This window comes from Xiphophorus couchianus, chromosome 18, assembly GCF_001444195.1.
Source record: "Xiphophorus couchianus chromosome 18, X_couchianus-1.0, whole genome shotgun sequence".
Lineage (NCBI taxonomy): Eukaryota > Metazoa > Chordata > Actinopteri > Cyprinodontiformes > Poeciliidae > Xiphophorus > Xiphophorus couchianus.
The window spans coordinates 10,795,001-10,897,614 of NC_040245.1; the positions used below are offsets into that span (position 1 = coordinate 10,795,001).

Genomic DNA, 102,614 nt, shown 5'->3' on the forward strand with positions numbered 1-102,614 from the left:
AACGTCTCCGAGATACATTAGGTCAGGGGTGTCCAAACGTTTGGCCATGTAGGCCAAAACTGTAGACTCAAATGTAGTCGCAGGCCAACAACAACAACCTAAAATCAAGCAAATAAAGACACCTGATATTTATTGTAGATCCAAAATCTGGAAGGGATTTTTACAACCGTGTATTAGGGCCATTTTAGATAGAAAAAGGAGTATATTTCTGCCAAAAACTCAGAAATTTTGGATCCCGGGCCTCACTTTTTTACTGCCTTAGGTCAACTCAACTTCGGGTTGCATGAGGTCAGGTGGGCACCACACAGTAGAGCAGTTTTAGCACTGAGTTTGATGCTTTTCTGTGTGGAGTTCTCCCTGTGGATGTGTGAGTTCCCTCTAGGTACTCCACCTTGCTCCACCACCCAAAAACATGCATAGAAGGTTAATTGACCACTTTAAATCATTCTTGGGTGTTAATATGTGTAAGTGCATGTTGTGTGTCACTGGGTTGTCTTGTGGGTCTAGAATATGGCTCAAGTCAGGTTTTCAAACTGTGACGGGAAACCGAAATACTGTAAATGCCACAGAAAATACTGTAAATGTAAACAAAATTAAACCAAAGAAAAACACAGGAAATCTATTTCTATAAAAACAAATCCTCATAGCTGATCCTCAGTCTCATCTGCCTTGGATCCATGTTGGTAAAGAACAACACAGATATGACAACATTACAACCTGCAGATGGATTTTTGAGGAGTAAAGTAAACATGTGCTTCAGTAGAATCATACTGATGTAAGTAGCTTCTAATAGTCAGGAAAAGGTGATTTCTGTTGGAGTTTATGACATCTATGCTGAAAGACACAGATGACATCCAACCTCTGGATGACATCCAGAGTCATCCGTTAATACACCCTGAATTAAAGGGTGTATCATAGATTCTGCTTTATTCTTATCTTGGAAAAAATAATCTGTGTCCAGTTCTCTGCCAAACTCCTCAAAACATCACCGTCATCTGATCAAAAGCTTCTGTGTTTTGAACTTGTGTTACTGAATAATTGATAAGGTTTTGAGAACTTTTACCTGCTGTTTGATGTCCTGGTTTTATATTTGTTCACATTCATGAATTTTTGATTGCATCTGAATGGACGTTAGAAAAACAAACCTTGCGTTTACCTGAAGTTGGGGGTCAACAAAACAAAGTAAGGTGCCATGAAAAGTTCATGTGGTCTGTAAAATGTTGAGAAAAACATCAAAATATCTCTTACATGGTGGTATAATATTAATGATACTGTTGTGCAAAATCAATACACCTATCAGCAATCTCAGTTTCTTTAATGAGGAAAAACTGAAGGATTTGTGAAAATATTCTTTTATCTGTAGGTACCTTCAAGTGTCACTGATAACCAAATATTGTTGAAAAGTCATATGCCATCCATTTTGTCGAAAATCACAGGAAAATCTTTCAATAGGTTTGTTCTCTTTTTGTGTTTTCCTCACTTTTTCTACAGACTATGACTCCAACATGAACTTTCCACACAAACTTCCATTCCTAACATTCAGACGACACCACAAGATGGCGCTCTCCATTACAAGCTGATAGTAAGAGCATTTGGTCAGTGGCTTTTCACTGTGACAACTGTATTTCTGTTAAATGGGACAGAGCAAAAGTGCTTCCACAGTCTTTTTTTGCAGATGAAGTCAGAGGTTTTCCTAATGGCTGCTGCCCTGTGGCTCCTCTCTTTCCTAGAACTGCAGTGAGTGATGGCCCTGAGGGAGAACCATTACCATTAGCTGTATCTTTAGACACTACCGCTTCTGTTTTTACAGAGATGAAACAAAGGTCCACAAACACGCACATGCACACACAGGGACACATGCAAATATGCATATATACATGAGTGTATATATATATATACACATATGATGTGTATATATATATACAGTGCAGACCAAAAGTTTGGACACACTTTCTAATTCAATGGGTTTTCTTTATTTTCATGACTATTTATAAGGCAATAAATCCCACTTATTAACCTGACAGGGCACACCTATGAAGTGAAAACCATTTCAGGTGACTACCTGTTGAAGCTCATCAAGAAAATGCAGAGTGTGTGCAAAGCAGTAATCACAGCAAAAGGTTGCTACTTTGAAGAAACTAGAATATAAGGGGTATTTTCAGTTGTTTTACACTTTTTGTTTAGTGCATATTTCCCCATGTGTTATTCATAGTTTTGATGCCTTCAGTGTGAATCTACAATGTCAATAGTCATGAAAATAAAGCAAACTCATTGAATTAAAAGGTGTGTCCAAACCTTTGGTCTGTACTGTATATGGAAAAAATTAAGAAATCACTGCACTGAACACCATTAAAATTTCATGGTTTTTCCACCAAATGTTGATTTTTGAACTCGCCCTGAGTTAAAACATTAGTATTGTTGTTTCTAAATGAACATAAACTTGTTTTCTTTGCATTATTTGAGGTCTGAAAGCACTGCATATTTTTCGTTATTTTGACCATTTCTCATTTTCTGCAAATAAATACTACACATGTGCATATATATACAGGGCCTCTCATAAATGCTTGAATTTTAAAACAGGCCTTAGATCTAAATTTGTAAATGAAAACAAGACTACCGTTAAACTTAATTTGATTGTCAGCATTGATAAAAAAAAACCGCCTTTAAAATTAAAATTTGTGTTTTGAAGGAATTTGTACATTTTCTTTGTAAAAGTTCAAAGAACTGTTATTGTTTGACTGTTACTAGACTGTTAATGTCTCAAGCTACAAATGAAAATGCCTACTAATTTTTCAGCTTCTCCTGTGTCAAATAAATCTTTCACAAGAGAGAGTGAATTAGAAACATGATTTTAGTGGGTGATCTGCTGAAATTAAGGGCAAATACAATTTGTTGTCCAGTAATGTCATATGTACTGTCTCATCTTATTCAGAAAACTTTACATAATGGTGATATGCATGCCTGCACAAAAGCACATGATCATCATCTTGTTATCTTTCTGTTCCACACATTTGCACCAATTTTCATTGACAGAATTAATTAGCATGGTGATGAAAAGCGGACCCAACCAAACACTTGCCCTACCCAGCACACTTATCTTGTCGGGAGATGGGACTTAGAATAGCACATAGCCAAAAATAGCATAAGCTGAGCAGAGCATGTCATTAGATAAAGGCTTCCCTGACTAGAGGAGGCTGATATGTGTAAAAAATCAGTGCTAGTCACTCAAATCTTTATGAGATGTTGGGCACTGTGTTGTGCAGAAGCAGAATCTATTTCATGCATGTGCAGTCACAGATAAGTGCTTCAGTTTGGAGATCTGTTTGATAGGGGCAGCATGTCTCCACACGAGAACTACCAGCAGGGAGGGAGACGATTAAAAAACTAGCTCAAGGTTAGGTTTGGCTTTTCCTTTCAGAATTTAAACCAGAAACAAGAGCAAGTTATCAAATTATTCTGCATCGCTTTTATAAAACATCTGGTCATTCATCATTATCATCATCATCTTTATAACTTTAGTTAGAGCCTTGGCGACCTGTCCAGGGTTTAGCTGCCCTTCAACTCAAAGGGTATCACTAGAACAGATTGGGCAAAATATTTAAGAATTGAACAAATGTACACAAAATGTCACTATCACAGCAGCCTTAAAAGTAACCTTATATGCAAAGAATAGTTGATTGGGGGTTTAGTTACTCGAAAAACCGATGTAACATTTAATATTCCTGTTAAAGATGAGCATGTTTAAAGCTTAAAAACACTGACTTTAAAGGTATTTTGGGCAATTATAAATTGTTTAAATCACTGCTTTTAATCCATCTCTGTTTGTGACATTATCTCTAAGTTTTCCCACTAATTTTTCTAAAACTTCAACTTATCCCGAAACCTAATATCTTGAGAACTGAATGCATCATCACTACCCCTGTAGGCACCACAGAAGAAGACGTTTAGATGTTAATCAAAACGTTGCTCTGTCACAGAGCAAAGCAAAGCCTGAACACGTTGAATTCCCATTAGGCTGGAGACAGTTTTTCAAAGTGTCAGCTACATAGCAGAAAATAAATAATACAAAGGGAAATAAAGGGGTTTTCTACTTGGCCTCCCCAAGAGCTAATGATAATCACATGTTCTTTGTGAACTGCTGCTAACCTCCAAACTTCTGCTTGACTTACATCGTCTATGAATGATGTCTATCGTCCACAACAATGACATTTTGCATGTTCTGTACCCACTCTGAGTTATTTTTTATGTTTGCTGACAGATTCTCTATGAGTAAGTTTAATTAATGGAAGCAAACAAAAGCTTGTGTTTGAGAAAGAAAGCCCTGGGAGGGATATTTTGATTATTTATAAGCCTTTATATTATGCAAAGCTTTGCATTTGCCATTTTTTAAAAAGCCATGTAGTGCTTTTGGTTTATAAATAGATTAAGGCCAAATTAAGAACCGTAAATTATACATTTCAGTCATTTGATATCATGTCACAATAATAGATTCCAATTTTTCCCCCTCTTACTTTCTTAGTGCTCATCTTTTTTTAACATAATTTGCTCTTCTTGCACTTAGCATAAAAAAAGGTTTCTTCTTCAGGCTGACACCTATACATTTTCATATAGCAACACACACTTGTCAGGATTTTTAATGCAAAATCTAAACCCGCACACTTTTATTTCTGTTCACATTCATCCCCCTCCTCTGTCTTTGTCAGCAGAATATTGAGTTACGCCTAGTTGGGGTTAAGAACACCAATTTTAAAGCTCAAATGCGTGACAAACACAAAAATACGTGAAGAAAAACAGAAGAAAAAGACTGAAAAGAGAGAAAGAGAATTCAGAATATAAGTTGCAAATCATGAATACTAAATATGTTCATTCTGGTTTCAGCCAGTCCCTTCTTGGTGTCATCAATCACAACCTTGCTCCTGTACTCCACAGTGCTTTGAGCTGATAATGGACTCTGGGCTGAAGGCGACGCAGGTCCTCTCTGCCTTTGATCAAACTATGATTAAATAATCTCCTCAAGCAGCTAAGGCTATTTCTAGATCTGAACACCTTAAAATCTATTTCACAAATGTCTTTGCAAACTTGGATTGCTTTTACTAGTACAGCCTTAGTTAGAAGCATTCAAAATCCTGGATAACTTATGATGTAACAGAATAGGTTTTAAAATTGTGCATGCAGATTAAGAAACACTTTGCTTAGAAAGAAACTCAAACCATGAAAACCCCTTGGTGTGGCTCAGCTTGACTTGAGAGACCCATTTTACATCTTTCAAAGACGATGCTGACTGCAAAGTGACACCGCATGAGGTTAGAGGTTCGTTAGCGAACACCAGGAAGACCATGACACACAACAAACACAACAAAGAGGAAGTTGTGGAGAAGAATGAGGGTGAGTTAAGATTTTTTATATGAAAATGTTCGAGAACCATGTATGTAATGTTTCGTCCAATTTAAACTTATGCACTTCCTTATCTTTGTTCATCAGATAAAATCTGAATGAAATTCATTATGTGAAATTCATTAACAAAGGTACTGCACTCTTTTTAATCTTATGCAGTAAGATGGAGATAAAAACCTTTGGAGTCAGGTGAAATACATGCAGTCAGATGCAGAAAAAAAATTGGTTAAAAAAGAACAGACTGAAAAAAGAGAAGAAATCAGTAAAGACGAAGGTGGAAATCCATCAAAGTAGCTGTTTTAATGACCGGCGTAATAACCGCCTTAGCATGCAGCTTTAGAGTCACGCTTTCAAAAAAATCAACTTTCCATAAATAGATCAAATTTTCTTACCGGAGAGCTATTTAGATAAGCTTCCTATCTTCCTGTCTACCACTTATCTAAATCAGGACCCCGTGCACTTTCAGGTGATAAGCTGATTACAGAGATGATAACCTCATACAACCTCTCGGACAGACACACAGCGGGAGATCTGATGAAGCTAAGCCAAATGCATGTTTAAAATATTGATCGATTTGGCTGCAGGGTGTACAGAGGTCGGAGTTTGGCTGAAGATTATCCTGCTTACAGGTTTACCTCCAAAGAAAAGCATTTTTTATGTCTGGATTTTGACGGAAATCATCAGAATATGGCCGTTCTGTTTGCAAAGCACAACAATTTCCACCAAACATCTGTTGCATGTAATAAATTCAGACCTGGTTCACTCTGTTTTATGCCACTATATTTATCATTCTGTTTGCTGAACATTTAAATCGGTTTACATATAGAATAATTTTTTTTTTACCTCTGTGTGACCCAGTCAGGCCTTCATAGATTATGCATTATAACAGCTTAAAATATCTCATCTGTACCTACCATCGCTATCACATCCCTCCCCTTAAAAATTCCCAAAATAGACAGCAAGAGGCAGCACAGTCGTCTGTCACTGACTGGAAATGACATCAATAACACCCCTCTGAGACAAACCTGTGATGCGGGGCTTTATAAATAACAATGACTTGATTTGTTGGTACACTTCTGCACTGCCTGGAGGGAGCAGTGCGTTTTTATATGGCATGCATATCAGACACTCAACTGTGGAGCATCAAGTGCTGATGCGGACTTTTTGTACAGAATTTATTTAAAATATTTCATAAATGTGTCTGGATTGGGTTTGAGACAATAGCCATTTTAACCCATTCACTAAAGCTGTGGTATATGTAACTTTTATAAAAATATGATATTTACATGTTTGAATTTTATTTTGTATTATTATTTGAACATCATTCTGAAGATGCAGCTTGAACAAATACATGCCAGGATTCGAACTCCAGACCTTCTTGCTGTACAGCAGTGGTGCTATATTCTCTCCTAATGATGCTGTATGTGAAGTAAACCAGTCCACCCTGCATGTTGGGATGTTGTTCTCAGACATGCAACCCCCAATGTCTATTATGAAAGATGCTGTTTGAAATAAGACCTGTTTTGTGTTGTGAGTGTTAGAATTCAGAGGAAAGCTGCAGAATATGTGCAGTAATGGAAAACTGAAGAAAAATGAGCCAACAGGAAAGCAATCTGTTGTTTATTTATTTTTTTACTCTTCAGGAAGTGCTGTGTGTCATTCCTGTGATTCACTGATCCTTTATGTGACAGCTGGAAGAACTCCACACAAAGCCTAATGTATCAAAATAATGTTTTTACATTGTTCCTCATACATCATGGCAGAAGAAGCAACTTTGTGCTGCAGCATTACCGATAATACCTTGATACATATCTGTAGCTCTCTCTGCCACAGCCCTGATAGACCGCCTCAACAATAGAGGCACAGAACATGGTCCACTCAGACTCAATGTCCCCCACCTCTCCAGGAACGTGTTCAAAGTTCTGCCGGAAACGGGAGTTAAAGCTCCGTCTCACAGGGGATTCCGCCAGACGTTCCCAGCAGACTTTCACAACACATTTGGGCCTGCCAGATCTGACCGGCATCCTCCCCCACTACCGGAGCCAACTCACCACCAGGTAGTGGTCAGTGGACAGCTCTGCACCTCTCTTCACCCGAGTGTCCAAGACATATGGCCGCAGATTAAATGACGACAAAGTCAATCATCGAACTGCAGCCTAGGGTGTCCTGGTGCCAAGTGTACATATGGACACCCTTATGTCTGAACATGGTGTTGGTTATGGACAATCCGTGATGAGCACAGAAGTCCAACAACAGAACATTCCTAGAGTTCAGATCGGGGGGGCCGTTCCTCCCAACCACGCCCCTCCGGGTCTCACTGTCATTGCCTACGTGAGCGTTGAAGTCCCCCAGCAGAACAAGGGAGTCCCCAGGAGGGGCACTCTCCAGTACGCCTTCTAAGGACTCCGAGAAGGGTGGGTAATCTGAACTGTCGTTCGGCCCATAAGCACAAACAACAGTCAGGACCTGCCCCCCCACCCGTAGGCGGAGGGAGGTTACCCTCTCGTTCACTGGGGTAAACCCCAACGTACAGGCGCCAAGATGGGGAGCAACAAGTATGCTCACTCCTGCCCGACGCCTCTCACCGTCTCTCACCCCCTAGAGATTCCTCGTTGCCCCCCAGTGCTCCCTCCGAGTCTCCGGATCCCAGTGTTCACTATGAGTCTCCGCCTCCTAGTGCTCCCTCTGAGTCTCCTTCGTTGCCCCCTAGTGCCCCCAGTGACTCCGCGTCGCCTCCAGGTGGTCCCAGAGCTCCCTCGTCGCCTCCAGGTGGTCCGGTCCCTGCACCAACGTCGTCCGCCGGACCCGCCTCCAGGAATTTGCCTCCTGAGCCGCCAACGTCGTCCGCTGGCTGGATGGATGGATAGTTTTGGCCCTACTTGGAGAACATTCAAACCCCATGAAGACAGAAGAACCCAGGCAGTGATTCAAACCCAGGCAAACAATTTATGCAAAGAAAATAAATGTTTTAATCACACCTTAGCAGAATTTAGAGACCAATTAACTAAACGGTCTTGATTTCAGACTGTGGCAGAAAGCCGGAGTGAACCGGAGAGAAACCTGCAAACAGAAAACCTGTCAAATCTTTTTACCTTTCAACCCCATAATTTTATTTAACTGAACACATCAGGACATGTGTTCAGTCCCAGTCAGATTTCTCCAGCCTCAAATTGGTCAATAATTATCTCTTCATTATCGTGAGTTTTTTCATTTTCCAAATTCGTTATTTTTAGCTCCTCTCCAAAAGCTCCTTGATCATGTTCAAGAGGAGGGGCTGGAGAAACCGTAACGTCAGGTGTGACTTCATTTCTTTTTTGCAAGTCAGTCACTGCTCTCCCTATGCATTGCTATGGGAAGGCCCCAATGATGATTGTACGATGTGATTGGCCTCACTGCATGCATGTAAACACAGCCCACCTTAACCAACAGCGTTCTCGTTCCTCTTTTGACTCTTCAGTACCATTATTTGTCCGTCTTTGTCCTTCTGAGTTCTTGTTTACACCGTTATCGATTTCCTTCCATGTCAAAATGACTCCTAAATGTTTGATTTCACCCTTCATCTGAACATTCACCCATCCATCCTTAAAACTCCACCGTAAGTCATGTGAATCACCCTCCTTTCTTCATCATCACTCAATCAAGTGATTACATCATTAGAACCAGATTCACTTTCAAATCTGCTGATTTTTAATGACCACAACTCTCCATCACGAAAAATCCGTCCTCTGCTCGCATGTTTAAAGCCACTATCAGAGTACCATTAAGTACAGCGCTCTCGTTCTCATCTTCATCAGTCAGCTTCCTGCTTCATCCATGCATACAGTCAGTGCCTCTTTCATCATGTTGAAGTACAGAGGTTGAAAGCTAATTAATGAGGCTCAAACTTAATAAGGGTTCTGCCATAATTATCATGTCATGCGACCACCAGTCTGTGGTTGCACATTAGAGGAAGCGAATATTACAGCGTGAAGCTTTTCTCATCTCCATCTACTCATCCTCTGTGCCTCATGGTCTTATGTCACCTCCATCTGTCCCTCCTGACTTGTCTTCTCTCATTAGCCCTGTGCATATTTATTCTACTCCATCCATTAGTTAGCATGAAAAAGCTAAATTTGGACCACTCTACAGCAACATATCGGTCTAAGAAGGATCTGAAGATGTTGCCTTAAAAATTAATGGCAGTGCTGGAATGTTTGTTTGGTTGGTTGTTTTTTAATCAGTGTTACGGTGATCAACAGGAAAAGGGAAATGTGCTGCAAACAGGTGTAAAGCACAACAAACGACAAAATGATTCTGAAGCACATGAATGATGCAAACTTCAAAACATAAAAACACAAAACGTAAACACTATTAAGGTCAGTGCTTATGATTTAGAAATAAGAAAGATGGGCAGGGCAAAACAGCCTCCAAGGGACAATTTCTGATTGAAAACCTTGGCTGAACAAAAAAACATAAAGCCTTGTCTTACATTTTCAAAAAAGAAAAAAATACCCCCAAAACTGTAGGGAAAATATTCTATGGACTCCCAGCTGGTGTAACACAAACAAAGCATATCAGGCCATCAGTCAAACCCTGTGTGGTGATAGTGTGATTATCTGGGGCTGCTTCAGGATCTGAACGACTTGCTGTACCAGAGAGTCTTGAAGGAGTCTGTGTCACATTAAGCTAAATTACTCTTGGATTATACAGCAAAATAATTATAAATCATACCAGCAACCTCTGAATATCTCTCAAGCAGCATAATGCAAAAAACTGCACAAACATTGTGGAGTGACCTAGTCAAAGTCTGGAGGAAAATCCAATTGAGATACATGACTGTCGTGTGTGTTTATGCCAAATTTCCTTCCCAGTGATGTTGAACACTGGCAGTTATCACAATTTCTTCAATACAACTTCTGTCGCCAAAAGTGGCACAGAAAGATAAATAATTAAATTTTATATTTTATAGTGTTTATGGTTATATTTGCATTTACCAATATGTAGCACTTTGGATGGAGTAGCTGTCAGCATATAAAGTATATTCTATTCTATTCTATTCTGCCATTAGGTACCTTTTCATCATTTGACAACAAAATTTCGTATCTATTCAAGTTTCATTTGTATTAAAGTTGTAACAAAACAGCTAAATCATGAGAAATATGTAAGAGTTCAGGTCCTTTTTCACAGCAATGTGTTTAACATTAAAGCTGGCCTCCATTAGGTAAAGCAACAGCTGTTGGAAGCTCAATTATTAAGGGGTTGTTAATTTTGTAGCAGTCAGTGGGATGCTGGTGCAACTAACTCAAAACACAGCCAGAAGCTGAATTACTTCTTCCCATCTAAAATAACAGCAAATTTAACACAGAGATGTTTGTGTTTGGTTTAAATCGGAGAACATATACATGATTTATTTGCGTGGTTTGTAATCTTTTTTTTTTTTTGCAACTGTTTCATGCAGATGTTAATTGGTAAAGCAACCTCTTAACAGTTTCCCATTTAGTTATGTTATAAACTGACACATCAAAATGTTTCATTGGGATTTTATGTGATAAACCAATGTAAAGAAAATATAGCATAAGCATGAATTGTTTATGAGGCTTGCTTAAAAAATGGAAAAAGCTGTGTCACAAATAGCAGAATTAATAGTAGCTTCCTTCTGTTAAAGTGCTCTGCATTAACAGAGCGCTTAGCTTTCCGATTATCAGCCAGGTCCATTGCTGGAGAGTTTCTGTTCTGCAACTTTTAGTTGCAATCCTTCTCCAACACAGCTGAGTCAAATTAATGGCTCATTACCTGGCCTGCAGAGCTGAATGATGACAATGAGGGACTACCAGTGATCTACATATGGCAAACCTTGTATTGCTTTATAAATTATGAGTTATGCTGTTTACAGTTCAATGTATCAAGATAAATATAAACTGAGCTGACTAACTGTATCACTTTTTTACTTTTTTGATTGTTGTATATCATCAAACACTGTAATTTAAAAAAAAACATTCATACAAATGCAATTTTTCAAAAACCCTGCAAACCTGGAATATGTGATCAATAACTACTGGAAACATGTACAGCCCCGGACAGCCGGCTGCAGTGTGTTTTGTCCATTTGTTCCCTCATCTTTCCAAATAACTGATCACACAACATGAGGATTGTTTAAGCTGCTAGGATGATCTGATTTATTTATCCTGTGTTCATTCTTCCTAAAGGTTAAACACAAACCAGATATGTCCACAGAGCACCATGAACTACTTCATTTTGTTCATCTGTCCTTTAATTCACCCCACTCTGCACCTCCTCACATTTCTTTCCCACGTTTCTTTTGCAGCTGCCTTCACTGTGAGGCTGCATTGGTCCAGTGTGTACTTTCACTTCCTTTGCATCATCCATTCAACCTTAAAGGAAAGATTTATAATAATAAAAGTGTGGATGTAAAAAGTAATTTGGAGAACACGGACTAGGCTTACAGTAAATTATTCTTGTTGTTTTCCACAGTGGCTATTAGGAAAGTCATTACAGCAAGCAGAAACGACTAATGTGTGACTGGAGAGAGATGGGAAAAATGAAATTAAATCACCATGCTAATTCAAAACTGGGCTTTGAAATTCATTTTGGTTTGAAATAAATTGACATGGTGGATAATATTTTCTCAAAGGCAGCTCATTCTTCTGAGGCTGCACAGCTTTCACCATCTGTGTTGAATAATAGAGTCCTTCTTTAATTAGATTCAGCATTTTTACACATTCGGAATAATGTGAGTTCAGGATTTTTTTTAGCCAATGGACATGTTTGTACTCGTTTAATGTCCTTTCCTTTCCTGGAATCATTTATTCATGACAGTTTAGGTTCAGGGTCTGAAAATAATGGCTGGACATTTTCTATCAGTATTTTCCAGTAGAGGACAAAACTCATGGTTCACTGGTTGCAGCAAAGATTCAGATTTTGGAAACTGAATTTATTATGCTTTTGCTCAGGTTGTATTTGTCTGAAATTATATTTGGAGGGTTTCCAAAAATAAAAAATAAATCTGGTCAATTAAGTTCTCATATCTTTCTATAGGGAAATCATGCATATTGTAAGGAAACAATAACCTACATGTCAATACCTGTGGTGATATTATCATAATGGTATCATTATGATAGGGTGGCTGAGAAAGCAGTAAGAAAACAATCTCTGAGGCGGGTAGAGTATGGAAACATCCCATTTGCTCTTTCAGTGTATTCACTTTTTTTGTGGAATGTTCTTACAAGTTATTTGCAGATATTTTCATAGATCATTCTAAAACATTCCAAAGAAAATGCAGCTTAACTGAAATTCCTAGGCGCAATGCTACTTGACAAGTTTTTGGCTGGCATTACAATTTAGGAGTGACCTGTTTTTTCTTTGCACTGATTGGCTGTACCACAAAGAGTGGAGAAAACTGTATATATTAGTTCTTTTGGTAGTGCCAAGCTGTTTTCCACAGTGCATATTATTCCATATTAATGTATATTTGGTGTTTGAACTATTATAACAAATTGTTGGAAGCATTTTTAGATTGGCTTTCAAGTATTTGCTGATTCCAGATATTCTGAACCTGTTGTCCCTAACTTCTGCAAGTACTGAGAGTCCAATTGCACACTAAAGTGAGGCTTTCAAAACATGCCATATTTTGAAAATATGGCATGTTTTGATTCACAGTAAACCGTATTGGAGGTTTTAGAGACAGTAGGCAGTCTTATTCCAGTGCCTAGCTAAGTTAAATAACTAAAAACAGCAAGGTATTAATATCTTTTAGAAGCATCCATGCACATAAATGAACCATCTATGCAGATTATCACTAGTGGGGTCAGACTGTGGTGCCTCCAGCTGGGGATTTCCTCTCTGAAACAGAGGAGGCTGGAAGGCTTTCATATGTTCAATAAAACCTAGAAAAAGTCATCTGAAAAGGAAAATTTAAAACCCTCATATCTATTTTTGGCCTCCTTGATAACAGTGTTGTTCAATGTTGTGGTCTGTGCTCTGTAAATGAGCCATATTAATTCCCCCCAGAGCACCAGGTCAATAAACATGTAAATCTCCTAAATATGTATTGCAGTTCTTCCTGATGGTTAGTTTTTCACTTTTCTCCAGCTGACTCATCTGTCCGCGTGTCCACAGATCCAACGTCCGTCACCCTGAAGGAGAAGAATTATTGATGGCACTTTGGCTCATGGCTCCATCCAGTCAGATGACTAACTGCTGATGCTGACAGAGTTACTGTGACATAACAGAGAGGAAAAGTGACAGCAAAAACTTACACCACGCTGGAAGTTTCAACAATTTCAGCAAAATCTTTATCCTTACTGACCCAAACATTGTCATTGACAATGACAAAAACTAGTATTTTATGCACCTCGGCTTATAAAATGCCTCATCTTGGAACTTTCATCTTCCAGGAAGATCCCATTCCTTTATCCCATTGAGGTCGGGACGGGCGCTGGTACCTATTTCCAGCTGTCAGAGGGCGAGAGGCAGGATACAGACTGGACAAGCTGCCAGTCCATCGTAGTAGCGGCATCACTCCACACGCGTGTTTTTAAAGGTATGAACAAGTTAGACTGGATCCCAATTCAGCTGAAACTTGGTGGCATGTTACTTGTCAAATCAGAGCTCTGACAGTAAAGAAACTTTTTTTAGAGAAAAAGTCATATAGTTAAAACCTTCTCCTGAAGAACAATGAAACACTGCTTACCAAGTAGTTCTGGTCTGGTTTCTAGTACAAATATCTTAGTACACTTGAATTAGGACAAAACTAACATACAAGTAACTTCAGCAAGTTATAGGAGCTTGTTTTAAGTCAATAATTCCTTAATTATTGACAATGCACATATTCAATCAATCAATCAATCAATCTTTATTTCAGACACAAAAGAGGTCCATAGTAAAACAAAAAGAATAAAAAAACAAAAAGAAACATGACAGTCACTGAGCCACAAATAAATGATGACGCCAATGTTTCCACAATCTTGAGAAAAATCTCGCTGTACTAAAAACAGGGTTTACTAAAATTGCTATTATATTATTGTATGACACGGGTAATCTACACATACATTTATACATGAGATTCCTGAGCGCAGCTGCACATGTGGGAACAGCGTTATGTGCAAACATGTGGCTGGCACTGCTCCATCTAGGCACTTTGAGTAGGAGCCTCAGGCCATCATTGTATGCCACATAAAGTTTGTGCAGGCTACTTTTTTTATATCTTCGCCATAGATGGGCTGTGTAAAATGAAGTACAGAAAACTTTAAAAAGAGCTACCTTCACAGAGGATGAACACATACCAAACTTTCTGATCAAAATATTAGCCTGTGCATACATCATGCAATACTGCCTACAAATGTCACGATCATCAGATAGGTCATCAGTTATGTAATGTCCCAGATATTTAATTTCATTGCATATATTGAGGACAATGCCAGATAAAGAGAAGTCAGGGGTTATCAGATGCTTATCTGCTCTACTTCTAACAATCATGACATTGCTTTTCTTAGCGTTATATTTGACATCAAAATCACATCCATATTGGGAGCAGACCCTTAGTAATTGTTGAAGGCCAGCACTATATGGGCATAAGATTACCAAATCATCCGCATACATTATGTGATTGATTGTGCGGTCACCAACTACACAGCCTGTTTTACAACAATTCAGGCGCTTTGATAGTTCATCCATATAGATGTTAAAAAGGTAAGGGGACAATATACTTCCCTGCCTTACTCCGTTACCAACATTAAACGAGTCAGACAATGAGTTACCCCATTTGGCATACATTAGTTGATGACCATACCAATAGACCATTATTCTAATTAGATATTTGGGTACACCTCTGCTTTCTAACTTGCAGAACAATTTTTGATGATTCACGCGATCAAATGCTTTAGAAGCATCAATAAAACACATAAATACTGTGGTGTTGCGCAAATTATACAAATCTAAAATCTCCTGTAGCACAAAAATACACATGTCTGTACCATGTTTGGGTTTAAAACCGAATTGATTATCAGAGGTCAAAAGAAACTCTTCCAGCCTATTTAGAAGGACTCTTTCAAAAACTTTCGACAAACTACTAGCTAAAGCTATGGGTCGGTAATTCTCCAAGGAGCTAATCTTACCCGCTTTGTCTTTAATAGTGGGTACCAGAATGACAGATAACATTGATTTAGGTAGCAGACCATGTACTAGACAGCCAGTGAAACACATAGAGAGTAATGCACAGAGTTTTTTACTTGCATTTTTCAAATGCTCAGTGGATATGTTATCCATCCCACAGGCCTTATTGTCTTTCAGTGTCATAATTGTATGATATATTTCTTGTGGGGATACAGTCACATTCTCATTACTGTGAATGCTTCCTATGTCAGAAATGTCACTTTTGACACAATTAAACAGCGCACTGTAGTGCTCTTTCCATAACTGAGTGATTTCTTTTACACCAGTAACACCATCAATAGTAGATGGAAGTGACGTTTTACAGTTATTTACTTTCTTTATTTCTTTCCAAAAGTCCTTAACATTATTATTTCCTAACTTTCTAGCAAGAGAGTCAGACCTCATAGTATTTTCACGTCTCCTTATGAATCTTAAAAAATGTTTAAAATTAGCATTTGCTTGTTTTTTGTATTCAAACAAGGGGCCATGTCTCTGTTTACCTGCATCGGCCCATGCTTTAAGAGCCCTTCTGGCCTCTGCATGATATTCTTTTACATAGTCGTTCCAACCCGGCTTGGTGCTATGCAAGATGGTTTTATGCAGTGGCTTGCTTGAGATAAGGAGGGATTTCACAACATTCTCATACAGAGTACATAACTCAATACCATGTTGAGGGTCTTTACATTTCATATCACGGCATGAGATTGCTCCCTTTGGTAAGTATGTATTGCTGAACATGTCATTAGTTTGATAGCAATAATCTGATAGATCTTTTTCAGTCAAGTTATCCCATGCTATTTTTCCTGTACTTATATTATAGTCTACAGGCAAAACAGAAGGTATGCAATTCATGTTTACACATAAGGAGAATGGTATATGGTCAGTGGTGGCAAGGTCATAGTTGACACGAATTCCCAGAATGAAATCATGAGCATCAGCTGTACAGATACAATGATCTAACCAGGAAGTTGTATGCCATGATTCACTAATATAGGTGTAACTGTTGTTAGGCAAAAGTGCCTTACTAGAAAGAATTAAGGCATTACTGTGACAGAATTGCATTAAATGCGTAGCAAATGTAGAATGTTTATCTGTAACATCTGCATTTAAATCCCCCACAATAAAAAAACAAGTAGATAGATTATCTTGCATAAAAGACATAATAAAAGACAGTCTATTAAGAAATTCGTCTTCGTTTTGAGGACATTCATAAGGTGTGTATATGTTTAAAACAATAAAATGTTTGTCTCCACAAGTAAATTTCAGCCCTATGGCCCAATCCACACCCAGTCTAATCACATCAACCAGTTGATCATATTTTTTGTGCCATAATATTGCAACACCACCGGCTATCCTTCCCCGAATTATTCTGGTGCTAAGGTCGGTAGTGGATTCACCAGCGCCGTAAAAGTCTTTGTGTATGCAATTCAGCTTCTCCAGGTCCTGTTTAGCTAAGAATGTCTCCTGCACACACAGTATATCACAAGTCTCCAGTAATTTGTCCACCACAAGGCGACGCGCTCTGTCTGTTTCACTGTGTCCAACACGCAGACCTCGCGCATTATATGACACAATATTAATATCAGTCATTTATTTATCAGGATCTGCGTGGCCGTTGCTCATTTGCGGTGCTACAGATGCAGATACGTTGTCTTGCTGCAGTATACCAGTCTCTGACATATGAGCCAAACGGATGCTGTTATTTTTTGGTCTGCGCGCCTCAAAGTAGCGACGCACATACACACCCGATGGCCAGAGTTTAGGATCGTATACTTCTGCAACTTCCGAGCACTCTGCAGTTATATGAAACGAGCTAAATCGGTTACGCATCGAGTCTATCTTCCTGCATGTCACCGATTGGCCCAGTTTCTCAGTTAGATAGGCACTCAGAGTGTCAGCATCAAGGTCGGGAGAGAATTTCGTAGCAAAGACACTTACCAGCTTGGTTCTAACCACTGGGATGTTAGTCGCTGTGCCAGTGCCAATAATTCCTCCTTTGCGCTGCTCCCGCTTTTGTGTTCCATGTTCCAATGACACTGCTCCCTTCAAGGGTTTCTGGGGCTTCTGCTTCCCTTTCCTCAAAACAGTACTCCAAGCCGGAGACAGGACTTGTTGATTGGAGGCGTCTTCTGGTTGCTGCTGTTTAGCGTCTTTCCCACGTAGCTCTTCCAATTCCGCCTCAGCCTGCGTCGATCCATGCACGGGTTCATTAGCTCGACTGGATTCATGAGGTGGTTCAATATTCGTCAGCCGGCGCTCCAGATCCACCGTCGCTCGTCCAAGATTTTCACTCACAGTAGCCTGAGCTTCCATAGCTCCTCTTAGTACCGAGACTTCCTGGCTCAGACGCTCCATTCTACCAAGCAGGGCCGAGGCATCAATGTTGCCGAAACCAACAGGTGGAAGGTCGTCCAGGTAGTGCGAAACAAAACGGGGAATATTCTCACCACGCTCGTTTAACAACTTCAAACAATCCTTTACATTATTTACGTCTCTCTGCGCGCCCTTATGTTTGATGTTACGCTGCTTTGTTGGGCACAGTTCATACAGGAGTCGTTTGGATTCTTCAATCCAGTCAGATGAAAAATTGTTTGTAGCCAGTAAAACAATGTCATCGTGCGGCAGTGTTTTTATCTTAGCAGAGATAAAATGTAAAAACTCATCTTCCACAATCACTTTACCGCAGGTAGTGTTATAGACATCAGGTTTTGTCCGAGAAAAGGCATTGTCAAAACGATACGCTCCTGCTGTTGCTGCCGCCGCCGCCATTTTAGCTGCCGCCGCCGCCGCCATCCACTTCCTTCTTTCCCAAATAAAAGTCGAGCTCCAGCGTTTAAGTGAAACAATAAACAAAGTTATTGTTTCACTTAGAGCATGTAAAAAATTTCTTGCAAATGATCCACAGAAATTGAGTTGTTTTTTTTTACTCTGATAAATGACTTTAAACCAGGAAACATTACTTTGGATAGACAATTTACAGAAACGATGAAAACATATGTAAAAGTTAAATTGATGAACAGTGTGAGCTGTGCATTATTTTAATAATTACAATAAATCAACCAAATAGAAACCTCTTTGCACATATATTTTTTGTTTTTTTTCTACAGTATGTTTGTACAGCGGGGCTTTGTTTTCACCCTTGTATGGAGGAAATCCTAGGATGTAATAATGGAACCTATCAGAACTGATTCCAGGATAAGGTTCATATTGTGGAAACAAAGTTTTTGATGAAAGAGAGAGTAGTTTGCCACGTCATTGATACTCTTAATGGACCAGAGAAAAGCAGACATGTTTACATAGGGTGTTTAAAACAGTCAAAGAAGTTCAAGTACAAATGCTATTAAAAAAAAAACTTTTAACCACAATCTTGTTTGGATTAACTGGCTATTTTAAAATACTGCAAGTGCACTGAACTTGTATATAGACCAGCCGTAAAAGCTGTATATTCAGCACACACACATTTCTACATCGACCTCAGATGACCTATCATTACACAGACTGGTGGTTTGGCTTGGCAGGTAACAGAAATATCTGACTGATTTATGACAGCAGGCGATGAGAACCATCCAATCTGTCACATCCCTAAAGTCATTCGACAGAAAAACAATCCCTCTGATTGTTCCGGTGTGATGCTGCCTAAATGTTACAGTCACACGTGATAAACCATCAAGCTTTAGTACCTTTGTTCCTGCACTGGATCAACATCCACACAATGGCACCATAATAATAACACAACGACAAGACGTCTCCTGGCATCGGTCACAGCACCAGCTTCCAAGTTTCTTCTTTTCCTGGTGCTGCATCCGTCAGGTTGTCCCAAACAAAGTACCCATGCTTGGAGAGGCAGTTAAAGTGAAGGATTTCTTTCCGAAAGCACCGGTAATGATCTTCAAGGCTGAATATTACAGAGAAGGCGCTTTCCAGACAGATGGATGGTGTTCTCTAGTTTCTGTATACAGGCAGGTACAAACAGATTACGTTCAACAAGAACAAGTACGCATGCATGAAAGTTTAATTTGTACTTGTCTTAACAGTATATCAACGCATTAAAGACTATATAAATATGCATAAAGTAGCAGTCACAAGATTGGAAAAACACCTATTTAGAACTCATCATCCAGTCTACAGTCATTTTAGCTTTTGTCCCTAATTGTGTATTAGACCAAACATAAAATCAAAAGCTATTAAATGGAGAGGAAAACATAGTTTCAATGTTGCCGTATTTTAGTTGCTTCTGCTTCTCCACCACTTTAAAAGGAGCCTGGCAATTACTTTAATGACTTCACCCTTTTTGGACTTAAACGTTGGGGGAAACATCGACACAATCGCTGACTTAATCAGATTTTAAAAGTGTGTAGAAATGATGCCTTTTGATGACATTTAAAAATAGCTTTAAAGGGCAGCCTGGGTAAACAGGGCATGTGCAGTCTGTCCTTCAAATCCTACATAACAGCACCATCCATGACATACATGAACATCAATGATAATTGATCAATTACTACTAATTCAAAGATATGAACGTAAGTCTATGGCAAAAAAATATGGAGGCATGATTCTTTTTGTTCACATCTGGAGGAAGTTTGTTTCCCTGTGAGCAGCTCTGTTCACATTAATGAACTGTTTGCTTAATCCTGGAAGACACCAATTCCTGTGTGTTTTTAAAAAGAAAAAAACAAATATTTATATCCCTCCTTTCCACAGATTGGCTGAGTAGATCTTTCTTTTTGTTATTTTTGCCACAATGACGCATTCTTCTTTGTCAACAATACAAGACAAAAAATAAACTGTATCCAATAGGCCATCCCACTTCTGACACCAAATGTAAAGGACCAAGACATAAATGGACAATTTACAGCTATTAGTATGAAAATGTTCCACTGTAAGATAAAGCTCCTCAGTTCAAGACCTCACTGAGCGTCACTACGTTCTGCTGATTAGACTCTCCTGTTTCTCATGTCATTCAGTCTCCTCCCCTGCAGTGTAAAGGTGGTCAGGGTTAGTACTTCTTTGTCAGATCCTGTCACACCCTTCATGCAGGTTTGCCTGTCCTCCTTCTGGCATTTGTTAGTTCCTGTCAGACGCGCTTCAGTTCCTCTTGTGCCAGTTCCTCACACTCTCTCAAATAAACCTTCATCCCAACATTCAGCATTTGCTTTTGGATTCAGTTCCTCCTCAAGAAATGACAGTACTTTGTGCTTACATGGCAGCAAATGTCAGCACATGCCTGAGCTGGTAAAAGGTTGAGAGCAGTGGGACTACAAATTGGCTCTTGCAACCAGATACTGCTTGTTCAATAATCCCACTATCCCCTCATCCCTTACACACCCAATTCTTCGTACTTCTATTTCACACCCCTATGTTGCTAGTTTCTCCCAACCCACTTCTATTTTGTTTCCATGAACAAATTATTTTATGCCCATCTACGTAGCCATTGCATATCAGTTTATTTTCTTTAATAGTAAGGACTTCATAATGAAATCCATAAACGTCCATAAAGATGTTCATGTCTCAAGAAAATTTTTAAATAATAGTAATTTATTATTTAAATCTTTTTATTAAACCAACCACTCATGGAAACAACACAAACATTTCTGAACAAGACATTGAGCGCAACTCTTCTGTCTTTGGCAAAGCCATTTCTCCCACTAGTGATAGACTCATGCATTTGTTTTGGTTGTATTTATCCAGAGTGCTCTGCACTACAGTCCACTTCCTGCTTTTGGAGAGATCTCAGGTCCGCTTGGGGTTGGCATTTGAACCACGCCAGAGTTCACTTCAACCGAACCGAGACCATGTTTGTAGGCAAACCAGATTTAACTTTTTTGGTCCTTAGCAGAGTTCAATGACCAATCAATTCACACCTCCCCAAACAAACCAGACTTTTTAGGTAAATGAACTAGAATTCAAATAAAGTGGACTAAACAGGGCTGATGTGAATGTATCCTAAATCCTCTTCTCCACAAAATTTTACCTGCTTTTCTAATTTGGTGGCTGGATTGTCAAAAATTGACATGTAAGTTTCAGATGTGTCAGATGACAAGAAACGTGCCTCAGAAAACAGACAAGATCTTGACTCTGTGTTAAATCAGTAATCTTTCTGTCTGACCAATGCATATTTGTGTGTGTGAGTGCATGGCCTCTTCATTTAATGGGCTTGGATTTTCTTCTTCTTCTAGTTCTTAATACATGTCAGTTTAATTGGCAAAGTGGATCCAGGATCCCCTCCAAACCTTTTTAATAAGTGTGTGTTTCTGTGTGTGTGTGTGTTCCCATGCCGGTAGTATCTTTGTGTTCATGCTGACGGTCAAGAAGGGCGCCTGGGAGAACCGGACTGGTGTTTGATTGGCGCATGCCGCTGAGATCTGCTCCTTCCTGTTAGAGTACGCATCACTTCCTCTCACCCTGCCCAAAGCTACTGCCTTGCCATCTCACAATCACTCTGACACCATTCCATCCCTTCTCCTTATTTCTTCTTCTCCCCTCTTTTCTCGTGACTTAGTGTCCCTCTTACCCACAGTCTCAATGTTCAACTTTTCTTCATATTCCTCCTGATTCTGCTCACATTTTACTCTATTTTCTCCTTTTTTTTAGCTCCTTTTTGGTTTTATTTGGTTCATTTTATTGGTTATTTCTGCCCCATCTTTCTCCATTTGTCCATCTCTAAGGTCCGTCCCAGCTCTCCTAAGGCCACTTTTGTTTTAACAACATGACAGCCAGTTCATCATCCGCATTGAAGCATCACTTTGCCTTTTACTCCCCTATTTCTCTCCCCTTATCTACCATCCAATTTCTCCCTCTCCTCTTCTGACCTCTTTCTCTCCCTCCATTTCTACTCTGCATTCAAACTTCCTACTCCTCATCTTCCTCGCCCCTTCCTCTCCCCCTCCTCCTCAGCTGCTCTCCCTGAAGACAGAGCAGAGTCAGCCAGGCAGAACAGCCAGCATGTTCCCCTATTCTCTTACTCCGTCTCTGCTGCAGAGCGCTCTGTTTCTCGCACATACATCCTTTCCTCAGCCTCAGCACACATTATGTTAACATGCACTTTCAATGTCTTTGCTACTTTTTAATTTATCTACTTACTGTCCCTTCATCTTTTGCTGCTTCATCTTTCATATTTTCTCTCCCTCTTTTCTTTTCCCTTTAAGGCATTTCTGTTTTCCCACTTTGCTAAAGGATCCTTCAGGGATTGTTCAGAATTTTAAAGAGCGGTTCTGTTAAAGGTTTTTAAGAAGTAAATATCTTTCTTTGAGCAGTCAACTCTCTCGCCGTTTTCCTCTCGTACAAATTCTCAAGTTCGTCCCAGAGTCTAAAGCTATGGGTTCAACTTCTATCATCTTTAAGGTGGCCAAACTAAGAATGAAAATCAATTAAACTCATGCAACATGTGGTAAACCCTCTATAAAATAAAATGTCAGAATTAATTTTTCTCTAACAAAATTGTTTTGTTTTGATAAAATTAACTAAATACTGGCATGTGGTTCAGAGGTTTCATAGAAGGTGTTATTTTGTAGAGCAAAGTATTTCTGAATATATCAAACTTGACTTAAAAGAAATGTAACTTCATAATCTGATCACTGGTAATTAGCCTTTGTCTCTTTAAGAAGCTCCTGCTTTTTCTGACACTTAGCCTTCAGTATGTCACCACAACAATGCTCCTTCATGTCATTTACAACCGTTCTTAGGAGCATTGGACTGAGAAGTAGTTTGTATGATGAGCTCAGCAAACATGACGTTCCACCAGGTATTTACTAATTGCTGCTGGCTAGTCTGGAGGAACTGGATTGGGAAGGCATGGGGCGGGGGTGCTCTGTGAGGCAAAAACTCCACTTTTGGTGAGAGAATAACATTATAACATAATATATAGAGCTAAAAAATGTTGATTTAATATAATACCTCCTTTCCTGTCATGAGAATGACTGTAACTACTTTACTGGTCACATTAATGAGGAGACACCAGCAGAACAGAGTACTTAGAAAATAAAGTGATCAAATGAAAACCATCAAATTGGAATATGAATAGACTTCATTTCAGTTCTGAAGACATTCATTATCCTTTTCCCCTCTTGCGTCAGTCTCTGTGACCATGTGACTGTCTTTCTTGGCTCATCAGAGTTGTATTCTGGTCCAACATACAATGCTAAACTCTTTACAGCATGAATGCTTCCTCTGTCCTTTGTTAAAAAAATAAGTTTGTTTTACTGGGAAAGTTTGGAGTCCTGCAGGAGAAGTTGCCCATCTGACTAGTCTTAACTAAAGCCATGAAATCAGTCTACTACCAGACCTTATGACCCACTTTAACAAGTGACCCAAATGTTCTATATGCAGAAAATCTAGGTTTTCTTCAGTGTGCTTTTTCAAAGGTTGGATTGGAATTTCATAATTTTGTGTCCTATTGAGATGTCCATTATATGTTTATGCTTGAAATGCACCTCTCCATATTTCCCTTAATGCAACTCCAACCTCAAAAACTTCTGTGCTATTTATGGGAATGCTATTTTAAACCACAGATGTCAAACGCCAACCCTCAAGGGCCACTGTCCTTCAACTTTTTGATGCTTCAGCTTTAACCTACCTGAATCAAATATTAAAATCATCATTTGGATTATGTAGAACACGGTTATATGAGGAGGTAATTCACCTTATACCCCAGTCCACTTCTATAAGTAGTCACAAACCCTTAACCAGTATGAACTGCAAGGCCTAATCCTGGCTGTAGTGGGATATAGATATGATGCATAACTAAGAAACATGCAAACACAAAGTCATTAGTGTGATCTGGGAAAGAAGAAAAATGTGCCTTCAGCCAGCTTTCATCATCAGCTTCTTTTGGATATAACTACAGGCAAAAGCTGGCGTATTAATTCCCATGTATCTAATCCTCTTTCATGAGATGGCAAATACCGCTGTTTTGCAGTAAAGCCATGAAAAAAGTGAATTAAACATGAGTGGTTAAATTAAATATGATAAGAGATATATTTATTCATATCAACCACGCAACATTTTTGCTTGCTGGAACTTTCAAAGTCTTTTTAGGGGGCGACCCTGCTTAGACGTGTAGTTCATTACACGTCTAAGCAGGGAGGCTGCAATCTGATGCTGTGAATATCTTTGGGTTAAATTTGTTATACTGGGTTATAAAGTCAAAATTGATCTCATTATCAAATCTAGAAAATTTCAACTAAAGCCCAGATAAAAAGGAAATCTCTTCTTTTACGAAACTGCAATTTGCCTGTGCAGTGTCTAAAAAGTCAAATTTCAGCCGAGGTCTTCTCTTTACGTTATGGTTGTTGTCTGTACATCAGTGACTTTAATCTCCTATTTTCCATTAGAGATGACACTGTATCTTTCTATTTTGCTGGTAATTAGCTGTGGATCTTTTGTCATTTTGTCTGTTAGCAGCAGATATACATTTCACCTAACAGGTGGCCACAATGTTCTCTTGTAACCCTGAATGGGATGAAGATCAATCAAACGAGATGCACAACAGTGGCATAAAAAATGTTTTAACAGTTCAGTGTTAAAATGTTAGAAATTTTGGTAACACTTTATTTGACGGGTTGTGAATAAGACTGTCATGACATCGTCATAAACATGACATAACACCTGTCATGGACATGAGTAAGTCTTCATGAATATTTATGACTGTTGTCATAAAGTGTCATTTGGTAAATAATGACACTTTTAATAGAAAGTTGACATTATTGAAAATGTCTTTGTTATGACAACTTGACATTAACCAAGAAATCATGATCTGACATAAATGTGTTATAAAAGTATTACTGATTAAACTTTAGCTTTAATAACGCAAAGCTACATATTTTTAGCCAAGATCTCAAACTTCACAAAAAAAAAAACCTTAGGAATGTCCCCTATTCACAATCATTTGACTCTTCTAAACTGCTTACCTTTTGATTGCTTCTCCCATGAATGCTCTTCTTCTTACCCAGTTAGTCAGTTTAGGTCTGTGGCCATGTTTTGTTAGGATTACAGCCGTGCTGTATTCTATCCATTTCCAGATAATGGACTGAACATTGTTGCATTACATGTTCAAAGCTGTTGGGTTAGGGTTTAACCTTCTCAACAACTTTATCTGTAAGCTATCTGATGTGTTGCTTGGTGTTTATGATGCTGTTTGTTCCCTAATGTTCTCTAACAAACCTCTGAGGCCTTCACGGGATTATAGATTAGATGAAATTACACACAAATACTCTGTTTACTTTCTACTTTCCAATTAGGTGACTTTTGAAGGCAATTGGTTACACTGGATTTTATTTAGGGGCAATAGATTAAAGGTGTGTGACTACACAGTTTTCCGATTTTTCTTTGTGAAATATTTTTGAAGATGTTGAAAATCACATACTCATCATCCTCAGCTGACATTTCTAAATGTTTTGTGGCTGCAACGTGACAAAATACAAAAACTTTCAAGAGATATCAATGCTGGAAATGCACTATGCATAAAAAGATAGTTATCTGTAATAATGTAAAAAAGTAAAGACTGTCTCCTCAAATACAAGCTTGCAGCTGGTTAAGCAGGATTCTGCAACTAAAATCTCCGCATCCTGTTCTACTTTTAGAAACTCTTGGAATCACAAGTAAGCCTGCACTCTCAGAGAAAAGCACTCTGTTAGGATTATATGTCAATATAAGGTCTTTAAGATACAATACAGTTTGGTCATTAAGAGCTTTATATCTAGTCCTGGATTTTACAGGGAACTAGGAACATCCTGAATTACAATAAAATAACATCCGCATCAAGTACTTTAGCTGCTATGCTCTCAGTCAGAAAGCCCATTGGTGTTCACTCTATGCTAGTAAGGTTTCCTTATGGTTATAAGAAGGCAAAATGATGCAAATTTATTGTGGCATTATGGTTTTATCAAAAAAGAAAGATTTCAATTTGTCTAAAATCAAAATGAGAAAGCTTTATGCTAATAGTTTTTAAAACTGTACCAAACTACACGCCCTGTGGAAATATGAAGAAAACTCAAACCAAAAGTATTCATTACGTTAAATAGCAGTGAAAGACATTCTCTGACCACTATACACCTGTTTAAGAATGTCTTCTGTATCTTGATCAATTCTTGCATTCAAAATAGGGAGGATGAGAATCATAGAAGCAACAATTTAGAGTACCATAATACAGAGATCTGGCAGGAACCAAAAAAGAGAATATTAATGCTGTTGTCAGGACATGCAGGGGTGCAAAAGTACATTCATGAGCCACAATGGGAAGATGACCCGTCTAGCAGACAACCAGTATCTACTGTAAATGGTTCTAATGTATACACACTAAAATATTTATCTTAACTCTCTGAATTTCCGCACAACTGAACTGCCCTGGTTGACAGAGACACAGAGGTGACTGTGAAATCAGCATAAGAAAATAAATACTGCATGTGTAATGCATAGGTATCTGGAAATATTATGGTACATAAACTGATTAACATTTAAACCTACTGCCAAATTGGAAAAAATGCATGAGAAGTTTCATCACTTCTTTCTATTCCTACAACTTAAGACATGAGATAAAGTCAGATGTTGCAATAATTTTTTAATTGGCACCTGCACAGCAGGTGTGCTGATTTATGAAGATGATGGTGATGGTTTATAACCAGCATCATGAACCCAGGATGTTTGGTGATAGTTTGGTCTACAGTTATTAAGATCCTAGTTTTTCTTTAAGAAGCGTCTGCTCTTTCTGACACTCCACCTTCATTACATCATTACAACAACAGCACTCCTCCATTATGCCATTTTCAACTGTTCTTTGGAGCGTTGGACTGAGAAGCAGTTTCTATGATAAGTTCAGCAGATGTATAGTTCCACCAGGTGGCTGCTGCCGGTAGTCTGAAGGAGCTGAGAGGGGTGGGGTGCTCTATGAGGCAGAAGCTCAGCTGGAGACTGCAGCTCCTAAGAAGAGCGTTGTGGAAATAGGCAGCGCTTTTTTCAGAGCAAGCGTTTAGACTTCCCTGAATGGCTCCCACAGGCAATTATAGGATTTCTTAAACATGGATCCAGGCATGATTTTGATGAGGGAATAATATTACAACACAATATGAAGCTCAAAAAAGTCGATTTTTACATAATACCCCCCTTTTAATCCAAATCCATACCTATTCTTCTGGGTGCTTGACTATTTTTGACAGTGACTCTAAAAAAAAACTCCCAAAGCCTCCCGAGATAACTTTGAAGTGCAAAAATAACCCTATTTTTAGCAGGTACTTGAAAAGCATAACTCTACAGATCTGAGTGCAGCACATGAAATCTTAAAGGTGAGCGTGTTTCTGGATATCATGCTCACCTCTAAATATCTGTAAATTGTCTAGTGAGTAAAACCAGAACTTCTGGTGTGGATGATATGTAAAGCCTCTGACCCATGAAATAATGTTCTCTCTTTTTAATTATCATTATGTCGTAGTCATGAATACTAACCACACTGATTTAACCATGGTGTCATGGATTTGACAATCGGAGGGAAAAGACCAAGGTCGGCCATGGTGGTTGTGATGATAATGAGACCGACTAAAACTTCATGTTTATGAAGGAGGCAGATGATGACGTGTGTGTATGTGTGTGTGTTTCCACAGCAGTGGGGGAAATGTGAAGATAAAGGGGACAATGGTGATGAAGGAGAATATGAATCCCATGTATGTGCCTGTTTCAGGAAGTGACGCCGCGCAGCCAGCCATCTGTCCGCAGATTAATCCTAGCTGTGCTTAGAGATATTACCAGCTGGCTTATCGCCGTGGCAACAAGCCTTCAATCCTAGTCGAGCGGAGCCACCATGTGACCTCGCATGAGAGGGGGTGGATGGGGTTTGGACACTCACAGGTTTCGAAATGGGAAACACCTACATGTCGTGTGTTCTGTGGATGCACTGACATCGTAGCAGCTCTGTGTGAACTGTGTGTTCTTAAAAACAGGAGGTCATAAAAAGCACGCGACTGCACACACAGATATGGTTCCTGTCCTCCCATCAGTGGCACGGTGGAAAGGTTTTAATCCCGCTGAAACGTTTCAGAGTCACCTACTGAGTTCAGAAATGTCATTACGCCAACCAGCTGTGCTGCACACATCTCTCTGCAAGTACTGCTTTCTGTCTGCTATATTTAGACCTGTATCAATACAAGCTGATGTCACCTGACTCCGTTTCCTTTTACACCACTGAATCTTTTTATTGTTTTTTTTTTGTTACTTTTTTCAATCACATCACTCCCACACACTCACGTTCTCTCCATAATTGTTAGCATTGTGCAGGAATTACCACAATCTCAAACATACACTGGTATAAAAATAATACATACAGTACCAGCTTAGCTCACTGAATTCCTTAAATAAATGTAATTTTATTGCAGCTGTATAATCTCACACTGAAAATTAAGAAAAATACAATTTTTAACTTGAGTACAATTCTTCAGTACTGTAACTGTTTTCAACAGAATTACAGATGGAATCAGTGCTTTGCTAGGACAGAACCTAATCTTCTTCTTCAACATTTCACAAGGTGGAAGCACAGCTACCCAGCTGACTTTGTAAGTTCTTCTATTCTATTTAAGACATCCCTTGGAAGAATGTTCATTCCAGAGAACTATTTCTTGGCTCATTTGAGTTTGTGTTTCCTGCCATAAAGATGAAATTATGACATATTTTCACCAAGGGTGTTTTCACACCTCAAAGTCCGGTACTCGGTTCAATTAGGGATTAAAATTGCAACATTTTTGTTACATTTTCAGCTGTTGTGGTTTGCATTCACAGGCACTGAGACAAACGACCCAAGCTAACTGAAAAAGCTGTTCCCCCAGTCGCCTGTGGTGGCGCTGCACCAAGAACTACTGAAGGACAAACCTCTGAAGAAGACCAGAGCAACTTCCTTCTCCACAAAAAAAAACAAAAATGGAGCAGTGTCGGATTTTAGTGGTTGTAAGATTTCTTCATTGATACATTACTAGTTTGGACATCGCCTATTAGCCGCTAATGCTAGTGATGCTCCTGCAGGCGCCATTACTGTGAGCTATTGAGTCATGTCCACAAAACAATACTGTTCCAATGTGGGATGAGTAGGAATCTGTCACAAAAATGATCGTAGTGCCCTTATTTCTTACCCGATTTCTATGAATATAGCTTAAATTACAGCATTGCTAATATATATTATATCAACATAGAGTAATATATTGACCAGAATGCCCATTCAAACTGCATCATTGTTCACTTCAACAGCACCGAGACATAGGTTTTCAGGCGGGTCAGAGTTCACTTTTTCAGTCTGCATTATAATTTAAATTTGCATTTACACTCCCTAAACGAATCGGACTTTCTAGACAAATGAATTAGATTAAAGTAGAATAAACAACCCTGTTGTGAATGCACCCTAAAAGTCCATCTACTTTTCAGTCTACATTTCCACATTTTTCAAAGAATCCCTGATGCCATGCAGGGATTCTCGCATGGCAAGACCATGCAATATTCTTACCACTTAATAAATGATTTTAAATTGTGCTGCTGCAAGAAAACATGCATTTGTTTCAATCCTTTTGGAGCATTTTTACAGGGAGTACAGATAAAACTGGTTGCCACTTAAAGGTCATAAATCAGTAGACACAAGTTCACCTCAGGCTTGAAATAACATTCAAGGTTTTATTCAGGCTTTCCATACAGTACACCAGTCAGAAATATACAGTGGACCTTTAACAAAGGTCCGTTGCTTACATTGTCTAATCTGCAGTCATGAACGTTAAATCTTTTTAATGAAGGTCACGAAGCGTGAGCGTGTTTGAGAGTGCAGTACATCGTTTGTGTGTTCAGTCCAAGTTTTACATCCAAGCAGATGTCGCAGATAAATGTAATTTCCAAGGGTTGAAATCTATCTCTTCTTTCACATATCCTAAATATTCATCTGTCACGATGCCAAATATTGGCCGCATTTCACTTTGCTCCCCAGCTTCCCTCACATGTAACCATTCAGGTCTTCATCCCGCCGATATTCACAGTGTGACACAAAGGTACCGTGCTCTGGGGTTTGTGATGTCATGGTCAAAAAAGGTGATATTTGACCTGAGGAATATTTAAGATCAATGTCTCAAAAACTAACCATTTGATTTTACAGAGGGTAAAAGCTGCATGGTGAGATCTGGGCAGTGATTTAAAGTGCGCTCTCACAGCCTCTGCAGTTAGTGTAAAAAGACAAAGTAATCACAACTGATATCATGGCATATTATCCCAGAGGGTGGATTGCTGAATGCTGAAAGGGTTACAATTGAGCCTGTGAGCATCAGTATGCAGCGCCTTGCAAATATATTCATATCCAGGTAACGTATTTGACCATTTGACATGATGAACATTTGATGTGTGTGTGCTAAAAAGTAGCACATACAAGTTAAGTGGAAGGAAAATGATTGGCGGTTTCTTAAAATGTATTAATCACAACTAAAAATGTAAAAATCGTGGCATGGAGAAGATTTACAAAATCAACAAGTGATTCAACTTAAATATGTTGCATTAATTAGTAACAAGTAGCCAAATTGAATTTATCTAAGTTGATTAAGTTGTCAAGTTAAACTATTGCAATTACAGTAAATTTGACAAACTTCATTCAATTACTTATGTCAAATTATCACATTTTTTTAAGTTGGAGCTCCAGTCTAATTTTTCAGTGCGGATGGAAGTATCCTGTTGATGGATGATTATTGATTTTGCACATTTATCAAGTAGAGAAAAAACACGGTTGAAAGAAAGCTATAAGAAAGCAGCAACCATGGAAGAAGGTTTTCTGATCAGAGGAGAAAAAACAAAGACAATACTCTGAAGACACCATCCCCACACTGAAACATGGTGGTGGCAGCATCATGGTGTGGTTGGTGGGAGGAAACAAGAGGAGTTACTAGACAGCGAAAAACTTGGGACTGGGGTGGAGGTTCACCTTCTAGCAAGAAAAGTGACCTCAACTCTGCATTGGGATGCTTCAGATCACAGCATACTATTCTGCTTAAATTGAAACAGATTTTTCTTGGCAAAAAGCTGTTAAAACCATACACTATTCCTTCCACTTGAGAAATATGCACTACTTTTGTCGGTCCATTACATAAAATTCCAATTAAATGCACTGAAGTTTGTAGTTTAACATGATAAAATGTGGAAAAGTTCAAGAAGTAAAAGTAGTTGTGCAAGGCGCTGCATGATAGGGCTGTAGAGGGGAGGAGGGAGCTTTTTGTTTGACATATGATGAAATATAAAGCTCAATGTTTGTATAAAGAAGCTTTTTAAATGACTTTTTTCCCATTAATCAAAGCACATAATAAAGCTTTTCAAGTTAAACAAGATATCTAATTTCCCGTTTAAATACGAAGAAATTTTCAATGTCCGACCACAAATGATTGTGATTAATCTTGACTCACATTGTGCTCTTTCAAAATAATGTGGCGAGTCAAGTTTGATTTAAATTTTTTTAATATGGCTTTTTAGTTTGGAATGAATAAGAAGCCCTTTGACGTTTAATGACGGGCATTTTTTAAAAACTTGCTGGGCGCCCTTAGGATTGGCTACATAATGTGATTACTAAGTTAATCTAAGGTCCTGCTGGCGGCAGCTTAAAGAGTAACGTAGCGGGAGCAGTACAATCCGTGTTAATGAATGAGACAGCTCATTATGTCGCATTCCTGAGGATTCAAATGGTTTGCTACTGTGCTGCAGCATAAATTAACCGAAGAGATGGATGAAAATTACATTACCTGCTGCAGGCTTTAATGCAATAAGCCCACTGGTTAGTAACAGTCAAAATGAAAAAGCCTGATTGCTTTGTGTGTGTGTGTGTTTTTAAGGAGGCTTCCATTGCTACATGACCTGTATATTTGGGCAGTACTTAGCTGGACTGAAGGAAATGTGTCTCAGTGGGTCCAAGGTCAAAAAAGCACCAGTGAGCAAAAGCTCAGGCTAGAGGACAGTTTACATGTGTGGGCTTAGTGCAAGATATCGTGAGAAGTGGAAACAGCATTTTGACAGATTAATACTGTTTTCTTTCCTGAGTCTGCTGTATGTGCACAGTACTCTAACAATTTGTCCATAGGGTCACTGAGGATTTATTCTTTAACTAAAACTCTACAAACTGTAGGTAAAAATGCAGATTGTGCTCAAAGCGAAACCTTGGAATGTTCTAGTGTCTGACATCTAAAAGTGCCAGTCGTTGACCTTTATACTGACTATATATTGGTATGTACCCTGTGTTTTTACAGTAAATCATTTCAGCGACTGGTTTATGAATATACAACATCTTATACTACTCTTTTAAAGTTTTATATATATATAACTATATATATATATGTGCAAATTCCACAAAGTAGAACATTAACTGTATGAATAAGTTATCTATGTTTTGTGGGAAAGGTAGCTTTAACATCACTGTTTTGGTATAATCTGCCTGACTCTGTGGTCTGAACAATCGGATGTTTAAAGTACAGCTCAGAGTCAGTTCATCCCCTCACCAGTTTGCACCGACATGTTGCCATTTCATACCCACAACAGGTGTTTATATTTCTTTATACTGAAGTAATTAAAGAATTTAGAAACAGTCATAAAATCATAAAATCTCATATATAATTAAACTAATTTGTATATTATTTTCAGAAAACTTTGTATTTGCATTTATTCTGATCACTGGTCACTCCAAATCAAACCAAAATATTTCCTGAGTGACCTCCTGCAGGTAGGTGATAGTGACTGAATTCGTATAATCTCTTACTCATAAGACTATTAGTTTAATCTTAAAAATTAGATAGCAACACTTTGAACCTGGAAAGGTTGGGTACAAAATGAACAAAATAGAGAAGGGATCAAACAACCTGTAGCCTTAAAATATGCACTTGGCATCAAGACATAACAGCTTCGCTCCATAACTTGGACTATAAAAGATTTTTTCCTTAAAGGTTCTGTAGAAGAAAACATAGAAACATGCTTACAATAGCCTTCACACATGCAGTCAAAAAAAGATCTTTGTAAATGAACTAAACTTTGCATATTATTTTGGCAAGGGAGGAAATAAAACATCATTTTCTGCTATTATATTTCAACTCTCTACCCTTGGTTTTACACAATTTAAAAAAAATTGTTCATTTACGTAGATAAAAAATATCTTTTTTATATATATGCCACTGCACAAAAAGAGCAACAGACAACAAAATGAACCCACAAGTCAAAAAAGAGAAGCAAATGAGAATAAAAAGGTTGCATAATTGAATTCACATTGACAAATAGAAAAGCAGAGTGTTGGAGAGTAGTAGACTGTTGACGGGGAACTGCTTTTACAGTGAGAGTGACAAACTCCACGGCTGTGTAACCACAGGAGGCTTGAGTCACTAATGAACGCTGGATAAACGTAAACCGAAGAAAAGCAGGACACATTTATGGCCCTCTGTCTCCTCACTCTAAGGATATGTTTGTGTTTCGGACCTGAATGAAACCAGACATAACCACAGAACCTAAGAGCACAAGTGAACTCTGTCTGCCGGCTCTTACATTCATACATATATCTATATATATATTTTTTTTTTCTCCCAGGAGAAATGCATGCTGAGCATGTGTGCCATTCAGTAAAAAAAGGACTCAGACTAGCTCTGACCTGGAGTCTGTGGAGATTAGATCAGTGTTGTACTATGAAGAGACTCTGCATATAGCACAGGACATTGGCTCGGCTTTTAAGCTCGAGGTCACGACTTAGGCTTTTGTTAGAAGCACTGTAAGTAATAGGTAACCCAACCTCTATTATTAGACATTCCAGCATGTCATGTCAGAGAAATTGTCCTTTCCTATTGCACGCAGAGAGGATTGTACCGATGGCACTGAGCCCCATAAACATCCTTGGAGGAAACTAAATCTGGAGATAATCACCTGTAAGAAGCCGGGAGATTATGACAGTGGTGAGGAATGGAGAATAGAGTCAGTGGGGGATATCTGCAGCTGAATATTAGCAGAAACCAACTGTTGTCTTTTGGATACATGTAGAGCTACTTTGTTAGCAACATAAAGGAGTAGATCCTGACAAGGATCTGTGTGCAGCTGCACAGTTTTTAGCTTGAGCATAAAATATATAGTTCAAATTTCGATTGCTTACTTAAATGCGTGCTTTATATAAATTGTGTTTTGTTGCTTGATCAATGTAAAGTAGTGGTCCCTCCTTGAGTTTTAGCTAAAATCTTCAGAAAACACTGTAATTTAGAAATGCTACAATTCAGGCTTTATGGGTCCTGATGCACAAAACATCTAGATTTTTTTCTTTGTGCATCTAGATGTTTTGTGTTCTAGATGCACAAAACATCTAGAACACCTGTTCTGTGTTCTGTTCTGGGGATTTATGTTTGTACATAAATCCCACAGGCACTGCTCTGCAGCATTTTATGTGCATAACATCAGGTATATTTCTATTTACAACATTAATAATTATCAGATTTATTCTTTCATGTCCATATTAATACATACTTATGGTGTAGCTAACTCTGCAATTTGGACGGAAGGGATAAGGGCACATATCGGCACTCAACAGACTTTAGAACTGAATTAGTTGCTCCTGTTGACTCTGTGGCTTTTTGAGGGAAAAATACTTTAAAAAATGATTTACAAAGCTGTTTATGTCTAAATAATAAATTAATACAAGAGTTTAGTATTTTAGTGCAAAGAAATTAAGGACAGTTGACTTTTTAAAAATCATTTTAGAAACTATTGTGAGCAGTTAGCATCATTAGCCATTAGCTAAATGTCACAGCAGTATTTCTTTAATGTAATCGGGCAAATTTTTACATCTTTTGATATAAATGAAACATATTTTTAACATAAAACTATCATAACATTTAGGAAATTGTTTTACTTAGTAAAGCTTTAATTTTAAAATGTTAAAATTTTAAAATTTGCAAAAACAAAACAAAAAAAACAAAAATGGGGGAAAAATAAGATCATGGAATGGTGGTTTCACGTCGCAATCACTTCCAATCGGTCATGACTACTAATTTTATATTTAAGTGTTCATTTTAGCATTTTGTTTTAAGATTAAGCTGTTTACATCTGATATCACTCACTTTCATTTCAACATAATGACTTCATTATTAATATATATTATATCATAAAAAATTTATGTTATCCTGTCCCTGCTTGTAAAAAGTCTCTAACATGTGTGAAACATATTTAAATTGTGTATTTTAAAACAGGCTGTGATGTATCAAGTAACTAGGGGAAAGCAAAATTAAAATGTGTCAATATAAACCTCAACTACTTTGAAACCCAATATTTTATTTTCATTATACATTTCTAGTATCTTACATTTCTAAAGCGTTTGTTGGACATTAAACGCACCACCGTTTGAAGGATGTAGGTCACATTACATGTTGAAATGTGAGGCTAAAGGGTATCAGCTGTGTAAAAATAGGATGCCAAAGCTCCGAGGGGAGAAGGTGATGACTTGAGCATCTGATTGTCTCAGTCAGCGAAGGCTCGACCCTGAAGAGTGATAGAAGCACACCGTCCTGGCTGAAAACTTCTTTAGAATATAAAACGTAAGGTTCACTGAACTGTCTCTATATCTGGTTTCTTCAGCTCCCGCAGTGTTTGCTCTGCACTCTAAATTATGCATTTGTGCATATCTGTGAGGGCCCAGAAACACAATCATCATCCCAACAGGGGGTTCCCACAGTCTGCCACTCTTCCTCCTGTCTGCATTAAACAAGGTGCACCACTCTCTGTCATCATTTTCCTTGTCTTTCATATTATTCCCTTAATTTTCTTTAACGCTGCATGCATGCTGAAATCCAGTCAGGAAAAAGACTAAAAAAAAAAACTAAATTAAATCCACTGAGACTGAAAAACATCACGGCCCCTTAGAGAGAAGCTACATAACTGTTACACAGCTTGATCATTCAAGAAACACTGCTTCATGTAAACATGCCTTTATCAAATGGCTCACAGGCCTTAAGTGCCCTGAAGGTGGGCAGCTGATTTTAAGGAAGAAAAACAAAAGTCAAGGCTCTGTGTTGGAAAGATACAAGTGCTGTAGGTCTGCACTCACTTCAGATTTAGTCTGAAGATTAGCAACAAAAAAAAAAGTAGAAATCAGCTGCACATCCTCACAGCATTTAATAACAAAAATTACCAACTTGTCCCGTCCCACCCCCCCATACGATTCATGAATCAACCAGAGCAGTGAGAAATGCTTCACATGGAAAGAAAAATGAAAAGAGACAAACAGTTTGTAGGTTTGAAATAAACTTCTCATCCAACCCGTGGCCAAAGATAAATAAATCTATTTGGATATACTATGAATGAATAAATAATATAACCAGGTAGTACTCTATGTAATTGTTAGAGAATATTGAAGTATCTGGATGGCACCATTGTTTTTGAAAGCAAAAAAGTAATCTTAAGTGTTGTGTTGTAAAAAAAAATGTTTGAAGTTATAATAAGGTGATGAATTTCTCCTCCCCAATTAGTTCTCCTTCTGCTCTCCTTTTTCTTCTGCTTTTTTTTTCTCCTAGCGCACCAAAATGCTGGAGGGAGGATTGTATGGTTTGTGCTTTAGGAAAGACTCAAACTAACCATCCGTCTGTCCATTTGTTCACTCTTCAAAGTTTATGCAGCAGGAGAGCAGCAGGGGTTATTTCTGTCACTCGCGTCCCTCCCTGCCCCCTGTCTCCACAGCTGCCAGCTGAGAGGGAGGAAGGGAGGTGGAGGGGAGGTGAAGAAAAGAGTGTTTATGGTAGCTAGTCACTGTGTTTGTGTTGAAATCATCTTTTGCCAAGAGACAAAGCAAAAACATCGTCAGTCTTTCTCTCTCGGTTTGGCCTGTGTCGATGTTCCAGCAGAGGCGAGACATAATGTTCGGAGGCAGCTCCGTTTCTCCTGGCTTCAGTCTGGCTCTGACGGAGAGAGGATCGGAAAGGAAAAATGCTTCCTCTCTTCACTCCTCACTTTTGTATTATATGTTTCTCACACAGCTTGGTGATCCCCCCTCCCCTTGAGCAGCTTTAGGGTTTGTCAAGACCCTGACAGTTCTTCCGTTCCTCTTTTAATGATGTTGTCGTTCCTCCTCCTCATCCCGTCCCCTATCCTGCCCCCCCTTCCCTCAATTCTTTCAAGGGAAGCTGATGAAGTCCAGATGAAAAGCACCATCAGATGCATCACACACCTCAGTCATTTTCCAATTTCCCAAGAGAACATCATCACTATCTTCTTTCGAACCCTTTTTTTTCCCTCATTCTTCTCTCTCCGGCCCCATGTGGGTTGGATTTTTCTCATTACAGAGGATAAAAGGTAATTAGTTATAAAAGACAGACATATAAAATGGTAGGAATATCTTCTCATGAGACCATTGTGTTAATTAAGTCCATTCTGCAGAGAAAAACTTTTTGTCCTGATTTAGACTATTATGTTCTTAGTCCTCTGCCTCCTTCTCTTGATTTTCAAAGTTGCAGAGCCAGACTTTTGGTCATTTTACATTCTGTTTTCTTCCACCATCACAGAAAACTGATTGCCTTGCTTGGCAAAAAATGTGTCATCCATTTTCCCTCTTGAGCAGCCGTCCCAACCCCCTCTCCTTTTATTTTCAATGTTTTTGTCAGACATAGGCGGATTCGCTGGACTGAGTGCGTCCCAGGTTGGGCGGCTGGGACAGATGCGCCATGTCCTTCTTCCGGATCTCGCAGATAGACTTCCTGCGGGCCTGGACTCCCCTGATGGCGGCCTTGATCTTGCGCCAGCCCAGGTGGTTGAGCTCGGCCAGGTTGAGCACCACGCAGATGCCGCTAACAGCAAACATGAAGACCAGGAACACCGTCTTTTCCGTGGGCCGGGACACGTAGCACTCCACCTCCTTGAGGCAGGGGTAGCGGTCGCACTCGAAAATCCCAGGCACGCTGAAGCCATAAAGGAAGTACTGGCCTGCCAGGAAGCCAATTTCCAGTGCATTTCGAAACACGACTTGAATGATGTAAAAACGTGAGATTCCTTCCTGTCGCCGAACTTTGGAGCTCTTGCCATGGGTGAGACCCCGTGGAGCGTTGGGGATCTCTTTCACCTCCAAACAGTCGGGTTCCTCCTTTCCTCCCCCTCCATCTCCACCATGTTGGACTAGAATACCATTGATGTTGCGCAGCTTTCGCGCCCCGTCCCGTCCCCCGTAGTCCTTCTCCATTATGGGATAGAGGAAAGAGTAACGCCGGTCTCTTTGCTTGGCTGACTGGTGGACGGAGTAGGTGATGAAGCACAGGCTGGGAGTGCATACCAGTATGATCTGAAAGACCCAGTAGCGGATGTGGGAGATTGGGAAGGCTTTGTCATAGCAGGCTTGGTTGCAGCCCGGCTGCAGCGTGTTACATATGAACATAGTCTGTTCATCCTCGTACACCGTCTCTCCAACAATGGCCACGATCAGGATACGGAAGATCACCACAACGGTCAGCAAGATCCTACAGAGAAACACACACAGAGGAAGTTGTTACAGTCAGATACGTTTACTTCATTATGAAGGATTTTTTTCAGCAGAGGATCTACACTTGGAGTCTGCAACCTGAAGGTTCGGAGCTGCAAATGGTGCATTGGACCTTTCAGTGACTCTTAAAAACTTTGGCTAAAATCGGCTAATGATTTTAAATGCAGATATAAATATGTAATATATCTATACAAATGTGGGTGGTTTTAGAAGATTTTCAGGGTTTTAACACAACAAATCAACAAATACTTGTCTAATTTATTTTTTGTTTTGAAAATGTTTTGTTTTTCTAACCATAATTTTCCATATATATTATTATCCAATGTTTGTTTTCCCTATTTTTCTACTAAAAAATAAAAATAGAATGGTTTGACACTGTAATGTAATATTTCTTGCTGTCTGTGAAATAAATTGCTTCTGAAATTTAACTCAAATTTCAAATTTCTACTAATAATTATTAGTAGAAATTTCAAATTTCTACTAATAATTATTAGTAGATATAATTATTACTATTCATTCTAATTAATAATGACATAGTTTAATATGTAGTTTTGGTTTCATATATCTTTGTCTTTCTTAGGTTTGTTTACAATAAATTTTGAACCAGGCAAACACAATAACAGGAAAACATGCGACTGTCGTATTATTGATTAATATCGCAACAATATTCATTTAGATTAACCCACATCCTCCTCACTGTCTTTCTTTTTGTATTTTTAGAGATCCCAATGTGTTATGTGTCATCTTAGGAAACTCAGTCACTAAAATTTGTTATCAGGTGAGAGAATGAACAAAACATAAGAAGCTTACAAATGCAACGAATACTTTGTGGTTGCACACATTGATAATGTGATAATGATTATGATTTTATTATGCAATTCCAGTAAACACCAGCTCATTTATTCTCTATCTGCTTCTAGTTTTGACTATTGCACACATTCATTGTAGTATTGTTTCTGTGAACTAATGCAATGTAACAACATTTATTTCCAGTAAAATTTGCATTAATTTCTCTTCAGGGTTTGTGAATGTCAGGTTGTTTTGTGTCAACTAGTCTTTTACTTTATGTAGGCAATTCAATCGAGGCTGCATTCAAATTAAAGACGAAATACATTTTGTTGTCATCAGCATAATAATTAAGTGAAATGCTGTACTTCCTGAAAATCGACCCCAAATGCTGACAATGAAATAGGACTTAAGACCAACTTCTAGGATACACCAGGACAGGTAGGACCTGAAGAAGATGTAGTCTACTTTAGATTTTTAGACTACCGCACAAATTCTTTTCCAGCATACCCCAAAAAGTCTCAGTGGAGTTAAGGTCTAGACTCTTTGGTGGCCAATTCATGTGTGAAAATTGTGTCTTATGCTCCTCGAGGCACGATTGCACAATGTGAGCCAGATGAATTCTGGCATTGTTTTCTTAGAATATGCCTCTTCAGTGAAGAAGAAATTCCTTGACTGAGTAACCTGGTCATTCAGTGTCTTCAGGTGGTCAGCTGACCTCATTCTTTGGTCACACAATGTTGCTTAACCTATCCTGACCAACTGCATCCCCAGATCATAGCACTGCACCCACAGGCTCTATAAGCACAAGGCATGATGGAAGCATCACTTTCTGCGCTCAGGATCAAGACTTGTTGAATGTGTACGTTCTCTAGCCAAGTGAATCCTTTTTTCAGAGAATTGTTTCCTAAGGCGGCACAGCTGTTTAGTCACAGTTCCTTACTGTAACTCTTTTTGTATTTTTTTATTTTATTTTACAATGTGTGATTAATTTCTTTGTCATCCACATTTTTACTGCAAAGATAAAACTTCCTCATTATCCTTCCAGTTTTTATTAATGTCTTGAATCATTCCTTTTATGTTTTCTTTGCTTGATACATGCCCACAAATTGACCCTTCTGAAACAGACTTTCCAATGATCACAGCATGTGTCTTTGACATGGTTGTTTAGAAAATTACAGGCTATTCACTGCAATAGTTATAGTTAAATAACAATAAATAATCACACCTTCAGTCAAGGTCTTTTAAAGTATTTTAACTGCATGCCAGTTTGGTAGCTTATTGTGTGCCGTGGTCAGAACTGTTAAATGTGTTATTCTCCATTTAATTTATATACTTTTTCCCATAATGTCATAGAAACAAACAATAAAATATAGTTTGTTCCATCTCTAATCTAAGAAATTAAGGTAAAAACCACAAAACAGCAAAAACGTCCTAGTTCAAAACCCATAAAATATACAATCATACATGGTGACAAGAAACTTTAAGCAGAGCGTTGTACAATGCAGTCAATAGTTTGTTGATTTGATTAAGTTTTCTTGGATGGAATAATATGGTATTTTTCAAATGGACTTTTAATTAAAACTTGTAAGCAGTAACAGGAGCCAAGACCAAAATGGACTAATCAAATCCAAACTCAAAATGTTATATATGCTAATGATAAATAACATTAGCATAAATAACAACATTAGCATTATTTATTTATGTTATTTATGCTAATGTGTGACCCTTAACTCATTGCATGGGCAGGAGATGATTTTTTACACAAGAAATGTAGGTTGGAAGCTATGCACCACCTATAATCAAGCACTTAGCGTTGCTCTTGGATTCTGTTTCTTATCTCATTATCCTTCATAAACATTAAAGATTTGTTGTTGTTGTATCAACTTTCCCAACCACTTAGATCTTCTGCTTCTGGTCTGCTCTGCATCCACAGGTTCTGGTTCTGTTTGGTTCAGAACCAGAACCAAACATGGAAAAGCAGCAATCAGGTTTTATACTCAACTAATCTGAAACAAACGTACATAAAATTGGAAAACAGTCTAAACATGGAAATCCTTTAAATCAAGGATAAAAACCTATTTTAAAGTTGCCTTTTATTCATAATAACTGGAACATTGATCAATAGATTTGATGTATATTTTATGATTATTTTTTCTTGATTATTTTGAGTTTTTATTTTACGAAATGTATGATTTTATGCTAGTTTCAATGGTTGCATTTTTTATGTTTTTATAGTGTAAAACACTTTGAACAGCCTGTTTACTGAAATGTGTTATACAAATAAACTTGACTTGACTTCATAAAAAAATATTTGCATGGATCTGTTAAGAAATACCAGAATGAAATGCAAAGACATAGTGAGAACACCTATAGCTATCTGTAGGTAGAGGCTTACCTGTAGATTTACTGTAAAATCTCACGTAAAAATGAAAATATTCACAAAGCCAACACAGGAAAACAAGGAGCATGAAGCATACAATCTGTATTTGGAAGAGAAGAAGAAATCCTTGAGGAAGACGAAACAAATAAAACCCAAACTAATTAGATTGAGGGTCTTTGTGCGACTCTGAACCTACTTTTCCTGATAGGAATCAGCAGAGCTTCAAATCTCATTTATCAGTCTGAGAAAATGCTCTAAATGAAGAATAGTTACGAGTATTTCAGCTTGTGTCATCTGTCCTCATAACTCTGCTATCTGACAAAGGAAGAGTGTTTACGGGTAGCAAGGGATGATGGCGAATCTGTTTTTCTAATTTTAGGGTTTTGAGCAGCATTTAGCCCAGTTTTCATAGCAACCAGTTTGGATTCATTAAAGTTGGAGCTTTAATTGGCTCCAAAGACACACTGCATGCATAAATACAACACCACTTGTTGGCTGTTAGTTTTGCTGTGAAGCGACTCTGCCTGCAGTCCCATAGCAACAAGTGAGTCTGAGGCGACTTGTTTGCAGATTAGTTACTATTTCTGTTGGGTTGTGGGAAGACAAAGAGATTATTGATGCCAAAATGGTTCACTTCATTTCAGCCTGTGTGCATGTGTGCATTTTGATCTGAGTCTACCCGAGCATAACCTGACATGTTCTGACTTGATGTATCTGCACATTTATGCTGCAATTCTATAATGTTAGTAGATGGGATACAGTTTTATCTTCCTTCTTTATTCTGTTACCTTTCCGGCAGACAACTTTCTCTTTGTTCTTTCCTTACTTTATTCATTTCTCATTCATTTTTCAAGTCTTATGCTGAGAAAGCACTTCAGATAGCAGGCTTTTAGCAGTCCAATGAGCTTTCTGACTGTCTAACAATGTGACCAAGAATAGTGCAAGACTGCACACTGAACAACGAATCACATTTACTTTTAAATTTCTTGTTGGCAGGTATCTTTTAGCTTAGTCTTAAACAAATGTGAAGTTCTTTGTAAGATTCTCTTTAACTAATCCCCACAATTAACATAAATGTATAGTTTGATAAGTTTAAAACATTAAACTTGCCACTCTATTAGGTACAGCAGTTGTTATCTCAAATAGCTAATTAGTCAATCACATAACATCTTTGAAGTGAGTTAAAAACATTTAGACTGGGTGAAAACGACTTGAAATCCAACAGATTTACTAGGACTGGGCGATGGATTGATAATAATTTATATCTTAACAGACATGTGATCAATATCAACAGAATAAAACATTAGATAGAATGTTCAATAATTTCCCTGAACTCCAATCCAAAACTGCAAAGCATTCTGGGAGATGTAGGCAGAGGAAAGGCTTTAGCCACTCAGATTCTCAAGGCCAGCTAAGCAAGGTTGGTGGCATCAACTAACTCGCTCTTTGGTTACTTAGCAACAGCTAGCTCACTCAGTCTTTGGTTACCTAGCAACAAGCAGCCAGTAGCTTGCTCAAGCGGCAGTTTCAAGTTTTGCTCATGTTCCTCTTAACTGCTTAAAAGTAAAAATCAAAGGAGTGAAAGCTGTGGATGACACAGGAATGGCAACACCACACGTTTTGGTGGTATTTAAGATATTAAAAACAAAAAACTAATCAATAATTACTGATATTGACTGATATAACAATTATCAGTTGGTAATCTTATGACACATTTTTCAATCATATCGACCAGCCCTTAGGATTTGCAGTATATGACTGAAAACTGAATGCTCATAGCTGCCAGGTGGGTTGGTCCCAGTATTTCACAAACTGCTGATCTATTGGGATTTCCATCCACAACGTTCTCTCATATCTAAAATGTTTTTTTTTTAATCTAAGATATCCATTAAAATCTAGAAATTGCCTTTAATCAGTGGTTTAGGTAGGATGTGGTAGTGTAACTACATAAGCATTGTTTCCTCCCCAGTCCCTATGAGTATTGTTGCTGCCTATCTCTAGCCGTTCGTTAACACAGCACCCATCTTATGATTGCTATCCTTAGCAGGGTAATGCACCAATAAACTCCAACATTCTCCACAGTCACCAGATTTTAATCCAGTGAAGCATCTCTGTGATTGTGGTGCAGCAGGAGACTCTGACACAGATTCACGGCAGAGAAATCTGCAGCAAAAGCGAGATGCTATTCTGACAGCAAGGAGGAAAACCTCTAAGAAATGTTTCTGACACCTGGCTGAATCTACCGCAGAGATAAATTAAGGCAGTTTTGACGGTAAAAGGGGGGAGAAAAGGAAAACAAAGTGAAAATTGGAAATGAATAATAGTAAGGACCACTTAAATTTCAGTGTAAATCCCACAGGAACTAGTCTGAGATGGCGGTGGAGTCCAACTCTGCTGCACCTCAGACACTGCCAGATAATCATTAGATGGCATTTGGCTGTTTGAAGGGTAATCTACCAACAGTGCAGTAGCTTTGCCAGACTTGTGCGGCACAGATGTAAAGTCGAAGGGCAGAGTTAATCCGGTGGCGTGCAGCTCACATGTAACCCTCATCAAAAGCGACAGCTCACCAGTGGGGGCTGCCGAAATGAAAAACAAAAACTTGTCATCACCAATCTGCCCACCTGTAATCACGGCATGGGGACTGTGGGGGCTGGAGGGATGAAAGAATAAATGCTAAAAAAAAATGTAAAAGGCTTTTGCCCTTGTTGTGACATCGTTAAGGAGCTTAGTGTGCAGAGAATTGACAATACAGAACTCAGAGTGTATTGCTATAAATGAGCACATGTGCATAGAACCTACAGTACTGTATGGCCAGACACAAATCAAAGAAACAAAGCATCAGTCCTAAGTGCAAACCTCCAAAAAACTCGAAGTTCCAAACTGGGATAAAAAGATTAGAAAGTTAACCAAAACCACCAGTGCTGCTCAGACATCCTGTCCTTAAATTAAAAAGAGAAACCTGCCAGTACTGGGACAGAGTGTGAGGGTTAGACAGAAAAACCAGCAATGTAAGAAAATCTCATCACAGGGAATGGATTATATAATAGCTACCCCATGCAAACCCAGTTCTGTGTAATCTATGGCCGGGCTAAAGGGAGGAGTCTTACATTAGGTGGTGTGTTTTTTAATGCCAACACATAGCTGTAGATTATTGTACCCTGTTTGTCTCTCCAATCTTTTTTCAATTGTTTTTCAAAGAATATCTTGATGCATCTCAGTAAATAAGAATATAAACAAAAAGTTGACTTATTTCAGAAATTGACCTACTTTCAAAGTAAGTAAATTTAAAAATGGGGTTGATGTATTACACATAATAATTGCTTCCAACTTAATTGCTTTCTGCTCGGAGCAGATCTTTAACTGGAAAGTTTGTAGCCAGCTGCATCCCCTGCTCATATAATGAACACAATGTGCTGTCATAGTGATTTCTAACAAAAACATGTGCAGATTCTTGTTGTTGTGTTACTATCTATTTTTTTGTATTGCTTATCTTTTACAAAAAAAAAATTATTGTTGCTTTTTTGTCACCCATATCATAGATGATCAAACAAATGAAAATTCCAGATGAAGTGAAACTGAGTAAATACAAACAGTAGTTTTTAAAAGAAGATTCTCTAAGAGGAAAAAAGTCTTTCAAACCTCCATGACTCTGTGTGGAAAAAATAACCCCCATGCTTGTTAAATCAAGATTTACCAGTAATTAACTACATTACTTAGTTCAGTCAATAATGACCAAGAAATTCCCTCAATAGAACCCGTCTGACAACATGAAGCAGGTTATAAGATCTTCAACAACATCCTGTCCCTGTGGAAATTTAGGAACAGATGAGAAACAATTATTTTTTTGGGTTACCAAGATATTTCTAAGATAGTAGGTCTCCAGTGAAGTAAAGTGAAAACCATTATCCAAAAAATACAATTAAAAAATCAAATTAAAATACTCTGCCAGTTTGTCTCTGCACATGACATGGCTTATTGTAGCTTAATTGATGGAACTATAAATTCTGCTCTCTATCGTAAAGTATTTTTTCCAACCTTAACGTCACTGAGGTCATACAGCAGGATAAATGACTCAAATGAAACAAAATGAAGGTTTGGGAGTGGCCAAGTCAAAGTTCGTACTAAAATCCAGTTGAGATCGTGACTCAATATCTGTTAATGTTTGAAAACTCTCCAAAGTGTTTGAAATAAAATTATTCTACAAAGTAAAGTGAGTCAATTATTTTCCACAATGACTCAGTTTTCACAAACATTTAATGACAATTGTTGACATAAGAGTGGCCGCAGCAGTAATTAGGTTTAGACTGACTGCACTTTTCACAAAGAGCCAGGCAGGTTTGGAAAGCTTCGATTATAAATGAATCCATAAATGGAAATTTGCATTCTGTATCTACTCAGCGTATCTTTGTTTGATATTAAAATGTGTGTAATGATATGAAATATGCAAAAACAAATTTATAAGGAGGGAAATACAGTATTTGTTACCAAACTGTATTTATTGCTGACATCCTTTTGTTCAATGATCCTAAATCATGTGAAAAAAACTGATTTAGGATCAAAGTAATGTTAAAATTTATTAAATCCTAAATGTAGTAGTGAAGTCTGACTGATCCATTTCTATAAATATACTTGAAAGGGGTGACACACAATTTATAAATAGCACACATCTCCACACCCTTACACACTCCGTTCACAGCAGACAGCGTTTGTTGTTCCCTCTCACTAATGTGTTGCCTTTGTTAGCACACAAGCGGCGGTGATTATGCCGAAACATTATGCCAACTCGAAAAACGCCTCCTCTCCTACAACTGACCCGCCAGCTTTTGTCTCCCTCATTATCCGACGACAAAGATCCTGCCCCACCGTGCTCAAAGCTGGTATTACGGACACACAAGCCATTGTGGAAGAATTAAACGAGCACAATGATGTGAAGAGATAATGATAGTTGTGAAATCTGACAGGAGAAATCCCCGAGTGTTTCCCTCGTATTTGCATGCAGAGAGGAACCCAAATCATGCCAAAAACATTACATTACTTAGTTCCTGAAAAAAGTTTAGATGCAATTCACAGATCTATTACCTCCACTATATTTTTTAACAAAGAAGACTTGGATGCTGCTTGCTTAGCAGTTAGCGAGAAAAAGGTGAAGCAAAATGTGTGGTGGGAGCAGAGTGTTTCTCAGCATGTAAAGATGCAACCAAATGTAATGGTTATGGTTTAATGAGGCAAAACATATTGAAAAGGTACACACTTATTGTGGTAGTGTACTCAAGAGACACATTGTGTCCGCACTGAAGCAGCTCAGTGTGCTTTAGAGCGCAGGGACAAGGGTTGAGATGGTCATCATGAGCCCAAATACAATAATCAATGAAGAAATGACACCCAGATCGTCTGGAGAACTTGAATAATAAAGAGAAGGCAAAGGGTGCAGACACACGGCGTGAAGAATGAGGTTGAAAAGTGAAGGATGTGAGAGTGTGGAGATTATAACAAATAAGAGAGCAAATGAAAAAGATGGGTGATGGAAGAGCTGCTATGCCCCCCCTTTCACTTCAATCCCCTCCACTCAGCTCCCTTCTGCTAGTCGCCACGGCAACAGGCAAGGGGCAGAAAACGAAAATGAGGAGAGCGAAGTGTGCCGACGAGGAGCTAAGTCAACTAAAGAGCAGCGGCGGATTTGTTGCAGCAGTCACAGCTTGGCAGAGGTGTCTCGGAGAGGGTCATGCTAATTTGTTTCAAAAGCCCAAAGAGTTTGATGAAATTACACGGGCTAATCGATCAGCTGCGTGAATTTCTCTGAAGATGGGATTTAGTTTTGGGGAACCAGAACACACTCACAGCCTTTTAGTGGTCCACTAAAAAGCAATATTTCTTTTTTTCTTTTCAGTGTCAAACTTTAAAAGTCTGGTTCCACCAACAAACTGTTGATATATTTTCACATGAAGTGAGTTTTGTGCAGCCGAAAGAGTCACTCCAAGTTCAGCATATAAACAAGCTCGGTGTTATCAGTAACCTGCTAATCCTTTTTAGAACCTCAGCTTTTGTTGCTGTCACTTTCCATTCCATCACTACCTCATTGCTGGCGGTCTCTGCCATTAAATAATTAAACCTCTTTCATTCAGCCTCTACTTTCCGTCTCTGTGATAATTACCAAGTGAGCCTCTCATGTTGCATCTCTTTTACAGCCACACTTGTGTATCTTCCTCACTTAGCCTCACTTAATCAAACTGAACTAACAGTTCACTGTGCAACCAGGCTTATGTATAACTGTTAAACATTTTATCATACCAATAAAACACGTTTTAGAGAAAAAGACTAGGGTTATTTTGGATTTCTGAGTTATTATCGGTGGGGAATCAACTAACATTTATTTTTTTAAGCACATTTTTATGCTCTTCCAAATTAGCATTAAATAAATATGTTTTAGCCCCCTAGTATTTTTTATGCCGTTGCTTAAAGACACAGAGGTGAAATGTTACACCTTTACCCAGAAACAGACTGAGACGTTTGTTGTAATCTGAGAAAATACTCTAACATAAATCATTACAAATCTATTTCCAAACTGAAGATGGACTAATTAAGGCCCTTTTCATCCTTTTTAGCTACTTATCTTACAAAATTAATACACAGAAGGGTAATTTGGCATATATTTAACATTTGAACGCTACGCTTTATGAGTAAAAGTCAGGCATGGGCAGAGTGGATATTGTTCTTTAAAGTACAATACAGTATAAACCTGAGTAGTTTGTTGGGATCAAATCCTCTGAAAATATTTTTATTTCCCAAAAAGTTCACTGATAATTAAAAAACCTCATTTCCAATCCAAACTAATCCTTCAGTGAGGGACCAAACTGCTGAAGAAATGTTGACTTTTACATCACAGATCATTTGGAAAACTTAAACTTCTTTTATTTCTTTTAATAAAAGAAGGTTCAACAGTTTAAAAATGGTTCTAAACAGAACATTAAAGCCCAGAATTATTCATACACCTGGCAAAATTTCAATGTAAGACCCTAAATTGTTGGAGAAGATGCCAACTTTAGCGTTTTTACGTAGCAGCTTTTCATGCCATCATTAGATTTTTCATCTCCATATTTAGTTAACCCAACCTTCACAGCCCCATTGTGGCTTTAGTCTCTTTCCTTCTGATTTTTCTCTCTCTCACTGTTTTCCCCCTCAGTCCTTCATCTGTCCCAACTTCAACACACCAACAGTGCTGACATATCTAATCCTGTCAGATCAAATATGGAGTGACACTTGTCATTCCCTCTCTTTATCTGTCAGTCTGTGTGTTCCTTTGCCAAGATTTATCAATAGTTCGTTTCTTGCAGGGCACTGGGGATCAAACTGAATCAAACCTCTTTCACACACACACACACACATGCACGCGCACGCCTACATACACGCAACCTGAAGGGGTGTTCCGGTGCTTCAAGCCAGTGACAGAAGGAGTGAGGAGGCTGCACTCTTCCCTGCTGAAAGACCTTTATCCATCTCCCAACACACATGCAGACCTTCACAGTCATGCCCAAACAAAACAAAAAAAACATTATTCCATTTTTTTGAAGAGGATCACAATGCCAAAAGTGACTAAATCTATAGAAACCTTTACTTTAAGATGATAAAACGAACAGACCAGCCAGTGTAAATAGATTTAATTGGGAATATGAATGCTTAAATGGCATTTTTCCCTTTTTGCTGATCTTTTAAGACACAATTTATGCAAAATTCCTTCAATAATGAGCAGCTACACATTCACTGTCAGCCTGGTGCTTAATATAACAGACAATTTTTGGTGACAGAAAGTTCCTTTGGATTCAAAACACTGCTTATACTGTACAGCTCAAGAGTGCTTAAATTTACAGAATAAAAATGGATGCATTTTCAACTTAGCAGTAACCCATTAAGTTGTAAAACTTCTCCTTGCTGCTGTCTTCATTATTATTATCCTTAACAAGAAGAACAACGTACTTCTCTGTATGTTATACATTTCACACACTGACTTGTGTGACATGGATTTAATGATATACAGATGGTGAGAACTGCAAATAACTTATTTCTGGCAGGTCGACTTTTTATTGAACTTAAAAACTCCCACTTCCAAATTTAAATAGAATTTAAACTTTAAATCTTTGTTGTTGATTTGGTTTTTAAATTTACAAATTTAAAACAATCTAAATTTCTTTTTAAATAAAAAACACAATCTAGCTTATACGCATCTTAACATAACCGACACGTATGATGGTGCAGTCGTTCCAGCCACGGGTTTTTCTACTTTTAGTCTGTCTGTTCTCCCCATGCATGTGTGGGTTCTCTCCAGGTACTCTTGAGTTCTTCCCACTGTCCAAAAAAACATCCACGTTACCCTGAACTGTTCTGATGTATTATGCCAATGTGTAAAAAATAACCAGGAACAATTTTAAAAAATATATTAGTAGTGGGGGCTGCAGGATGTTGGTCTTGATTACTTAATTCTGTTCTTTGCTTTAGTGTGACAAAAAAAACTATATCTATAAAGAAAACACTATTTCATAAATGGAGCTGCACACTGAATGGAAAAGAAAAGATTAATTAAATTTCAAGGCTACTTTCACCACGCTCTCATCAATGCACTGAAATATTGGTTGTTTTCATAGGTGCAGGAATCTAAATGTCCCTTCCGCCAATAAGTATATTTGTAAAAACTACTACAATTTATGCAGTGAGTGGGCAGTGAGCTAAATACAAATCTATGTAGGAACAAGATACTTTTTTTCTGTTCTGTAAACATGGTTTCAACAAACCTGACTGTAATTTGTGATTTATCCATCAGCTTTTCCAGCTCAGACAAAAAGACATCAGCTTCTTAATCATGCTGGTGTTGTTAGCTTAAATGTTTTACCATTTTTGTAATGTACATCTTTTGTTTTGTTTGTTACACCAACAAGTAAAATTGGAAACAGATGAAGATTTTTTTTGCTCTTTCATGACAGAACGGATTGGGCTCATTTTATTTTTCCTTTCAGCGCAAAAGCACAAGTGCACAAAGGTCTCCATGACAATCACAGAAACTGCAGCTACCTTGGCAACATATATGGCAGTAAAGTAACAGGGAATATAAAATCTAAATCTGGATTTTATGCATCCTTTTTAAGGGACTGGTCCCTGCGTATTGATAGAAATAGTGAATTACAGGTAATTGCAGCATCGGCCGGACCTGCCTTTAGAAGCACTGGCTTTCTGGGTAAAAGGAAAGGTTTGTGGAAGAAGAAAGAGCAGCAGGAGAGACGGACAGGGTGCACTCCTCCGGCAGGAGGGGGAGAGGATTGGTCAAAGGAGGGAACTACAGAAAGAAAAAAAGATGGTTGTAATCCGGATTAAATCAGCGGGTTTTGGACAATCCCGAGCTTGGGTCGGCACGCCCGTGCCAGGTCCCCACCCACACACCCACTACAGCTTTCCTGTGCCAAGCTCCAGCCCAAATCAGCTGCTCTGGCACATGAGGGGAGCTTCCATGACACACAAGCCACACAGGGAACATCCCAGACACACTCAATCTGAAGAAAAATCCTTCTTAATTTGCTTTATATGTTAAGTCCCAGTCACTGTGAATATTGCATGTAATTTATTCTATTCCGTTCAAATTTTGGCTATCTGCACTCTTCTGTCTCTGCTGGGTATCTGGATTCTCAACCCATCAGTCAGATTTATATAGCAGTTTGCTGTATTTGTAATGCAGGGACTGAATAAATTAAAAATCTAATTATTACAAGGTGCTTACAGCCCATATTTGTTCCTGGTTTTCACATTTCAGTCGATGCAGAATGGTCAAAAAGACTTGAAACACTTTAAATGAGAAAGAAAATCCGGTATTTGCTGACAGTTTTGGTGTTACGCAACAGAAATGTGCAGGACAGTTATTTTTATTCGACATCACGATCATGCTGTTTGTGCCAGCTAATTAGAGGTAATGTTTTAGGTAGACCAAACATTTACCTGACAAGACAGATGGCTTGTTACAGGAAACCATCTGGGGTGCCATTGATGGGAACTCTTATTCCCAAAAGGAAAAATATACTTTTTTGTGAAACAAAGATCTGTTAAGAACATCATCTAAAAAAAAGGAAAGGGTAAAAAAACAAACATAGCATATGTATCTCCCTAATCTAGCTGGATGGTCGCAGAGAGCAGAGAACGGTAACTATGGAGGAGCTACAGAGACTAACACTGATCTGTTGGCTGAACAACAATTAGTTGAGCATGCCACATATCAGATTTTCATAGAGAATTAGCAAGAAGAAATCCAGAAAATGTCATTGTAATAGACCAAAAGCATCAGAATGCTGACATTACGCAACAACCGATCTCCAAAATAAAACACAGTGGTGGCATCATCATGCTGCGGGGAAGTAGGAACAGGGAATATGTTCCGAGCTGAATATAATGCAGTGGAAGAAAACCTGCTGAAGGCTTAAAAAGTTTTGAAACTGGGGCAGAGCTTCACCTTCCGACCCTAAATATTGCAAATAAAATTTGCTTTGGTCAAAGCATGTTCATGTGCTAGAATGGCTCAGTCAAAGTCTAGATTTGAATACAACTGAATCTGTGGGAGACCTTAAAAGTTGATGTTCTGCTTTCGATCTGACTGGTCCTGAGTTGTTGTGCAAAGAATGTCCAAAAAGTCTCTAAAGGGCTGGAGTATCAGAAACAGGTGTTTCAACAAAGTGCGATTCCTTTCCCTTCCTTTTAGTAAAGTTTCTGGTTTAACATGAAACAATGTCAAGAAGTTCAAAGGAGCCTGAATAACTCTGCTCAGTACTACATGCATTTGAAAGATCTGACAGAAATGTCTGGTTTCTGTAGTAAATAGCAGCCAGTCCTACTGCTGTCATTCTGCAAGTTGTGAAATCTAAATTTATCCTTTTTACATCACTGATCTGTCTACCAACTATAGTCCTTTTGTAATAATTGGCTGAGAGAGTAGTGTGAATGCAGCATATTGCTGAGAGCAAGTGTCTTCCCAGAAGCTTGGCTTCACTTGGCTTAATTGAAGAATCTGCAAAAGAGACTGTGTGGGGAGTGTGCGTGCGTGTACGCGCTGAGAAGTGTGAACACATTGTCAGAGTCGGCTCTGGTTGCTCATGTGATCTGCCGCGAACAACGGCGACTGTGACAGTTTTGGCAACACATATTCGTGCGTGAGGAAGAGCGTCTGTGTGTGCTTCCCGGCCCTTTGAGATGTGTGTGTATATATAGTAACCGTGCTACACACTCGCTTACGCACATGTTTGTATATTTGGGCGACCATCTGGTCATGACAGGCGCGCGCCTTGTGTGCGTGTATGTGTGTGTGTGTGTGTGCAGAAGGCAGTGAGTCAGAAGGCTTTGTACAGTATTTCAGTTCTGCTGGTGATGGTGTGCGCAGTCCTGGCTTCTTCTTTAAGTTGAGTCAATCTCACGGTGCAGATGTTGATACTGCCACCGAGGAGCTACGGACCACAAACTGAGCCGCTCTCACATGCTGCCCCTGTTCATTAGAGACCTCTCATCTAAGTGTTGAGATGGCGAGATGGGATTTGTAGGGGAACAGAGAATAAATCAGCAGCAAACAAGCATCCTTTTAATCTTCAAAGTGAAAGATGGAGCAAGATAAATTAGTGTGGAGGCAGTACAATAAAAAAAAAAAAACAAGAGGGGCTCATTTATCTGAACACCAGCAGACAAACAAGATGATCAGTCAGATAAAACAAGGAGCATCAGCTTTATGAAGCCTGCACAGAAATGCTGTAAGTCGTGTGTAATAAAAGCGGATTGTCTAAATAAAGCTCACTGCCACGAGCGCACACAAACGGACCCAAGTGAGAAAAACTTCAAAAGCCACAGCTTTGCTTTCTTTTCCTCCCCCAAATTAAGATCAAAGGAGGCTATTTGTTTTTATTTTAGGCTTCATATTTTATGTAACTTCATTTGCTTCTTTTTTTTTTTTGTACATTTACTGCTCAGCTAGACTGTAAAGTATTTTCTCATCATTAAAATATGGCCTCACAGTGTTTTGTTGGAATTGCGTGCTTTTATACTCTAAAAATGATTTTGGCACAGCCCTGCGGGAGTCTTTGTTCCACTGCTATGTAATGCTGAAGCACTTTAAGCATGAAAAGAACTGTTAGCATAGATGGTGCTTCACTTGGAAAAACACAGCTAGTTACAGGTCAGTCAGGGTGAAAGTTGTCAAACTTCCTTTCTCCAACAAGAACAGTACAATTAAATATGGATGATGTTTCTCAATTCTGATTCACTTGACAGAGGTGATAAGAGTTTTCATCTGTAAGAAGAAGGGCCACTTTTTGTATCGCTAACATTATGTGTATGCTGAAGCATGTGGCGGTGGCATCATGCTGTGGGAAAGACCCCCAGCAGCAGTGAAAATAGACTTGTCACAGTGCTGGTCACATGTATTTGAAACCCTGTTAAAATGTGTAAATAGCCTTAAAAATGAACCAGAAAAAAATAAACAAAATCACACAAAAAAATCACCAGTGACACAATTATTTTTACACCTGTTGCTAATACTTTCTACAATCCCTGTTTGCCAAATGAACAGCACTTAGTTTTCCATTCACAAAGTCAGAGCATGACGTAGAAATAACAAAAGTTGCTAGGCGGCAGCAGGCCCACAGCATCACAGATCAACCACTGTACCTCACAGTTGGCGTGAGGGGCTTTTTATACAACTCACCTAAAGTGTTTGTTGCCAAAAAGCTTACAAAAAGTTTATTTTTGTGATGGTAGGACATCATCACAAACAGCTAGTAACTCCGCAAGTAGGTAGGGTCTAATGATTCCACACTTTGGTGCAGATCTCTGAGTTTTTCTATCTCCTGTACTGACATGCTGAGAACGTTGGCAAGATAAATGTAGGTCACCATGTTGCCTTGAGTATCGCAGTTAAAAGAAATAAGTCATGTCTTACTTTACCCAAGGGAAACAAAAATTCATGGATTACTAATTAGAGTCCCCAAAACCTCTGGTCACCTTAATAGACTAAAGTATGAATGTAAAAATGCTTCAGCTAAAGTTTCTGTTGGGGTGTTTTTTTCAGATATAACATCTTCTCCTATGGAATAAATGTATTTAAAAGTCCATTATTGTAAGATATTTTAATCTTACAAACAAGAGTTTGATTTCAAATAAGCTTGCGTTCTGCCTCGCTATTTTAGCACAAATTCTCTACTGTTTTCTACAAATATTTGGTTTTAATTTCACCTCCCAGTATCATTGTAACATTGACTAACAGTAAACCTACAAATGCTGCTGAGTCACTCTGCTGGAAGCAGCTTCTGCCCCAGGCCTGTAAGGTGAACTCTGACCTCATCTCCTGCCCTAATCTCACTGCATTTACATGGAATGAATGTTAAAAATAAAAAAAAATAACAATAAAAAAAGCGAAACATTGTTTTTGCACATGAAAACTTGAAAAAAGATTAAATTACACTCAGGTGGACTTTATTTTCTAATTTGGTGACTTCAGAAGGCAAGTGAGTTTCACGCCATAATATAGGGGGCTGAATATGCTTGAATTCATCCACACGTTTATTTATAAAAAGAAAAAATAAAGATAAAACATGAAATTTGTGGTTGTAACTATATGCAAAATCTGACTACAGACACAACTTAAATGCAAAACTTTACTGCCGGTGAAAGGCGAGCTTAAGGATAACCGTTTACTTTCCATAACTGTCTCTGAAAAACACATTTGTGTAAATATTATCTCAACTCTTAGCTCGTAATGTGTGGCCACAGATGGAAGTAAAGAAGATAAGCGTATGCGGAAAGAAATTAGAGCGCTAGCTGAATAATTATTTGAGTTTACTCTATTTCTCCTCCTGAGTTACAGCTTGTCTAACAGTCCCCATGGATGCCGACTGTAATACTTGAGTCATGAAAAGCTACACAGCAGCTCCTTCCTGCTCCCGGGACTCATTTCCTGGATCTTTGTATGTCTAGCATCGGAGCCAGAGAGGATCAATCCCACTCTGAGCAGTGACATAAGCACTACAGCACATTTATAAGGCATCTTTAATAAAACACTCATCCTTAGTTTTAGAATTAATTTGCCAGATCCTGCGCATAATTTAAGTTTTAATAGCAGGTGTCGTCTGCATGGTAGTTTTAAAATCTGAGAAGCTGCAGGAGCGACATGCATCTACCTCCCATCGGTGACTCATAATCTCCCAATGGAACATGTGAGGTCATTTTAATAACAGCAGCGCTGAGAAAGCAGTGACTTTACAGCTGCCAGCGTATCGAGAATCGCCACAATATAAATGGAGGAAGTGTGAAAGCAGAGGTAGGGAGGGATGGAGTGAGCTGATGTTGGATGTTTCACTTAGAGTGTCTTCTCTCCAGGGGTGGGGGGGAATCTGCCTGAAGAGAGGAGATATGACAGCTCCTTTCTTCTTTTCCTGAACAAACACTCACAAGATGAGGCCAACCTCAGGATGAACACAGTCACCCATCATGGCTGTGCAGGGTTATGAGGGGCTTCACAAGGGACGACTAAATAAAATCTTGACGAGCTAAAGGTCACATAATGTCAGAGATGTAACCTGCCACCAAACACAGGCTCAATGAGCAGCATGTAAACACCACAGTGACTGGTGAACATCCGCTTTAGCTTCTACTGAAATTCCCTAGAAGTTTTTTCCAGAAACATTATTTCATGGAACCTGATGTGACAGAATAACACAAATCACTGCTTAACTGTATATTTTTATATAATTGAAAAATCTGAAAAGTGCAGCATGCACGTGCATTTACGCCCCTTTCCTACAATATACCTAAATGAAGTTCAGTCCAACTAAGTGCCTTCAGGAGTCAGCTAATTCAGTGGTCCCCAACCTTTTTAGTACCGCGGACCGGTTAAGACTTCGCAAATTTGTTGCGGATGTAGGGAGGAGACCGAAACCGATGCTGTTTGTGGGCTCAATGTTACCACGCAAGATGTAACCGACAGAATCCGGTTAAAGGATTTTCAAAATAAAAGATCCTCCAGACTCAATACATAACACGGAAATATTTAAGTATTTCTTGCGCGACCCGGCACCAATTGGTCCATGGACCGGCACCGGTCCACTGAGCTAATTAATAGAACCAGTTTGTGTAATTTAACTTCAGTATCAGTGCAGCTGTTCTGTGAAGGTCACAGTCTTTTATAGAACATCTGTGAACAAATAACATCATGAATAACAAAGTAGGCACCAGACGGGTCAGGAAGAAAGATGTGGAGAGGTTTAAAATATGTTTAGGTTATGAAACTACAGTGATGTGAAAAAGTGTTTGCCCCCTTCCTGATTTCCTATATTTTGCATGTTTGTCACACTTCATTGTTTCAAGACACCAAACCAATTTAAATATTAAGATAACACAAATAAACAGAAGATGTAATTTTTTAAATGAATGTGTTTATAAGGAATAAAAAAATGCAAATCTAACAACGCTCTGTGATTACTCTCGTCCTCTTTGTTAAAACAAAACTTAGATGTGGTCCAATGCACCCTGGTTTAATGTCTCTGGCCACCAGGACAATCAAATTTACTCCAAAAGCGCAGAGACGGTTCATCTAAAAGATCACAAAATACCCTACAACAACACCCAAAGAACTGCAGGCCTTACTTGTCTCAGTTAAGGTCAGAGGTCATGGCTTCCCTATTAGAAAGAGACTGGCTAAAAATGGCCTGCAGTCCCAAGGAGGTCTGGAGTCCCGAGACCAAAACCACTGCTGAGTAAAAAGTAACATTAAGGCTTGTCTAAGATTTTTCAGAACAAAGCTTGATGATCCCAATGCTGTCAGGGAAACATTCTAAAGTTGAACTCGTAGGAAGGTGTGTGTAAGATTACATCTGGAATAAAAGTAACACTGCATTTCAGAAAAAGAACATTATGCCAGCAGTAAATATGGTAGTGGTAGGGGTAGCTTTGCAGCTTCCAGACCTGGAAGACTTGCTGTAATAAATAGAAACATGAATTCTGCTATTGACTGAAAATTCCTCAAGAAGAATGTCCGGCCATCTGTTTTTGACCTCAAGCTGAAACCAAGTTCACTTCTGAATGGCAAAAGGCAAACAAATTTTGGAGTGGCCTAGTCAAAGTCCTGACCTGAATCCTTTTGAGATGTTGTGACATGAACTTTAAAAAGCCATTTATGATTATAAACCCTCCAATGTTGCTGAATTAGAAAAATTCTAACATTTAACTGACTTGATGTTCTGAAACACTAAAGCATGACAAACATGCCAAAAAATGGGGAGTTGGGAATCTGCTGACAGAACAACTTTTACTTGTACATGCATATGAAAGAAACTGCTTTGGTCAGATGGGACCAAACTGTACACACTGTGACACATGATAGATCTGCACAGCTGGCACAGACCCACCACAAAAGACCCTGCAGCTGTAATTGCAGAGAAAGGTGGCTTTACAGTATATTGACTCAAGGGCACCGAATCCACAACACACCTTTCAAATTCCTATTTGTTTGAATCATTTTCCACTTCACAATTACACCCCATTTCATGTTTGTGTGTGCAGTTAAAACTTGAGCAAGTGTGAATTTTTTTTTATCACAGTGAATATTTTGTAAGGGATTATTGAGAGACATCATCAGACAACTAAACTGTGAAATGGAGCTCTATGAAACCATTTGGATTTTATTAGCAAATGATGACAACCTTCTATTATCTGTTCTATTTTAGTAACTCTAAATTTACTGCTTTAAATGAAGTGAAGCTGCACAAACTATTTTAAATGCACATCCAGCCCTCATGAGCCGTTTTAGGGCTTCAGTGCACATCAAACAAAGTCTTTGTCAGATCATGTAAGAGTGTCTGAAAACCCTGTTCATCAGTGCACTTTGAGCAGTACATTTTCTGATTCTTATAAATATGAGATGAACTCAGTGGTTTGAATCCTCGAAACTAAAAACAAAAAAAAGGACAGCTTCAGAAAACATCTCACTATTACTGAGAAACAAGGCAGCAGAAGTGCTTTCAGCTGCCTTGTTTATAATAAACACCCAAATATGCAAACTTATTTTTTTGGAATCCATATTTGACTAACTGGGGGATTATTTTGGATTTTCTTTCAATGAAAAGATGTCCCTGTAGTCATGTCATATGTTGAAGCAAGTTGAGCAGTCATAGTCTCGCGTAACTGTGAATTATCAGTAGCAACAATGTGGCAGAGCCAAAGTAACTTTGGTTTTCTGCCATGGAGGATGCACCACGCTCCTGCGAGTTCTCTGTTTCTGTTCCACAGAAATCCACAAGAGAACAAAAGATGTGTCAGGCAGCCAAAAATAAGTGGAGTCAGAAAAGGCAGACAAACACTGAGGTTCAGCCTCTAAGAGAAAACCAGAGTCAGAGCTTGTGATTATTAGACAAGTAAAAGCATTGAGATGTTGTACTGTAAAAGGTTGCATTTCTAGTATGGAGATAAATGTAGGATGTAAAAGCTGGTTGATTATAATTGGTTGGTTATAAATAGTAATGTTCTGGTCCAACTCAATTTCTGGTATCTGTCCATGTATCACGTTTGTCAGGTTGGAAATAAAATATATTTGCAGGCCAGTGTAGTATATATTAAATGATATAGATTTTATTAACTTTTATGGGTTGATGCAGATTCTTAAATGAATAAGATCAGGATCAGAGGCAGAAAATGCTGACAAAATAATCTCTAGATATTTTATCAACTTGAATTCTGTAGAAGAGTAGCAGCCAAAAATATCAGAGTGGGGTCCTTCTAGTCTTGCACTATTTCCCTGATAAGAAACAATGCAAGAACATTTTTCACTGACAACTTCTTTCAAGAATTATGGCCAGTTTTGTTGTCCACAGATTGCAAAACAGTATTTTAGCACACAACTTTATTGTTGTATTGAATCAATACTTTCATCCTTACAATAGTGTTCACACTGAAAGACTGTCACTTTCAAGAAAAATAAATATTATTAAATGGCAGGATTCAGGTGTGCTGTGGTGGCGCAGGGGTTAAGCACAACCCACATATAGAGGCCTTAGTCCTCGACACGGCTGTCGCAGGTTCGATTCCCGGCCTGGCGACCTTTCCCCCTTCTCTCATTACCCTCTTTCCTGTCAAATAAAGGTCACTAGAGCCAATAAAATCTTTTTAAAAAAAAATAAAAAAAAAATGGCAGGATTCAAATGTGACACAGTCAGAAAATGAATTTACACTGTGCACCCATCCATCTATGCATGCAGGGTTACTCAGGGTTGGTGCCTATCTGCAGCATTCCTTGGGCCTAAGACAAATAAACACTCTCACTCCTAATCCAAGTTTATAGAAACCAATTAATCAAGTATGCATCTTTCTGGACTGCAGGTGGAAGCCAGAGTACCCAGAGAGAAGCTACAAATGGATATGAAGTACATGCCAGCTCCATACAGAAAGAGAGATTAAAACCCAGAAACCTTTTGTTCTGTCAACTGTCAGACAATAATTCCTAGTTTTATCTCATTTATTTCAGTAGTCTGAAACTCCTGTCCTTGAAAGTGACTGTCCTGCAACATTTGGATGCATTTCTGCTCAAATACACATGAATCGGCAAAGACCTGATCATTAACCATTCATTTGATTCATGTTTTTTGGAGTGGGAATGCCTCTAAATATTGCAGGACAGTGGCACTCGAGGATTGAACCTTGATTTATTTAATAAATACCATTTAAATGTAGTAATTCTGATTGTGAATCAGATTTCATAGAGCTAAGAGAGTTGAAACATTGGACCTCTCAATGAGAAAGCTACAGTGAGAGTAATTATTCAGGCTGCGGTCACAACCAGGTTTTAATTTAACAGAAGTCAATCAGGTACTGTGAGATTTAATCACTCGTTTTACATTCAAGATAGTGCACCGCAAGGGCTCATCTGTTGTACTTTTGGACGGGATTAGAGACTGTGTCAGTAAGTCTTGTGGCCATCTTCTATCAAACCCATCTTTCCGTCCCATTACTGGAGATCAATATGAGGGAGTGGGAGGTTAGACTTGCCTGTTTTTATGGCCCCTGTTTAAGCACTGGCAGCACATAAATGGGAATTTGGTCTGAGGAGCTGAGCTGCAGAGGCGGCACTGAATCATCTGTTGATAGTAGTTAAGGGCAGAGTTCTTCATCATTGCTGATCCTCACCGGCTGTCTGGACCAACAGCCTCAGCTGTGCTACAACCCACCAGAGAGTCCATCAGCTCACCCACTGCTTGTAATAGCAAAGGATACATCTCTGCTGGCAGCGTACTACCCAAACACAGGCAGCCAAGGCAACCTATCCACATTTCCATGGGATATGACCAAAGAAGGGAATCTTTGGAGCCCTCTGCCATTGTACACAAAGGAGTTTTACCTTTACCCTAATGTGTGTGTGGGGGTGCGTGTGCGTGTGTGTGGGGGTGGGCGTGTGCATGTAGGCGTGTATGTGGCTTGCGTGTGATGAATGACTCAGACACACAGGTTGTTGCTGTGTTTTGCTCATGAGAACACACACTGGCATCGCTTCGGGGACAGCAACCTGTTCAGTGCCTTCCAGAATGGGACAACACCCTTGCTGACCAATCACACGCCTGAAAGTCACAGCGGGCGGAGATCCAATGGGTTTTTGTCTTTTAAATGTTTATTTATGGAAATCCTCGTCAGTGATAGCAGCCCAGATTAGAGGTCAGATGCCAGGAAGGCATGCTACTGCAGAAACATGAGAATATTCACTCAAAAATAACAGCAACCGAAAGTTAAAAAAAATTAAAATAAAAAAATCTTTTCATATTTCCACTCCAAGTGATCGCAGTGCATCAAATAATCAAATTTTAGTAAATAAAGCCACATGTCTCCTTCTATCCAGCTCCATAATAAGAGAGGAAATCTTTAACCCCAAATAATGTTCAAAAAATAATGTCACTCAGAAAAGCACAAAAATAAGCTAAGTAAATTTATCTAAAAAAAAATAAAAAATAGCTAAGTCTTGAGTAGAGTGTAAAAATTCTCCTGCCAAATGATCTTGCAAAATTTAAATACAGAAATGTTTCTAATTGAAATAAAACTCGTCTTGGGAAGATTTAGTTAGTTTGTTGGTGTCCAACAAAATAAACCTAAGCTGTGATTACGACTTCAAAACATGAAGGTGTGCTGTTTATAGTCTCTGTTTGAAATTTTTATTTTCAATAAAAGAGGAAGCATTTGTGGAATTGTCATGCTATGTTGATAACTGACTAATAAAGTCTTCTGAAGAGGCTTTCTAACAGCACTCTAGACGGTAGAGAGAAGAAGCGATGAAATGACAGAAAGGACAGAAATGATTTATAAATTCTGTGAAAGGCGAAGCACAAAGGCGGCATCAGACGAGCGCTACTTTCGATGAACCCATTCTGACCGCATCTGGTTGGCGGCCAATAGGAGCTGCGTTGAATCCAAGCAATTCATCGCTCAGAGCGTTGATGGTCCTGAGCAGAACATCAATGAAAAATCCTCAATTGTAGCCGTAGTTGTTTTTGTAGTTATTCTTCAATGAAAAAGAAAGATTCATTTTTGACACTGAAAAATAAATATAGAAAAAAAAACGATACCTATTGCGATAGACATGTGATCAATCTCAGTAGAAAATACATCCAATAGAAGGTCAATAATTTCTATGAAGTTCGAGATGTGCATGACATTCTGGGGGATGTAGGCAGATGAATGGCTTTAATTGCTCATCCTCTCATCACCAGCTATGAAAAGTGAATATGCACTATATGCAACACATTGCTGTGCTAAAGGTGGAACCAAAAGCAATGGCAGAAAAATTATTTCTAGTCTGCATTTTCTGTATTTTATAGCTATCTGTGAATGTGCAAATAATGTGATCTATAACACAGGCAAAGCAAAAATGTACTGAGCACGCGGTTCTGCTACTGTTACATTTTATTATACAATTACACAAGTTTTTTGTTTTTTTTGATGGAGCTGATTAATTACAGTAATACATAATCTGTATTATGCAACCTATATAAAAAGTATAAAAAGTTTGTGTTTTAAAAAAGCATAAACATATTTAAAAACTAAATAAAGCCTAAAACAATCACTGTAGTTTTGTTGGCCGCTGTTCTCACACCTCACATGCGTTCTGCAGAATTAATCAGTTTAGTTTAATTAGTCAAATAAATGTTTTCGGTTTTGAAATATAGACGAGTGAATATGGTCCAGATTTCTTCCAAAACAACAATTCAACCTTTTAAATAGGCAGCTCAGTCAGAGATCCTTGATCTTGTAACATTCACTTTGCTTAAAATGTACACAAAATGGCAGTGACACCCACATTGCAATGACCTGCCATGACTAAAAGCAATATAAAAGTTATTTAGGACACAGTTGTACAGCTATAACGTTTTGCAGTTAGAAATATTATTTTGCCGCCCCACATGCCGTGCCACCCTGAGTGGGAAGCCATGTCACCCCTATGAAAAAACACTTTCAGCTATTTTTATCCCTGTATGTGATCCTCAAACCAAAGCTGCTGTAAAATTAGACGCTTGGTTAATGTCGGATGTTAATTACCATCTGTCTGAATACCTGGAGGTTAAGTGATAATTTATTTCAAAAATATTGACAAATTTCATTCTTCTGAAGATCATGAGTAGTCAATATTTGACGGCAATTCAGGGTTCCTCTCTTAAAAACTTGATTCTGTGAAGATGTAAAAAGCTTCCAACCGATAAGGCAGACCATCAAATAATGTAACATATTGGACCATTAAAGGAGATATCTGATGAAAAGTACAACCTAGTTTTATCATAGAAGAACAAAAAAAAGCCAACACTTCAGATGAAACAGATGCTACAGGAAAGCCTTTGTGACAATATTACTGTAATTCTATCAGTTTATATCCAAGTATTTCCCGTCTCTGCACAGCAGACTGAATCTGTGTGAATACGATTTTTCATGGCAGCAGATGCCCTGCTCGGGTCGTGACACCCAGCACCATCTCGTGACGAGACGGCCCTATTGGCTTCTCACCAATGGGGCGACTAACGCGTGTGTCTGCTTACTTCACTTCACCTCACTTCACTCCGAGTAACCGCTCTTTTCTGCTGTCTGACATCTGCTCCTTATTCTCTTGTTTGTTGCTCGTCTCGTCCTTTTTACTTTTCAGCTGAACATCTCTGCTAAATCCTTCACAGATGTCAACATTTTCAGAAGCTTCTTGACCTTGGCAACCTCCCTTCTCTGTCTCTCCTCTTTCTCACTCTCACTCAGACCCTGCAGCAATTATGACTATCCAAGTTGATGAGCAACAGTGCATTTCTAGTGTGCCGTGAATGAGTGGAAGTAAATGCTGACCATTTATTTGTTATAACAACACTGGAAACATCTCTGACAAGCTGCTGCCGACTTGGCATTGGGTGGGAAAGCTTGAGCAAAAACTGCTCCATTTTATGGTTTCACTGCTCTGACTTTAAAGTCAAATAAAAATACAGAACAACATCTAACTGTATTTAGTAAAAACAAATAAGGAAAAGCTGGTTATTCTTATTGATTCAAGATGATCATCATTTTTATAGTAATGTTATTAAATATACAAATTCAATTCAAGCTTATTTAATCAAGGACAGCACAGTAAACATGATAAAAACAAAGCAAGCGTTGTTTTGTACGAAGGTTTTCTGGCTACAGGCTCATTTGTAAACTCAGTCCTTGGCTGGCTTTTTACAAGAAAGATTCCCATCACACACGCGCATGGACACACACACCCCCACATGCACACGCACACACACACATACACACATATGCTGTATTACTTACAACAAATACATAAAAATGCATATTAGAAATAACTAATAATTGTCCATAACAAAGTAGGTTAATATACATTAGAGTTCACATGTTAATTTTTGTTCCAGCCATGGTTTCACATGGGAACTAAGATCTTTAAGATCAGTTAACATTTTTATTGCTGATGGTAAACTGTTCTAGATATGACGTCCTCTAAATGACAAGGAACCTTGACCATTTTGTATTGTGCAGGTTTGCAGTCTGCATTAACTGCACCTCTAGATATAACACCTGCTAGATTTAATAGTAGTGTTTAACTAAATGATTATTAAGCCTTTGCTGCAGCATTACTACACTGTTAAATTGATCAGGAGCTCTCCTTTGGAGATATTTCCAGTCAACAGAGTTGTCAGAATTGTTTGTGAAGAATACTATAATATTCTTAAAGCCAGCTGACTGGCAGAGTGCAACAACAGGTGACATATTGATCAGTTTCTTGGCTAGAGAAAGCTGGTCAATGTGACACCATGGCTATGCTCTGGTCCCTCTGGCCTCCTATCAAACAGATTTAAGCCGCAGAAACAATGAGTCGGTAAATCCCCCTGGCAACCGCTTCTCATGCCCGATGGTTTAATAATCTTTCATGAACTTTCAAAATCACTTTAGGTTCATAACATGCCTCAAAATTCACACCGAGGATGAATATAATCCTGTATATTTGAAGACTCCCTTAATCAGAGGAAATCAGCTGCTTTGGGGAACTGATTTAAACTACAAAGTCAGCTTCTTGTGAACTCAAGCTGAACCTGTGGTGTCATAGACATCCTTAAAATACCTTCTGCAATAAGTCATTTGCTCAGTGTAACAGTTTCATTATATTAACTTGGTGGATTTTCCTCTGAAGCTAAAACGTTCATGAATAATTGCCGGAACGATTTATACGGACTAAAATACAAGACATCGCTGCATGTAGCAGGATGCATAAATCATAGCTGCAGTGACCGTGCGTTGACTCATTTTTTTAGCTCCAGAAACTGACATCATTTGATAAACTGGGGAGAAAAGATGGGGGTTGGGATGGATGCTCTAATAAACTGTGACAAGATGCATGTTGAACACGGAGGCTTTGAAAGCTGCTGAGGAATCAGATAGAAAACATACAGAGCTTTCGCTTTGAGAAATGAAAGGTGCGAAAGCAGGCGCGTTGAGCGTCTCAGAGGAGATGTCTTCACACTGCTCTATCTCCCCTGACATTCAGAGCCTGTCTGTGGACTAATACCGTCTCTTACGGATGCATAAACATCCCATAAAGTCACTTGGGGGATTTAACTAGGCTAAAGCCACAATCAGAGACTCTGAACCAGGAATCCCTGACCAGCACCAAAGAATGACTTGTTCTCTGTAACTTACATTGTTACAGAAATCAGACTGGTTCATTTTAAAGGCCATACTCGTACCTGATGCTCTGCTAACCACTCACCTTCCAATCATAGTAGAGTGCTGCTGCACAGCAGCCTCCAGGAGGCGCTCTAGGATGGTCCATTCTCCCATGGTCAGCGCTAGAAGGCATCCACTGGGCCGAGGAAATCAGGAGTGACACCCCAGTGGGCTTCCCAGCCAGCAGGAGAACAAGCAGCGCTGGTGATAAAGTGCTCAAAGTCCACTTGTTGTGCAGAGATGAGGTAGCGAGTGGCTTCCGGTGGATCTCCAGGTGTGAAGGAGCCTGAAAAGTCAGCGACACATCACTTGTGTTCTGCCTTTCTTCAAAAACACACACTCTTACAGCTCTTCCCCGCTCCTAGATGGTAGGACTGTGCGAGTCGCACACGCACACAAACACACACAGTCCTAATATCTATGTAATCCGTTGCCAACTCACTTTACACGTGAGTGTGTTTTCCCCCCTTTCCTCCCTGCTTCTGCTCTGGCGACTCCTGGTCTCCGTTCACTTCCCAAACATCTGCCTGGCCATATGTTCCCTCACACACACCTGGATTAGAGGAGAGCGCAGCTTTCATCTACTCCTGCTCAGTTTGAAGAAGCAGCGGTGCGTGCAGGCGGACATCCATCACCAACACTCCGCCCTTTCACGCTCGTTCTTTGACAGCATCTTGAAGTAGTAAGTTTGGTCAGGCTCGGCTCCACGCGTTCATGTGAGCTGGGCTGCTGGGGGATCTGCTTCTTTGCTTGTGATTCTCTCCTCCATTCTCTTCGTTCGCTTTTCTTTCCCCGGGTTTCTCTTGATCTGCTCTTTATTCTATTTCTTTTCTCAAGGGTTTCCCTTCTGTTCGCCCTCCCTCCTGTTGCGCCTTCGTACTCTCCTGGTTGGGTTCAGGAACAGCGGGACTGAAGCATTGTGTTCCTCCTCAGGCTCCTTCTTCACACTCAGAGACTTGCATGCTTCTCTGGCTCTGGCGGCGGCTCTCCCCCTCCGTCTCAGCGTGCAGCATGCAGAGAGGCAGTTCTGCTTTCTTCTCTTTCCTTCATCTTGCTTTTTCTCCCCCTCCTTTCCCCCTCTTGGTTTCTCTCCGTTTGCCTTCACCTGCCTCCGTCTCCCTCTTCCTCTCTGAGCCAGGAGGCAGCCAGACCGAGCGTGTGTCTAGAGGATTAGAGAGGAATCATCTCTCTGCTCCTCCCCCCTCTCGCTCCCTCTCACTCACTCTCCATCACCATGTTTATCCCCCCTCCTCTTCCCCTCTCTATCCTCTTTATCTGTCTCTGCTCCACCACCATCAACAGCACAAAACAATATTTTTTTTGCCCCTCTCTCTCATAGCAAACAGCTCTCTGCTCCCTCCATCTATGGTTTTGTCATCCTCTTTGCTTTGCATACCGAGCACCTGCTGGAAGTGACAGGCCGATCATTGCTGCTTACTCACACACTCTCATTCACACGGAGCCGTGAGAGGCAGCGCTGTGTCGAGGCTATGCAAGGATACTGAGCTTACATTGGGGAGTGTGTGACAGAGTCAGAACGTGAAGGAATCAGTGCTTGTGTGTGTGTGTGTGTGTGTGTGTGTGTGTGTGTGTGTGTGTGTGTGTGTGTGTGTGTGTGTGTGTGTGTGTGTGTGTGTGTACATGATGGAAAGTTAGTGGCAGTCATTAAAATGAGCATAAATGATGCAGGAAAAAACAATCATGCATGAATACACTTCGAGGTATCATTAATTCAGTCTGCCAATTAATATAACAAAGTAATGACTCTTAGTCACTTTGCACAAAGTCATACTGTTCAACATCAGTTGAGGCCACAATGTGCTTTCCTGTCCTTTTCTGTCCAAACCAGATGTTTCCAGCTTCTAAAGAAAAGCAGTTTTTAGGCTCCTACTAAAATGTTCTGAATAGATATAACTAGGCCCGGCAAAAACCGAGTTTAGCTAGAATACATTTGATTAATTACAACAAAGGCCGATTTTTTTTTAGGCAGCTACTTCATCACACAAATGGTAAGAAAATAACTAATTTTTGGCCTCAGCACTTTCTGTAATAAAAGGGAAACAAATAGAAAACAATAAGCATCTTAAACTCCAACTTTACTGGTCTTTTATTTGCTGGTTTTGGTAAGAAAACTGGAGGCTTATTTCCACCAGAGTCCCTCTATATTAATAGTTTTTAACATTTGAATGTTTTTGATCTGAAACCAAGAGACTGCATTTTTCTGAATATTTATCTTCATAATTTGCAAAATGTTTGACAAACAAAAGAAAGCATAATTTAACACAACAGTTAAATTATGCTTAATAATAAGTTATATCTTAAGCAGTTTAAGGTCATTTTATAATTTTACCGGCATGTTTCTTCTGACAAAGTTTTCTGATTTGAGTCTCTTTGGGGGAAGCAAATAATTAGGATTATGGCAAGGAGGCCTTCCAACCTCAAATAACTTATTGCCAAAGATCAGCATACAAGCAGAAATATGCGAAAATCTGATCAAACCTATAGGAAGGGTTTCATTTCTGTGATGCCAATAGATCTTTAAAGCTGTTTTCAAGAAATAATCAGCAAATATTTGAATTTGACTGACTAACGATTATTTCAGAAATGAATACTCCTTTCACATTGTTTATTATCTTTTAGGGAAAATCCTTGCCTTTCTATCAGAAACCAGCTTCTTGGTTCAATAAAAATGTTTTTCATTCCGCATCTACCATTGGTGTGAATAATTTAGGTCTTATACTGTACATTGGTATGAAACGGGAAAAAACAATTATGAAATAGCAGCGTGCTAGAACAGAATCTGGGGCTCAAACTGATGAATGTACCCCGAAGAAACGTCAACTAGGAAATAATGACTTAAAGACCACAGAAAACACAATTCTACACAATACATGGCAGCCCTATTATATTTACTGCCAAATTAAGTGCTGTTAGCAGTGGTAAGTCTACTTGTCAACACCTTTTTTAGGTCCTACTAAGCAGGATTAATTTGCTCCAATAAAAAAAAAAAACCTACTAATGAAGTATCGAAGTTTGAATAAATGTGTTTCTGCTTGTAGTTTAATCACACACCAATCATTTGCGCAGAAGGGCCTAATTATGTGAAGGTTATCTTGTGTTTGGGATGTCAGGATTGTTTTGTCCTGCAGCACAAAGCTCATTGTGTTCACGTGCCGTTGCGTGTGCCGCACTACACAATATGTGGGTGAGAAGGTGAGGGAGGAGAGATAACAATAAGGCTGCAGCTTTAAGGCGCCTATTAAGCTTACACGCTGAATAGTTTTCTTTTACAAATGCAGAGGTTACGGTCACGCTCATTGTTCTTCTCTGTGCTGTTCTGTTGACTGTTTTGTTGTGACTTCCTTCGTCACTCGCGGCTCCTCAGACCGGAGGGGTAGTAATCTATTCTGTAATGAGCGACTGCACACGCACGTAATCCGGCCTGCCCCATGCCAAGACAATCTGGCTGTACCGTGCCTCACACGTGAGGAGAGGAAGGCAAAACAGAGTGAGGAATAAAGAGAGATGGGGGGGGGGAGAAAATAAAAACACAAACATCTTTCCTGCAACAAGACACCGGGATATTTAACCAAACCTATGTCTTTCTAAGGGGATGGAAGTCTCTGTCAAAAATGATGTTTTTCACTATCTAGGAGCTTTTGTTGGTTATATTGAGACTTTCAAAGACTTTCACATGAACATCCTGAAATATTGCTGCTAGGGTTACATCCTGATTCCCAGGCAAAGCCAAGTGGAAGTTAGATCTATCTACGGATGCATCAAACTGGATGATCTGCCTCATCCAGATTATACAAACACTTAAATCATCTGCTTGTATTTGTTGGAAAGGCCACACATGAACATCTGCAGACACCACAGACCCATATTTGGCATGATCCTGTTTAGATCCAGCTTGGCCATTGCCTTCCTAGGCAGTTCCACTCAGTTCTCATATCCCCTCACTGCTCTGTCAGGGATTTCTCCCATTGAGCTCAATTTCTCTGGTAGAGTTCTATCCTGGCCAATCAGCAAACGGAAGAAAGAATTATGATGATGTTGATTTTCTGCACTGTTTTGGAATTGTAGCCTGACTGTAGCTTTAGCAATGGCAGTGGAGGAAGTGAGCTAAGCCATTCAGTTTGTGTTTGCCACGCTTCCAAATATAGAGCAATTCACATCGGCGCAAGATGAATGTATAAGACATTTTATTGCTGGCAAACATGTTGTGGCCCTACTTCCCACAAGGTTTCAATTTACAGCAAGCTTCATTGAGCTGGTACATAACATACACCACAGCCAAACTTTACTGATTGGGTAAAATTTAAGCCTTCAACAGAGTCCACGCGTCCAATAGCCGAGGGTCTGGAGTCTAGACCAGTGGTCTCAAACTCCAGTCCTCAAGAGCTGGTGTCCTGCAACTTTTAGATATATCTGTGCTTCAGCACACCATGCTCCAATATTCATTCATTATCAGAGCTTTTCAGAGCATATCACAATTTAATTCAAATTTGAAGAACAAGAGACACATCTAAAAGTTGCAGGCCTCTGGCCCTCAAGGAATGCAAGTTGAGTCCACAGGTCGAATGCAAGTTGAGTCCACAGGTCTAAACTCTGTGTACGGAACAAAGTGTAAAAGAAGTGGCTGATTTTTACCAGCTTAGTTTACTTTAGATCCATCTTGAAAAACTAATTTATTTTGGACTGTAAATCACAGTCCATTGGTAATATTACTTCAGAAATTAACTATTGTAGGTTAAAAGGTCCAAATCTGAAGAGTTAGAAGGTGGTTTAGTAAACAATTTTTAATATTAAAATACTTTCAACCCCTGATTCCCTGAATTTATCTGCAGTTATAAAATATAAATTGTTTTTAGATTCTAAGTTATCTACTGATTGATTTGGAAATAAAGAAGAAAACATATCAACGTTAGTATTTAGTGGACATGTTTCTGATCACTAGATAGCAGCAAAGTGCTTCCATACAATCCTTGGTTCGTGCATAATATGCATCAACAGGCATGAATGGTGTATACACACAACGACTTTGCCAGTGTTGTGGTCTGAGGTTTATTTGTGCCAGTAGTCTGTCTTAAAGGAATTCAATATAAAAGAGTAAAAAATAAATGGAAACATATGTCCAAGCAACAACAGTTTTTAAAAATACTTGTTTGGTCATGCGTTATGATTTTCGAGCTGCAGGTCTCCCAGTGTGATATGCCTAGAAAACAGTCAAAAGGTTTCAGGATCCAGGATTCATCCTAATGAGATGCTGTGCACCACCTCAGCAGACGTTTTGATGTAGATGAGCAGCAGCTATTCTGCTAAGAGATAAACTGAAGCTCTTCAGTTTATCTCCAAGGCTGAATCCATGCACCCTAAAGGGAGTTCGTTTAAACCAGCTCGATCTGATTCTCTCAGCCATGATCCATATTTAATGAAACAAAATGACATCAGACTTGTGCAGTGCTTTTCAGGACCCTCACAGACATGTTATAATGTAGGCTGGAATGAAGAAAGATTGGTAAATCAGTCATGCTATTTTTCTGGCTCAGCTCTTTCTTCACCAGAAATGACTCCCCAACCAATCTATCTCCCGCTCCATCGGCAAAAACACCAATTCTTACAGAGTATTTTTATCTAGACTACACTTGAAATAAGACAAAAGTAACTTTTCAAGAAGGTATACTAGTTTGTCATTCTTGAATATAGATGTAAAGCACTAGTTTCAGTGGCAGATTTTTTTTTATTTAACAGAATAAATGTCCTGCTTAAAGTGAAAAAGAAATCTGCCAATGAAACAAGTACTTTTACCCCCCATCTATATAGAAGAATTACTGACAGGCCTATATATCTTGCTGAAAAGTTAATTTTAAGTTAGTTTCGCCGTATTTCAAGAGTGCTAATACATTTGGAGTAGAAACAAGAGTGAAATACTTGGTAAGATTTAGTGTTTTTGCTGTTTAAGTACCAAATACTGGAAACTGTTTAAAAACAGTAGTTAATCTACCTCCAGGTAATGTGCTTCACAAGTCAGTAGATTTAATCACAAAGCTTTAGGTGCCATGCAGTGTTAGGTAGAGGTGGAAAACATTACAGGGCACTAAATTAATTTTCAAAAGTCATCATCAACCAAGGCATTGTGTATTTGATTTTAAAGTTCTTTAGCTGTTACAAATTGTTTGATATCGTACAAGGCCTCCAATAAACATTACTCATCAGTCTCATAGGTTCCATCTACAGTGAAACACTGCAATAAATCTTGTTAAAGTTGTGGCTTGGAGTTGCTTGGAGACAATCTGCAGCTTTATGAGTCAGCAGGTTAATTCATCAGCAGGTAATTGGTGCAGAAATGCTGCTAAGCCACAAAATGGGATGAGGTCCAATATGGGGTATGCACTTTATCGAGTGGCATTAGATCAAGCGCTTTAACCCGCTTTATTTGTCTGGGGGGCTTATGGGACTTCGAAGGTAAAAAGACTAGATTTTTACTCTGATTAATGGATAAGACGCTTTGGCACAGCTCCAGGCACCATGGGACCATCAGGACGCTGGAGGCAATTACAGTTTCAAGCTGGCAGGATGGGACCAATTATCACCTGCCAACCTTTACAAACCATCTGTCTAGTTACAGAAAATAATAAAACCAGCAAAGACTTTAATCAAAGTTCATTAACTTAAATGTATATATACATATATGCAAGAAAAGCAGTGAGCTATTGGGTGGTGGGTTTGCAGTTTTGCGACACACTTCTTATTTTTCTTGGTCTACATCAGGATATTTGTTCACTGATGCTTTTGCTGGATTTCTGCTGAGATTAAAATACTCAGTTGCACCAATACTCAGTTATGGATTTTAGACCAAACTGGTTAGATACATATGCATACACATACTTCAGATTTTTTGTTGTTGTTGTAATACCATTTGAAAGCAGCGTACCCTTTTCCTTCTCTTTTTAAATCACTGTGTTGGTCTATCACATAAAATCCCAATAAAACATGTTTTTGTTTATAATGTAGCAAGAAGTGAACAGGTTTATTCTTATTGTATCATCTGATCCAATAACTTTGGATATGTGAATGTATTACAGCTTAAGTTCCTTCATTTTTTACCTTCCGTTAAGAAAAATCTAAATGTGTATCCATTTTTCTCACCAAGAATCTTGGTGTGGAAATAAAACCTGTGTTTTTAAAAGACGCATCACTAAAGAAAAACAACTAGAAATGTCAGGAAAGATAAGGGATTGTTGTTATATACCTGTTATTGCTGCTGACTTTTTAATGAATGAAAGCTGCAACCCTTAACAGCTGCAAACAGACAGAGATTAATTAAAAGAACATTGTCAAAACTTTGTACACAAAGGGCTTATATTATGCAACACTGCAGAGTGGATAAAGTTAACTGAAAGTTATAAAATGTTCAGACAAGACAAAAAACACACACATACTTCTGTTTTTAATATTTTATTGAACTTTGATTATGTGATCTCCCTAAATGCTCTCTTTTCCACATATTTCACCTTGAGTTTCCTCTTGAACCTGAAAGAGATGAAGATGTGTATTTTACATCTTTTAAATCTACACTCTGGATAGCTGAATATACTGCAAAAGTGAAGCTGAGGGCCTTACTTGGCTCTTTCTCTGGGTTCAATAAGGTTCCTCTTCTGGAAACTCTTGAAGCGATCCTTTAGGATGCTGCCCTCTGGCTGCAGAGTTATGACATAACAAGAAGTGAAACAAAGTCCAGAAACAAATCAGTGTCACAATGTCGTAAGTACGCACAATTCCTTCCAGAAAATCTTGAAATCTTATTCATGGAACGGCTGATTAAGGTTTCAGCGAAGTAATTACAGCAGGAGATAACAGGAAAAAAAGTAGAAAAAGTTCCAACTGACAAAATGGGTCGTCACCGTATTACAGATCAGGACAGAGCTTAGAATAAGACAGATAGGAGATAATACAACAAGGAAAAAAAGCTAAGCTCATCGTAGAATAACGGTGTCCTGAAGAAGGGTTGAGATACAGTATGAAGAAATGAGCAGTGTTAGTAGATAAAGTACCTTGAGCTGCCTCAGGGAGCCAGCCAGCTCATCGCTTAACTGCACATCCAAATCTGGAGCCTGGAATCTGTCAGAAAAAAGATCAAATATAAGATACAAGGTGGAAATTAACATTACATGTAAACGGTCTACCAAGGACTTCCCACTGAAACATGTCAAGCTCTAAATTACTGGAAAAACTGCATATGCAACAACAAACCCAAGTTGACAACACAGTGACAAACTCTTAGTACACTAGCATGGCAGAATAACATTTATGCAAGTCATTTTTGAAGGGATATTTTGGCTTCAGAGGAACATTATGTCCCTTTGAGTAAAAATAGACTACATGTCAATGCAGTTGGACTCATTTTTGTATTGCTTTGAAGTGTTTCTGCACCAGTGAATGTGAAAAGCAGAAATCAGTTTAAGATTAAGTACTTTAGTTTTCCCAGACGTCTGGGCTGAGCTTTCTGAGCCTCCTGCTTGATTCTGCGCTGCATCTGTTTGCTCTTGGTCTTCTCTTCCTGTTGTCTGATGGAGGCCTTGATGGAGCGCAGCTGGAAAAGCTGCTGCTGCCGCTCCGTCTGTCGTCTGCTGGTCAGCCGCTGTTGCTCCTGGAATGGGGGTGAGGAAAAGCAGAAGGATTAGCTGGGAGGTGAAGAGAGTGACTAAAAGCTAAAAGTTTTAATCTTCTAAACTGATATTAAGATGAGTTCCAAGATTAATTCAGAGTGCCTCCGAAGGCAGAATGCAACTGAATCACTTTGTTCTCCTAAAATCTGTGTAAGTAGACACAGAACAGTAAGAAAACATGTTTTCCACAAGTCTTATAAAAAGATTATAACTTGAACGATTGTTAGTTTCAAGCTTTAAGAGATGCTCTGGCGTTCTGGAGCCGACGGTCCATTAAACTAATATCTTCTAGTCCACAGGCTTTGATCTACAGATTATCGAACTACAATGTTTTCTCAGTTATAACTCAGAGATTCTGAGTTATAACTCAGAAATGAAACTGTAGAAATGAAAGCATTTCTACAGCTCCAGAATGGAAAATATGTTTTTCTTTGACCTAGAGATCAGTTAAAATCTAAAAAGGTAAATAGAAAAGAGCTTAGAAGATCAACGATTATCTTCTGGTCTTGGTATGAAATAATAAACTGAACTGTCTGTAGGCCGTCCCTGACGCCGTCAGGGTTAGGTGAATTTGGTGCGCACTTAGTGCAAAAGAGAAGCAGACGAGAATATAAAGATAAACCAACTAGATGTACGATAAGCCATCTTTAGATGCAGAACATTTTAACTTTACAGGCAAAGCTGAATGTTTGGGGTTAATATTTTACCTCCTTGCACCATGTAAATTAGTGCTGTAACAGCGTAATAACACAACCAAAACTACAACTCATGGAACAAGTTAATCCCACAGCACCTTTAAAAAACAAACAATGAATGACCAAATGTATATGTTTAAGGCCTAAAATTAAACATGTACATTTGAGCATATTTAGGAATTTTTAAGCCATAAATTTAAAACTTAAGGAAACAGAGGAGACCACGAAATATCCTTTTCCCTTAAGTTCCCTCTTTACCGTTTTTATTTTTTCTAAAAAATTCCACTTTTTTCATTTTAACCATATTCATTGACTAAAAAAGTGTGTAATTCTGGAGTGAATTTAAAATAATTCAAGAAATCAATAGCCAAAGAGTTTCCATATTTACAGTTATTGAACTTTTAAAAATATAAAAAGGTGCTGAGGTTCAGCAGAAACATTGAGTGCTTTTACGAGGTATCTGAAAATATTTCTCTGCATCGTTAAATAATAAAAAATATGCCTGAAACAAAAAAAATCTAATTTTAGAAAATAAACCAAAAGTCCATAAATTTTCAGTTTAGCTTTCATATTTGCAGGAATGACTGGGGCTCATATAGTTTGATGCTTGTATCTTTGTTCATCCAGTCAATTTACAGCTGATAAAAACTTGCAGAAAATTAAATCTCCTGATTTATAAACATTTGTTAATTTTCTGTCCAATATTTTACTTTAAACTTCAATTAAATTTTTTTTTGGACAACATCACTGTTTCAACAGGTTTTTTTTAGATGGTTGACCATTTGTTTTCTGTCTGTGTGGAGAGGAAAGCCAAGCTGACCTCTGTCTAACCAGGAAACGATAGTAAGGGGGGGGGATGCTGCTACCAAAACGGTGTTCACACTCAATATCTACTTTCTCGTTTGTGACATTTCACTCTTGCATCAATCATCAGTGTGATAAATCCCTCTATTTACAGATCAAGCATTAGTGTGTGCAATGTACCTTAAATTTTTCTGCCTTCTCTTTCTTTATCTGTTTCTCAGATTTTTTCTGAGTCACAGCGATGGCCGCCAGCGCTGCTTCATCATCTTCCTTTGAAGGAGCCAACTCTTCATCATCATTCTCCTCCTCCACTAATCCTTCCACTTGCTCACGAAGATTTGTCTCCTAAAAACAAAAACATTTCAAAATAAACAAGTGAAGTTTCAGTGAATGTAAAAACCACTGCTAGGAAGAAGATTATAAAAGGTACCTCTGTAGCTTTGTCTTTTTTATTGATGGCCAGCTGCCTCTCCAACTTGTCCTCTTGCTTTTTTTTCTGGACCTCCACCTGATGGGCTTCCTGGAGCAACGCCTGGGTTTACAGGACAACAACCAGATGGTTTGGTTTAAATCAACAATGAAGCAGACATAACATCATATTGGTTATAATTTGACTTTCTAAACGAAGAAAATATTGCATATGGAAATATGAGGAGAAGAACAACTTTCTCTGTCCAAGTCAAGTTGGCTGCAAAATTCTTCAGATCGAACAAAAAATTGTCAAATGTTGGTGCTAGCATAGCGGTGAACAACAATTGTGCCGCTGTCATTTTAAAGATTAACCACAGTCTATGGGTAGGTTTAAGATTACATTGGTCTTGCAAAGGTATTCATACTCCTGCTTCAACTGTACCAACACAAAGTAGCGAATGATTATTTAGAAAGAAAATGATGCAAGGTTTTCAAAATTTAAAAGAATAAATAAATAGTGAATCGCGGCTCAGGAGGGGAGAATCTGTCCACAGGACAACGACTCCTCAAATCTGAACTTTATGAAAGAAGAAAGCCATAAGAAATGTAGTGGACACACAGCAAACATGTTAAACAGACCGTGTTAGTTTTAGCAGGAACACTGAATCTGGTCATAGTTTATGAGAGATGAACAGAGTTAAATCCAGGAAAATCCTGGAAACATGTTAGAAGCTTCATAAGACTCCAGACCAGGCTGGAGACTCACCTTCTAACAGAACAATGACAACCATACTACTTGTTCTAACTTTAAAATGTGAAAAGGTACAAAGGGTGTAAATACTTTGATACCACTTTAATAACATACAAGTTGCCTGAGAAGTCATATACTTTGCGTTTTGAGTTACCTGGTGGGAAAAGAAGTCCGGGTTGTAGGATCCACCTGGAGCGATCACCTCTACAGCAGGAAGAACGGACGGCTTCTCATTCAGCTTCGCTGGACGCTGGTGAAGAAAGCCACCATCAACATTCACGCACATGTGACTAACATCAGATAAACTAAAGACAAACGATTAAATGAAAACTGTGGTCAGTCTCACCTTAACTAGCTTCTTCCCAGTCTGTTGCAGATACCAGGGATCAGCTGAAACTTTGGCTGCAAAAGGAGAAACGTTAATGTTGCATTGCAGCAATTCTACACAATTCAAGTCAATAATAAGTCAACAGACAGTACGTAGGCTCTGACAGTACAGGGGTGTGACTGGAAACAGAATGGGGCCCAGTACATGTCCAGTTTGCGTCATTGCTTCAGCTGCCATTCAAACTTTTGATTCATAAAAACAATCTTTAAATTATTGTTTTCTGTCCTCAGATCCCAGAGAAATGTTCACACAACACTCATCTGAGCTCCAGGTTGGTCTTCACATTCCCACAAAGGAAATACTGGGAGCGCAAGGATGGGATCATCACTGGACACACACTCTCTCTCTCACACACACACGCCTACACACCCCCCCACACACACACACCACTCACGCTCTTGTCCCCATATGTCGTAATAGTCTCTGTCTGGGTTGTTGTTGGCCTCTGCCACGGCCTTCTTCACAGTTCTGTCAATAGGCCGTCTGTTCAGCAGCCGTTTCTGTTTCCGTGGCACCACGCCCTTGGCTGCCAGCCGCTCGGCCTTCTCGGCGATCCGACGGAGTTTCTTGGCATTTGGTTGTTGGTAGGCCAGAATACTGTCAGGGGAGGAAGAGGACCTGTTTAGCTGATTCTGCGATGCAGGAGGATGGAGTGAAGACAGCATAAACACAGCAGCATGATGAGGTGGGTGTGTTTCTAAGCCCTCAGATCCCAAGAGAGTGTTCACACAACAGACTCCTGAGCTTTCTGACTGGTGTCTTCACATTTCCAAAAGGAAATACTGGAAGTGCAAGGATGAGAACATCACAGGACACACACACACCTCAAGTCTCTTCTATTGAAGTAGTTTGTTTAAAATAAGCTGAAAATATTAGATTCATAAAGGGCTGGTTCATAAGAAATCTATATAAATCCTTTCCAGTCTGATGGGACTGAAAAAAATGTTCACTGTCATTTCATTAATTCAATTAGTTCAGCTTATACAACACACCACCATAAGTTATATTTTAATTTCTAAAGTAAAAATAGTTTCACTTCCCTGTTTGTCAAAACAATAACACTTATTTTAAATAATAATAAAATAAACCATAAAATAATATCCTTTATGAAAGTGTATACCTTTGATTCAGTGGTGCTGCATGATTTCATTTGTCTGTCAATTTCAGGTTGGTACAAAACATTTTTAGTACCGAGGAACAAATAACAGATAATTCTATGATGATTATATGTTTGATGGGGGAGCTCAGAAAAAAAATCTGTTTTTCTTCAATGACTTTTAATTGACTTATAAAAGGTCATTGACAAATATTGTAATTCCAGGGGTGAGTGGACATAATTAGCTGTTTCAAGGAGAGCATTATGCGTTTTTAGGCACACAGGGCGATTTTATAGCACAATCAAATAACCACATCACTTTCCTTCCGTTGTTATAAAGAAAAAAAATAGGTGTACATTGCAAAGGTGTCTTGAAAGAAATTTGAATTCTTAATTTGATGCCTTCAAATTGGGCTTCTGCCTCTTTCCAACACTTGGACATCAGCACATCTTCACCACAATGCTTCTCATTACGTCATTAATAAAAATGTCCTCAGCTCAAAAAAGTCTATTTTACATAATATCCTCCTTTAAATAAGATTAGATGAAGAAAACATGTTAGAGTTAGTTGTAAATTATACTCCCAGTTCAGGTAAAAGACTGAACACCTACTTTAATTCTAAGATTTACACAGTTTGTAGATATCCTGTGTTTTAGGAAGTACTTTTTTTTTCCTTTCCATAGACTTTGACATTTTGATTTTATTCTTTTAATAAATTGTAGTGAGGCAGAAACACGTGTATGTGGTTTTACACACTTGAAGGAAGTTAACCTTCCATCAAAAGACTTTACATAAAAGGAGGATATGGTTTCTTTTAATCACAGCTGATAATACTTACTCTTTAGGAGGAGGAACCAGAGAATCTGGCTTTAGGATGAGGTCTATCCTCAAAGGACGTGAAGCTTTCCCTTTTCTCTTCCTCCCTTCATCAGCTTGTGGAGTTTCAGCTGAAAAAGAAAACACATGAACAAAAACACATTAAATAGCGAATTAAAACTCAGAAACAAGTAATTTCCAAGTTATTGTTGTAGCTAGTAAAACAATTCACCTTGTGGTTGTGGTTTCTCTGGCTGTCCAAGATCCAAAAAAAACAAGCTATCATCTGCTTTCTCAGATAGCAGACCCCTGAATGAGAAAAAAATATCACATTTAGACACGTTTAAAGCCTCAACATTTTTATAGCGTGACAAAAAGTATTTGTCAACACGCTAGACTGCAAGGTAAATCGCTCAAAAAGGCACATGCAAAACAGAAAACACAAAAACTAGACATAAAGAGTTGACACAGTTTCCGAGGAACTTAAAGCCTCGGTATTTCTTCCTCACCCGGTGGTCCTCTCCTGGTGCCTGACGTCCTCTAAAAACTCGTCTACGTCATTAACGTCGCTGTATTTGTTCCAGTTCTTCTTTTTATTCTTGTTCACTCGTTTTCTCCGGCTACCAACCGAGGCTGTCGGGTCCGAAGGGGACTTAAAACTTAAAAATCCCGACTGGGAGGCAGCCACGCGTTTAAGCCTCCTGCGAGCCGCCATTTTGAAAGAATAGAAAAACAAAGAAGAGCGTGATGTTTCGTCTTTTTTAAGGGCGGTGTGAAACCTGTAGCGCCCTCTGCAGGATTGATGGTGTAACGGTTGATTTTTATCTAAAGTATATATATTTTAAATACGTCATAATTTACAAAAATAATTGCAACATTTTTAATCAAATCAGATGCAGTAAATTATAGAACTTCATGTAAAATTAGACCAATTTAGATTTTTTTTCACAAAGTTAAAATTCCCTTCTTTTTTTTTTACAAATAAGAATAATAAACATATTTAAAATGTATTAAATTGAAAAACTTAGCGGCATGCATTCAATAGTTGCTCATATTTTTAAGATTGGGTTCAGATAATTTATTTTCTTCTCATTTAAATTGTGTGACTTCTGAACAAGTTTCCATAAAAATTACTTTCTAATTCTTTAAAAACCAGCAAATTAATCGATTGTAGTGATTGGTAAAAACTTGTTGCACTACATTGCCTGCCTGTAATTGTTTACCATGTTGCAGCATGTGTGTAACATGTTACTGCCAAATGCATGATGGGAAATGAGTCCCTTCTTGCTTTCCTATGTTCATTTTCTTTTTTTTCCCTCCCCGCATATTATTGCGAGAACAACGCTTTAGAGACTGAAGAATAAATTCGCATTTTGAAGCCGAAATCTGTCTCTGACTCCCCAAAGGTAAGCGTCACTGTTTGAATAAAAGTCCATTCTCACATTTTATGTCGTGTTAACCCTAAAATAACGCGGTTTTGTCGTTTATTTTCGGTGAGAAAAAGAAAACGCAGAGCTGTTGAGCTATTATGTGCTCGCAGAGTCAGGGGACCTGAGCAGCTCCTGTGATCTTGGTTGAATTTGACTCGAAAATGCGCCTAAAGTGAGGGGCCATCTGACAAAATATTGTCCACCAACTGATCCCCTGACATGTCTAGTTTCGTCTCCGAAAAATATTTCCCACTTATATGCTGAAGTTTTCTTGTTCTTCCGTCGTTTTTATCGTCTGCTTTTTTCGTTCGCGACGATTTTTTTCCCTTCCCCTTTACAATCTTCTAGGCAGCAGCCAGCCATCGTCTATGAGTACGCTTGTTTCTCAGCACTGGGCAGCCGGCGAAGGCGGTATGGGCTGGTTTTCCGTTAAAATAGCTCATTCTGTGTAAAATAGGCAAGGCGTGTGAGCAACCGGTGAGCCCACTATGAAGAAGTGAACAAACCCACGCTCAGTACGTAGAGGGCGGGCTTTACACGGTGAACGCTGCGTTGTGACTGGTGGAGAGGGTCACAACGTCCCACCCATAGACTTAAAAATCTTAATCTAATTGGTTCAGCTAATAGAGAGATCGGATCTTATTGGACATGTTTACTGTCATCATGTACGCACTTCAATTACATAAGCTACTGACAATATTACTTAAAAACAAGCTTCAGGTGCAGACTTTAAATAAAAAAGTATTCCCGTTCAGTTAAACCTTGTTATGTAAATTTCTATAAATAAAAAATAAAAAAACAGCCAGTTAACCGTAAAAATTGAGCTCCACAGCGCTCACATATTGTACCATAAAAGAGTGGACTTATTTATTTGAGTCAAACTTTATTTTCTTCTGATGATCTGTAACAGCCATGGCTCGTACCAAGCAGACCGCCCGTAAGTCCACTGGAGGCAAAGCCCCGCGTAAGCAGCTGGCCACAAAGGCAGCTCGTAAGAGTGCCCCTTCCACTGGTGGGGTCAAGAAGCCTCATCGTTACAGGTGAGTGTAATAAAAAATATGTTTTATTTAGTTTATAAACTAAAATGTCTATTTTCTTTAAATGGTGTTCTTCTGTATGTTTATTTATACTGTTTTTTCCCAGGCCTGGTACTGTGGCTCTCCGTGAGATCCGTCGTTATCAGAAGTCCACTGAGCTGCTGATCCGTAAGCTGCCCTTCCAGCGTCTGGTGAGAGAGATCGCCCAGGACTTCAAGACCGACCTGCGTTTCCAGAGCGCGGCCATCGGAGCCCTGCAGGTCAGCGGTGCTTACTGTGGAAAAGTTCCCTCACCTGTTACTTTTTTTTTTTAAATCCTGTAATCAAATACTAAAGAGATTTTTGGTGATCTGCAGGAGGCCAGCGAGGCTTACCTTGTGGGTCTGTTTGAGGACACCAACCTGTGCGCCATCCACGCCAAGCGTGTCACCATCATGCCCAAAGACATCCAGCTGGCACGTCGTATCCGTGGAGAGCGTGCCTAAAGCGTTTCCTGACTTATGATATGCTGTCCTCTCATTTTCCTTCTTCTATACCTAGTAGTTTGGTTTGAGGTTCTATATATAAATATCTATATCATATGATTGTGATAACCGTAATTGTGTGATTATGTCTTCTGTGGTGCTACTAGTAGCAGATTTTTCATAGCAGTATCATCAACTATGTTTCAAACTTCTAATCTTAGTTCCAGTTAGTAATAACACAGGAATACCTTGTTACCTCGACAAATAAGGTGTTTTGGGGGGAAATAAATAGTGTTTCATCTGAAAGGGGCATAGGAATTAGCATTAAGGTGGACATTTTCATTCAAGAGCGGTTGACTACAGTTATCTTATTTTTTTTCCCTGTTTAAATAGAAATTAGTTGTACTAGTATTGATTCTGTTTTTAAACAATATTGGTGTATTTCTACTGTTGCTGTTCAGTGTATCAAAATAGAAAAAAACTGATTCTGGTCGTCAATTAGAAACGTCATTATGTGGTGATGACACTGCATGGTTCGCAGACTACAAGCGGCATAGATGTAGCAGACCTGTGTTGATCATGTTTTAATTTGCAGACAAGTTGATTATGTCTGGGTATTGTTTTTGTTCCTCTCTCAGGTTGATACAATAACCTAATTTTTGTGTTCATGATTTATGTATTCGGTCATTTTTATGAGCAAAATATTTGTACTCTGGACTTCACATTCAAGCATAATAAAGAGTTTCTTGTGGTTGACAGAGCAGAGTCTGAAAATCTTTTAGACACTATATAATTACAGTGGGTACAGATATTGCAGTTTCATTTTATCCACATATGAAAACAAATGTATGAAATCTAATTTCTTTTATTTGAAACAGAATAGCAACATTTCTACTGCTGGAAACATAATGCAAATTATCTTTATCATGTTTTTTGATACATAAGCTATACATAGTAAAATGTAGTTTCCAATTAACATGCTTGATGTGCAAAGTATTAACTTTGTGACATTATTTAATAGCTACTTTTTGGAGAATAACAAGCAAATAATTGATTAATCAGTTAGAGACAGACTGTTGGAGTTTCATCTGCAGTAATGTACCAAACTTAAAAACAAGGACAGTCATGGCTTTATTTTTATGTAATGTTTTTCTTGACACAATATATTTTTCTAAAAAGCTGAATTTGGTGTATTTGTAAACTAGGACAAGTTCAGTGGTTTTCTTTCAGCCAGCTGACCAGCATTGTGCTACAACATGTGTGGGAAGATGTGTTATCCTGTGATCCATGCAGCAAGAGAAAACCGGTATTTCATTTCATTGACAAAAAAACAAACTTTAGACTGTAGGGATAGTTTTACAAAGAATGTATGTGATTGTGAAAAATAGTTTAATATTTTATTTTCCCCTCATCATAAATAACTTATAGTGGCCAAATATAATAGAAAACAGCTAAGTAGTATGAAACATCTGCAGAAAAATACTTTAAAAATGTAAATCATTTATTTACTGTTTATTTCCAACAATCAACGTCTCGCTTATAAAAGTTACTTTCATTACTAAACGGTCACCGTAAGTCGAAGTTCTGAAAGTAAATATCCCGAGCTGCGTATTTCGTCCTGTCGTTTTATGCGGTGTAGCTCTAAAACCATAATTTCTCATTTAGTCGCTTGCTGTCACCTCCGTGTTCAACGCAATAAATGGTTTCAAAATGTCAAAGAGCAGCGGCACTGCCATAAATTCAGTTTATCTGATCAATATCCAAAGTCCCGCTTTATTAAGCACATAAAACAATCCAGAAAGCAGAATGTGACCCCGGAGTGGCCCCGCTGTGTCAAACCGTGATGATCGCGGTGATGTATGAGCAGTGACGCAGCGGCCATTTTCCCGCTGGACGCTGCTTCCCATTGTGGATAGGAAGAACAAAACAGTCAAGCGAAACATTACTGACGACTTACACTCACTTTCACTACAGGTAAGTCACTCAAAACGTGTCCTTCTACAAATGTAAATAAATTACTTTTTTTTTAAAGTTGTATTTTTTAAAATCCGTGGTTTTATTGTGGTAAAAAAGCGTTCGTTTCGTCGTGTGGGTAATAACAGTCAGCGACGGTGAAATGCAGTCTTTTCTGCAGCTGCTTGGAGGAAGGGGGAATTCACTTTCAAATTATGCGCCGGTTCAGCTCGGTTCTACGCCGCTATTACGGACCATTCAGCTCACCCATACGTATCAATGCCTTCTTTGAAATGTTTTCTGACTTGTTGTTCTATTGAGAAATACGCTGGATGTAGGGTTATTGGTAAAAATGAACTTGTTTATGTGCTACTCCCTCGCTTCTATGCCCTCCGTCTTTATGTCGTTTGCGCATCAAACCGCCGCCATCATCAGAGCGGGGTGGGCGGTGTTAGTAGCAGTGGCAAGTGGCCGTAGAACCCGCCTACTTTTACGAACTCTGTTCAGTGATTGGTTCATAACTTGGTTTTTATTTTAGTAATTTGGTTTTCTAGCCAATAGAAACACAGTTTGTGATTGACGTTTATTATGCTGATAATAATCAGGAATGCCTCGTTTGTTTACTTTAAGAAAGGTAAGAACTTATTCAAGTAGCGACTCTAGCTTTAATTTGTTTATTAAATGATTATGAATATCCATTAGACTTAAAATTATGAGTATTTAGGAAGTTTCGTATTCACTAGTAAATGTTTGCGCAAAAGTGAGATCAACAGAATCAATAAAATAAAGATCTGTTATCACATTTGGACTAGTTTTACCACAACGCCCTCTAATTTATTTCTCTTAGGTTTATATCATAAACAAGACAAAAAAAAAAAGTTTTTAAATTACAATCAAAACTGTGAAACAGTTTCTCTGTGAATTTTCAAATGAACTTTTTTTAGTCAAAGTTTTCTTTTAATCAAAGTGTTTACCAAAGGGTTTGTTTCTTTAAGAAAAGTTTCTCGGGCCCTTTTCAGAAGATTTATGTTGTTGTTTTGTTTTGTTTTGCAAAAGGAATTATGAAATTATGAGAACTTTGTTAGACAATTTATTTCTGCTCTGTAATAATCATAGAGAAAAGTTTAAAATCGTAAAAAAAACATTCAGCTATTTTCCATCTGTCCTCTTCAGGTGATCTGTAACAGCCATGGCTCGTACCAAGCAGACCGCCCGTAAGTCCACTGGAGGCAAAGCTCCACGTAAGCAGCTGGCCACAAAGGCAGCTCGTAAGAGTGCCCCTTCCACTGGTGGGGTCAAGAAGCCCCATCGTTACAGGTGACACTGGCAAGACAGCTTTAAGATTCATAATTTTACTGGTTTTTAACAAATCTACATAGTTCTAGGTTCAACTATTGTTTCTTAATATGCTACATGAAGGCCTGGTACTGTGGCTCTCCGTGAGATCCGTCGTTATCAGAAGTCCACTGAGCTGCTGATCCGTAAGCTGCCCTTCCAGCGTCTGGTGAGAGAGATCGCCCAGGACTTCAAGACCGACCTGCGTTTCCAGAGCGCGGCCATCGGAGCCCTGCAGGTCTGTATTGTCATATTAGGGTTGAAGAGATTAGAAAACTGAATAGTTTGCCACTTTTAATATTATACAAATATTAAATTAAAGTTGAAAGTCTAACAAAAAATGTTTGTTTAGTAAAATATGTAATATTCAAATTTAATGGTATTATAATAATAGGCCAACAAAAATACTAATCATCTTTTAGCGTTAAGTTAACATTTAGAAAACTGAGAAAAAAAAAATCTACAAAGCCAGGAACTTAAAACTTGTAATGGTGAAAAGTGAATTACGTAGCTATTCATATTACCAATTATCAATGGTAAATTGGTAATTGTGTGGCAAAGTTTTCCATAAATGTGAAAATATTCCTATCTTCTTGCACCGTATATTGGAGCTACGCATTTGTTCAATCACTTCTTGTGCGCTGGTTAAGTCTGAAAATAAAGCCCTGCTGCACTACTACACATTTTATTTTAATTTATATCTTTCTGTCTTTTATTGCAAAAACCAATCAAAAAGGCTGTGATATCTCTGCTGTGCCAGTGAGTGGTGATAACTGCTATATTAAAAACATAATGGAAACACAGCAGGAAATCTGTTAGTGTGGAAAGGACTACAGTTTTTTGTTCTTTGTATTGACTAATTGAGTGATGAAGCAGTCCAAACATTTCTCCCAACTCCCAAGATTTGTGTATTGGCCTTTTTGGTATTGTTGATATCAGTATTTGTTTTTATCTTTCTTTGCAAGCTTTAAAATATTCTGTCAAACCCCAGGCCTCTAGAACAGTGATCCCCAACCACCGGGCCAATTGGTACCGGGCCACGCAAGAAATAATGAACTACTTCCGGATCTTTTATTTTGAAAATCCTAAACCGTTTTCTTTTACCGGTTACGTCTTGCGCGTCAAAATTGAGCCAACTTGCAGCAGCATGATATCTAAAATATACCAGGTATTAGCTTTTGATGAATGAAGTTGGACAAAAGACTCAGTGTTGAAATTAAACAGAATTTGGTTCAGATATGTATTGAAGTATACACAGTTGTGTTCCACAATTTTGAGACCACAGTATTGTTAACATTAAAGATTCAGTTACTATTTTGACATATTTCGACTGTACAGATGATTTGTTTCCCACTCCTGTCCTGCAGGAGGCCAGCGAGGCTTACCTTGTGGGTCTGTTTGAGGACACCAACCTGTGCGCCATCCATGCCAAGCGTGTCACCATCATGCCCAAAGACATCCAGCTGGCACGTCGTATCCGCGGGGAGCGTGCCTAAAACGCTTTCTCTTCTTCTTCACCTCCGTTCCTTCCCTTCCTGCCTTTACTATTCTGTCTTTCCGTCCCTCCAACCTTCACAAGCCGCCTCACCCCTTCCTTCCCCTTTCCCTTCCCCGTGTTAGTAGTGTGTAGAGGAAAGCTGATTATATTATAATGAAAGTGTATAGTTGTGTTTTCTTAGTGCTCTCGGCAGCAGACTTCTAGGGTACTCTATTTTTGTGCATGTACCGACTCTGGGATGACGAGTCCCGATCAAACACACATTCCCTTGTTTGTCCTGCTTATGATTGTGAGGGAGGAAACAGTTTGTGGCAGCGATAAGGACGACCACAGATTGTGAAAATGCAATTGAGGAAGGTTGAAACAGGTGGGGAGGACAGGTCTGTTTCTGCTGGGGGGTCTGGTCTCCACAGCAGGGTGCTAGAAGAACTCACCCTTTCCTCCTCCCCTGCTTTATGCCTTTCTCCAGCTCTACTCAGACACAGGCAGAAACAGGGGGGTGTTGGCTGAGTGTTGGCTCTCATCACCTCAGATGCTTGTATACAGTCCATTTTTGCTTACCATATTGATCACTGATGTTCTCTGTCATGTCAAGATTTTCTTTGGATTATTATTTTTTTCTTTCTTTTTGCTCAGATTAGTTGTTGATTACTGAGATGGGGGGATGATTCAGAATAAAAGGCAGAACAAGGAGGCAGATTTATTATTTTTTCACCGAAAATTATTCTCCTGACCTGTTCTGATGCCACAGCCTGATCTTTATCCTATGGGCCTTCATTTCCTAACAAACTGAAATTTCTTATCTCGCCTATTTTTTTGTGGTGTTCACATTGGTTATGTACCTAAAGCCAAAGCAGAATGTGTTGGATATCTTTTGCAGCAATTGTTCACATAAAATAGAGCACCTTTGTAAATCAAAGGCTTGCGGATGCTATATAAAACCAAAATCTGTCACAGAGTATGATTGATGTTTTTTAAAAAAACAAAGAAAATTCAACAAAATGTATCCTTGATTCATGTGAAGCAGGTAATAATACTAATCTTTTTTTTTCTGTATACGTCCCCCTGTGCAGAACTCTTCCCCTTTTGGATCAGTTGATCATGTTTCTCAGGTCATTCTTTTAACATTATTTTTATTTGCTTTTGTTCAGTTTTGATTCTGCCTCTTATTTTGTTATTTTTCTTTCTTTTTTTTTATTTTGAAAGTGTTTGAATAAACAATGTTTGTAATTTCCAGATTTGTCATATAAGGTGGTAATAAATGGATGTTACACACACGCTTCTGTGTCAAACGTGTCATCTTGTTCTAAAATATAATGATTAAAAAATAATAAACAAAGTTCAGATCTTTGATGAGGCAGACAGAGTTTCACACGCAGCTACTGAAAAAGCTAGAAGTATTTTTTTATATTTTACAGCTTAGTCTATTAGTAACGTGTCTGCTCCAGTTCTACCACTAGATGGCAGTGAAACAGTTTATAAATTTTTACCTTCCTCTCTTTGGGAGACCCAACATGCAAAGAAAACGTGCAATGATTTACAATTATGGTTCATTTGTGGGGAAGGGGGAATAAAGTATTACAAATATGAAAACAGCAAGTATTTAAGAAGAAAAAAATTGAGTTGGACTTTTTTGTATGTTTAGTCTATCATGTTGACATATTAGTCAAATTTCTCAGGTTTGTAGCTTGCAAATCCTTAAGTGTCAACTACACTTATTTTTTATCATTTACACCAGTGACATAAAGACAAAAACCCAATGAGATTTCAGATGCTAGCATTGTAATTAATATCCTTCTCTGGGTCGACATCATTCCCCTCAAAAGTGTTTCATTTGATCCTTCTACTTCCTTGATTAAAATGGATAAAGCCGTGCCCCCGGCTATATTCATTTCAATGAAATGGGCGCACATACACACGCATGCACCATTGTTGGCATGGCCTCAGAAACACTCATTACAATAGAACACAGAAAAACAAACATCTAATCAAACACCAGTCTTTAATCCTGTTGTTTTCAATGGGCATCATTGGTACAGACCTGCAAACACACCAGCAACCTGAAGTCTGGGGACATTAGAGTATAACGTCTCACTTCTGAACACAGTCAAAAAAATAATAATTTTAATGAACTGAAATAATGTTGTCACTGTGAGCCTTTATGTTGCTCTTTAAAAGTTATATTGTCACAAATTCTGCCTTAGGTAGCAGAATCATTTTTGTTTTAGTATTTTATATGTCATTTTAGCTGGATGGCAAAAGCAAATGATATGGATTAGCAGATCTTGACAACAGCTGATGGTGTCATCAGGACATTGTACTTTAGAATATTATCTCTGCTGTCTGAAAAATGTAGTTGGTTGCATGCCATGACGGTCATACAGTCTTTAGTCAGAGGCATCTTTATATTAGCTGTAATACTGACTGCTACTGGAGATTCTTCCTGTCTGCAGCACCACCATTCATAATGACACTTTGACGATATCTGGATGATATGAGTGACAACATTTCATTTCCCTTTTGGGGTAAAGAAAGTATTTTAAATTAAATGAATTTAACCGGTTTAGTCACAATGCTAATAAGTTAAGCTTGCTAGTAATTTTGCAAGAATTATTCTGGGAAATTGGTATACTGTATAAACCTTTTCTCTTCTAGTATAATCTAATAGAATAGATCAGATTAGAACAAATTGACAGATTAGAATCTTGTTACTGAAGTTTAGATGTTTTCACAAATTAGCTCTTATTTATGGTCGTCTAAATATGGAAAATAAACCAGGAGCAAAAATATCCTAAAGTTGTCTGGAATCTATTAATATAGTTCTGTAGCTTCATTTTAAAAAGCGAATTGTGGAAATTTTTTGGTTTATTCAATAGATCTGATGTATAATTTCCATCCATTTTCTTAGTGTAGATTTAAATCAGAATCCGTAGAAATAGGTAAAGTGGCTAGTCCAATTGTTTTTACCATGTAACGATTCATCAAAATATGTTAAATTCTGAGAAATGTAACATATTTAATAGAATTTAACAAAAAATCTAAGTACTCTTCTGTAATATTAAAATAATTGGGTATAAAACTGTAAATAATATTAAACCTGAAATTTATTTTTTATCAAACTGCTATAAAAAAACACCATGTACTGACATGACAGCCTCAGGGTGAGGAAGCCTGCTATCAAGATTTTGTTAGTATTTAGCTGTGACTAAAGTAGCTAAAGCTGTATATAAACTTAAATTCTCGATATATGGCTAAACACCTTCTCAACAAAATGTCAAATGATAGTTTTAACCTGTACTAAGTTTGTATATTTATTTATTAAACAACATGACAGCTGTAACAGCTGCCTATTCAGTTAAATGTGTTCAGAAAGCATTTGCTACCAAAAAAGTAGCTCATGTTGTTACATTCGCAGGCTAATAAGGTTTAATAAAAGACATTATTTTTAATGACTAATATTCAAAAAGCTTGGTTATTTTTGGGAAACTCCTGGAAGGAGTTTTGTTACTGATTGATTAATTTCTCCACATTAAAACTGTAGTGTTAGTTAAAAAATTGCTACTACTGATAGTGGAAAAAGGGTGAATGGTAAATAACTACTATTACAAAATGCAGAATAACTAAAAAAATTACATTAATACTGCTTAAGTCTAAATTTAAAAGGTCCCCATTTGTATTTCAGGCCAAAAATATCCTTCAAATCGCAACTAATAGTTAGTTCTGCAAAATGTTTATGAAATTAATAAGGACTTAGTCCATCCATCCATCCATTTTCTAACACCCTTGTCCCTAGTGGGGTCGGGATGAGGACTTAGTATGATGAATATATTCCATCCATCTTTTGGCATTCAGAATACACTTTCTGCTGGAGTTTTGGTTGATAATTAACAATATTTGGATCCTCAAGTCTCTTAACTATCCCAGTATGAGTCTCCTGCATTTAATTCACACATTAAGCTTTTATTTAGCAGAAACCTTTCTGCCATGTTTTGCTGGTTTGTTGATGAAGGAGCATTTCGTGAGGCTGAAGTCACAGATTATCAGCATGGTGCCCCATTTGCAACGCGTCTAATGGACTCTGCTCGTCCATCCAAAGATGTATAGTATATATTTTTTTTATTCTCTAATTGTATGTCTTTGTTCATGTGTGTTTGTGTGCCCGCGTGTGTTTGTGTACAAAAGTGCGTTCACCTTCCCCAAGGTCTGCGTAGTGCCGCTCCATCTGTGGCACTCAGGGGATTACAGCCAATCTGTCTGTCTGCTGCTCAAAGTGCTGACCGTCAGACCAGCAGCAGATTAACACAGTGCTGGGATTGGGATGGTGGGGGGAGTTGGTGGGGTCTGGATGCTGAGGAGGAGGAGAGAGATGTGTGTGTTGGGAGGTGGGCAGGGCGTAGGCTGAGAGGGCAACCCTAGATTAATACACACCTGGTGGAGTGTATGTGTGTGTACATTGTACGTCTTAATGAATGTTGGGCGTGGGTGCGGGGGGACATCACAGTAAAGAGGGACAGAAGGAAAGGAAGGAAAGATGTATATGGAAAAGGATGGGGGTCAAAGTTGAGACACATCTTGGTTGCTTAAGTTGTTGTAGTTCCTGTATTTTTGCTTTTAAAGTGGAAATTAATAAAAAAGCAAAGTCCCAACTGAACTTAAGTTCACAAACCGATGGTCGAACTTTATATTAGGGAGCAAAAATTCCTGTTTTTGGTAAATCTTCCAGATGAAGTCCCAGAACTTCACACTGCCACCAAGTCACACTGCCAGAAAGTTCTTTCTCTGTACACAGAGTGAAAACCTTCCAAAAGGTTCTGCTGTTTTCCCCATCAGTCCACCAAATATTTTGTGTGGCAAATGTGAGACAGGTTTTTGGTCAGTTGTGCTTTTGGCCTTGGAGCTCTCCCAGCTATTCCAGTATGGCTCTGTTTATCTTTTTTATTGTTAAGTGGACTCTGAGGCATGAGATCCCTGCAGTACTTTAGATGTTGTTCTGCGTTTATTTGTGACATCAATTCACTCAGAGTAATTTCAAAGGCCAGCCACTCCTGGGAAGGTTTTCCAGTTCTCCTTACTTTCAGAGACCAGCTCCACTGTGGTTTGTTGGTGTCTCAAAACCTTAGAAATATCTTTTTTTTTTTCTTTCTACACTTTTCAGACTAATCGAGAAGTCAATGACTTTGTTTCTCTTCTGCATGCTTCATGTCTTCAGACAGATTTTATTTCAAGGATTCAAGGATTTCTTGATTTTAGAGGTCCGACAAACATCAGGTTGAGTCCAGAAATTGTGTTTATTTAAAATTTAACACTAGATAAAAATAATTTTGTGTCTATTTGCTTTACATACGACTGATCTGAAACATTGAAGTGCTACAAAAAAGCAAAAACAGAAGAAATATGAAAGGGGTCAATTTTTTTTTTTGGGCTACACTCTATCTGGGTGATCAACATCAAAACACGATCAGGTTCACCCTCATCTGACTGTGGGCTGTGAGAAGAGCAGGTATAACTGGTGTGTCTGGTAGAGTGTGTGTGTGTGCGGTGGTTGTGGTCATGGTTCCCTGAGTTCAAACTGGATAAATGTAGTGGAGCTCAAAGAGGCATGGCGGGTAGGGGGAGACTGAAGGATTTGACCATGTGGGGGGATCAGGAGTTGCTCCTATGGATTATCTATGCTCAGCCATTAAAACAACCTCCAGGAAAACAGCGGGGATCAGAGCTGCCACACACAGTTTAGCCAGAAGTGGAGCTCCTCGTTTTAGCTGAGGGAGAATGAAAGAGCTGGACCACAAGCTGGGAACTATCAGGTCAGCACAATTTAACATAGAAACATGTGAATTAAGTTCATGACAGCTGACAGGCTTTTGGTAGCCAGGGTGGCGATTGCTTTCATCATTCCGTCATAAGAAAGAAAATAATCACATAAATAATTAGGAGCAGACTTTCTTTGCAATTTGCTAGAGTCCCGTTAAATCACCTTGCAAGAGTTTTTCTTCCTTCCACAAACTTTAATACATTTATGGGGATTTCATGTGATAGATCAACACAAAGCTGCATGTAATTTTACAGGTTTGCATTCTTTTTCACAGAAAAAAACCCAAACATCTACTTGTATTCAACCATCCGAATCTAGGCTAAACTAGCTTTTTCTGTAATTACAGCTGGACATCTGCAGAATCAAGTTTCAGATTTTGACTAGGCCCTTCTAACACATGAGCATGCTTTGATTTCAAAGAATAACCAGCATCAACATGAACCTTCTTGCAATAAGCGTGAATCACGGCTCTTCTGTGTCACCGGAGTCCTCTTCTTCGCTGAAAAAACACACATAACACAAATAGCCTTCACTTCTGTGGCGTCAGCTCTGTCGCTGCACCACCACTGCTTCAGCATGTGTGTTTTTACAGGCCATGTGCTTCTCCAGTCACACAGCTAACAGATGAACGCAGGGCGGGGGGAGAGGGGCAGCGCCATCAGACACATGTATGCTGGCTTGTTCCTGTACAGCGCCCCCTGATGATCGGCTCTGGTATTACAGAAGATACAGTTAGGGAGTTGCAATGCTGATGATCTTTCTATCTATTATTTATCCATACCTCTGGCAGACTCAGAGTAAAAGCTGATAAAAAATATGAAAGTGTAACCCAGAGTAAAACTGCCCTTAATCCCGCCTTTGCTGCTCCATTGGTTAGAGTGACAGTCAGTCACATACAAGGGCGTAAATCCCATCTCATTATTGGGGGGGACCATAAACAGGGAAAAAATTTTAAGAGCAATTTTGAGGGGGGCAGGGGGGGAGCGGCAAAATTGCAGTCAAATGTAACGTAAAATGTGGTTTTACATTTTTTTTATTGGCTGCATCACCAAAAATGACTAATAAGTAACAAAAGTGCTTTTCTCAGTAAACAACCTGTTGAGACCCATAGAAGTCAAACTAAGTTTCAAATGTTTAGATATGAGTTTGGTTCTCTGCTACACCTTTACAAAAATGTAAGGCTCTGATTAAAAAGTTTTAATATGTATCTCAACTTAATAAAATTCTTCATAAATATTGACTTATTGCAGTGATTCTCAATACAAGTCATGTGTTATTTAAATTATAACTTAAGTTGCTCTAAACTATTTATTTATTTTTATTTTTTGAGGAGTGTGGGGGAGGGTTTCATGTCAATGTAGCAATTGAATATTTGGGAAGTATTGGGAGGCAGTTTTGTTTTCCAAGGCATAAGGTGGCAGTTTATCATGATTCAACCAAAGTAATGAAAAACGAACTGCAGTCTGATTTGTATTGTTAATGTGTAATTTCCTATTAAGCAGTGAAAGTAAATAAATGTGTAACATGTCTTTTGCTTTAAGTATTTACTTACTGGAGGGTTTTTTATTTATGCTGCAGAGCTCTTCATTCAGTGGGTCTGACGGAGCCTGTGCAGTTCAGCTGCTGTTGCTCGTCCTGCACTTTGGACGAACCATTGTTCAAACAATGGAAGGGGGAGACTTAAAATTTATTCTTATTTTCTACTTAGATGAATGGCAGATTTATTTCGTTCTTTGTTTCTATTGCCTTTTTTACGGAAGAAGATTAGAGCCACCAAAAAAAAAAAAGAATTCTGACTTTAATCTCAGAATTCTTTTTATTTATTTTTTTTCGGTGGCCCTAATCCTCTTCCGTACTTTTTATATTGATATTGTTTAAATACAAAGATTTATTTTATGATTTCTTTGGGATGGGGGGGGCAATTCTAGACTTTTCCAAGATTGGGGGTGGGTGGGTACTGGACCTACCCGACACTCCCGGGATTTACGACTATGGCTAAATCATAGAGCATTCAGCCAATCACTGCACCTGGAGTGGTTATTCAGGCCCGCTCCAGCTTTCCCAGTCAGGTGTGAGAACTGGAGACAAAGGTGCCACAGGTTTGTGCTTCCAAAGTAGTTCTTCTCTTTGTTTATTATCCACTTTTAAGACTCACAATATAAAAATCATTTAGATCTGAATACCCAGTGAGCTTGGAGGCATGAAGTTGTCATGCACTGAACTATAAATGGAATAGGTGAGTAGTGAACACAATGTTATTTTGTTTGCTTAGCATGGTGGTGGTGGTAGCCAATGTTAATTGTTGGTTGGCACCTGCAGTCAATTGTCATGATCTAACCTCTTAAACTCAGTGTATGAGTTTAAGGTAATGAGACAAATACTGATATCTTTATTTTGTCTTAATGATTAGATTGTGGATATAATAAGTATAATAAATAAAAATAATAAATAAAAAAGTCTAGTTAACTAGCAGGCTGGTAATTTACTGGTTCTGTTTATTTCAATACAGGCCAGGTGACCCTTTTTAGGGTTTAAGGATGGCGAGCTTCTGACACCTGGATGGGATCCAGGAGAACCTGAAATTTACTCCATATTGGTCTGGTAGAAGACTGACGGTCTATATTTCCCCCTCCATCTCACCATACTGACACACAAGCCATTATTCACCTCTTCTCCATTCGAAACAAACTGTGCTTGGGCATTTTCCCCTCAAATATATGGACAATCAAACTATGGACCTTTCAAATGTGTGTCAGTCAGACACTGTGCTGACCCGTGGGGACATTTAGCACTTTTGTTGCATAGTTGAAAATATTGTGCACATTCGTATGGAAGATTTACTGCAGTGCTATGTATATGTATTTTGTATTTATTTTTTGGGTTCTATGTTTGTTTGTGTCTTGTAGTGTTCACTTTAATTTTTCTTCTTTTAAAATACACGGCATTGAAAGCAGTTCCTCTTTTATGTTGTTTTTATTGTTACTGACAACCGCTTCAGTAGATTCGTCTAGTCTTCTGATATGATGTGCCTTTTAGTCCTTTAGTACATTAAACTGTGCTACATAAGAAGTATCAAATTTGATACATTTAAAAAGACCAAGAGTTTATTCATGAGTTATTGTCAATCAGACATCAAAATAGTCATATTTAGTGCAAATAAATAAACTTCTTGTCTTTTTTAATGCATAAAATCTGATCGTTGCCTTTCAAAGTTGAAGTATCAGCGATTCCTACTGTAGCATTGCAAACAAACATTATTGATTCATTTTGCAACAAATACTCCAGGGCCCTAGGAACCATGTTACAGTGTATAGTATAAAGAAAATATAGTGAATGAGAAAATATAAATAAAACTTATTTACTACTAAATTAAAATGAGTCATTCTTTTAACAGGATAATGTTCTGAGACACCTCACCAAAATCTATACAGGAACAAAAATCAGCCTCAGTTCATAGCTACGTCTGTCCTCAGGCCTTAATCCTACTTTGAAAATCAAAACACAGTAGATTTCTTTATTCTCCAAAGAATAAACATCATGAAATTCAAAGCTGTATTTGTCTCTATCTATCTATCTATCTATCCATCCATCCATCCATCCATCCATCCAGTCTGTGCATTATTAGTACCCCTACATAAAACAACATATTTTCACATTTTAAATGAGCATAAAATGTATTATTTACAATGCAGTATGTCAGGGTAGAAAAGCAGATGTGCAATAAAAGTAGATGCAAATTAAAAAAACTTGCAAATTCCTGTTTATTAACACAGCTTCTCATATTAATGTTGTAAATGTTATGTATATATTTGGCTCGAGAACTTACATTCTATGTTGGAAAGGTAAATAATCACATATATTTTTTAGAACATGTCTAAAATAAAATTGCTTTTATAAACAAGCTGTAGGTATTTCTAAAGTATCAGGCAGCCTGTTGGTCACAAACAAACTTGTTGATGTGTTTATAGCAGACAAACGGGGAGTTTGTCAGTGATGAAACAAACATGTTTTCTTATTGTTACCATGTGTGGGCGTGTGTGTGTATGTTGACATCAGTGTGCGTCCAACTAATATTTTGTAACTTAATGGACCCCCTCACCCCCCGCTTACCCTCAGTTCCCCCTCTCCCCTCAGCGTGTGATTGGTCTGGCGGCTCCAGTTTTGGAGATTAGGCCATGTTTCCCCACTTTTCGTCCCCGTGTTCCAGTCTCTCTCTCTCCTCTTTTCTGTTTCCCTCTGCCTTTCTGGCTCGCGTCACATGATCCGTTACATCACGGGATTGAGGTCAGAGCTGGATTAGGGCGAGCTGCGTGAGCGAGTGAGTGAGGCAGCGCTGGAATTACTGAAAGTGAAGGAGGAAGGATGGAGTTGGGAGGGCAGATATTCAGATCATTCAGAGAGAGCAATGGTGGAACAGGATGGAGCACAGCAAGGGGAGAGGATGATGATGAAGGTCTGAACGAAGGTCTGTTGTGAAAAAATAAAATGAGAAATTAGATTAAAAGAAAAAAAATTCAGTTTCTATATGACGGACAAGGAAACCAGCAGGGAACATACATGTAGAGGAATGAAAGGGCCAAAGGTCAATGGCTCAGACAGAGGGTCAGACCATGCTGTTAGTCTGTCAACAATCCTGCAATGAGAAAAAAACACAAATTATACAACATGACATATTAGATTAAAGTTTGTAAAGATCTTTATATTTACTTCTCTTGCAAGGGGAAATTTATGATGAGGCCTGTTTATCTGATGATTGGAACTAAAATACAAGAAAAAATGGCCATGTGTTGTTATTTCGGCCCAGGCTCATTAAACGTGTTTGTAGGAAAAGTTTGTAGAAAAAATTGTAAAATGATGTTTGTCTTTTAAATCTAGTAACCATGCACTCCTACATTTAAAAGGCAAATATTAGCATTGACTAAAATGTTAATTTCTATGCCCGACAGTGAGGAGTGCATATATTAGTGAGCCAGAAAGAAAGAGCAAAATTAAAGGTTGCGGTAGAGTTATGATGTCACATATCGGACACAGAACCCAGGCATCAGTGCAAAATACAATGGAAAGAATCAAAATTTTCACTTTCACCTCCACTGTAAGGTTCAAGATGCAACAATTGTGGTGATGGAAGTCAGGAGAAATTAAATAACATGGAGACCTAACAGACTGGCACTCCACCCAGGAACTTAAAAAGTATTCTGCAGCCATCCCCATTAGTGATTCTCTGCTTGTAGCAAAAAAAAAATAATTCAAGACTTACGAAGGTCTGGAAACATTCAGAGTGACATGACATTTTATAACACAATACAGTAAATATGTTACCTTCAGTTGTTATAAAAATGCTAAATATATCAAACGTAACTTAAAAGACATTTGACTTTGAAATTGACCTCCTTTTCTTTAAGATGCTCCTTCATTATGCCGTTAACTGTTCCTAGGAATGTTGGACTAAGTAGTAGATCATATGATGAACTCAGCAGATGTGCTGTTCTATCAGGTCTTGGCTAATTGCTGCTGCCGCTAGTCTTGAGGAGCTGAGTGGCGAGCGCGCTGTTGAGGGGTGCGATGTGAGGTTGCAGCTCAGCTGGAGAGACGCCACCCATACATTTATTTTCAGCCCCTGGTTTTTTTCAAAGACAAAACATCAAAGTGAAGATATTCAAACAGGAACTACTGATTAATTTAAATAAAGCCAAACTATTTTATGTCCAGTTCAATGTTTTGATTATACACATGCAGCAGCTGCAAATGTAGTCAATTTTATGCTTTATATTTATATATTTGTGTAATTATTTTTTTTCAATCTAACTTGAATGCCCATTTTTCTTTTTTTCTTTAAAGGATGAAAAATGTTCCAATGTTGTCTTTAAAATGACAACAGTGCTTAGTGTTGTCCTCCTGATAAACAGGACCTAACCTGACCTGCGCTGGCACGGCAGAGATCAGGGTGAAGAAGTGAAAGCTAGGCAACAGATTAAACTAGATCACCTTGACATGAACTTTTACTCAGTGTTTGGTCCAATCAGAATCAGAATCAAGGGGAAGTACTTGAGCTGCAGCTGCACCCATTGTACAAGCAGAAAAAAAAGAATAGTATATAAAAATAGAAAAACCAACCAAAACATAAATTATATATAAAAAAATAATAATTTGTGTATATTAAATATTCAGAAATTATTTAAAAACAAATAAATGAAACTTTGCACGTATACCCCATAAAGGATGTCAAACAGGGAGGAATTGTAGAGTATGAATGACTTCCTGTGGCGCTCTGTAGTACATTTTGGAGGAATCAGTTTTCAAATAAAAGTAGTTATGCCAGGAATCCAGCACTGTTTTGCTTTTGCTAAAATATTATCTACAGAAAGAATGAAAACAAAAACACTTTGACAGAAGGAAGCATCTATTATCTCATTTTTCTCCCCCTCTTTTCCTGCTCATTTTTGGAGGACTTTATTTGTGCTGGTTCCCCCCCTCTTTTTTAATATTTGTGAGGTTAAAGTTTAATTTACATACGATACTTTATGTCCCATGATGCACTTGGGCTGCGGGAGCATCTGTCACTAGGGAGTGGACATTAGAACCAATTTGTCATTTGCTTTAATCCCGCCGATGAACAGAGACATGTCAAGAGAGACACAGACGTACAAGTGGAGAGATGATGAGGAGAGAGTGACGGCAAGGATGAAGAGGAAGAGCACACGAAGAAGGAGGAGGAAGAGGGAGACAGTAATCCTGTCTAATTCACTTAGTGTTGCGCTGAGGGAGCAGGACACTAAGAGGATTTGGGACATTCTCCAAATTAGATCAGCAAGACTGACAAACTGCAAAGAGAGCTGGAACAGAGGAACTCTGGGGCAAACTGGGAGAGGTGGCCGCATGAGGGCAACCAGCAGGACAGAAGGACCGAGGGAAAAAAAACAACAACGAGGTTTTAATAGTCTGAATCGTTCCTCAGGAACTCCCAGACATCAAAACCTCACCTGTCTGCTAAACAATCTGATTGCTATCTGTGTTCAATACTCTTAGCTGTGCTAAACACCAACTACTCCCATAATCCCGACAACTGTTTCAGTCAAACATATTAATCTGCGGCTCTGAATGCTGACTTTTACTATTAGAGATATTAACTAGGTGTTAAGTTGTAATCTGCAGTAAAGCCCTAAGCAGAAGTGTATACTGAGGTTGACAGTGCTGGTTGATCCATTCATAGTGTAATACGGATCCTGTTACCACTACCAGCTGCAAATCACTCAAACCCTACTTACGCTGCAGGGCTATGTGATTCAGCTCCCACACAAATTGTATTTAATGATTATTGCAATCTATCACACACGATCAACATGGCGCTAATTTATCTCCTGATGAAACTTATTAAGCACCTCTGACACATAACTAAAAGTGAAACTATGTTGTGGTTGCATGGATTGAATTAAGTAAGGAAATGGTGCTCTACACTTCCTGAGGCCTGAAGAAAAGAATGTCAAAAATACAAATAGCATTTCAGATAATATTAATACATAGTCATTTGTCATGTTCAGTACTTGACTTAAATTTGACCTAGACATAGTAGTTTTTCAATAAAAGTAAGTTGGCAAACTACGGCCTTTAGGACCTCCGAACAGTTTATGGATCACGGTGGAGCTGAAGATGCCATCTTGAACCTACTTCAACAAATTTACTGTCAAACAAGCCACAGTTTGACTGTGTGTCTAACCAGGCAGTTATTAGCACAGGAGCATCACAGGGAACTTTACTCTCACCATTTCTTTTCACTCTGTACACTTCAGACTCTGACATATCAATATGATAAGATATAAAATAACATAACAGCAGCTTTTAGTTTTGAACTTGAGATTTTGTTGTACTATGGAAGTAAGATTTTTTATCAATCTGATTCTTCTCCTCTGGAAGCACCACACAGTTTTTTTTTATTCTCTACTGTCATGGAACGTCCCAAATCTTCCATTTTTGATAAGGCTTCCCGTTCGAATGTATCAGTTGAAGTCTATTCCGCTGAATCTGAATCTGGCTATTTGACTGGAGCGCACAAAAATAAAAATTCAATTCAGTTCATTTATATAGTGCCAGTTCACAACAAATATTGTCTCGAGGCACAATTTAAAAAAGAATCACTTGAATTCAATCATACATGCATTCCAATTGATCTAAGTGGTCAAATAATTCAGTAAGCTCAATTCATTATTCAAAGTAGTTTCAATTTCAAATTGAATATATATTTAACTAGATTCTGACTGAATATCAATTGTACCTGTTGTACTAACATGTTGTTTGCTGTTCATCTACTTGACAAAGTAAACTGAATTGAATAAATTGATGCTGAAGATTATTTGTCCCCAATTCTGATCTGTGTCACTTGATATATTCTCTGCTAAAATCCAGATGCATACTTATTTTCTTTTGTATTCAAGTAGCAGCTGTCACACTCCTTATCTTTCAGAGTCTGTTGGCATATCAAAAGTATCTTTGACATGAGTTTAAGCCTGTACAAATTTGTCCAATTATGAAAAATAATACATATTCTTTTATATAAAGCCTGCAGATCTTTCAAATTGTTTCTTTTGGTTTTTCATTTTTTTTGTCACATGTAAATGTTTCAGACCATCAAACAAATGTTTAGTGAATGTAACCCGAGTAAAAGCAAAACATAGTTTTCGAATAATGACTGAAAAACTGCTATTCCAAACAAATGCATTTAATGTTTAATACCTTCCCAAATCCACAAACAAGAGGGAGACCGAAAAGAACAAAAAGACTTAAAAACATAAAATTACAAAACATTTCAGAAACAGAAAATCATTCTGACAGTCACACATGGTGGTGGCAGTGTGATGGTCGTGACATGACCATGTAGGTTGTTCATATCCAAAAACCCTGCAGCTTGACTGATAATAAACACTTTTGCTAAGAAGACGGGGAAATTCCTCAATAGGGATGTAAAACATGCTTGATAGTTGTTATACTTTACTGCTGTACTGACTGTCTCAAATTAAAACTTTAAGAGAGTCAAATGAAAACTGTTTTAAAGT

At 38.5% G+C, this 102,614-nt stretch overlaps 4 protein-coding genes and 1 long non-coding RNA gene across 6 annotated transcripts; 3 read left to right on the forward strand and 2 right to left on the reverse strand.

The window, feature by feature from the left end:
* Nucleotides 1-30,148: 30,148 nt before the first annotated feature.
* On the reverse strand, nucleotides 30,149-67,878 carry gjd1b (gap junction protein delta 1b). 2 transcript variants are annotated; one of them, XM_027999353.1, is made up of 3 exons: nucleotides 66,958-67,878; nucleotides 66,448-66,690; nucleotides 30,149-38,981 (listed from the first exon to the last, which is right to left on the reverse strand). In XM_027999353.1, exons 2-3 carry the CDS (start codon nucleotides 66,516-66,518, stop codon nucleotides 38,132-38,134), a joined length of 921 nt encoding a protein of 306 aa, XP_027855154.1. In that variant the 5' UTR covers nucleotides 66,519-66,690; nucleotides 66,958-67,878; the 3' UTR covers nucleotides 30,149-38,131. The 2 variants fall into 2 exon arrangements, with proteins under 2 accessions (XP_027855154.1, XP_027855153.1); XM_027999352.1 differs by having other exon boundaries at nucleotides 66,448-67,878.
* Nucleotides 67,879-73,852: 5,974 nt separating this feature from the next.
* On the reverse strand, nucleotides 73,853-80,819 carry nop53 (NOP53 ribosome biogenesis factor). The gene is made up of 12 exons (XM_028044696.1): nucleotides 80,548-80,819; nucleotides 80,271-80,347; nucleotides 80,061-80,169; nucleotides 78,520-78,722; nucleotides 78,084-78,139; nucleotides 77,892-77,987; nucleotides 77,006-77,107; nucleotides 76,756-76,920; nucleotides 74,882-75,057; nucleotides 74,462-74,528; nucleotides 74,031-74,107; nucleotides 73,853-73,940 (listed from the first exon to the last, which is right to left on the reverse strand). Exons 1-12 carry the CDS (start codon nucleotides 80,751-80,753, stop codon nucleotides 73,880-73,882), a joined length of 1,395 nt encoding a protein of 464 aa, XP_027900497.1. The 5' UTR covers nucleotides 80,754-80,819; the 3' UTR covers nucleotides 73,853-73,879.
* A 441-nt stretch (nucleotides 80,820-81,260) lies between these two features.
* LOC114161432 (histone H3.3) lies at nucleotides 81,261-83,729 on the forward strand. The gene is made up of 4 exons (XM_028044697.1): nucleotides 81,261-81,444; nucleotides 82,379-82,508; nucleotides 82,612-82,765; nucleotides 82,862-83,729. Exons 2-4 carry the CDS (start codon nucleotides 82,381-82,383, stop codon nucleotides 82,988-82,990), a joined length of 411 nt encoding a protein of 136 aa, XP_027900498.1. The 5' UTR covers nucleotides 81,261-81,444; nucleotides 82,379-82,380; the 3' UTR covers nucleotides 82,991-83,729.
* A 1,063-nt stretch (nucleotides 83,730-84,792) lies between these two features.
* LOC114161433 (histone H3.3) lies at nucleotides 84,793-89,033 on the forward strand. Its single transcript, XM_028044698.1, has 4 exons — nucleotides 84,793-84,943; nucleotides 86,096-86,239; nucleotides 86,342-86,495; nucleotides 87,625-89,033. Exons 2-4 carry the CDS (start codon nucleotides 86,112-86,114, stop codon nucleotides 87,751-87,753), a joined length of 411 nt encoding a protein of 136 aa, XP_027900499.1. The 5' UTR covers nucleotides 84,793-84,943; nucleotides 86,096-86,111; the 3' UTR covers nucleotides 87,754-89,033.
* A 6,598-nt stretch (nucleotides 89,034-95,631) lies between these two features.
* Nucleotides 95,632-96,591, forward strand: LOC114133624 (uncharacterized). The gene is made up of 3 exons (XR_003593219.1): nucleotides 95,632-95,666; nucleotides 95,755-95,803; nucleotides 96,077-96,591. It is a non-coding gene; the product is annotated as an uncharacterized LOC114133624 (long non-coding RNA).
* Nucleotides 96,592-102,614: the final 6,023 nt, after the last annotated feature.

Excerpts from the sequence above, each read along its gene's own strand:
- gjd1b (XM_027999353.1), bottom strand. The coding sequence starts at position 66,518 with ATGGGAGAATGGACCATCCTAGAGCGCCTCCTGGAGGCTGCTGTGCAG. Across the intron at positions 38,982-66,447 it reads CACTCTACTATGATTGGAAG|GATCTTGCTGACCGTTGTGG; the intron begins GTGAGTGGTTAG and ends GTTTCTCTGTAG.
- nop53 (XM_028044696.1), bottom strand. The coding sequence starts at position 80,753 with ATGGCGGCTCGCAGGAGGCTTAAACGCGTGGCTGCCTCCCAGTCGGGA. Across the intron at positions 80,170-80,270 it reads AGAGAAACCACAACCACAAG|CTGAAACTCCACAAGCTGAT; the intron begins GTGAATTGTTTT and ends TTTCTTTTTCAG. Across the intron at positions 77,108-77,891 it reads CGGACTTCTTTTCCCACCAG|GCGTTGCTCCAGGAAGCCCA; the intron begins GTAACTCAAAAC and ends CTGTAAACCCAG.
- LOC114161432 (XM_028044697.1), top strand. The coding sequence starts at position 82,381 with ATGGCTCGTACCAAGCAGACCGCCCGTAAGTCCACTGGAGGCAAAGCC. Across the intron at positions 82,509-82,611 it reads AAGAAGCCTCATCGTTACAG|GCCTGGTACTGTGGCTCTCC; the intron begins GTGAGTGTAATA and ends GTTTTTTCCCAG. Across the intron at positions 82,766-82,861 it reads CGGCCATCGGAGCCCTGCAG|GAGGCCAGCGAGGCTTACCT; the intron begins GTCAGCGGTGCT and ends GGTGATCTGCAG.
- LOC114161433 (XM_028044698.1), top strand. The coding sequence starts at position 86,112 with ATGGCTCGTACCAAGCAGACCGCCCGTAAGTCCACTGGAGGCAAAGCT. Across the intron at positions 86,240-86,341 it reads AAGAAGCCCCATCGTTACAG|GCCTGGTACTGTGGCTCTCC; the intron begins GTGACACTGGCA and ends TGCTACATGAAG. Across the intron at positions 86,496-87,624 it reads CGGCCATCGGAGCCCTGCAG|GAGGCCAGCGAGGCTTACCT; the intron begins GTCTGTATTGTC and ends CCTGTCCTGCAG.